Raw genomic sequence first — 131346 nt, forward strand, 5'->3', positions numbered from 1 at the left:
CATGTGTGAGCTTTTGTGTCTCTGTTCCCTCTGCATTCAGTGCACGCGCACACACACACACACAGAGAGCAGGAGAGAGTGTCTCTGTGGGCATCTCTGCTGTAACAATGAGACAATAAGAACAAGACGAGTTTTCACTCTGGATTTCCCAGCTGTACTGAACAGCACACAGTGTTTATTTTTCACAGTTGTATTTCTGTAATAATACGTTAATGTTTGACAAAAGACACAGATACAGAACAGACTTGATCAGTCATGTGCAAGAATGCATTTTAACTGAGTTTAATGGGGCTTTTCCACAAACCACAGTCTTTTGTTAAACTACAGAAGCAATTACACTGGGAATATACTGGGGGAAAACCATAGCAAAAAAATAAATAAATAGTAGAAGAAACGTTGGGAATCCACTGGAAAAATATCTAAAACATTCAGATCAACACTGGGAAGATACTGGAAAGGTTCAAGGTGTTGACTTGGCCTCCAAATTCCCCAGATCTCAATCTGATCGAGCATCTGTGGGATGAGCTGGACAAATAAGTCCGCTCCATGGAGGCCCGACCTCACAACTTACAGGACTTAAAGGATCTGCTGCTAAGGTCTTGGTGCCAGAAACCACAGCACAACTTCAGAGGTCTTGTGGAGTCTCGACGGGTCAGAGCTGTTTTGGCGGCACAAGTGGGATATACACAATATTACGCAGGTGGTTTTAATGTCATGGCTGATCGGTGTAAACTGGAACACCACTGTGGGGAAAAAAACACTAGGAAACACACTGGGAATATACTTGAAAATACAGAAAGAAACACTAACAATATTGGAATAGAAACTGGGAAAATATTGGGATGGCCCGGAGGAAATGCATTGACATCAGGGAACACTGAACAAAAATCACAGCTACGACAGGAAGCACTCAAAAGAACTAGGACAAAAACACTGGGAATATACAGGAAAATACTGAAGCATTTATTGGAATATACAGTATACTGAGAAAATACTGGGATGACACACTGGAATATACAGTAAACATCTGCAACATTGGGAATATACACAGGAATGTATACTGGGAAAACACTGGAATACCCCTGGAGGAAACCGCAGTAAAAATAGTAGCTGGAACAATATCCACAGGAATATATATATATATATCCATACTGGGAAGTCACTGGGAAAGCATCTAAAACACATTCAGAAAAACACTGGGAAGATATTGGAAACCACTTTTAAAACTTTTTTTTTTTTTTTTTTTTTTTTTTAAACAAGGATACCAAATTCCAGTTTGGTTGTGATTTCTCATTTAATAGTTATTTCCCCACAGGGCACAAAAAGTAAGTGTCTAAGGACAACAATATTAAAACAGACGAGCCGATACAGTTTGTTTTTATTGCTAGTATTATACTTGGATAATTAAGTCAGTAACACCATTTTAGTACTTTTTTTTTAAATCAGATTTGTCGACTTTAATGGGGTTTTTACTGCAGTCTGTCCTTTCAGTCTAATCAAGCTGACATTTTCATATCGACAAAACTTTTGGCGTCTCCGTCCATGGGGACAAAAACCGCTCACATAAATGTCTACAAATCAGTTACTTGGAAAAAGTTTGTCCAGGGTGTATTTCGCGATCGCCGCTGCTTCCCTGAAGGAGGCCATGCTTAGGTTCCCAATAATCATCATGCTGTGAAGTTGTGCTAATTCATGTAGGGAAACACTGTGACCTTCAGGCCTTATGACTGTGTGTGTGATAAATGAGAGTGTTAGTGTGCTGAGATATTATGGATGGTTAACGTTAATGCACAATACTCGAGGGAGAGATCTCACTCTGTACCATATGGAAGTGAAATGGAAAATGATTACTCATTCTTTAATAAATAAATAAATAAATAAATAAATAAATAAAACACCACATGCCAGAACGTCACTCAGATGATGACAAGCTTCACACATTAATGCACTTTATATATTTATTATATTTATTTATTTATATATATATATATATATAGGGATCAGAATATTTGTATTCAACTGCTTAATGATATAATTTACCAAAATGATTGAGAGAGGTAATGACTTCTTCCTGTTCGCTTCTATGCTGATCTTTACAATTTTAATTAAACTGTCAAACCAAACATCAATTACTGTAACCGGTCATTCTTTTTCTTTTCTTTTCTTCTTCTCTTCCAACCATCCATTCTTTCTGTCTTTATGATCATTCTTGGTTTTGCTTTTCCTCACTCAGTGCACCGTCTTCATTTCCTTTCTGTTACCTTTTCCACCATCGTTTTCTCTCCCTGTCCTTCTTGATTTCTTAACTCGCTCACATTCTCGATTTACACTCATTGTCCACTTTATTAGGAACACCTGTACGTTCATGCAGTGATCCAATCAGCCAATCATGCAGCAGCGGTGCAATGCATACAATCAGGCAGATACAGGTTAAGAGCTTCAGTTAATGTTCACGGCAAACATCAGGTTTGAGGTTTCGAACTAATTTGGGCATTTTCCTCTGACCTCTCGCTTCCACCCACAGAACTGTCGCTCACTCGATGTCTTTTATTTTTCACAATTCTGTGAAAGCTCTAGAGACTCGTGTGTGAAAATTCCAGGAGATCAGCTGTTTCGGATATACTCAAACTGGCCCATCTGGTACCAACAGCCATGCCACGGTTGAAGTCACAGAGATCACATTTTTCCTCCATTCTGATGTTTGCCGTGAACTTTAACTGAAATTGTTCACCTGTATCTGTATCATTTTACGCTGCCACATGATTGGCTGTATGAACAGGGGTTCCTAATAAAGTGGACATTAAGGGAATTTGACTTCTATTTCGGGTTTTGCTTTCTTTCTCAATATACCTGCCTTCCTTCATTCATTCATTCCACTTTCTCTTTCATTTTCTTTCTTCAGTCCTTTTCTTTTCTTCCTTCCCTTCATTCATTTCACTTTTGCTTTCTCTTGATGACAGAATGAAGGATGGACGAATAAAAAGAAAGGATTTGGCGAAGAAGGAAGAAAACAAGAGAAAGAGAGACAATGTGAAATATTTTTTTCAATCCTTTTCCTTCCTTCCTACCTTTCCCCCTCCCTCCCTCCATCCATTAATCATTTAATGTTCCTTCCTTCCTTCTACTTTTTCTTTCATTTGCTGTGCTCAGTCCTTTTCCTTCCTTCCTTCTTGCCTTCATTCATTTAATTTTTCTCTTTTTCAACGAAAGAATGAAAGAATAAAAAGAAAGGATTTGGCAAGGAATTAGGAAAATATGAGAGAGAGAGAGAGAGAGAGAGAGAGAGAAAAAGAGTCATATTTTTCAATCGTTTTCCTTCTTTCCCCATTCATTTCATTTTCATTTCTTCCTTCCTTCCCTGTCTTTCATTCGTCTTGCCTTCCTTCCACTTTCTCTTCTTTATTCAATCCTTTTCCTTCATTCCTTCTTCCCTTCATTCCTTTCACCTTTCAAAGAAAGAATGAAAGAATAAAAAAGGATTTGGCAAGGAATGAAGAAAACAAGAGACAGGGAGAAAGAAAGAACGAACGAACGAGAGAAAGCAGCCAGTATGAAAATTTTCAATACTTTTCCTTCCTTCCTTCCTACCTTTCCTCCTCCCTCCATACATTCCTTCATGCTTTCATTTTCCTTCCTCCCTTCCTCTTTCCCTTGCTCTCTTTCACCTTTTTCCACACTTGACTTTGTGTCCTTCTTTATGTTAACTCTCTCTGATCATTCTTTCTTGCTGTCATTTTTTCTCTCTCTCTTTTTAATGTATTCACCTTATTGGTAACCTCAATCCTTTCCTCTAAAAACTCAGCATGCTTCCTGTCGATTATGTAAAACATAAGAAAATAAGAAAGGAAGGGTTTCCTTGTCGTCCCCGCGCTTTCATTAGCCTCCGCTAATTTATTTAACGAAGCGAGCTAGAGTGAAACAGAGCCTACACCCATATTAGAGTGTATTAAGGTCACTAGTGCGTACTACTCTTTTGTTGGCGACCTTCATTTTCAGCCTAATTGTGATTGAACTTTGGCTCGGCGCTAATAGCCGAGAGGGACGAACTCCCCAGGAAGTAAAAGGGAACAAAATTAATTCTGAGATTTCAATTTTCCCTGTTCCCACTAGGGTTCAGATGCTAAATGGGTTCCAGCGCTAATGAATTTCAAAAATAAGGTGGTGACGCGGGAGGGGATCTAAAGGGCTGCGTTCCAAATACGAATGACCTTGTTCAAAAAATAATAATTTTTTTTAAATACTCTCGCTAAAACCCTTTAAGATTTTTGCCCTGTTCCAATACTGTTTCTAAGTGCGCCCTTGCTCACTACTTCTTAACCATATTAAAACCTGTTACATTGTTTAAGCTGCTTGAGAGATCATCGGGGTTATTTCTATGTTCCCACGGTCCTAGGTTCCCAAGAATTAAGTAGCAAATAATGAACACATCACAAAGGATCCCATGTTTCCCAGTTCAATATTCTGCTAACACACATGAAGTAAACTTTTCCAAGGGTTTTATGTAGTCAGAACTATTAACTTTATTACCCATCCATCCATCCATCTTCTATACCGCTTTATCCTTTTCAGGATCTCGGAGAACCTGGAGCCTATCCCAGGGAGCATCGGGCACAAGGCAGGGTACACCCTGGACAGTTTGCCAGTCCATCACAGGGCACACTCACATACTACAGAAACTTTGGACATCAGCCTACCATGCATGTCTTTGGACTGGGGGAGGAAACCGGAGTACCTGGAGGAAACCCCCACAGTACGGGGAGAACATGCAAACTCCACACACACAGGGCCACGGTGGGAATCGAACCCCGATCCTGGAGGTGTGAAGCGAATGTGCTAACTACAGCCACAGTGTGCCCAAACCGTATTACCTTTAAAGTTAAAAAGTTGAAAGACCAAAGACACATTTAGATGAATAATAACATATGATAGTTTAAAATCCATCCTTCCTCCACACTTTTTGAAAGTTATGAATGCTGAACCATCATTTGTGCTGCTCTAAAAATAGCCGTTAGTCTACAGTTATACATTCATACAGTTCGATGCCATGCAGGGACATCGCTAGGCCTATTTTGCAGCCCCCCCCCCCCCAAAAAAGGCCCATCTCCCAGCCTCACAACATTCTACTGTGAAACTATCGAGAGCATCCTGAGCAGCTGCATCACTGTCTGGTTCGGAAATTGCACCTTAACGGATCGCAAGACCCTGCAGCGTATAGTGAGGACAGCTGAGAAGATCATTGGGGTCTCTCTTTCCTCCAGCATAGACATTTACACCACACGCTGCATCCGCAAAGCCGCCAGCATTGTGGATGTCCTCACACACAATCTTCACAATCCTGCCATCTTGAAAAAGGTCCTGAAGCATTCGGGCCCTCACGGCCAGACTGCGTAACAGCTTCTTCCCCCAAGCCATCAGACTCCTCAATACTCAGAGACTGGACTGGCGTGCGCACACACACACACACTAACACTGAACTGAACACCATCCCACTCCCATTGCAATATTTGCACATTCCTGCATTGACTATTTCATCTTTTCTGCTACTGTATCTATAAAAATATCATTTAATTTCTTGTCACTATTATACACTTCACCGAGCTGCTACCGCAATAATTGCTATGTTCATATCTGGTATAAGCGAATCTGCTGAAATACTAGGTCGTAGCACGTTATGTTTACATTTCTACCATTTTTAAATTATATTGTTACTCTTTGGCGCCTATCTTTTGCACCACCTGTTATATCGGACACTTCCACACTAAAACTGTGTACTGTTCGGCGCTACACTGTCACTTACTGTACCTATTGCTCTGTTTTAGTAGAAGTGTACTGTCCTGTGTTATGTATTTAGTTCTGTGTTGTCTCATGTGGTTAGTGTGTTGTTTTATGTAGCACCGTGGTCCTGGAGGAACGTTGTTTTATTTCACTGTGTACCATACCAGCTGTATATGGTTGAAATGACAATAAAGCCACTTGAACTTGAAGTCATCAGGCTCCAACACAAATTATGAGACAGGTATACCTTGACCAAAAATAACCCTATTTCTATAGATTTTACACCCATTGTTACTCTAAAATATACATGACTATAAAGATGTTTTGGTGGCTTTTAGAAAAATTTGGGGGAACGTATGCCCAGACCTAGGGACACAATAATCGTGTAGGGGCGTTTAGATTACGACAATTCTAAGGGCCGTGGTCAGCCAGGGGCCCCAGCAGAACCCCATACTTTCCTGTATGATTTTGGTATTTAAATGGCCTCTTTGCACAATAATCTATTAAGAAGCATGCTATAATGAATATCCTCAGACTGTGCCAATTGCATGTGTGTACCCCCTTAAGACGTTCGCGGAATATTCAGAAATGCGGCACTTCACAGTTGCGAGTCGTTACATGCATCAGGTAGATGGCAAGAGAAGGCGCAGACAAAATCGTGATACCAAAAGAGGAAAGAAAAACATGAGAGCAAGACGAGGAAGACAGCTAGTAACCCAGTTTTTCAAAAAAAAAATAAATAAGGTGATTTATGTTCCCTGTTTTGTGCTATGATTCTGAAGCTAGCCAGTATGAAGTTGTTACAATGAACATAAAATAGAAAAAGGACGTTCCAAAAGGACGTTCCAAAAGGACGGAAAAGCACCAAGCGACAATAAAACTAGTCCAGTGTTGTATATATCTCCAAGCTTTCCAAAGCCTTGTAACAGCTTTCTGTGAGGAACTGATTGAAATCTAATGTAATCTTATAAATCTGCTTTAATTATCCCGAGTGAGTTTATGAGAGTGTTGTAATGATGTCCGATTCGTGAGTGAATCGTTTGTTTGAGTCGGTATATTTCAATGAATTGGAGAAACCAGTCTGAATGATTAATTCACGAATAGAACCGATTTGATTCTCAATTTCAACTCACTGATTCAGTGATCCTGTCACTGTTTTAGCTCATTTCCACATTTCTTTGTGGAGATGTTGGGGTGTGAAACTTATTATTCACTCAATGGATGATTAATAATAATAATAATAATCGTAAAGTTCATTGTTCTTGGTACTTGGGGAATAAGAAATTACAAGTGGACAGCTTATAAAGACATCCAGACAGAGTTTCTATAGTGTCTGTGTATGAGAGAGAGAGAGTACAATGGAGTTAATTACTTGTACTGTATATATAGTTATTTATATATTTGTATTATATTAATGCATAATTTCAGTTAATTTAATAAACTGTTCAAATTGAGATCTTAGTTAATATTGATAACGATTATTTTTACATATGGCAATAAGAAAAGATACTGGTGTTCGGGGGGGTTGGGCTCTGGGCCGGAGTACAAATTAGCCAGTGGGCCCCGAAACCCTAGCAGCGCCCCTGCCCAGATCCCTCTAAAAGAGGCTTAGCACCCCCCCGCCATCCCCATTCATAAATCTCTCTATGTATACACTAAACTGAATAAATGCCATACTGTTTTTCAGGTTCCCATTATGTGCTATATAGAGCTTTTCATGTGTTCATTATGTGCCATATAAATCTGAGGAACATAGGACCCTCGGAACATAAGAACCTTTTTTCATGTGTTCATTATGTGCCACATAAATCTGGGGAACATAGGACCCTGGGAACGCTCTAAAACGCTACAAAATATTGAATGGTATACAGACCGCACATCAGTGCTAGTTTGCTGCCAAAATACCAACTCCAGCTCTCAGTGAACACCTCCAGCTGTCAGTGGATATTCCTGACCAACAGACAGACAACAGATGAGGCTGAGGTAAATCACCATCAACACCGTTGCCCCTCAGGAATGTATACCCTTTCCAGAATGGAGGTTTATAAAACACTAACTGTTTAAAAACTGCTCATCAGCGCTAGTTTGGTAGCTACCGGCCAAATTAGCTCACTATCACGCTAGCTACTTAATAAGCCAGTGCTTTAGTACACAACCAGCTAGCTACTATATCATGCAACCTAAGTAGCTAGCAGATATGACTGTATAAAGAGAAGGAAATCATTTTTCTGTGAGCCTTGTTAGCATTATTAGCAATGTCATACACACAATTATATTTCTGAGTAAAAATATCATTAATAGACTCATTTAATCAAAGTGTTTATATTCTATTCAGAAATGCATTATCTTTATAAAAATAATAAAAAAGAACGCCATATGAATAAGATTTTGAGGTGGATATTTTTCGAGGCAACGGCTTTAAAACTCGTTTTCATTTTCTGAGCACTTCATTAGCATTGTTAGCGAGCCTTGTGCACGCTTAATTAGCATCATAGCGAAAGCATTTCTGAGGTAAAAATGATATTGCTTCACACATTTAATAAACACATTTTATCTTGCAGGGTGATGATGGGTTTAGAAACACATTATGAGTAAAACATACATTTAATTACATTTTTTTTTTTTTCAGGTTTGACTGATTTGTTTTTCTGTTATCATTAACTCCCAAAATGAAACTTTTTTTTGTCCGTTTTTTCTTTTTTTTTTTTTTTCCACACCCTCGTACAGTTTTAATTAGCATTACATTTGCATAATTTTCCCGCCATTTACTACTTGCTTATTAGCAGAAATCACATTTCTGAAACCAAGACAGTGTTTCCCATGTATAATGGACTTATTTAATCTGTTCTGCTTCCATTATACACGCCGAGGATGCGTTTAGGAAAAGAAAAAAAAAAAGAAAGAAAAAAAAAGAAAAGAAAAGCATTCTGGGTAAACAATAACGCGCTGCTAACAGGCTTATGGTGCTATCTCGCTAATTCATTATGAGTTTAATTGATTTGTGTTATCGTCATTAAGAGAATAATAGCACACATACGAACAAAAGCATTTTATATTGCGACTTTGTTTGCACTGTTAGCGAGCCGTGTACTCTTTTAATTAACATCGCTTTCCTAGCATTCATTCCTCAGATATTATGTTTCTGAAAGACTGTTTTACACATAAAAACATAACCAGCTAATTTAAGACCGTTCCTTGTGGTTTTAACTGATAAGTATTATTATTATTAATTATTATTATCGCTCAGAATAAACACTTCTGGCGACCCTTGCACACTTTTAATTAGCACCATTTCCCCAGGCTTCATTACTGACCGACACAGATATCAAACTTCTGGGACAAATGCATTATTTTACACGTTTAACGGACTCATTAAATCTGAGGATGTATTTAGAAATTCCATGTGGGTGACAAAAAAAAAATAAAATTGTTTCATGCTAATAGGCTTATGAGGCTAACTGGCTAATTTAAGGCTGTTGCTCATGGGATTAATGACTTGTGTTATTACACAGAATCGTTATCAGCTCAGTACAGGAGGACACATGCGCACACACACACACAGAATGAGGTCAACACATCAGTTTAATGTCTCTTGTTATAAATCCGAAATAAATACGCGACAGAGATTGGATTTAGTTTGTTAATGTGCTCTGTAAAAATATTAAGCATACAGGGTATTAAAAAAAAATTAATATCAAATAAAATAAGTGTAATATTATACTTTTTTTTTTGGTACATAGTACCAAGACTAAAAAAAAAAAAAAAATTAAAAGAAGCGCATGAAATTGAAAATATTGCACTGTTCCACTTTATAAAAAATAAAATAAAGTGTGCGCCATATGGTCATTATGGAATAAAATAGTCGATATCTGCATATATAAGTGCATGTATTATATATTAAAGCAGTTAGTTTGTACTGACATGTACCAACACTTTAAATCTACCTTAAATACAGATCGAACTTAGAAAATAGCATTATAACACAATATTAACACCATTATAAACCTTTATCAAAAGCCTACACACATGAAGTGAGGAAGCAGAGATCCTTCTTCCTTATATACTGTATATGTACTGTATATATACATAGCAACCAACAAAATTCAAGTGGAAAAACAAATATGAACGTTTTCGGGAGACGGGAAACCTGGTTGCATAAGTGTGCGCGCACACATTTATAATACGCCATGTGACTGAGCTCAAATAAATCCCATCCCAACTTATGTTCAAAAGTAATCATACACACACCTGTCACCAATGAAGTGATTCCGATCAAACCTAAAATAAAGCTGTTTCTGTAGGACTTGTAGGTCTTGACATCTCGGTTTCATCCGATTGCTGAAGCCATGACCCACAAAGAGCTTACAAAGCATGTACAGGATCTCACGGTCATAAGTTATTGATCAAGAAGAGGGTACAAAAAGAATTTCCAAAACTACCAAGACGTATTAGACGTACCCTAACCAAGTTATGACCCTAAATGCGGCGTTACCAAGTACAGGACGTCTCTCCTAATTTGATGAAAGGACAAGAGAGACGAGAGATGCACAGCAACATTAAAAGAGCTGCAGAACAAGTACTGATCATTCCCTGCATGTGACAACAATCTCTTGTATTCATCACGTCTGGGCTATGGGGTAGGGCGGCTCTCATGAAAAAAAGCATCCAAGCGCACCTAAATCATCGAAAAGACCAAGGTAGAACATTTTGGGCATAATTCTAAAAGATATGCTTATCACCATAGTCGTGTTGAAGCATGGTATGGAGCTGCTTCTTTACAGCTGGAACGGCGGCTCTACTCAAGATAGAGGGAATAATCATTCAAAGCTCCAAATACTAATCTATTCAGGCACAAACATCCCAAAGCACAAATCCAAGTCAACAAAGGAATGGCTTCAAAAGAAGATGAACGTTTTGAATTGGCCCAGTCAGTGGTCAGATCTAAATCCTACTCAGTACATTTACACGGACAACAATAATCCGATATTTACCCGATTAAGACGATACTCAGATTTAGAAACTAGCATGTAAACAGTGATTACTGATGACCTTAATCTGATTAAAGTCATACTCAAAGTAAACACAAATGGAATTAAGACGTGTGGAGTAATCCTGTTTTAGTCGCATTATTGATGTGTATTATAGACATGTACACACCTTAATCACACTATTAACGTCGTGTGAGAGTTTTCACCGCATTTTGCGACAGGACACGTACACACACGGCAGCGCTCAACCGTTTGACGGCAAACAAGAGAGCACAGCTGTGTCCCAAACCGCGTACTTACCTGCTATATAGTAGGAGAAATACATGCATCTCAGCTGCTATATAGATGGTACGTACGCGGTTTGGGACGCAGCCCACGGCTTCAAGCAGTCGTCTATTTGCACGTACAGCTTGACAAATAATTAACTGCACTTGAAGCTTTCGTAAAAAATTTAAAATGAAAACACCCAAAAGTGTATACGGTTCCATAACGAACACCAACTGTGTGTCAATACGTGAAATTCTGGAGGAACGTCGGACGGCGTGGCGACGTAATGACGTGTGGCGTTAATCGCTCTATGTTCTATAACACGTAAAATGGGTACATGAAAGGAATATTCTAAAAGTGACTCATGTAAACACCTTAATCAGAATATTGTCTTATTCAGAATAAGGTCAATAATCAGATTACTGCTGTCCATGTAAACGTAGTCATTGCCAACCTGTGGAGTGACTTGAAGAGGACTGTGCACAGGAGATCCCCTAAAAATTGGACAGATCTGGAGCATTTTAGCAAGGAAGAATGGAATAAAATTGCCGTGCTAAGTTGGTAGACTCTTGCCCAGACAAGACTGAGTGATCTATTACAAGGAAAAGGTGCTTCAACAAAGTATTACTTAAGTAATATTACTTAAGTGCAAACTTATGCAACCAGGTTATAGTAAAAATATTTTATTGGTTGCTAATCACATTTAAGGTGGAAAAATATCTGACATTATTTCTTTTGGTATTAATTGTTTAAATCCCAAAAAACCTGCAATTTCAACAGGGGTGTGTAGACTTTTTATATCCGTCTATCTATACGTCCCGGTCTGTTTATTGTACATGTCGGTTTACTGTACATGTCTGTCCATCTATATGTCTGTCTATATGCATACAGGTAGCTCTGTATTCATCTGCCTGTCTGTCTATTTGTATGGAGTTAAATTTGGGAGAAAACGAAACAAATGAATGAAGAAAAAAAAAAAAAAAAAAGAAAAAAAAAAATCTGCATTGCGAAGGAAAACTCGACTCTCAAACAAACAAAGCGATTTTCTCACAAATGTAGCTAAGCATCTTCCTCTTCAAAACAGACTGATCGCCAGATATCGGAAACATTTGGTTTTAGGTTTAAGGGATATGTAGTTTTTCACGAGTGATAGGTGTTGGATAACTATTTTTTTTTGCTTCAATAAAAACATAAATAAATAAAAACTATTGTGTTTACACTCGGGTTGCCTTTGTTTTATGTTGTATTATTTTGAAGACCTAGAACTATTTAGTACGAGATATACACACACACCAAAAAAAGAAGAAATCAGGATGGAGACAAATACTTTTTCACAGCACTGTATATCTGTCTGAACGTCTATCTAGCCATGCATCATGTGTGCATACATTTAAATCCTCCACACTGACTAGGCTGTGCTCTCTTCCTTATGAATATTAATGTTTAACAGTAATGAATATTCAGATATTTAAAAATCAGCGGTAATAAGATTCAATGAGTTTAAATCTGTGTTCCTGAACATTCTGCATATTCCTCCCTGTATTTTCTCCTCCGTTTTCCTTTTACTCCATTAAAACCTTGTCAGAAGCTGCGGGTCAGTCGCGTGCCCTCCAGCTGTCAATCATCCTCCCTCTGGAGCATAGCCCCGCCCCCATAATCATCACCCTACACTGTTTAAATCTGCCCTCGTGTGTAAGGGAACATCAGGAACATCCCCGGGTTCTTGTTTTTTCACCCTCGTTGACTCCAGAGGGTCTCTAACACAAAGGAGTAACGTTACGGAGCAAGTGTCAGAGTTGGCAGTGAAAATGTGCCAAAAAAAACAAAAAAAAAAAAACATAACAATGAGAGAAGAAAAGGCGTCTTGGAAGAAGAGAGTCTTTACTGCGTCCAGGTTCAGGGGCCGGAGTGTGTTCAGGTGCTGGTGTTACCTCCATAACGTTAGAAGTGTGCACACTGCACTGAGAAGCGATGCGGCACCGTGTGCGCTCCTGCAGCCCGAAGCCTGAAGTGTGTGTCCAGCAGCTTGTGTGTGTGAGTCACGGTGTGGGTTTTCACCAGGCTTCTGTTCACCCACTGAAAAACACGGGAGGAAAAAAAAAAAAAAAAAAGTCATGATCAAGATACAAAGGAAGCCTTAAAAATCCTATTCAGAACACAGCCTTAAAACGGACAACTTTCTGCTAACATACTAGGTATGGATTTGGGACGGAGCCATTCAATGAGCAGACTTGGAGCAACACTAACTAGCCATGAGCTCTAGCATTTGAGATGCAGTCGGAATTCCTAACTAATCCAGTCCACTAGCAGGGTGTTTATTTGCGACGGAACCTTGCTCTTCATATCCACTACATAGTTTCCCACCTTGGTTGCCAGATGTCGAATTTCTCCAGCCAACATACACTAAAGCATTAAAAATTCAGCATGTTTTTCCTGACGCTGTTTATACTCAAGAGGATTCTGCACATTCCTTGGCTGTGGTACGTTTGAGGTGATTTATCGTAGCCTGTACAGGATGTTTGGATTTCTTTTGTCATCTTGTTGCTGTTTTACAGATTACATAAAGAAAAATGCCCGCCTTGGGAAATTAAAAAATTATAAATACACATCACGCCATTGTTATAATGGGCACTTTCGAATAACATTCACAAGAAGGCTGCCTACATCAAAACATCTAAACATCTGTTATTACAGTATAATGCTAGTTCATGTTTTAGCCGGTTCACTGTAATGCTCTTTTGTTTTAGCCCGTTTACGTCACACTAACATCGCTTACTCTTTTCAGCATGACGCAACATGAATGCTGTGTGTGTTCGATTCATTTAGCATTATTGATTCCCGTCTCTTTGCCTTGGAGCTCCTGACAGCCATTTTTGAAGACATGCTGTGGGGGGGGAATAATAAAAAAAACAAAACAAAAAAGCGAGGGTGGGATATTTATTCCACGCCACAGAATTGATCTTCAGGCAGTTTCAGATTGAAACGCAGCCGCCCGAGTCACGCTCGCGAGAGAAAAACAATTAAACACGAACGGGATGGAGAGAGGTGCGGTCGCACGCTGAGCGCCATGTCAACACCGCGCTGATGAAATAACGGACAAGCAGGAATAAAGAGACTTCGATAAAACAGATCTCATGCTGTTTCTTTTGAAGTGACTGCGTTTTGACGAATTTCAATCGTCGCTTTGGATCCATTCGCTTATCACGCCGATTTAAGCTGAAGACATTTCAAAGCATGGCAGTTGCTGACTAACAAACTAGCAAGCTATTTAACTAGATTCATTTAGCTTCCTAAAGAACAAGTCGTCAGTGTAAGACTAGTTCAGTACAGTATTGACTAGCTATCTTGTTTTATTTAGCTAAGAGCTAGTTGACAGCCATGCTAGCCTTTTCAATACCTGCTTTTATGCTAGCTGTATTTTAGCGAATAAAATTACAATCCCTCAGTGTAAACACCAGCTAGCTATACTTAATACCGTTTTACACGTGACTAATAATAGAATGTACCGGAATTGAAGGCAGTACTATTTTAAAGCTAGCCATCTATGTGTAGCTAATGACTCCGAGCTGAAGATGTGAAAAAGAGGCTGCAGAAAGTCGCTCATTAGCATATCCCCTTAAATTACATTTGCATAATGAATCAAGTTTCTCGTATTCCTTTCTCTTTTTTTTTTTTTTTTTTGGCATTAACCTCTCATTAGCCTTTTTATTAGCAGCTTTTGCTTTGGCGCGCGTTCTCGTTCAACGTTTCGTCCGACAACGTGCCGATATTCTCGGTCCCCTGATTAAGCAGCCGCATGGGGGAGTACGGGCGATTAATATTCGAATCAGCGCATGAATACAGCAGCTTGTTTAATTTCCACACCAACATAAAATAATGAAGTGCGGAATGGAAGGGGGGGGGGGGGGGGGGGGGGTTGAAAAAAAACAGGAATTTCCCCACAGAGGGCAATTAAATCAGAATGATATTATGCACGAGTTGGGCGTGATTACGCTGCAAATCGTAAATAATCATTAGGACAAATTACAGAGCGAGGCTTTGCAATTACACATCCAGCTCCAGCGAGAACATGATGCATTCTACAGCCTGATAACAGGGTGTCATAGTGCAGCATGAACTCTAATAAAACCAATGGCATGCACACGGAGCGCTCTCTCTCTCTCTCTCACACACACACAGACTACAAGTTTTCAGCCTTGTACATGAGTACTATTTACCATCACGTAGTTTTAAAGGCTTTTCTTCTTCTTCTTCTTAATAATAATAATAATAATAATAACAATAATAATAATAATAATAATAATAATAATAATAATAATAATAATATCATCATTATCGTTATTAATAGTAGTAGTTCTCATAATTCTCTGGGCACCTTTTTAAGGTGTGAGACACTATTATACGAATCTATTATATTATTACATTATATTCAGGCGTGTGAGTATTCTTCCTGAGGGTCTTTCTGAACATTTTGTGGCGTTTTTCACCCCAGGCCTGTTTTAAATAGTAGCCTGCAGGCTATAGCCAATAAATACAATGAGTAGTAATGATGTAAAAATCCTGAACATTCGAGGCATGAGGATAATAGCGTATTTGTTCAAGGACTCAGAGTGAACTGGTTGTGGAGGCGACAAGCAAAAACTTGATTGCGAGTTGCTGAGAGATGTCAGGTGGTAGGCCCACATGACGCCACATGTCCTTGGGCAAGACACTGAATCCCAAGTTGCTCCTGACGGCAAGTTAGCGCCTTGAATGGCACATCTGCTACCATTGATGTGTGTGTGTGTGTGTGTGTGTGTGAATGAGACACCGTGTAAAGCGCTTTGGAACCGCTAAGGTTAAAAAAAAGTGCTATATAAGTGCAGACCATTTACCATGTCTCAAGAGATAGGACTCAACTAGGACCCTAGAGGAATTTTGGATTCGGACCCTAAGTAGAGATGGAAATGTGGACTCAACATCAGACTCTAGAGGTGGTCATCAACCCCAACCCTGTTCCTGGAGATTTTCCTTCCTGGAATATAATCATGCCCACCAGACCATCTAATCATCGTCTTACGAAGTCCGTGATCAACTAAAAACAGGTGTGTTCGATTATGGTTGGAGATGAAACTTGCAGGAAGGTACTGTAGATCTCAAGGAAGAGGGCTGGTGATCACTGGACAAGAGATGGTCTCTATAGAGAAGGAGCTCTGGATTTCATCCAGAAATTGATTTCTGGCCTTGAGCTCCAAGAACCCTAGCAAAGGCCTCTGGATTCAACTCAGACTCTACAGTCCGCACCTCTAGAGCTATGCACCCTTGACTTAACTGAGAACATTGCTTTAAGTAGTGCACACTACAGAAAGAAATCTTATAAATCAAACTCAGCTCACAGTGGGACAGGAACACACACACATGCACACACAAGCTGCTTAAAAGTAAACACCCAGAACCTCTCTCAAGGTAGGTGTGTGTGTGTGTACGCTCAGCAGCAGTGAGAATGTGGCGTGAAATGAGTCTCTCTGATATTTAATTAAAGCGGAGGGAAGGGAGGGGGAGGGAGAGGGGAGGGGGGTGCACTCACACCCTTCATCCAATATGGATGAAATAGAGTGTGCAAAAGAAGGAAGCGAAAGCAGACCAGGAGATGTCCTGTGTTTATCTTCACACACTTAACTTCTGTGTGAAGTGCGTGTCCCACTAGTTTTGCTTAAATATTTACAAGTTGAAAATGTAAACACGTGCGGTTAAAGTGGTGTGTGTTAGTGTTTCTCCACCTGGTGTGTCAAACAGACGTATAATAGATGAATACAAAAAAATAAAAAATAAAAGAAAAAGAAAAGCATTCTTCAGGGGTTTCATTTGATAATTAAGACTTCTTAAAATGCTTTTAGTTCAAACCCTTTCAAACTCGGTTTTTACACAGAACCTTTAAGCATTCCCAGTGAGGGACAACTGAAGAACCCTTAAGGCTTCTAAAAAATTTTTTGAAGCGTGAAACAAAAACAGACAACCTTTAAAAGAAATTACAGAGAAAAGGAAAAAAAAAAAAGAAAAAAAAAGAAAAAAAAAACAAAAAAAAACACACGACTAATGAGATTGCACCGAACGTGCAGTTCTCCTGAGTGCAAGTTGAAGCGAAGCTGCTGATTGCTCGGTTGCCATGACGCCCGTTATGACATCAGCAGTCAGTTGGAAACGAAATCGTCCAACGTTGCATCAGTGTGTTTTACCGGGGAAACTTTCAAACGTTAATCTGAAACGGTTTAAACTGTATAAAGTTTAGAAAAACGCCAGAAGTCCAAGAAGTGTCAGAGAGCGAGTGGTGTGAGGTAGATCAAATGTAACAGAAAAACTGTAAAGAGCAGTGTGTGGATGGTGGTGGAGGTCAGTAACATTGTTAGGGTTGTTTTTTTTTTGTTTGTTTGTTTTTAACTCTGACATTCTCTGTACACTTTAAAGAGTTCATATTATTAGATAATTAATAGTGCCATATGAATGTATTTAATATTGGAGTTAAATGGCATCCCATAATTTCCGAGTGTATTTACTTGGGGTTGACCGATTTTGCTGATTAATCAGCTATTAGCAAAAATCCACACTGAGTTTTTTCCAGGTTGCGTCCATTGCAGGAGCAGCTGAAAAGGGTCCGCTGTCATTATACAGTACGAGAGCGGCCTCTAGAGGCGAAATAAAAACTCAGACAAATTTTGTTGTGTTATTTGAAGTGTTTTTTAATTAGTTTTGGGATGTCTCTTTTGTTATTCAGAGTGTTACTTTTTGGATCCGTTTGAATGTCTCTCTTATTTACTTTAATATTTATTAGTAGTTAATATACTACGCTCTCTTAACTCAACTCTGAATACGGCCCATTATGCATTGGGTCTGTTCTCGATTTGACTACACTATCTTAGGGGCTGTAGTGAGACTGCGTATCGTATCGTTTGATTAGAGGCTCGCGATTCAACTGCGTAATAAAGTAGGCTATTTTACATTCTAAAATACTGCTTTTGTTTCGTTATACGCTGATAAGAGTCGAAATGGGCCACACAAACACTGTCTTTATTAAGTTCCACTTATTGTACTGTTGTAATGTTGAATGTATTACTCAATTGGAAAAAATTGAAAAAAAAAGGCATATATTCAATGCGCATTTTTAATACGAATTGTCTAATGAATCCTAACTGCTGCTAGTTAGTGCTCTGACAATCTCATACATCTGGTATGGATGCAAGACTCGCGGCTATAAAAATCAATATCCACCTAAACATACAGTTCGCTGAAGGAAACACGCCTGTGAAAGTGGCGTGACCGTGATGAATCACTTCGGCCTTGTCAGATTTATCAGACCGTTTCACAAAAACAAGGAACACAGCCTTCAGTGAGCTGTGTGTATGGGTGTGTGTGGTGTTCCCAGCCTTGTTTCTTTTTTCCCCCCTTCATTTTTTCCAAGCTGTAATTTATACGTGTCGCCAGCCACGATGGGATCTAAACAGAGTTATTAAAATATTTGGAGCGAGGCCGCGGTTCTCCATCATCTGACATTTCAGCGTGAGAAAGACAAGAGAGTCTGGCTGCTGCCCAAATACAGCGCCCCAGGCTCCTTCCATTTTACAGGGTGCAGCGAAGGAGACTAACAGAGCATGGTGCTTGAGATGGCCAAAACCTGACCTTCAAGGTGAAGTGCTCATTGAATAAATGTAAATGGGTATGAAACTAAATCTGGACTAAAACAGTGTTGTAAAGTTTAAAACTATACTAAAATCTACACTGTTCAGCCATAACATTAAAACTACCTGCCTAATATAGTGTAGGTCCCATTTGTGCCACCAAAAGAGCTCTGACCCGTAGAGGCAGGGACTCACCAAGACCTCTGACGCTGTGCTGTGGTGTGGTTTCTGGCACCAAGACATTTGCAGTAGATCCAAGTCCTGTAAGTTTTGAGGTGGGGTCTCCATGGATATGACTTTTTTGTCCAACACATCCCACAGACACATCTGGGGAATTTGAAGGCCAAGTCAAACACCATGAACTCGGTCATGTTCTTCAAACCATTCCAGAACAATTTTTGCAGTGAGGCAGGACGCAATATCCTCCTGAAAAAGGGAATACTGTTGTCATGAAGGGGTGTACTTGGTTTGCAACAATTTTTAGGTAGGTGGTACATGTCAAAGTAACATCCACATGAATGCCAGGACCCAAGGTTTCCCAGAGCATCACACTTCCTCCGCCGGCTTGCTTTCTTCCCATAATGCATCCTGGTGCTCTCTCTTCTCCAGGTAAGTGATGAACACGCACCCGGCCGTCTACATGAGGTAAAAGAAAACGTGATTCATCAGACCAGGCCACCTTCTTCCATTGCTCCAAGGTCCAGTTCTGATGCTCACATGCTGTAGGCGCTTTCGGTGGTGGACAGGGAGTATGGGCACTGACCGGTCTGCAGCTTCACAGAATTAACTTTTTCCGCAATTTCTGTGGGATCGGACCAGATGGCTGACTATGTTTAAAGTTACGTTAAAACATACACTACTGGTCAAAAGTTTAGAGACACTTACATTTTACATTTATTCATTAAGCAGACGCTTTTACCGAAAGCGACTTACGAATGAGGAAATACAAGCAAAGCGATATATCAAGCAGAGAACAATACAAGTAGTGCTACTGTACAAGATCTGTTAATTGAGTTCCAGAAGAAGCAAAGTGCACAGAGTAGAGGTGTAAGAGCCAGAGTAATTATTTTTTTATGGGTTGGTTAGGTGTTCACAGAAGAGTTGGGTCTCTAGCTGTTTTTTTGAAGATGGTGAGAGATTCTGTGGTCCGGATTGCTGTTGGAAGTTCATTCCACTACTGAGGGACAGTTAGTGTGAAAGTTCTTGAAAGGGACCTTGGGCCATGCTGAGTAGGTGCTACTAAGCGTCGGTCGTCGATTGATTGCAGATTGTGTGATGGAACGCAAGCCTTCAGGAGAGAGTTGAGGTAGGAGGGTGCTGTTCCACACAAGGTCTTGTAGGTAAGCATCAAGGCCTTGAATTTGATATGGTGGCTACAGGAAGCCAGTGGAGGGAGATGAAGAGGGGTGTGACATGGGCTCTCTTGGGCTGGTTGAAGATGAGGCGTGCTGCTACATTCTGAATCAGAGTGAATGCTTGACAGAAATGTTTCTCATGATCTTAAAAAGCATTTGATCTGAAGGTGTGTGATTAAATGTGTGAAATCGGTGTTGTAGACAAAAAATATTATTGTACCAACATTAATTTCTTTCATTAAATAGGTAACATTTTATTTACAAATATATATATATATATATATATATATATATATATATATATATATATATAATTTTTTTTTTTTTAAATGGATGACTTGGGGCGAAATATTCAGAAAAGCAGCCAATAACAGTCCAGCGTAGGCGGGAACTCCTTTAATACTGTTTAAAAAGCATCTCAGGGAAATTCCTCAAGAAATCGGTCGAGAAAATGCCACAAATACATTTCTGGAAATTCTAGGCAAAAAGAGTGTCTACTTTGAAGATGCTAAAATACTAAAATTATTTTGGAATGAATTTATTTTATCACCACAACATAATTCTCATAGTTCCATTTGAGTTTTCTTGACTTTATCATCACTCTAAAATGTGGAAAAAATAAAAAAAACTAAAGAACGAGTGTGTCTAAACTTTCGACTAGTAGTGTACATGTAAAATTAAGACGTTAACAATATGAACTACGTAAAAATATTATATAAATGAACGTGTGACCCTAAAAATTAAATATATAAAATTCTATGTAAAAAGATCTACGTGAGCAACAATTGAATTAAAACAAGTCTACTGTGGTTAAAATAATTAAATAAATGAAGTTGGATAAAAGTTATAAAATGAATCTAGCTATGTGGAGAGTAAATGGAAAATAAAATTGAACTTGCCGAACAAATCAAAAGCGAGGTGTGAAGTAATGTCACAGGTATAGTTAGTTGCTATTTCAGGTTGCATTACATTAGCTAGCTAAACGTAATCCTGAACTTACAAAAAAACAATGGAAAGAATGTGGAAGGGAGGAGAAAATAAGCTGAATAAATAAAGAGCAGGGAGGAGAATATACAGACGGAGTTTATATAACGGAGTTTCAGTAATTAACACATTGCGGTTCAGGAGATCAGAGCGCTGTGATTTAATTAGCTGAACATATGGACGCAGCGTGTGTTGGATGATGAAGGACGAAACGGCTCATGCAGGAAGGATACTCTCACTTTGACAGAATTGATGAGATGAGCGCATGCCGAACTACATAACTTAGTGCTAGTGTACAGTATTAGCTGAAATTACATGAAAGTCACATGGTATCACCGAACCACGAGTTTAATAAAAAGCTAGCTGGCACTAACCGTCATCCGTTTTTGGTGGGAAAAACAAAAATCACCTCAACGTTAGCACATTACTAATGTTGAGAACCGTGAAAATCTTTTCAGCTATGACAAAGTGCTAGTCATGTGATGCCTCAAAAAAAAAAAAAAAAAAAAAAAAAAAAAAAAACCCACGTGTGATGAGCTAGCTAGCTAAACATGAAATTATTTTTAAATCCTAAAAAGTCAGAAGATAAATATATAGAAGGTTTTAAATGAAAATTGGACAAATTGTGAGGTAATTTTATACATTTTAAAAAAAGAACCATTTTAAAGTACTTAGAAAACAACGTCGTGCAATTAGCCTAGGAAGTCAAAAGCTAGGAGGTTTTTTTTTTTTTTTTTAAAGCTAACTGTAGAAGATGAGCTTCTAAAGTGTGAACTAATATTATAGCGCAAAAATATCAACATGCAGTTTGTTCCTTCTCCATGACATCGCAGGAGAAGTTGCGAGAACTGAGCTGGATGTTAAATTAGCCAGCTAGCATTACGGAACACTACGTTGGTGTAACCTAAATAGCTAGCTAGCTGATAAGGTAGCAAATTATAATGTGAAAAAAAAAAATCAAAATAGCTACACGTACAGCAAATAGCTAGTTCAGTAGTTAGCTATCGCTGTGTGAAATGAGGTAATAAATTAGTAAATAAAGGTAAATAATTTTCCCCCTTAACAATATGGATGTGTGCTTTCAAGTACACGCTCCGTTTTTACTAACGTCATCTTTTCCGGTAAATATGGCTGCCACGGACAACAGAATGGAAGCGAGCACGAAATCACAAATAACAAACAGTCACACTGTGACCGCACATTAGAGATGGATCGATAGAATGATGGAGGGGTAGAGGGAAGGGAGGAAGAAAAAAAAAAAAAAAAAAGGGCTGTCCACAATCAATAGCGAGCTAATCCGTGAAAGGAAGCGAGACGCTAATGGACGGCCGTTTATTCGTCGTACCCGCAGAACCACAGCGCCGGCGCTTAATAGCGCGCAGGCGGATAATTAGCACTACCAGTTAACATCAGAGGACAGGCTGTGATGGACATGGAGCGTGTGATGAATCGGATCAGTGTAAACGCTTACCCCCGTCTCACACCCCACTGGAGCAAAAAAGGGAGGGAAAAGTAATAGCACCAGCACAGGAAACACAAACATTCTGTTGTGCATCCTGAAGTGACAAGATGTCACAGGCTGCGTCCCAAACCTCAAAATGTACTACTGTATTGTGATAAATAATGCAACAAAATGGTTGCCATAGCTGTGGTACACTGTATTTACTACAGTACTACATTAGAAGAAAAAGAAAGAAAAGGAAAGGATTTTCAGCCTCGTGCACACACACACGAATCAGGACTGGAAGCTTTTAAAAATGCAAAATGCAATTACAGTATCCACCTACTCTACTGTTAATTAACACACACACAGATCTAGCATTAATGAACCCATACATCACCTTGCTAATCTAGCATTAATTAGCACACACTGAAGCTCTTCAGTGCGCCGGCTTCTTGGTTCTCATCATTCTAATTCTAGTTATTTTACGAGTCCTGATTCTATTACTAGTTCTTGTTCTAGTTTGGATCTAGTTATATGACCTTTTTAGTTCTAATCCTGATTCCTGATATTATACTTGCTCTAATATAGGTTCTGGTTATAGTTCTTGGTTCTGGCTCTTGTGGTCTTTATTGGTCATATATACATTACAGCACAGTGAAATTCTTTTCTTCACATACACCAGCATGTTAGGAGGTTGGTGTCAGAGTGTAGGGTCAGCCATGATACGGCTGATATGTAACCGAGAGGGTTAAGGGCCTTGCTCAAGGGCCCAACGGTGGTAGGTTGGCAGTGCTGGGGCTTGAACCCCCGACCTGATCAGTAACCCAGAGCCTCTCTTCTCTTGTCATAACTCATGATTATGTGGTCTAGGTTTGTTTTGTTTTCTCAACTCTATTCAGAATCTGGTTCAGGATTTAGTTCTAGTTTCTGCTCTTGATCTCATTCCCATTCTGGTTCTTGTTTTGGTTCAAATTTGATATTCGATTTTAATTCTAGTCTTGTTTCTCTTTCTAGTCCTTAAAGCGCTTCCAATTTTGTTTCTGGATTATGTTCAAGTTCTTCTCGATCTTATCCTGATTCAAGTTCTCATTCTGCTTCTTGTCTCAGTCGAAGTCTGGTTCCGATTGCAGTCCTATATCTGGTTCTTGTTCTGATTTTGGGTTGTGATTCTAGTTTTTGTTCTCTTTTTGTTGTGGTTCTAGATTGTGTGCAGTTTTTGGTTGTCGTCTTCATCGTATTCTGGTTCAAGTTCTAGTTCCTGTTCTTGTTCTAATGCTTATTCCGGTTGTGTTCTTGATCTTATATCCATTCCTGTTCTGCTTCAGTTTTTGTTCTTATGGGTATGGTGGTTCACATTCTGGTTCTTGTTCTGTTTCTAGTTTTGTTATCGTTCTTGATCATTCTCACATTCTGGTTTTGCTTCTAATTCACTTAGTTCCAGTTGGGGTGAATACTAATGCAACTAACAGAAAAAAAATAATCCATTCCGTTTCAGGTTATAACACTACAAAATGTGAATAACTGAAAGGGGGTGAATACTTACACACAACAGTGTATGTGTACTAAAGCTGTGAGTCTGCTCACTTAAAATTGTACCTCTACGTTAGAGCCGCTCTGGAACCGTTCCTGACGTTCCCTTACAGACGAGGGCAGATTTAAACGGTGTAGGTGATGATTAAGGGGGTGGGGCTATATTCCTGAGGGAGGATGATTGACAGCTAGAGGGCACACAGCTGCACACGACTGACCCGCAGCTTCTGACAGGGTTTTAATGGAAGAACAGGAAAATGGAGGAGAAAATATAGGGAACTGAAAACATAAAAACAGTCACCTGCTCGTCAGTTTTATGGTTCTGTGTCTGATTATTCTTGAGGTTTTGATTCGGTGTTCGGTCGTTGTTCTAGTTTTGTCATTCTGTTCCGTTTCTTCGCTTTTATTGTTTTTCTTCTTCATGGTTCTAATGTCGGTTCTTCTCATTGGTCTAGTTTTTCAAACTAGATTCTGTTTCTAGTTCTTAATCTGGCTTGTCTCATGACTCTAATTTTGGTTCTTGTTCTAGTTTTGATTCATGTTCTTGATTCTAATTCAGCTGTACGTTCTTATCATGCTTTTTGTTTTAGATTCCGATTCTGTTTCTAGTTCTGATTTTCTTTCTGGATTATGTTCAAGTTTGGATTTTTCATGCTCTTATCGTAATTCTATTCCAGGTTCTAGTTATGTTCCCCGTTCTTTTTCTAGGTCTGAGTCTGGTTCTTGACCAAATTCAATTCTGGTTCTACTTCTAGTTCTTGTTTTGGTTCCACTTGCAGTTTTAATTTTGGTTCTGGTCATTGTTATAGTTTTGATTATGTTCCCAAGTCACATTTTGATTCTTGTTATATACTTGCTCTTGGGGTTCAGGTTATATTCTAGTTCTTGTTTTTTTTACCTGATGCTGGTGAACTTTAAATTCTGACATCGGGTCTTGTTTTCTGATTCTTGTCCAAGCTGTGATTCTGATTCCAGCTCTAGTTCTTTTACTAGTTTTGATTCAGCTTGGAGTTCTTGTTGTGATTTTTGTCTTGGTTCTGATTTTGTTTCTGTATTGTGCTCAAGTTTAGATTCTTCCTGATCTTACCCTGATTCTGGATCACATTCTAGTTGTTGTTACGGTTCTTGTTCCATCATTGATTGTGGTTTTGTTTCCATCTCTGTTGATGGTTCTGTATTATGTGGTCATTCATTTTCTTGATCCTATTCTAAATCCGATTAACATTATTGTTCAATTACTGGTTCTTGTTTTGATTTGGGTTTTGGAATTCTAGAACTTGTTCTTCTCTCGTCTTGGTTCTGGACTGTTTTGGGTGATCTTGATAGTTTTCGGAATTTGGTTCTGGTTATACTGGCTGTTATGGGTCAGATTCTCATTCTGCTTCTTCTGCTGATTCTGACTTTCATTCTAGTTCTTGTTCTGGTGTGTTTTTAAGTCTGACATATTTAGTATTAGTATAAACACACAGCTGAATGGAGAACCCACTTGAATTCAGATTAATTAACTTATTTCAACTCGATCAGCGCGGGAGCTATAGTGAGGCTTTAGAGGTGTCCATTCTCTTGTCCGCATGAACTTGAATATTTTAGTGAGTGATGCCATGTGACACCTCATCAGAACCCTGTAAGTGACTGTAAGTATCTGGCTTTGTTTCACACGGCTCTGATGAGTCAAAGCCAGAGAACGAGGCGAGTGTGTGGGTGCCATCAAGGGAATATGCATCCACGTTTTACTGCGTCGATATAGTGTCTCCATGGAAACAGTGCAGATCAATAGACAGGGAACAGGCATCACCTCCAGATGCGGTTTTCATACTCTTGTTTTGGTTCTTATAGGGGTTCTATGTACAATATTGTTCTTTTTGAGGATCTTGTCCTTGTTTAAGCTTTGATTCTAGCTAATTTTCTAGTTCTGGTTACACTGGCTGTTGTGGTTCAGATTCTTGCTGTTTTGATACTGTATCAAGTTCTTGTCATGGTTCTAGATGGGATTCTGGTTCTGGCTGTTCTAGTGTTGATTCTCTTTCTACTTCGCATTCTATTTCCGGTTGTTGAGATTCAGATTCTTGTTCTTGATCCTATTGTTCTAGCTCTTGTTGTGGTTCTGCATATTAATGATGTTCCAAGCTTGTTCTTATTGCGATTCTGGCTGTTGAAGTTTTGATTCGGTTCCTAGATCTTGTTCTGGTTATTCTTATTAAGAATCTGCTTCCGTTTCCAGTACTTCTGGTCCTGACTGTCGATTGTATTCTAGCTTGGTCTGGTTCTCATCGATTGTGTTGTAGCTTGGTCTTGGTTCTGATTCCAGATTCCAAATTGTGTTTAGTCCTGGTCCTTTTGTTGATATGTTCTGAATCTTGATCCAGTTTGATCCGGTTGTTTTCTAATTAAAAGGTTCTAGTTTGATTGTTTCTAGTTCATTTTCGAAACCTGCTTCTATTTCTACTTCTTGTGGTTCTGATTATGCTTTTAATTATGTTATATATTATGTATAATATATATGATGTTTTGCTTCTTGTTCTTGATGTTATCCCAATTTTCTTTCTCGTTTCTTGTTCTGCTTCAGATTGTAGTTCGTTCTCACCATGGTGATTCCTCTATGAAGCCTGATACTAGGAAATCGGGATTAGGGGAAAATGAGTCCTTGAGAATGTATTGTGATCTTTAGCTGTTCTAGAATATTCCAAGTATAGGGAGTAGACAGAATGCCCCACACAACCTGGTGAATTTCTGCTACTTGTGATTTAGGCTCAATTAGCATGCTAACGCTAACATGCACAGTAAACCAGAAGGTGTAAATATGTTGAAAATGACCCATCACATCAATGGGCACTCAGTATAGCTTCACCATGCAGCATCCTGCTATCAAAATCTCTTCATTTCCTCTTTTATCTCACCCCCTTCCTCCACCCTGTGGGGTTTAGGGAACGTGTCTACAAGTCAGGATCAGAGTGGGCAAAATGATGCGGATGATTTAGAGATTGTTTCAGTTACTTTGGTGACGCAAAGGGCAGCTTACATCTGGTGAACTTCCATGTCTCGACAAATTAGAACATGACTGCACAGTGACATGGGAGTGTTTAGATCCAATGTCACTTGTCTGTGTGTGTGAGTCTTAGAGCTGTACTGTGGATAAAGAGCACTCATGCAGCAGGTTGGTGTCCAAATGATGAATACCCATAACGCACTGTGGCATTAAAATGGCCTACATATTGAGACTATTTTGTGTGGTGTGGGACATGTTCACAGTGGACCGATGATAAGGTTTATGTGACCTACAAAGTAAGGAGTGTGCATATGGTTTGGGACACATCCACATTGGACACACCTATCTGTCTCCCATAAAGACACGCCCATCTGTCCCACTCAAAGACATGGCCATGTGTCGTGCTCAAAAACATCCATTAGTCCCACTCAATGACACAACAAGCTGTCCCATTTAAAGACACGCCCCTCAGTTTCACTCAATGAAATGCCCATTTGTTACTCAAAGACATGCACGTCTCTCCCACTCAAAGACACCTGTCTGTCCCACTCACTCAACAGCATTCCCATTTGCCTCACTCAAAGACATGCCAAGTGGTGTACAACCTGCTTGAAGAATAAATACCACAGATAGTGCACCAATTCAAACACAGCCTACTATGCAGTACAGAAGCTTGGGATGTAGCCAGTGACTGTGTGTGTTTGGCTGGAGCCCTTATGATACCACTTCAGAATATTCACACTTTTTTATTATTATTTTTTTTTTAGATGTGGATAAAAGCACACTTGGCATGCAGACTGGTGATTGTGTAAAGAATGTGTTAATTTGTTTTAATTTAAATTAGTTTAGTGTAGTGCTCTTGCTTCTCACTCTCTCCTGCACCTGCTATTGGTAAAAAAAAAAAATAAATAAAAAAAAAGGCCCATTTTGTTTTTTAAGGGAAGCAATGCCAAGTGAACATCACTCGAGTTCTGCTATTGAGTCGCAACACATTCAAGGACAAACTTGGGCGATGAGGAGAGCACGCTCAGAGATTGAGAGAGAGAGAAAAGCACTACCCATCCTTCACTGAAACCTTTGGACCAGTTTCAAATCAATCCTCAGAAAAAACACCCATGGCTCGTCGGGAGAGGGAATGATTGATCCCTCAACGACAAAGCTCTAAAGTTACACTCCGACTCGATTTCACCCACACAGAGATGCCGACACATTGTGTCTTCACTTTCACACTTCAGCTAACGGCATTTTCACATCCAAGCACACCTAGATGCTAATGCAGGAGCGTCCTAAATGTGATGCATAGGGCGCTTGAACAACTGTTCAAAGGTGTGGGATTCACGCATTTTTGCTCTGGGTAATATATATATATATATATATATATATATATATATATATATATATATATATATATATATATATATATATATATATATATATATATATATATATATATATATATATATATATATATATATACACACACACACACACAGTATTCTTTAGGTCAGTCATTTAAGTTGCACAATATAAGTGAAGAAGCAGAAGGTGGACGGGCGAGAGCTGTAGAGTTCATTAAGAGATCTAGAGTAGGGGCGACGAAGGTGTTGACTGCCCGCTCTCACCTTTGTAACCAGAGATAGTGTTTTTCCTCTCGCTTCTCAAGGTGTAACTGTCACCGAATTTGGCTCTAAAAGTGCCCTTCAGAATGAAGTGTGCATGGCCTTTTTGGCCCTAATTAGCAGAGCAAGACATTCAGTCACAAGGAAGATGAAAATTCGTGAGTATGAAGTCTGTATATTAATCAGCTTCTGTCCATTTGAGGACTAAAAAAAAGGTTTTTAAATGAATGTTGAGGGAATTTATATTGTAGAATTTCTGCTTAAAACCATGCCGGTTTTAAAGAATCACAGGTTATACTTTTTTATCCGGTTATAGTTATGTTTATTGTTGTGGATAATTCTCATCATCTAGGTTATATATATATTTTTTTTTAAAAAAGGCAGCTTGTCATGTTACCAAGAAGCCGCAAAGTGTAAACTCCGTCCTGAAAACTTTCTGAATGTCTGAACCCGGAGTCCTTCCATACATTTCACCAAAGACATCATAATTTATTATTTTTTTAAATTCATTTTTCTTATATGAATCCTTGTGAATGAGTTGTTAACTGGAACTGATAACATATTAGAACCAGCACATGAATATAAACCTATGATTTGGAGCTGCGCTACTGTCAGAGCTACTGTTATGGAAAATGAATCAACACCTTCTGACCAATCAGAATCCAGAATTCGACAGGTCATAATTTGCCCATGGTCATATCAAACAAACATTATGCTATGTAAAATGGCTTGGGTTGAATTGGCAGCAAAAAGGCCTTTGCAAGCCCTCAGTTTGGCAGTGGCTCAGAGTGGCATTCTACATTACCTGATTTCTCTACATAAACTATGTCAATGATGCTCCTTTGTCAACATAACTAAATATAGCTAAACTGTTCCAATCCTAACCAAACTGCATACCAAGCTGGAGCAATGTTTTTTTTATTTGCTGTTTAACCTGCACCACCTATCTAAAGTCTTGTGCACATCCCCTGCATTTGTATGATTGATGACAGAGGAAAACCTCTAATAAGAACTGTATGCGTTTTGTCTTCATTACCTGGGAAAGGCCAGTTTTAGACAAATGCAACAGGCATGTACACACCATTAGGTCATTGCTTTAACAGACCCTATAAACAGAAGTGAGGAAATTACGATGAAAATGCAGACTATTTCTGGTCTCAGTTGTGGGTCTGAAAGGTGTTTGTTACTGGGTACATCTTTAAAATTGCTCTTCAGGATGATGTGTGCTTGGCCTTTTCATTCTTTATTACTAAATGAACCATCTGGCTTCGCGCAGGCCGACACTCATTGGGCAGGTGTGGAGAGAAAAGTGTGAAAATTAACATTGGGAAAAGAAAAAAAAAAAAAAAAAAAAAACTGAAAAAAGACCTAATATTGAGCCCTGAGGAACACTACAAGCAAAATTAACCAAGGAAAAATGCAAGAGTGCTGATCTCTTTTCTGGTGCATTTGTGATATAAATTGATTATCATCTCATTATTAATAGTACAAACAAATCAAATGGGTGTTGAAGGCATGTTCACTTATATGACTGATGGTTTAGGTATACCTATGCTACATATATGTATGTACTATACAGGGTATAACAAGATTCTGCCTTTCCTAGTGGTGAGAGTAGCCCGTCTCACCTCAATAAGTGAATAAACAAAGAAAACGAGCAAAGACATTTTGAAATAATGTTTCAAGCATCTCTCTCTACAGGGAAATGACTGAGAAGTCATTTTATCCCTCCCGCAGACATTCATGGCTGTAAAGGAAGATAATATTGCACTTAGGTTTTGAAGCCAAAAAAAAAAAAAAAGTTGCTTGGTGGGGCTACCAAATTCACTTCAGAGGCCTGCTGAGTTTGAGGGAACAGTACAGTATTTCTGCTACTACAATAATGTAATATGATTCTCTAGTTCATCAGCAGTAGGTGTGTAATGATGGGCAAAGGTGATCTCTCGCACAGAGACACTTGATGATCTGCAGAATTGTTCAGGAATCCAGCTGATGGAGCTGAAACTTTGTTGAATGGTTCGATCGCGCCTGCCCTCAGAAGACAAGGCTTTATTGATCCTCTCTACTTCTTCAGTGATAAATTCTTTTCATCATTGCCTCCTGCTTTTCTGGTGGGTGGTGTGGTTGTTCTATGTTTCGACTTCCCTCATATGGTCCTCCTACCAAAGATCTGCAAGGATTTCAAGGGAAGGGGATGAAGTAGTATCTTTGTTGTTCCTTAGATTGTGCTTTTACAGACCAAGGTCAGTGATCTCATTCCTGCAAGCTGTTGGAGCCAGTCTTTCAACATATTTGTCACGATCCCGAGTGCGCCTATCGCCACTGGGACAATGCTGTGTTTAACTTTCACCACTTTCTCGAGTTCCTGTGTCTGTCCCTGGGTTACAATAGAGATCACCATTGCTGTTCCAGATCTGATAGTATCATAAGATCTCAGCTTTATTTTTCCACTAGTCTTTCCATTTGGACTTGAAGGTGCACCTCGTGTTTCTTGCAGATGTTCCCATGCATCAGTGATCCACCATGTTCTAGGAAGTCAAGGGGTCAGAGGGGGTCATTTCTTGCATGTTTCGTGTCTCATCCAGGACACTTTCTAGGCCCTTTACTCTTTTGTTCCAGCTAGTTTGCATTCTTTAGTGCACCAAGGGATGAAGTCAATTGCCTATAAAACATGAGTAATCCTGGATCAGATGTTCCCCAACAGACCTGTTTAATCCAGGCAACGAGTATCGTTCCCCAAAAGTGCTTGGCCACCTGATATGTAAGTTTTTACTGTATCAGTCATTTGTTTTCCCAAGGGTACATAGAGTTACTAATAAGCAGATCATTCATTGCTTTCCCATACGAAGAATCCACAGTCCCACCCAGCTTTTTTCTTACTGGCTCATAAGATCGACACTGCTGAATTCACAAGTCAGAGTTCACCTACATGAATTTGGAAAACATGGATGCTGCCAGAAGCATATGTGCTTCTTTCACATCCCACATCCTATCGCATTCAGTGATTTGTCTTTCTGCAGGTTCATTGTATTTACTTTCAGTCTGCTGCTTTAGCTGAAAAAGCAGAACAAAAAAAACGTTTTCAGCTTTCTCCTATATTTATCTGCATTCATTAGACCATTGAATGTGACCCGGTCTCTTACAGTGTTTGCTGGAACTTGCCCCCAAAAACCATGACGGAGCTACCACTTAGACTCACGGAAATCTGAAGACATCAGCATCAGTGTGCTTCTTACCAGCAGTTCTGACCTTTGCCAATCAAAAATCGTACATTTATCCATTGTAACAGGCTACTTCCGGAGTCAGTTTGGTGCATCAAGGTTTAAGGTACTCAGTTCACTGTAATCTTTCATACTTTGCTTTTTTACAGAGAGTGGTTTCTCCACTGCTGCACTCACCTACAGCGCCGTTTGTCAAGATGCCTTCTGACTGTTGTAGTTTTGTACTTCTGCACAAGACGATTTTGGTATAGTACTATTATTTATCAGGTTCAAACGATCTGACTTTTCGGCTGCAATTTCTGTCTTTCAGTTGCCTGTTTTCTAAAGGTCTTTTGAAAATCCGGTTTGGTGAGCCGACGAGATCCTCAACGATCAATGATCGTGTGTCGGGCGAGTGTGTTAGCCTGACCATTTTCAAGCCACACCAGCACTGATAACTACCACAGAGAAGTGATAAGCATAGGAGGAAAAGCATTTTTAAATTGCCCACCAAGGCATATATATTTAAAGGTAATTATCATCATTTTTCATTTCAATAGAGCCACAGTGTAGAGTTTGAACATCAGGAGACATCATGTAAAAGCTGAGGCTGGAGTCTGTCTGGGGAATTCTTGTTTCATTTGTAGGCCATGCAATCTCAACTCTAAATTCCAAACATATAAAAGACTTAAGACATCGTTCCAAATAATAAAATGCCGCCCAATTAGCTTAGGTTAGCCCAGTTAGCCTAGCGTTGCTAACTAACATCCGACCAATGTCACCTGCGATCTCGAGTCAAGTTTATGAAGAGAATTTTTTTGTGGACAAACATGCCTGAAACTCTCAACAGGCCTTCACTGTGAGGAAAGGTGGAAGATACCATTAGCCACCAGAAATAAGGAAGGGAGGGAGGTCAGAAATGTGTCATAAAATGGAGAGCAGATCAATAAAGTGTTAAAGTGTCATCTCAGGACAGGAGCGATCGAAACCCTTCGACAGTCTCTCGACTCCATTAGCGGGATCCATACCAATCCGGCAGATCATTACGGCTAATCAGGTGTGTGTGAGAGAGAGAGAGAGAGAGAGAGAGATCACCTTCGGCCGTCATTACACACCTTCTGCTGATGAACTGAAGAGTCATATTATATTAACATCATCTCCTGACACGGGCTTTTAATTAGCGCTAACGCTGCTAAAGGACCCTCCTCCGTTTCCTGTGATCGATAGCTAACGTTTCTGATAACGACTCGCTGGCGCCCTTTAGCTCTTCCATACACTCCTGAGCTAAACACACACCCAAAATCCACATTGCAGCTCTGGCAACCTATTTCAGTTTAGCCCTTGCTAGATTATTTAATGCAAGGTGATGCTGGATTTAGTAGTTAACCAGTTCTTCAATGATCCCCCACCAGGTTAATCTGTAGCGTGGGGTTAAGATTATGGCTTTGATTTCAATTCTGACACTTTCATTCATCTGAAATTAGCATCATATTTAGCATAAACTGGGTGTACATTTCAATGACAAATTCCATGCTAAAAGGGATTAGCAAGGATTTCTTCTGAGGTTTTTTTTTCTTTTTCTTTTTCCATTTAATTCAGAAAAAGAACTCGAGTGTAAATCACATTACTGCTAATCAAAGCTAATCATATTTAGCAGATTATTCTGTTCAAACAAATAAGGCACTTGGGGGAAGACGTTCATTTCGGGAGATAAGAAATGTTCATTTCGGGAGATAAACACAAAAAACGAGCCTCATTCAAATGAACGAGGTCAATTAAAGGTCAGCATTTTTGTTTGAATGCAGATACGCTAACATTATGCGTGAGATAATGACATGCAAATCCGATCCAAAATATTTATGCTCTGCTCGTGCGGATCCGACGACAAGGCCTGTGGGTCGCTTCCATAAATAATTGGAAGAATAAATAAATAAATGGGGCGTGAGCTTCTCCTGGAGTGTATTGTGATTAATTCGCACGAAAGCCGAAGGGCTGCGATGGATATTAAGCAGATTAAAGCGTGTCCGTCTTCATTGCCCTCAACGATTGAGACACAAATGGTGTCTTTTAATGTTTAATAAAAACAACGTTCAGAGTTCGTCCTGTTTAAATCACGCTGAAGTAAATTAGAATATGTTTATAAAGACACTGAGTGGTGGGATGATATCACAGTATATAGTGATAAGAGTTCATAGGAATGCAACAGAAATCAAATTTACAAACTCTTCACTTAACTTTAACTACGCCCCTTGCAGTAACTCTTACGTTGAGACAAGACATGACTACTGAATTGCTTAATTTTTTTACATTTCGCATTGCGACTTTCAAAAATTGTCTTTTTTTTGTGGATAACATTAGGATTAAATCGTTCATTTCACTTAAAGCCTTCTTTGACCTTTGCAGTGATCCGCCACTTTCAGCCGTTAACGTGTAACGGAAGTGTAATTGTTATTTATTTCAATGCGGATAACTCGTTACTTCATGTTTAAAAGCCAAGGCCACTCAAACGGGCATGGCCAATTCCACTTCCATCTGTATTAGCATACAAATTTTGTGATTTGAAGGTTTAAGACATACAAGTGTAACTGTTAGAAAGGACCAGGGGGACGCAAGCTGAGAGAAAATCTGATTTCGGTTTCCAGCGAAACCACAAATCGAGGTTATCCACACTGGAGTTATATAAACTGTATGGATCAAGAGGAACTGAGGTGCTTGATCTAAGTGAGGGGGCGTGGCCTGGTTTGACGATGAAAAAGCGGCACAGAAGAAGGAGAGACGAACGTTGGCATAACACAATGATGTTGCCTTTTGGTGACCCGTGACACCAGAAGAAGGGAAGGCGATTAATCAGAAGTGTGTGTCCGAGAGATAAATGATAGCAGAACGGAAAGAGCGGCTGGAGAGATTGATTTAGAGACACTCGGGTCAGAGAACAGGGGAGATGGAGACCAGGCGGGTTGTTTTTATCTATAAGTAATCCCCATTAGTTTACATGACATTTATTCATCCGTTAGAGGGGGAAAAAAGTCTGGAATAAAATGCATTTTCACATCCAGTGGAGGAATTTGAGACAATTTGTTTTAGTGATCTTATTTTGAGAAGCACTGCTGTGATATTTAAAAAGTATAATATGGCTGTATGACATCATGGCTGTAGTTCAGTTGTAGTGAATCAATCCAGCCAACCAGCCATCCATCAATCCATCCATCTACCATCCAATCATCAATCCAATCCATTCATCTGCCCATCTGTCCATTCAGTTTATAAATCCAACCATTCACCCATCCATCCACCCAGGAGCCAATAATAAAGCCATCCTTTCACCCATCCATCCATCCACCCATCTGACCATCTAGCCATACAGCCAGCCCACCTATAAATCCACCCATTCACCCATCCATCCAGCTAACCGATGATCCATCCACTCTTACCCTATCCATCCATCCATCTGCTGATCTGTCCATCTACTGTACCCTGCCAACCATTCAACCATCAACCCATACATTCATTAATTACTGATCCATCCATCAACCCATCCATCCACCGAGTTAAACATTCTTCATACATCTGCCCGTTCATGCATACATCCACCCACGTGACAATCCATCATCAATCTGTCTGTCATGCATCTGTCTATCCATCACTAGACAGCCTGATCAGTCCCATAGTGTATTGGGTAATTTGGACAATTTTATGCCCATTTTCAGTTAGAAACGTTTGTGCAGTGCTTGCTCTGATGCAACCTTTAATAAACTTGTCTTTGCAAATCCCTGTACCATCAATGCCTTAATGCAGTGGGGAAATTGCCAACCCCCCCCCCCCCCCCCCCACAATTCAGTACTAAGGTAAATGTTCAACCACAAAAGGAACCCTTTTGGGCATTACGGCAGCATTTATGTACTGCAAATGTTTTAAATTTAATTAATGCTAAATCACAGCTAATCATATTCACCTGAGTGTTCCATTTGGACAAAGTAGGGTGAAGATGGTCATACAAGAAATACACATAAACCAAACTGAATGAGTTTAGCAGCTCAGGTATGAGATAACGAAGCCCTAAAATGGCTGCCATTCTAGTAATAACATTAACTAGTCATGAACACGTGCATTACAGTTGATGTTATTACTCACACTCCGGTGGTATAATGATCCTGGTTTCTCCAGCTTTGTCGCCAGACCCCCAGCATCCGTCCTCATCATCACATTGTCCACTAAACGTCATGTCCGTGTCTCCGCTGCCCATCTCGATCTGGCCCAGAGTGCCCACTTTAGGGATAAAACGTCCCTGCAGGAGCTGGCACACAAACAAGTTCTTAATAGAAATAGAATTTTATACGTTTTTATATAAAATTAAAAAGAATTTTAAGAGATCATTTGGAGCATGCTAGCTAAAAATTATATACAAGTTGCTAGCTAGCATGCTAGTTATAAATATAGTTTGTATAAAACAAAGTACAAAGCTACTTCCAGCCTGTGGCTCAGTCCCAAATCCGTTTATTTGCCTCTCTTTGTACACGTCCTTCACAATAAAGTTGAAGTGTTCATCGCCCGAGGGAACGGAAGAGAAAAATGAGAAAAAGGCCATGATGAAGCATTCCTCTCCGGCCTCGAGCACCGCACGTTATTCTCAATCACACCTGCACACACGCACACTTTAAAACAGATTGGTTTGTGTTTGAGCACGGCAGAGGCCCGGAGGGACGGAGGGATTTATCTCCTCTGCTGGACGAAAGACCCATCCTCTCTCTTTCTTATTGCTCCGGCCATCACTTCATCCTCTGAATGGCATATTTATTTTAGCTTCATCCTCTAAATGAGAATCAGTATGGCTGCTTCCCACGCTTTTATTGCCTCATTGTCTTTAGACAATTTCTAATGCTGGTGATACACCCTCTGCACCCGAGGCCAAAGCTGCCTTACCCAATATTTAGATTTTTTTTTTTTTATGGAAAAAGGTCAACTGTTTATTTTCTAATACTGCAGAACCCACTCCATTAAAACAAAACAAAACAAAACAAAAAAATCATCATTGCCCTCTAGTGGATATTCAGCATCTAACCAATCGTATTTTGGAAAGCACGGCCGTTGTGGTGATGTGTGAGGTTAGAGCTAGCATTATTAGTGCTTATTTTTAAGGATTATCATTCTGAAAACCAAATGTCTACTTCTGAGGTACATGCCAACAGCTACATTCAAAGGTGAATAATAATAATAATAATAATAATAATAATAATAATAATAATAATAATAAAAAATAGCTAGTCAGCAACACTGATAAAGCTAGTTAGCATAAAATGCATGCGGCTAGCATTTGGCAGCTAGGAAGCTAACTGCTATGAGCAAAAGCTGTACATCCTCTCACGCTATATGTAAGCATTATATAAAGGCAATGTAGAGCAGCTCTTGATAAAGCTTTGTCTGAACCGACATCTCACGTTCCATCTCGGTTGAAAGGCGACAGACGCTACATTAGCCTGTAGCGATTAGAAGAAACTCCAAAGTCGTCACAAGTGCGTCGTGTCCTTAAAAACTGTCCATCTGCTGCCTTGTGTCCATTAAGACTGTTTAAGCATGCGGATCAGCTGTAAAATTAGGGACGGGAAAAAAAAAAAAACTAAAATACGGCATTAAATATTAAATAAAAATGACGTGCCTCCGATGCTCTGAATGCTTTATGGCTCTTTGCGAAGGATATTTCATACCATCGGCGAGCGAGTCGCTCTTCGCTCAGAGATAAATTAAATAAAAGGAGAGCGAATATAATGATCCAGTCAATTGAACTCACTCTGCACTCCAGGCTCAAAGCTGTAAAATCCCAGAGAATAACATAAAATAGTTCAAATATCGCTTTTCTTCATCACCAGCCGCAGACGGCTGACTGGCTTCTATACGTTTTCAGATTTCAAATCAAGCTCTTGTTGCGTCCTTTCCATTTCAAAAGCTAACAATTTCCAGAGACTTGACTGACTGACTAACTAGGGTTTGTGTTAGCAAGCAATTAAAACCCGGTCAGTTAACACCTCACAAAGAAGAGTTGACGAAAAATACAACTGCGTATTCAGCAGTCAGATAGTAGCCTGCCAGAAGTTACTGTATGAGCAAAAAATCTTAAAAAAATAAAATAAAAAATAATAATAATATTGGCGACGCTACACAGAAACTAGCTACAATGCGAATAAAAGGGACAAATGAAGAGTGGCTCGAAAAGAGAACATGTCTTAGTGCTATTGTAGCCTATTTGCTAACTAGCTAATACACTACTAAGTTATGATGACAATTTAAAGTCAGCTAATTAAACGAAATTAGCAAAAATAGACTTAACAACTAGCACTTAGTACATGTTTACATGTACAAGCTAGCTACAAGGTAATTTGAGGAGTAGTATGAATAATCTGCTAGCTAGGCTAAATAGTTGCAATCCTGTAAGAAAGCACAATACCATACTTGGAACCTAAGTGCAATATAAATAAAGGGATTAAGAAGAATTGAAGAAGAAAATACCCTGCTAATGAGTAAACTAGTAGATAGTTGCCAATATTCATCAAGCTACTTGACTAATTATGAGTTAGCATATGTCAAGAAACAAGCTACATAAATACTTCGCTTGCTAATCACCAAATTAGTAAAGACCATCATAACTCTGCACCAATTCAGTAGCCATAAATTGCTAGCTTATAGGCTTATCAGTGATTGACACAGTACTAATAACTAGCACGCTACATAAAACATAATTCACAAATGCCTGTTAATTATGTTAACGTCTTTATTTAGTGCCTAGATAACAGTCTGTTAGCCAACAGGATAATCAGCACTTAGCTTATGAGAACATTAACCATGTATAGAAGCTAGGTTCAGTGTAATTAAAGAATAAGTAGAATTAGCTTGCAAGCTAATAGTCAGAAAACAACCTTAGAAATGAGGTATGTTATATATAAAGGGTCGTTCAGGAATTAGCAAAGCTAAAAAAAAAAAAATATATTTTTTTAATAATTAAAAATCTAATTAGCTCATGAGCTAGCACATAATACACATTCAGGTAAATCCTGATTAAAGAACAGCACAGCTTTAAGCTATTTTAGCCAGCTGATTTACAATAACCACACAAACTTTTAGCTAAAGGGCTAATAGGAGTTAGTATACAATAATAATAATAATAATAATAGCTAGAGTGTGAAGGAAGAGATAGTATAATGAGTATTTTTTTGGTCACATATACATTCTTTTCTTTGCATACCCCAGCATGTTAGGAAGTTGGGGTCAGAGCACAGGGTCAGCCATGATATGGCGCCCCCTGGAGCAGAGAGGGTTAAGGGCCTTGCTCAAAGGTCCAACAAGGGCAGCTTGGGAATGCCGGGGCTTGAACCCCCGACCTTCTGATCAGTAACCCAAAGCCTTAACCGCCAAGCCACCACTGCCCCCGACGTACCTCGGATAAATAGATAAATAACCTGTTAGATAATTAGCAAGGTATCTTCACAAGACTATTTATCTAGTTGTATAATCTTCTGCTGGCTAAATGGCTAATGAGCAGGAAACAAAACTGTTGTGTTTAGAAACTAGCTATAGTATAAATAAAGAAATAAATGCCTCGCTGGATAATGAGCTAATTAGCAATCGGCATATAAGTAACACTAAGCTAAAGCCTGACTGAAAAAAAGATAGAAAACTGAAAAATGGACAACAAATATCTTTCCAGCTATGACATTAGCGCTCTATAAATAACCTGACAGGGAGGCTGAACGCACACGCAACTGCTAGCGCTCTGTTCCAGACGAGTTCTCGAGTACACCATTGTTGAATGTTATCAGCTTGTAGCAAAGAAAAAGAGAGAGACGGCAAGATAATTGAGGAGAGAGAAGCAGAGATTAAAAGGCGACAGTGTGAAGCCATCGATCAGGGATTAAACAAAAAGCCCTGTCTTGCTCTTTCAAAGCCTTTTTTTCTGCTCCTGGAAATCTGACTGCTCTCCTCTCTGGCACTAACACAGCGTGGCGATGCTAAAGAGCGATAGCGCTGATTATCCTTCGTTCATGCTGTCGTTTATTTCTAGGGTGAAGAGAGAGGAGTGATAAAGGCCCCGCATTGCCTTTGTGCTTTATGCTAACGCTGAAAACTGAACGAGTCATTCCCTCCCGCTGAATGCTGTATCATTAATGCTAGCGCTCTGTAATGTACCTCAGTAAGATTAGCGATCTGGAATTTGTGTTTGCTCAGACTTTCAGAACGAGAGTGGAACACGGATGAGCGGTCCTGTGACCCTGCAGCACCAAGCTGTTCGGAAAGCCGTTGAAACACAAACACGCTAAGCCGAGCATGTCGCTCCATTAGTAGTTTTTTTTATTAGTGCCATTTCTGACTCAGTTTTCAAAACAGAGACATAGAGAACGCAACATAAGCTAAACGCTAATATACAAAAAGCTGGGAAATGGAACACCTGATGTTCAGAGGAAATGGACACGCTATTACTGTCAGCTTAGTTTTCATGTTTGGCTATAGGTTTTAGTGTCGCAGAAAGAGCACTGCTGACTTATCTAACAATTATTTTATTCATTCACTATCTCTCTATCTAGCTGTCTGTCTGTCTGTCGTCCCCTATGAGATTTCAGAATTCCAGCTTTTACTTCATGGTATTTATATGTAGATGCGTTAAAAGACACAGAATATAGCACCTTTTGTATCGGAACACCCATTTTTGTAGGTGAGCAAAAATATTGGAACATGACTGACCGGTGTTTCTTGTTGCCCAGGTGTGTTCTGTTAGACTGATTTATTTTATTTTTTTTAAAACAACAAATAGTGCTGGACATTTACTCTTGGTTTTAGTCTTCAGTTTCACCTGTGAAGATTGCATGTTGTTAAAAAGGATAAACCAACATGAAGATCAGAGAGCTGTCGATGGGAGAAAAGCAAGCCATTTTGAAGCTGGGGATAATGGGGAAAAAATCAATCAGAGGCATTGCAATACAACAATTTGGAATGTCCTGAAAAAGAAAGAAACCACTGATGTACTGAGCAACAAACACCGAATGGGTTGACCATGGAAAAACACAACAGCTGACGACAGAAACGTTGTGAGAGCTGTGAAGAAATACCCAAACACAACAGTCATTTACATCACCAACAACCTCCACAGGGCAGGGTGAAAGTATTTCAATTCACTGTTCAAAGAAGACTTCAAAAACAGAAATATACAGGCCATAAAACAAGATGCAAACCACTCATGAGCAGTAAGAACTTGAAAGCCAGATCGGAATTCGCAAAGAAATACAGAGACGGGCAACAAAAGTTCTGGAACCAAGAAGAACCTCTACCAAAGTGATGGAAAAGCCAAAGTGTGGAGAAAGAAAGGATCTGCTCATGATCCAGAACATACAAGCTCATCTGTGTAACATGGTGGAGGTAGTCATGGTTTGGGCTTGCATGGCTGCTTCTGGAACATTCTCACTAATCTTTATTGATGATGGAACTCAGCAGCAGAATTAATTCAGAAGCCTACAGAAGCATTCTGTCTGCCAATTTACAGAGAAGTGCATCCAATCTAACTGGGAAGAACTGCAGCAAGACAATGATCCAAAGCACACTGCCAACTCAACAGGGGACTTCATCATGGGGAGGGGTAAGGTTTTAGACTGGCCAAGTCAATCACCAGTCTTTAATCCAGTTGAGGAGCACTTCACCTCTTGAAGAGGAAACTGGAGGGAGAAACTCCCTGAACAAACAATTGAAGAATGCCTGGAAAAGCATCACAAAAGAAGAATGTGACAGTTTGGTGATGTCGGTGAGTCGCCATCTTGATGCAGTTATTGCAAGCTAGGGATATGCCTCTCTCCGTTCTTCTGTCCGTCTATCTACTGATTCATCCATCCATCTGTTTTTTGGTCTGTCCGTCCATCTCTCTCTCGGCCTACCAGTCAGATACCTGCTAGGAGCCGTGGCATGTAGCAGCATGTCTCTACAGTCAGGTCACATCTTGTTCTATTTCTCATGGATTGCGTGTTTGGAGGAAAGCAAACGTGCCATTTTCGAGCTCTGCTGACGACCGGGTCATGTTTTTAATCACACACGTCCGAAGTCATGAACGTCCAGAGGAAACCCGGAGGCCCCTGATCCGTCTAATCCCGGTCTGTCTTCACCGGCTCGTCTTCAACATTCACCCCAACACTCAGGCGGACAACATTCCACACGCTGCGATGACAAGCCGAGCAGAAGAGTGGTGCGTTATCTAACGGCGGCTTTGTGCTGTGGCGGGAAAATGGATTTATTGTGAGGCTTGACAGCATTATTAGCGCCGCCACTGTATATAAACCACAGCTTCATTAAGCTCATAATGATGATGCAGGTGCAGTGATCTGTTCGTTACTCGGCGTGAATTTGAATTTCACCTCAAGCCAACAGCCGTTAGAAGTCATATAAATAAATAAAAATTTTAAAAATGAAATGGTATAAATGGTACAGACTAGAGCCGTGATAATAGCTAACCAGATTGTTCAGTCAGACAGACAACAAAGCAAAGTTTCATTAGCAACACATCTCAGGTAAATGTTGACGTTCTGGATAATTCAGCCTTGTTTCCACTGTTGCCTTTACATCGTCCATTTTATATCTGAGCTCTGTATTCCTTCCCTTCCATGCTACTTTCATACCATTCATCGAGGTAAGGTCACAACCTATGGTCGACCCTTTCATTTCCAGTCAATTGAGAGTTAAGTGTTTTCTGACGTCCATGTTGGCTCGCTGCCTAGCAACAGTGACCTCATGACGTTACCCCACTGGAATGGAGAACGTGTTGGACTTGCACATTTAGAAAACCATTCCGTTTGAACGCACCATCAGATACAATGTCATGTGATTATATAATAACTGTGTGTGTGTGTGTTCCTGCTTCCGTTAAAAGCGGAACGAATATCAAGCGTATGCGTTCAGAATATTCTATAAGATATGTTATCACGGAGGAGGAAGTGTGTGAAGATGCTATATTCTGATGGAAGAGAGAGTGCGCGAGTGTGTGTGTGGATTATATTCTGATGGAAGCGTGTGTCCAGGCTGGAATGAAGTAATCTAAATGCGTTCAGGTTCAGATGGCGTTTTCTGTGTGTGTGTGTGTGTGTGTGTGTGTGTGTGTGTGTGTGTGTGTGTTAGAGAAATGCCAGTGTCAGTATGATCAATAACCCCATTAACTTGGGGGGGGGGGGGGGGGGGGGGGTACAGTGTTATACGTGCCTTTATGGAGATTACAGGACCAAAATGCATTGCAACAGGCCCTGTCTCCGAAGTAACGTGTTTACTACACAGCAGTGGTTCAGCCTTACGCTAGTTTGCGGACTAGCCCGTTTACTTGAACGCTAGTTTGCAGACTAGCCCGTTTACTCGAATGCTAGTTTGCGGACTAGCCAGTTTACTCGAACGCTAGTTTGCAGACTAGCCCGTTTACTCGAACGCTAGTTTGCAGACTAGCCCGTTTACTCGAACGCTAGTTTGCAGACTAGCCCGTTTACTCGAACGCTAGTTTGCAGACTAGCCCGTTTACTCGAACGCTAGTTTGCAGACTAGCCCGTTTACTCGAACGCTAGTTTGCAGACTAGCCCGTTTACTCGAACGCTAGTTTGCAGACTAGCCCGTTTACTCGAACGCTAGTTTGCGGACTAGCCCGGTTACCCGAACGCTAGTTTGCGGACTAGCCTGTTTACTCGAACGCTAGTTTGCTGTTTATTCTCTTTATCAGAACTTGTGCTTGTTTTAGTCTGTTTACTACGATGCTAATTTGAGGTCAGACTCTAAATTTGAATGCAAGTTTGTGTTTTAAACTGTTTACTGCAGTTGTTTTCATGACTATAATTCCAGCATTGACGTCTAGCTTCAACATTTTGAACAGTCGCTAGTGAACTCTAAGAAGGCTCCCTACTGAGTTCCCTCAGCATGAGGCGATTCGGTGGCAGGGGATTTACAGAGCTCTGTTTGGGTTCTGGAAATCTGAAGAGAGGCCCGGGGGCGGCTAAGCGGGGTGCGCACTGCAGAGAGAGAGGGAAGTTTAACAAGGCTTAGCGCAGGGCTTCCTGCTTCCAGATTTCATGGGATGTAGCGAATCTCCTCAGGAGTTCAATTGCGCTTTCAACACTGATCTGGCACCGAGTCGACATGACTGAAGTTGAATCGAGCTAGAAACCTTCTAGTATGAGGTCGGGGTGAGGGGGGGGTCAAAGGTGATGTGTGTCACTTCCTGATTAGACTGAGAGAATTAAAATTTTTAAAACACACACACGCACGGTCAGCAATTAGCCATTAAAAACAGATTGATATAAACGGTTTTAGAAGAGCAGCTGTGTGACGCTGATAAGCCTCATTAACATGCACCTCGTTTAGCCCGAAGCTTAACGAAGCATTCACTAATTAACACACCACCGCTGAGTGCACTACTAAGTGCACTTTAAATCTCATCTGGTCTTAGACGTTCTATCAAATTTACGCCGCCATCACAATTCACAAAGGGTTCTTAGTCTCCATCAATAGTTAGCGTTCCTACGGAGCGTCAGTCAGCGTCTTATGGCTCCGTCTCAAATTTTGCGGATGCGGTTCCGTCCCAAACGCATAACTATATAGAGTGGTTACTAGAACGCTAGCCATTGTAGCATTCTGTCTCCAACTCTACGGTCCCATCCCGACTCGATGTCCTTACTTTACATCTCGGTCCAATAAACGTTCTCACTAGGACCTCGGCCATTTTAAAGCGCTGGAATACAAGCTCGTAGCTCGAGGTCACGTCCGCGCGTCACTAGTTATCCGACGTATCGTGCTAATCTCGTACAGTAAACGCTAATTAGCATCTAAATAGACCACAGGAAGGATCAGTAAGCACTCCCAAACCATGTTTGCTTTTAATACTCACTTTTATTTTTAATTTTTTTTTTTTACATTCAATGTAAAGCGCACGCTAATAAGATTGCTAGTGAAAATATTAGCATGCGTGCGTGTGTGTGTTTTAAATATTCTGGTTAAAGCGTCAACACCGATTTGAAAATGTCACGATTGCGTGTTTGCGCATCAGGATGTTTATTTACCTCAGCGTTCAAATTTACTGCCCCAATTTATCACCAGTTATAAATGAGATGTTTATTACTGTGTGTGTGTGTGTGTGTGTGTGTGTGTGTGTGTGTGTGTGTGTTTCAGTGTACGCTCAGGCAGATGCTGCTCTTCCCTGACAGCCTCGTTTATCAAATTAATGTCATCTTTTTTTTTTTTTTTTTTTTAAATTTGCGTGAGAAATGATTAGCACTGGGTAGATGAGCTAATGCCTCATTCGGTATTATGCGCTAAATCCAAATGTGTGTGTGTTTGTGAACCTAAAATACTGAAAAAATTAACTGTGTGCCAACTTTTTCAAACTCCACTAACAAACTCCTTTTCTTCGTTTTGATTAGCAAGACGACGCGGAGGAGGAGAAACTTATTTAACGGAGTCATTTTTACGGCTTCGTCTTAAATGCTGGAATTCGTTACTAGTCAGCATTCTTGCTTACTAGAACATTGACTCCTCTAAGGCTCCATCCCGAACCCTAGTGGTTCATCGCAGGCTAATGTTCTTACGAGTATGTCGGCCATTTTAAGAGTCTGTCCAAGATGCTAGATACGGCTCTGTCCCAAATTAGAATCTATGCATCCCTAGCTATAGTGTTCTTGCTAGAACACGATGTACTTTAAGGCACTGTGCCAGACTAGTGTTCTAGTCATGTAACCATTATCAACTTTTCACCTTGACGATGGCATCACAAACTAAGCTCGATTAAGGCACCATCCCAAACAGTACACTTCATGTTCTTATTGCATAGTCAACTCTTAATGGTTCTCTGAAGAACCCTATGACAAGTACAACCCCCCGTGTAGGACTACAAGGTTGTTTTTCTTAAGACACTGTCCCAAATTAGAGTTTATGACTAGTTAGTATTTTGGGAGAACTGCGTCCATTTTAAGGCTTTGTTCCAAATGCTAAAGTAAATTAGTCTTCTTTTCGATTCAGCCAATATTAGGTAACGTCTTCCTCTTCAGCCGACATAAATCAAACATTCAGGGTGAACTAATGAAGGCTAGGCGAGTAAGTGGGTGGAGCCTCAGCTGAAATGGCCCAATCAGATGCTGAGGAACCAATCCCGACCTTAGAAAAGATTCTTAGCTACATTGTTGCACATTGTGTAAGTGTTGTGTTCGTGTATAATTACTTTTGACTCTTGTTTATCATATTAATTAAACAGAAGACAAAAAAACAAGCATGTTTAATTCAATTAGCATCAAAGACTTGAACCGTGAAAACAAACTGCTGGTTGTTAACGAGAGTTGGCATCAGAGTGTGTGTCAATCTTGTGATATTGCGCAAACAGTCCAGCCAATCAGCTCCAACCGGGAACGAAACAGCACCAAGAGTAAATATTGATCCGCTATAATACGATAACGCGCTGAAGTTCTAATTTAATCCAGTTCAGCTGTGATGTAACTGGTGTGAATAACGTGCAGCTGCCTTTACAGACACTGTTTTCATTTCACAGATGATTTTCTCTGCTGCCCTTTCCAGCAACCGGAAAAAGAAATAAATAAGACAGCTCATTCGTTTTCCCCAGGAGAAAAATCAATTCATATCCAGAGTAACTGCAAAACGCAGAGTGACAGATGAATTTACTGCTGATAAACTGGATAGTTTACTTCCTGGAAAATACTGTGAGGAGCTGAAAATGATAGAAGGATTAAAAAAATGTAAGGAAACAAAGAAAGAAATGGATCAGAAAAAGGAAGAAATGAAACAGAAAAAAAAGAAGGAAAGCAAGAAAAATGAATCAGAAAGAACGAAGGAAGGAAAGAAAGAAATGAATCAGAAAGAAAGATAGAAATGACGAAATGAATCAAAAAATGAGGAAATGCATCAGAAAGAAAGAAAAGAGGAAAGCAAAAAGAAAAATGAATCAGAAAGAGAAAAGAAATGAAAACGAAAGATAAAAATTAATCAGAAAAGGAAAAAAAGAAAGGAAACAAGAAAAATGAATAAGAAAGAAAAGAAAGAAAGAAAGAAATTAATCAGAAAAAAAGAAATGAATCAGAAAAGAAAGAAAGACATGAATCAGAAAAAGAAAATAAAGAAAAAGAGAAAAATGAATCAGAAAAAGAAAGAAATGAATCAAAAAGAAAAGAAGAAAGAAATGAATCAGAAAAGAAATGAATCAGAAAAAGAAAAATTAATCAAAGAAAGAAAAAGAGAGATAAAAATGAATCAGAAAGGAAAAAGAAATGAACAAAAATGAATCAGAAAAAAGAAAATAAGGAAAAAGAGGAAAAAAGAAAAATGAATCAGAAATAAATTAATCAGAAAGAAAAAAAAGCGAAAGAAATGAATCAGAAAGAAAGAAAAGAAAAAGAAATCAGAAAAGAAAAAGAAATGAATAAGAAAAAGAAAGACATGAATCAGAAAGAAATGAATCACAGAAAGCAGGCTGTGACTGCTGAGTGCAAAAACAAAAACAAAAAAAATAAATAAATTAAAAAAAAGGGTGCGCTGTTCCACACTTTATCCCGAGTTATCAATACAGCTGCACTACATCTCCCTGACTTTCCCAGAGTGAACGCCCCACTGCATGTAAAGGAGCTAGTGCACTAGGGAAGTGCATGATATGATGAATGGGATGAGTCTGACCTTTGAATAAGGTTGTGTGTCACTGATGTTTAACGGGAAGTCTTGAGATAGTGACCGGTGGAGCACAGCTATCACCTCCTTATTTACACACAAACACACACACACAAACACACACTACATGTCCTCTCTGTGTGTTTGGTCTACCGAGTTAAAGGTCACACTTCTTTTTCGTCTCCCTCTGTCTGACTCTCCTTTTCTTATCCTTACGCATCCTCTCTTCTTCTCTGTTCGTCTTTCTCCATCTCCCCTTTTTTCTTCCCATCTTTCTCTTTTTATCTCTCCGTCTCGTCCTCCTGCACGACCCCTCATTAGTACGACAGGTGAGGAGCTTTAGCTAGCGGTGCCCCATACAGAATGCGAGATATTCTTCTCGGTATTTTTTAATTGTCTGGATGACTAAGTGAAGGCTTTATGGTGAACTCTGATCCCGGGCACTTCCTGAAGGTCAGTGAAGTCGCTTTGCTAATGAGCCTGTATAATTAGCCATCTTCGTAGAGGAGGGCGTAGGCCATGGTGCACTTTTAAACCCTTCGCTTATTCCCACAGGCGTTTTGTTTGTGTGGAGAGTGACAGTGAAAACACACACACACACACACACACGGACGTTAACGCTGTTGACCTCAGACAGGAAACACATCACTGATTCAGAGGAGAAACACATCACTGATTCAGAGGAGAAACGCATCACTGATTCAGAAGGGAGACGAGCCGCATGCCAAAGAGTGGTAAATAATTCACAGTGGGAAATGGAGCACAGTTTCACTGGAGAAATCCTGATTTCCTCTCGTGTTCATCTACCAAGTCCAGGGCTGCATCTCAAATCACATACTAGCACTTTAAAGAGTTCACTAAGTAGTACACTAGAAGGTCGGTATAAAGGACAGACTTCTAAATTATAATAATCTTTTGGTTTCTGTTGCGGGTCAGACTTTATCTCAGACACACAAGTGTGCGTGTGCGTGCAAAAGAGAGAGAGATCTGTATTCGAATCAATAGCAGTTTATGCAAATGAGATTGAGCGATCATCCCTTTCTTAATTTGCATACAAATGATGAACCATTAGCATGCGCTGCTACGTTCACCTGAGCTCGGACTCTTGGTGCGGATGATGACATCAACCACACGCTTATGATGTTAGATCTATATTCTATAGTAAGATATCTATAGCGCCGTGTGCATTGTCAAAATATAACTAGTTGAAAATCAAGTAGGTTTCTGGCAAGGAAGCCTCAACCCAAAAAACAAAACAAAACAAAAAAAACAACCACCCCAGATTACAGTAGGCTCTCAGATTAGAAAATTACCTTATATATTAATAAACCATGTCACAGATTACAGAGTTTCCAGATTAGCGCATTACCTACCAGATTATAAAATTAACGCGCAGATTACAGAGTTAGCACCCCGAGCGACAAGTGACCTCCCAGAGTGACGAGTTAAACCCCAGATTATGTCGTTCCAGATTTTCCTCCCAGATCAATAGATTACCTGAGAAATGATCTGCTATATTATGGTGTTAATCTCATAGATTATGGAGTTAGTGTAACAATTACAGAGCTAGCTTCCAGATGAGCAAATTACACCCTAGTTTAAATGTTCCCTGGTTATGACGTTAACTAGGTTACAGAGCAAATCTTCTAGATTAATAAACTACATCGCACATAAAAAAAAAAAAAATAAAATAAAAAAAAACGCTCATAGATTACCGAATAAGATCCTAGATGATCAAGTTACCGCAAAGATTGAATAAATTAGCTCCCAAATTAAGGATTTACAGAGTTATGTTATCTCACAGACTATGGAGTTAGTTCCCTGGTTTTCAAATGACTTCCTAAAATTATTTCCTAGTTGGAGAAGTGAATTTCCAGATTACAGTGTTCCCAGATTATGAAATGAGCATCCTTTACTATGGAGTTACCGCTGATATTTCCAAAGTTAATGCGTTATGTCCAAGATTATGGGGTCAACCCACAGATTAGCAAATCATCTCACAGATTACAAAGTAATCTCCCAGATTATGGGGTCACCTCCCAGTTTTGCAAATGACCTCGAAAATAATGGGGCAAACTCCCAGAATTACCAAACTCCCAGATTATGAAGTCAGATGCCAGATTACAGGATTAGCAAATAACATCAAGAGATTACAGATTTAACGTCCAGGTTAGTGATTTAGCGGCCACATTATGGAGATAAACTTCCAAAAAAAAAAAAATCAAGTCACTTGCCAGGTTAAAGAGTAAATAACTGTAAAGGACTGACAGCACAAATGATTGTAAGGAATAAAGGCTGAAATGGTTTGCCATGGATACAATGAAAGCACAGCCTCATCTGAAATACAGTGCGTGTAGCTAAAATCGACCATAATGATCCCTGAATCAGCATTAGCGTCATCACATCCTCTGGATAAACGCACTACACACAGCCACCTCAGCACAAACATCACAATGAGACAATGGGGCTAAACCAGCATTGATTTAGCCAGAAGCTGAACACAAACACTGGAGATGGACTGGTAAATATGTATCCATCGATCACACACATCCTTGTTGGCTGTTCTGCGCTAAAGACAAATTACCCACGCTAATTTCTGACTAGAAGAATCATTACAAGTCCAAGGGTGTGCTAGTGGTCCAGCTCGTTTTATCAGCAAGCTAGCTATAAACGTTTCGTATGCCACGTATATAATATAATACAATACGTTATTTATAGCAAGTGATGTCAGCCACTCGTTTGACCCGATCACCTGACTGGTCCGTACCTGACTGATTTAAACAGCTATACTGATCTGTTTGTATCGGATTAGGTTTCTTGGCCATATTGATCGGTTCATATCTGAGTCCCTGCATTGCTTGGATCACCTGATTGAGTCGCTCAGGTTTATTAATAACCCGATAATAATAATAATAATAATAATAATCACATCATAGATGATTGATTCGCTCAATCGAGGTTCCTGATCATCTGATTGGTTGGTACCTGGTTGACATGCTTCAGCTTGTCGATCAGCTTGTTGATGACCGGATCAGCCTCCTTCACCCGAACTTCTGGGTTGTGTGTCTGGGCTCGTATCCCACTGCCCACGACTCGCTTTGTGTAACTGCAGAAAGAGTGACATTTTAGACATACAGCCCCTAATATAGAAACAAACCCTTTACACAACTATAATACAGTCTGCTGTCACAGTCGCAATCATAACACTTCATATTTCCATAATAACGCCATGTTATACTCGACACCTTCATATATAACGATGGGATGTAACATAAGTATGCAAACTTATCAAACTCAGCAAATTTACTACTAAAACTAATGACCAGAATAATAAATCCTCTCCCTTGCAGCTATGAATTCTAAGTTCTAGATTCCATTTATGTTCACTAATATCATTTAATGTCTTAAATTATATCATCATATTACAAAGTTCATATTGTGTTTACGAATCAGAATCGACATCTTTACAAATCACAATCTTTACGTTTGTCACAATTACGTGACATAGTTCAAGTTTTACAGTGTTTGTTACGATTACAATCACAATTAACTTATTATTTTTTACAATGTACACATTGCAAGTATGCATCATAATTAACGTTTTTTCTGTTTATCATGAATCACAACTGACGTTTTACAGTGTTGATGTTGCGATTACGAATCGATTACGAATCAGAATTTGCATCATGTTGCAACTATTACACACAATCACCGGTTTACGTTTAGGTTTTGATTACGGATCACAATTCATGTCTTCATGTTGCGATTACAAAATCACAATTGTTGGTTTACGTTCATGTTGACATTTCGATTCCCAATTCATGTCTATTCAGTGTTTACGATTTACAACGTTGCGATTACGAATCAGAGTTTACAATTTAATCGTCTTTACGTTGCGATTACGAATCACAACTGACTTCTTTACGACGTTCTCACAGATTACTCATACTTGATGTCTTTACATTTACGCTGTGACTACGAATCAATTTTACGACGTTCACGCTGCGAATACAAAACACAATTTACGTCTTTACACAGATGACGCGATTACGAATCGAAACTCGATGACTTTTCATTTTTATATTTTTCGATAACGGATCAAAATGGACTTTTTTTTTATTTTGCGATTACGGGCCGCGATTGAAATCTTTATATTTTATGTGGCGATCGCGAAGAAAATGAGTTTGTTTTTTTACGTTTATGCCACAATTTACAGCATGTGTCAAAAATGAATAAGTATTTACCTCTATAATGTTAGCATTGCGATTATGAATTGAGATTTACGGTAACAGTCATGTTGCAGATCACAACTGCAGACAGCTGGGTGGGCGGGGCTATCACAGAAAGTTACGCATTTACAAAAAGTTTGATTTGCAAATCATAAAAATTGAGTGTGTGTGTGTACGTGTTTGTTCATGTGAGAGAGAAAAACAATTTAGCCTTTATTCCTTAAAGAGCAATATCTTAAGGCAATTTTCCATAATGCAATAAAGGGCACTTAATTAACTCTCCCTCCAGGTTGCTCCCTAAGTAGTGACGGTATATAAATGAAATGAGTTTTAGTAGCATGAGGCTAATGATATCTGTGTTTCTGATTATCATGGTAAATCATCACACTGATAAATCATCACACCTACATGCAGTATGTCCGTTTTATTTCTGACTTCCTAATACAGTTACACCAGTACAGCGTCTTCAGAGAGAGAGAGAGAGAGAGAGAGAGAGAGAGAGAGAGAGAGAGAGAGAGAGAGAGAGAGAGAGAGAGAAAGAGACAAGGAGAGACAGAGAAAATCGGTGTCCTTCGGGGACATTACATGAAGCGGAGCAACTGAACAAAGAGAAAAAGCCTGCAGATAAACGAGTGAACGGATAAAAAGACTATTCAATAAAACAGCAGAGCTCTGAGGCTAGACACAGGGATTATTCCGGAGGGACCGTGTGTGTGTGGGGGGGGGGGGGGGGGGGGGGGGATGTTGAGGGAAAGACAGAGACAGTAAGAGAGAGAGACATGCCACCAGAAAAAAAAAAAGAGAGAGAAGGATGAGGATACACCGAGAGAAAACTGCCAGACAGAAAGGAAGAAAGTGATGGAAGAAGAAAGAGACAGATGGACAAGACGGAGAAATCACAGAGCAAGAAAGACCAGACAGATAGACAGCTAGAGAGACAGACAGACAAATGGAGAGAAAGTGAGACAGAGAAACAAAGGCAGGGAGAGAAAGAGAGACAGAGAGAGAGAGAGAGAGAGAGAGAGAGAGAGACACACAAACAGACAGGGAAAGAAAGAGAGAGCCAGATGGACAAACAGACAGAGTGACAGACAGACAGAAAAAAAAAAGACAGACGGATAGAGAGACACGCAGAGAGGGAGAGACAGATAGTAGGGTCTTGAACAGGCTGCAAGAGACAGACAGAAAGGGGGGGGGGGGGGGGAGAGAAACAAACAGACAGGGATAGAAAGACAGGTCTGACGGGTGGGAGAAGACGTGCAGCGTCCTGAATCTTTCCGGGTGAACAGATCTTATACCCTTGTTCCCTCACTCACTGACCTTGGAAGGGAATGACAAGAAGTAAACAAACTCCCTAGACATCAGCAACTTCACACACACACACCCTCCCAAACCCACACACACGGGTAAAGTTGCTTCTTCACACACAATCAGTTCTCCTACCTACAGTGCGTGTGTGTGAAAGGTACAATGCCATGAAAGAGAAAGAGTGTGTGGATACTACAAGCTACAGGCATTCCAAACTCACACACACAACTCTGTGATTATTCAGTTATGAGAGATAACACAATATTCAATACACACACAATTATAGTGCACACCTTAAAATAGTGCTCCACTCAGGAGGAGGCTGCCTACGTAGCGAGGATCTGCTCCCTAAACCAAGCCTCTACTCATTCATTTATTTACTTCATCCATGTTTCTTCCTACATGCAATCATTTCTCCATATCTTTCATTTCCCATATTTCCTATACTCCTTTCTCTTTCCTCATTTCTTCCATTTTCCTTCGTTCCACCATCTTCTTTCTCTTTCCCTCCCTTCTTTCTTTCTTCTGCCTTTCTCTTGCTTCCTTGTTCAATTGAACATTTAGAATACATTTATATCTTTAATAACAGTAATGTACAGAAGGCTCTGTCACCAGAGCGTATGTGTGTTTGGGGGGGGGGTGTTAACGGAGCCACCACTTCTGAGGTAAAAATAAACCTGATACAGATGAGAGCTGTACCAGATGGTGCTGTCTCATTGTAGCGCTCAGGAAGACACGAGTGTGACACACACACACAGTTATATAACGTTTTACATAAATATATGTGTATATATATATACACTGAACACATTATGTATATAGAACAGAGAATTAGGAGAATAAAATGGCTAAACATGTAGCTAGCTATCCACACAGCCACAGCTAGCATGTACCTAGCATGATGCGCTATTTTTGGCTAACGGTTCCGTGTTTGTTTTTTTTTGGTCACGTTCCTTTTCCTGAATATTCACAAACTTTAAAAAGCTGTAAGAGAAAATACCAGAGCAAAAATAGAAAATGGGGTCTTGCGTGAACAATGCTAATAATATACCGAGCGCGGTTTCTGGGGCAGAAGCGGAAAGGAACATGGATGCCCTTCCAAAAGAACGGTGGAAGGAAAAAGTGCGAGACGCCAACACACACAGAATTAGCATCAGGCTGCGTGACTCGTCCACGTCAGTGATATATGGTGTGCGCGTTTGCTAGATTTTCAGGAGGAGGTATAATGTGATTACGAGGTCACTCTGAGGCGCGCAGGACGGAGGATTATCAGCGAGAGAGACCTTGGCTCAGACTCCCCGCGTTCTGTTTGAACAAAGCCAAGAGCTTTAGCACCGACAAACGCTCGGCAGCAGACGGCTAAATCCGGGATTAACACCACCAGGTAAACAAAGCACAGGAGACAAAGACGGGCAGAAAGTTCAGAGAGGCTGGAGGACAAACCCAGAATAAACTCCCAGCTCACGCTGCCTGCCAGGTGCAGAGAAATGAAATGAGTCAGAGCGAACTGTATAAAAAAAGGGGAGTATAATTAAACAAGGAATGCCAGTATTACAGCGATTTAGTGCTAGCGTGCTTGCTAAGGCTGCTGTGGAATGCCGCTGATCTACGTAGCATATTTCAATTAACATTACTGCGGAAACTAGTCAAAGAGCTACATGTCGCACACTCATGTTAAACTGCCTGCTAGCAAACACCGTTAGCCAAGTAGTACGTCTCCATTTCTTTCTCTTTCTTCTCTTGGCTAAAGCGTCCTAACCAATAAACCAGGTAGCGGACATGATTAGCCAACAGAATGTATATTTTTCTTTCTTCATAGCTAAAGCTCACTAAATGCTAAGCCAATTAGCCAACACCATTAACCAGGTAGTCTGTATCCTTTTCTTGCTTTATTTATTTCTTGTCATAGCTAAAGCCTGCTAAATGCTAAGCCTGCTAGCTAACACAATTAACCAATAGTATGCATCCTTCTCTTTCTTTTATTCACGTCACAGCTAATGCTTGATAAAACACTCACCCAGGTAGCTAACCAGAAAATAGTATTTATTCTTTTCTTTCTTGTCATAACTAAAGCCTGCTAAACAGTAAGCCAGGTAGCTAACACCATTAGCCAATAGTATTCATACTTTTCTTTCTTTCTTTTGTCACTGCTAAAGATTGCTAAATGCTAAGCCTGCTAGCTAACACAATTAGCCAACAGTATGTACCCTTTTCTTTCTTTTATTCATGAGGTAGCTAAAGCCTGCTAGCTAACACAATTAGCCAACAGTATGTACCCTTTTCTTTCTTTTATTCATGAGGTAGCTAAAGCCTGCTAAACGTTAAACCAGGTAGCTAACACCATTAGCCAATAGTATGCATCCTTTCTTTCTTTCTAGTCGTAGATATAGCCTGATAGATGCTAACCCAGGTAGCTAATGCCATTATCCAATAGTATTTATTCTTTTCTTTCTTGTCTTAGCTAATGCCTGCTAAACACTAAGCTTGCTAGCGAACACCATTAGCCAATAGTATGCATCCTTTTCTTTCTTGTTGTGAATAAATTAGAACACCACATGACTCACTCGTGACACACACATTTGCCACACACCTGCAACAGTGTGTGTGTGTGTGTGAACACGAGCATGACATGACAGAGAGCCATGAATCAGTCACAGCGTGCACCGATACTGCTAGCCTCCCGCTAAACCTGATAAAGGTAATTTACACTCCTACACGCAAGACAGCTAGAGACAATGGGAGAGAACATTGCTAGGTAGTGCACACTACAGGAGGGACCGGAAGAAGCCGGGCTCCACTTACCTGTGCGTGTCTTGATCGATAACAGCCTCCCTCTCATGAAACATTGATCAAAACGTGTGTGTGCTGATGTGTTAGCTAGTTGTTCAAAAAAAAGCTAGGTAGCTAGCAAGTTTAATTATAGTACGATACTAATAATAATAATAATAATAATAATAATAATAATGTTACCTTTAACTTTTAGGTCGTTAGCTTGCTGCTTGCTAGCATTTCATAGCGCTTGGTTAGCTCTTTAAACCTTCCTTTGGATAAAAAATATTTTGGTGTCCAGCGAGTTAATGGTGTTATTCATGTTCGCTAGTCATTAGCGTGTTGGGTCAGAGTGGCTAGCTTCTATGTTTAGTATAAACAGGAAATGCAGTCTTAGAAGCTATTCATCTTTAGCTAAATAGCATGTTGTGTTTAGCTACATCTCTGAACGCTAAGAGCTAGCTACACCTTGACCTTCGTATGGTAATTTCAATGTGCCTCTTGTTATTATATTTACCATAAAACAAGAAGTGAAAAGTAGTTAAATCATGGGGTTTAAAAAAAAAAAAAAAAAGAAAAACTTTTTTTCCATAACACCACAGTAAGGCTGATATAAATATTACATATTTGTTGATCATTTCTGTACAGTATGCTAACAGATTACAGGGTCTGCATCATGGCAGGTCGTAAATTATCCTCCAGAACAGGAAGGCAGGCGAGGTACGAGACACAAGCGGCATTTTAGAGCGATTTATGTCGTCCAAAAGTGCAATTCTCTCATAACTGTGGTCAGAGACTGAGCAGACCCTCATAAATAATAAATAATAATAAAAGCCCAACACACACACACACACAGAGATAGGGATGCATCACTCAGACAGCGCTCCTCTGCTGCACAAATCTCTATATCGCTGTCGATCCATCAGGCAATTTCCCACAATTCCCTACGCAGTCAGAAATATACCTTTAATATACGGCGGCCGTAGCACAGCGGTGCGCAGGAGAAGCGCGGCGGTTAACACGACTCCCTCGAGACCCTACTGGAGGAAATTGGAATAGGTTTCCACCTCTGTCTCGTTTCCTGCCCGTGCTGAGAGTGAAGCGGGTTTCATTTTTTTAAAAATTCTCTCTATATCAGGGTAATTTTCTAACACGCGTTAACCGTTAACTAGCTAACGAGTCATTAATACAGATAGTGTGAAGATAGTGTGACAATGGAAACAAGACAGAATCATCTAGAACTTCAACATTTACCTCAGACGTGTTGGTAAATTACTGAAAAAAAAAAAAAAAACATGGCCAAAACATACACTTAGCATCGATCGCTAACCAACCTGTATAGTTTTCTGCCATAGCGAAATATCAATATCTAAAACTGTTTTGTCTTTTTTACACCACAACATGGGCCGTCCATGCAGGAAATTCTTACACAGAGTAAACTTGAGGAGTTTGAACGTAGCAGTAATTGCTGTCTAAGCCGACAGAAGCTACTCAAGCAGCTAGCTAACATTACCATAGAATACAGTTAACGTTATGGCTCACCATGAGCTCGCTAAAGACTGAGGCTGATACTGATGCTAGTTGGCATGTAGCATGTTAGCCAAATTATATACTGTACACTAATTTTCTAAGTACAAAATACCCATAATGCAGCTCACCCCTTTTGTTTGTAAGGATTAGGGCTCGTTTCATATTTCACAAATATTAATGAAAGTGTATACACAGGTCCTGGTTTTGCTGATTGAAACACCTTCCAGGATAAGCAAGGGGCGGGGCTTGAGTTGAATCTAATCATCCAATCACAAATCTGATAACATTTTTTTTCAGCCTGATTTAAAATATACTTAAAATATTTTAACCCAGCACTGTAATGAAAATGGGCCAGCTAACTTAGCTACCTTCCCAGCAGTAGCTTCCTTACTACTCAAAAAAACAGTAGGTTTGCTAGCAAGCTCGCTGACTTTAGATAAAACTACTGTGACATTAGCTAAGCTATCCAGCTAAATAACTAGCTAACATTCCCTTATCCAGCAGCAGCTATCTATCAGACATTAAGCAATTAGCAAAGCCCTTTAGCAAGCTGGATAACAGTTAGCTTTTTGGCATCATGTGATTAAAATCAATAGGTTTGCTAGCAAGCTAGCTAATGTTTGGCAAGTTAGTGCACAAATGAACAGACTATACTTTAGACTCCAAACATGTCCTGTCTGCCCAGAGTAAGAGGGACATTGTGGTGCGGATATTTTTATTTTTTGCTGAATGGTTCTTTTTGAAAAATAATGGTGTGTGACATCTGCTCCAGCAGCCAGGGGTGCCCGTAGTAGCGCAGCAAGGCATAAATAAGGCGTAGCAGGCGCAGAGTTCCAGATGTGAAGAGAGAACACGTGTTACACTGAGAGAACAGCAGGCAGTCGAGCTTCAGCTGCTGGGAATGAATTTTAAATTACAGATCTTCAGAAGGCCTGAAGATCTGTCTGTACCCCCCCGCCCCACGTCCCATCCCCAATATGAAATGGATCCTTCCGTCACATCGTCACAGTGTTGTATACATGCATACAGGCAGTTTAATTCGAGCCAGCTGTGTGGATACATATTGTTTTTCCATTTCATCCATACAGATTGTGTTTCTGTGGACTACATAGTGAATAAGGTATGTAGAGTTTGGGACATGCCCACAGTGGACTGATGACAATGTTTATGTGGACTAAAGAGTGAATAAGGTGGGTGGCTTGGGACATGTCCACAGTAGACTGATGACTGTTTATGTGGACTGTATAGTGAATAGAGTGTGTGGTTGGGGACATGTCCACAGTGGACTGATGATGTTTATGTGGACTAGTGAATAGGGTGTGTGGTTTGGGACACATCCACAGTGGACTGATGATGTTTATGTGGACTATATAGTGAATAGGGTGTGTGGTTTGGGACACGTACACAGTGGACTGATGACAGTGTTTATGTGGCCTATATAGTGAATAAGGTGTGTGGTTCATGCAATTTAACGCCAGGGTATTAACACAGTCTGTTCCTACCATCAGGTGAAAGGAAAAATTGCAACGTTTTGGCCTTAGGGCCACCCAGCATGCATTTTAAGAAAGAAACTGTGGTCCAGGGGCCGGACTTCAGACACCCCTGGAATAGGGTGTTTTGGTTTGGGATGCTGCACATGAAGCTCTGCTAAAAGGGGAAACCCGTCATTAGCACAGGATGATAAACATTTCCTCATGAGTGAGCTGGCACGTCAGCCGATACCTCTTGTCCTGGTCAGATGTCTCACCCACACTAATACCCAATCCAACTCAATTTTACAGCTCACTGCCCCATCACTGTGGACATGTCCCAAACCACACACCCTATTCACTATATAGGCCACATAAACACCAGCATGACAAAGCCAGCAACCTGCCGTTACCATGGAAACGTGATGAAATCAGCACTCCTGAGTAGAAGATAACGACTCACCCTCGTCATCATGGACACACTGACCGTGTTTTTTACCACACACTACTCCGTTATGCATTGGATTGGATTCCCGCCGCCTCCACATTTATTCAAATTCATGCAAATGACTCAACGCTGCCTGATAACGACTTATACCTCGTAACAGAAGTGAGGCAGAGGTGTAGTTGGGGTTCAAACCAGGTGCAATTACAGGATATGAAGACATTCAGGGCTGAGCCCAGGGAAAAGCAGAGGCACAATACACCAGTAGAATTATTAGAAAATTTCAACAGCAGAATTTATTTATTTTTTAAAATTAAAGAATCGAGACACACGACCCATTCAGGGGCATGGGAGAATGTAACGCATTTTAACTTACAGCTTTTAGTTGCAATTTCTGAAAAGGACGAAAGAGAAAAAAGAAAGAAAAAGAAAGAACTGCCTCAGAGAAAGGAGAAAGGATTAAAAGAAGGAATTCAATAAGACAGGAGAAAGAAAGAATTTAGTTTGAATGAACGAAGAAAGAGAAATGTAGGGAGCAGTGTAAGAAAGAGAGAAGGAACGATGACAAGACAGGGAAAGAAAGCATGAAGGAAAGCAAGAACGAACAAGGATGGTGGAAGGAGAGAAATGGATGAACGCAAAAAGTAAAAGTGTGATTAATGATTGCGAGTTGAATCGAAGCTGCTGATTGGTCGCCTGCTGTAATGCCCATTATGACATCACTGGTCAGTTGGAATTCAAATTGTCGAACGTTGCCTGTCAATCTGAAATTGTTTAATCAGTATAAAAGTTTATAAAAAGCCAGCACAGCTCTTGCTAAAATCCTCTACAGAACCACATGTGAATGGAGTCTCTGTACGATAAACACTTCACACTCACCTCAGCACAAACCTCACCATCCTGAAAATGGATTTCATTTAAACTCCGTGCTTCGTTTAAATGATGTTTTTCAACCAAATGGCAGGCTTGTGTGTCTCTGGATTGTTTTGTTACGAATATGACGATTATCATAATGTTAGGTCAGTTGCGCTCACACCACCTCTACACCTTCAAGCCTGGGTTTTAAAGCTCCAGTTCAGTGTTTATTGTTCCAAGAGGTTCAACCCCAGAAAGTCCCTGTAGCTGCACTTCAATATCCGAGTTTCAGATCGCAAGCAGATCAAACACATACGCACCGCCGAGTGAGTCCAAACACTTCTCCACCCTCTCCATGTTTTTATCAGATCACTACATGATCTTCCCAGAAAGCCTGCCGTGTGACCTTTAGAGAATAACAAGATGGTAAAGCAACTCCTCCAACCTGACAGACTCAGCAAAGCAACAGAGACACCACCAAAAAAAAAAAAAAAAACAAACGTAAAAACAATCGTAAAAACTATATATTTCTCCCTGCACAGGTCAAGGATCAAACAAATGAAATGCCCAGTGCACCCACAAAAACATGAAGTCTGCCAAAGTCAGGTCTTATCCTTTCTTTAACTAATCTCGCAAGACTGGTCAAGAAATTTTTGAAGAAAAACAGGGACTGTTGCTGGGACAAAAACCTAGTTTGCTAGCTAGTGCACAATGTTAACCCTTGAGTAGTCCCAGAAAACAGACTTAGTCTGTTCACAGTGAAAATACTTTAATGGCTAAGATTTAAAAAAAATTCTAGCCAGACATGTACAATGAGCCCTGAGCAATCAGGTGCTTAAAGTATTCATTATTATTTTATGCCCACCTTTCAGTAGCAGTGTTTTTCTAATCTAACGATCCACAGGAATAACAGCTGGTAACTCATCATCTTGCTAATCTCAACAGTGTCAGCTAGTTAACTACACTGGAAACAAGCCGACTAGAAATAAACTGGACAACATTCAGACAGAACCAGGATCAAATCCAAGTTACTTGATCATTGGACCACAAAGGACAATAATATTGTCGAGAAAATGGAAAATTGATAGAGGATGCTAAGTGGCATAAGGGACACAAATCCTAAAGGGGTCACAAACTTTAGAGTGCACAGCCCATTTGAAGGCATATAATGTACAGGGGATACCAACATGTCATAGGGGACACAACTTCTATACAGTGCAGTGCATACAAGCCTTTTAAGACACCCCTCATACACAACACTTGTACACAATACAACCATTACAGGTAATACAACCCTTAAAGGGGATACAAATCTTTATAGGGGAGACAACTTATAGGGCTTGAAAACCTATAGGCAATAAAACCCTTATAGAGGATACAACCCTTAAAGGGGCAACAATCCTTATAGAGGGTACTAACGCCTCCACCACTATACTCTGCAACAGCTTTGCTGAGGCACTCAGAATACTCAACAGTCACAGAATAGCTCACTTGGGCTAATCAAACACTTAACCCAGTATGACTCTAATAACATCACTGCACACCCGCACTTTACTTTTTAGAAGACTCTTTTTGCTGCAAAATATATTTATTATGAAAATAGTTTTCCCACACAACACTGTTCTGTAGTCCTGTGTAATTATTGTCCTGCACTCATCTCACTCTCGTGTACCTGCACTTTATGTAGACTCTCATGGAATGACAATAAAAGCCACTTGAGGAGACGACTTTTATTATTTTATTTATTTATTTTAATGGGACACCACTCTTAACCCATCTTTGGATAAAATGGCACTGCAAACTTGCACTGAAAGCTGAAAGTAGTGGCACTAAAATAAAGTATACTTCCACCTCACTTACTTTTTAGGGAACATCTGCTGGGACCAGAAGGTGTAATTTGCTGATGAGGGGGACTTATAACTCTTTCTTGCCCCAGTGCGCTTTATGAACTTGCTTAACCCAGGTGAAGTGAGACGATTAGCATTCAGAACATGTCCGTTAAAACCAGATGTAATTTTCCGCTGGCTAGCCTGGGTTAGAGTGTCAAAACACTATTTAGGGTAGTGGCATGCAGTTTGAGACATAGCCTTTCCAGATGGTTCTCTTTATCTTTTTTTCTTTTAAAAACTAATGTTTTTTCTATATTGTCCGTTTTTATTATTATCAGTGTTTTCCTTGAGGTTTTCATGTGCACTACACCTAGGTGAAGTGAGACGATTAGCATTCAGAGTGCATACATTAAAACCGGCTGTAATTTTCCGCTGGCTAGCTCGTCCCAGAGCTAATGAAGCTGAGCAGCAGTTCCTCACACTGGACTCGGACCAGGACGGCTCTAATTAAACATCCTCTTGGGGACAGAACAGACGAGCAGAACACTTTAGAATGTGGTGCACATGGAGGAGCAAGATACTGAACACACCTTTTAGAGAGAAGAATAAATTACACTTACTGTATCTGCACTTTTTCAACTATGGACTGCAGTTCTCCATACAGCATCAATAATCCTTTCATCCATCCATCCATCCCTCTCTCTCTACATGTGTGTGTCTATATGTATATCTAAAATCAGCTCCAGAATTATTGGCACCCTTCATAAGAATTAGTATGTGTGTTTTATGCACATGGTGATTGTATAGTTTTTTTGTTAAAGAATTTTTAAAGTTTTATGTTGTAGTGCACTGTTCTCTAAATTATTGGCACCCCCACTAGTACTATTTTGGAAGCCTCAGAGAATTAAAGGTTTGTTACAAAAAACAAACAAAATGTGTTTGGGGTCTTGATCTTCACTTAAATCTTAACCTCCTGGCAGAGGTATACAGGTTTTAGGCTGGCATACCCTGGTACTGGAAATAATTATCTTCATACGGTCCACAGAACAGCCACAAAACATCACTGGCATTCACCCCCCTCCCCCAACATAAACTTACCAAAAGACAAAAGGTTTCTATCAAGAAGCCCTTCTTTTATTGCAACTGTTCCAACCAGTGTATAGTTATGGATATAGTTTTCAGTTGTGTGTATAGTTATGGATATAGTAGACAGTTGATCTAAAACTCGATGAGACCATGGTAAAATTCTAAAACTGTGGTTACTTGGATATTCTTTGCCTTCCTTCTTACTACAGCAAATTTTCTTATATAGTTAGAATAGTGCGCATTTACTTATCTGCTTATTAGGTGCCAATAATTTGGCTTTCCCATTCTCAATAATTCTGGCACATTTTCCTTTCAGTTAAATTTTTTTTCCCCCCGTGTTCATTCTGTGTGTGTGTGCGCGCGCGCGCATGTGAGTGTGAGAACTCTGAACTTTGAGCGAGCGGCTCGTTCATCTCGGCTGTCGCATAAAGGGCAGCGTGAGAGAGAGAGACCCACCTTCTGCTGTTCTTAAATAAAGAAATAAACAGACAAAGAGGACACTGTGTGTGCGTGTGCGTCTTATCATAGATAAGTTTAATGAGCTAGCGTTAGTGCGCGCTGGAGGTGGAGATCACAGACAAACAGCTGTTAGCTCGTCAGAGAGAACAGACTAAATTAACCCGCTGCATCACTAGCGCTCGCTCATTTACTGAAGAAAATCACACAGCCAAATGACTCACACACCCTCAACATGCTAAATGCTAAATTACAGTGTCAATGTGCAATTTAACGTTTGCATTCTGACAAATGAAAGACAGTAAGCGTCTGTTAGCACTCTGCCTCATCTCTTAGTGCTTTCCATCTGTTAGCGCTGTACCACTTTGATGTGTGTGCTGAACCAAGAGCATCATTATGGCCAGGGACACACCACTGATGTCCTGGTATATTTATTTATTCTGGTTGGACAGTGCATCATCAGATCAGGTGGTTTCCATTTGGCATCCCAAAAACCACTGTCTGGAAAATTCTCTGAGTCACTGAGGAGCTGATATCAGTCCTGAGCAGAGTTATTTGTGACAGCAACGGAGGAGGAGCAACAGGCAGTTGACCATGCCTTTTAATCAGACTTGCTCAAAACCCAGCTGCAAAACCAGCGGGGTTTATCAATGGATCTCAAATCTGTCTTAAAGCCCAATGAGAAGAGTGTGTACTACAGAAACAGGAAGCTATTTACATCTGAAGAGCTCGAAGCTATATGAGACCACCAGTTCAGGTTTCTGGATATTTTTCTTGGCTTTCCTGGTTTAGTCCATGACCTAGGACTAACCCACACCTGTTGGCTCTTTTCTTCAGGGATGAGGGATATCCCTGTTTTGAGAGGCCCCTAGGTCTAATTAAACCGTACAAACGGCCGGCGTCATCACTGAGAAGACTTTTGGCATAATAAAAGACCCAGTGGTCATGAATTTCTGCCAACATCCTTTGTACCAACAGTTGGCGCTTCATGACCCATCCTGCACACCATATGCCTGGATACCACTGATGAACTTCCACCTGACGACATGAGGTTCACGACAGCTCAAAATATGACGAAGGGATCCAAGACACAGCCAAAGGCAATGCTCTGAGGGAGGATTTCTTTGCTGAGGTGTTCGCTGGAGCAATTCATTATTCAGAATTCTGTAATATTAAACCCTGACGTCTTTAATGGTTTTAGTTAAGGTCATTCTCGCCAATAACATTTTAGCTCTTATTTTCTTTTTAAAAGATCAATAATCATTCTTTCCATCTACCCATCTTTAAGAACACTTCTCCATCCGTCCATCTCTTCTCCAGGTGTTTTCATGACTATCATTTCTAGTATTAGAACGTGATACGTTTTTGCAAATTTCATGAAAATTTCCCTCACTGCCTCCTCAAACAACTCCGCCAGGTCCATTCTATTTCTCTTCCTGCCTGCTCGGTGTGTTCCAGAAGCAGCAGATGAACCGTACACCAGGACACAAATTAGGACAAGTGGCACAAAGGAGTGCTTCTGTCCTAAGGCATGATCCATGATGGTGAACCATGGCCAGGATTCCTCACTCACCTCGCCATTTTCATTCCCAGTGGGTTGACTTCAGTTCCTACAACACCTGTAAAGCAACACTACACTTTTCTGTTCTGCCTCAATGGTTCTTCTGTGATCAATCATCGACTTGTTTATTGCTGCATGACTACAATGTGATTGGAACACATGGTAGTAGTGCTCTTCATCTGTTACCTTTCACTCCGTCAAGCCATCTACCCATCCGTCTATCTGTCCACGCCTCTGTCTGAACATCTGTTTGTCTCTCCGTCCAAGTGACTGTCAGTTTGTCTACTTCACTGTATATCTGTATAACTGACTGTCTGTCCCTCTGTCTAGATTTGCTGTCTGACTGACTGCCTATCCATCTGTCCGTTTCTGATTGTCTACCTCTCTGACCGTATCTGTCGGACTGGTTATCTGCCTATGTGACTACCTGTCTATCTGATTGTATTTGTCTAAATGTCTTTCTTTCTATCTGACTGTATTTGACTAGGTGCCGGTCTCTCTCTACCTGTCTCTCTCTCCTTCTGTCTGTAATATGGAAAGAGAGCCAATAAAAAAAAGTAAGAGAGAGAGAGAGAGAGAGAGAGAGAGAGAGAGAGAGAGAGAGAGAGAGAGAGAGAGAGAGAGAGAGAGAGAGAGACACACACACACGTAGGTCCAAAAGGGTCATACCCAGGACATTAGAAACAAAGTCTCATCGATTCACAGAGAACACAAACACACACACACAGATGCTGTGTCCTAATCCAGAGGCGCAGTGCTCGTTCATCTTTGCACTCTGGAGGACGAGCAGGGTGCACCAACACATTAACCCTAATAAACGAGGGAAAAGACTAGAAAACCTACATTGGAACCCTAAACATACATAGGACACACACACACACGCGCACACACACACACACACACACACACACACACACACACACACACACACACACACACACACACACACTACTGAATCTACAATAAACCTGCGCACAAACACTCCTGAGAACACTACTCTGCATACAGGATGGGTTTCTGTTCAAAATTTACTTCTAAACTCATGCTCTGTATCAATGCCTGAGACATGGGCGGTGTCCCAGATTGCATGAAGTTGTACTGTAAACCGTAACTGTGTACAGGCTTTGCCTAAAAGTTAATACAGACGGTACTCTATTGAACGTAATTTGCTAGAACTGTGATTTGGGACACAGCCACAATGGAGCACTAGACAGTGGTCAGATATTTTGAGCCACGATTGCAGACTGCAGACTAAGACGCAGCCATGCATATATACACATATGTACAGTTTTGCCCAAAAGTTTGCATACCACTTGCAGAATCTGCTAAATCTCAATACTATTAACAAATTAAGACAGATCATAAAAATCCCATGTTTTTTTTATTTAGTTCCATCCTGAATACGCTATTTCACATAACATGTTTACATAAAGACCACAAGACAAGATAAAAATTACCCGGTTCAAAAAGTTTACATACCCTTGATACTTAATTCTTAAAACTGTGTGTCGTTACCCGGATGATCCACGACTGTGTTTATGTTTTGTGAGAGTTGTGATGAGTCCCTTGTTTGTCCTGAGCAGTTAAACTGCCCACTGTTCTGCAGAATAATCAGTGTAAATTATTTTCTTTAAATATATTTTTTTTCCATTTAGTACTTCCATTCAAATGCTAAATAAGATCGTTTCAAGTCTCCCAGAAGACAAAATACTAACAATTTACATCCGATCATCCTGTTCAAAAGTTTACATCCCCCTGGCTCTTAATGTACCGTGTTTGCACCTTTTATAATAGTCGCGTACGAGTCCCTCAGTTGTCCTCAGTGTGAAAAGATGGATCTCAACATCATATAGCCGCTGTTGGAAAGGGGTCAAGTATGCAGAAGATGCTGGAAAAGCAAAGAATATGCAGGACCTGGAGGATTTTTCTGAAGAACAGTGGGCAGTTTAACTCAACAGGACAAACAAGGGACTCGTGAACAACTCTCACAAAACATTTATTTAAAAAAATAAATAAATAAATAAATATCTTTGATCATCCAGGTAACCACAGTATTAAGAATCAAGCATATGTAAACTTTTGAACGGGGTAATTTTTATGAATTCAGTTATAATCCTGTCTTATGAGCACTATATGTAAACATCTGTTATGTGAAATAGCATATTCAGGACAGAACTAAATAAACATGGGATTTTTATGATTCATCTTATTTTGTTAACAGATTCTGCAAGGGGTATGCAAACTTATGGGCACAACTGTATATTTTATTTATATATATATATATATATATATATATATATATATATATATATATATATATATATATATATATATATATATATATATATATAGCAAGCATTAATTATGTCTCGTCTCTTTACGTCCTTGTCTAATACTGTGCCCTTGTTCCCTTGCTCCTTCATCCCTTTTCTCTTATTCCCTTAAATATCAGCTCTTATTTCCTTCGCTTCCTTGAAATCTCCTTGCTCTGTTTTTTTTCCCCACCCTCCCTTGTCCCCATGTCTTGCTGCTCCCTTATCACCTTGCTCCCTTGATCCATAATCACTTTACCTTTTAGTCCTTTTATTTCCTTTTCTCCCTTGTCCCGTACTCTCCTGACTTCATCACTTTCCTCCCAGTTTCGTCCCCTCCACCCCCCTTTCGTTGTCTCCTTGCACCCTTCTTCTCACTCCCTCATCCCCTAGACTTCTCTGTGCTCCCTTATATCCCCTTGCAATCACGGTTATCTTCACCTTGTAGCTTCTGTGTCCCCTCATCACGTTTCCACCATTTATTGCAAGAACCTTAACCCGTTGCTTGTCTTGTTGCTTCCTAAACTACATCTCTCATCCATCTCCTGCTCTTTACTCCCCTTGCTCGGTTTATTTTGTCCTTGCGACCATATCCTCCTTCTGCAAGGCAGCTCTGATATTCATACTGTTACACTGGAGTTAATGTGTTAATATTCCAGTAGCAGCACATCCTATTGTACAGAAACCCCATTACTCTCTCTCTGTGTGTGTGTGTGTGTGTGTGTGTGTGTGTGTGTGTGTGTGTGTGTGTGTGTGTGTGTGTGTGTGAGAGAGAGAGAGAGAGAGAGAGACAGACAGTCCTCAGCTGTGCCCTCATGTCTGCAGGTCAAACTGTCTGGATTTAATCCGAGTCTGACGTTTTGGATATGGGAACACACGCGCGCATGCACACACACACACACACACACACACACACACGTACGTGTACACATAGCGTAGGAAGGTACAGTGCAGCACAGTCAATGTAGCTGGAACTGTGTGTGTGTGTGTTAAACTGATAACACTCATGACTGTTTCTGTACGTGTATTTGGTGATTTCACATTTCTGTTCTACTCCGCTGTGTTATAAATACGATTCTGCCCCAGAATTTAAATAAACATCTGAACAGAAATTGAACTGAGTGATCTACAGATTGAGCATATTCTCTCTCTCGCTCTCTCACACACACACAGTTTTGTTCCAAATCAAGTTTTACTATCAAGTGTAATTTTGTTTTATTTGCTCATTCATTCATCTTAAATTCTTTATCATTTAGGCAGACAGACAGTTAGACAGACAGTAATACATAGAGGCAGACAGAGACGGACAGATATACAGAGAGACAGATATACATAGAGGCAGACAGAGATATAGAGACAGACAGACATACAGAGACAGACAGCTAGAGAAAGAAAGAGAGAGGGAGAGAGAGAGAAATACATTGACAGAGAGAGACAGACAGTAATACATAAAGAGAGACAGTTAGAGAAAAAACATATACATAGAGACCAATGGACAGAGAGACAGATGCATAGAAACAGAGACAGACAAATACACAGACAGAAAGAAGGTAATACACAGACAGTTAGAGAGACAGATATACATAGAGACAGACAGATGTACATAGAGTAATACAGACAGACAGACATGCATACATAGAGAGACAGTTGTACAGACACAGCAATACGTAGAGAGACAGATGTACATAAAGACAGACAGATATAAACAGAGACAGAACGTTAGACAGACAGTAATACATAGAGACAGACAATAAGAAACCAACAGTTAGACAAAACATTTTGTTAGTTACTTTGCACATTACAGATACAGAGTTAGATAGATAGACAGGCAGACAGACAGACAGACGGTCAGAGAGAAACAGACATTGCTGCCATTTTTAATATCACACATTGATGAATTTATTAATTATTATTTAATCATAGATATAACCCCCAATTATTATGCTGATACAATGTATATATATATATATATATATATATATATATATATATATATATATATATATATATATATATATATATATATATTTTTTTTTTTTATTTTTTTTTTTAAAGTGTGACAGTAGCTATATAAATAAATGAAAAGATAATTATGATCATTATTTCAGAAGCGTGACATCTGCAGTGATGTATACATGGAGCTGGTTCTCTCTGTCTGCTCACACTGATGGTAATGTGCTGAAAGCTGAAACCAGGCGAGCGCTATGGTGAAAAGCTTTATAAAGCAGTGTGAATAACCACAGCACCCTCATCAGGCTGCACTGAGGAACTACACCCTCATTGTATTGGAGCACTGCTGATCAGGAATGCTGGGACACTCCAGGGTTCTCCCTCCACAAACATAATCCTGATTTATTATTAATACAAAAAAAAAAAAGGAGCAAAACATGGCTCCAGATCAACGTTTACATCCAGGTTAAACAGCCGGGAATCCCTTTAAACACATTAATCTCCCCTCAGAGCTTCATAGGAAGCTCAGATCAGCTGTGTGCGCATGCGTGCCTGTCAGTCACACCACTGAGTCCTCATATAGGAAAGGGGCCATGTTACCAAGTCCATGTATGGAATGTTTTTAAATTAGAAATACAAATATCTAATAAGACTAGTATAGATGTGTATAGGTAATTCTTTGCTAGTTCCGTCTCTGTACATTTCAGCTCTATGCTAGTTTTCAGAGTAACATAAGAAAAAAAGAAAAGAAAATGTATTATTTTTTAAAATTATTTTTCATGGCATGTGTTGCGCTGTAAGATGTATTAATTTCACCCAAATCCTTTGCGGTTATTTAATAGTTTGCTCTGCTTGGTGTTGGGAGTACTTTGTGTTATAGCGCTCTTTGTTAATTGGTAGCAGACGTATCGCATCATTTCTGGTTTCTCGTCAGTCGGCGTTGAGTTTGACCGAGAGAGGTGTGTCGTAAAGATAAACCCTGTATGACGACGTTTTGCTCTTTTTGAACTCTAAATAGACGTTGAGCTTGTTTGCAGGACGAATAAACCTGAGTTCAACAAGATACGCCAGTGTCCAGTGTCTATTGTGCACCAGAACACAATGCAGTGTAGCCGGACTAGGCAGAACGGACCGGTTACATCAGAATTATACTAGTCTTGTTTCTGTACATTTCACATATGCGCTAGTTCCGTCTGTACATTTCAGCTCTCCGCTAGTGTTTCTCTGTACATTTCAGCTCGATGCTAGTTTTCAGCTCTATGCATTTCAGCTTTATGCTAGTTTTCAGCTTTATGCTAGTTTTTCTCGGTACATTTCAGCTCTATGCTAGTTTTCAGCTTTATGCTAGTTTTTCTATGTACATTTCAGCTTGATGCTAGTTTTCAGCTCTGTGCTAGTTTTCTAACTTTGTACATTTGATCTCTATGATATCCGATGGCATACAATACCATTTTATAAATAGCTTTATTTGCACTGTTGTTTTTTTTTGTATATACACTATTGCTTTTTCTTAGCTTGTGTAAATTTCAGCAGATGAATGTGCAGTTCTCATGGAGCATGTTAATGTTGTGCTTGATGTTTCGTCTTCAGCACCTGCCCCCCCACTTTCTTATTTGCCTTGTTTAACTGTTCCAAACTTATCTTTAGCTTTTATGGTTCCCAAGTTATCTTAATGGATGATAGGCTAACTTGACTACCATCCCATTAGTGAAGATAACAGTAACTGAGCTATGACTGGATAATTCCTAGCTCATTTCAGCTGTTGCTAAATAAGCACCATAAACTCACCTTTTAAAACTATTGATTATACGTTATATGAACTAATGCTTGCCACTTAGCTAATATCCGCTAACCTTCAGGGCATAATCTTTATTGCTAAAAGTATCTAAATAAGCACATTTTTTATTGATAGATTTTCACATTTTTAATCTATAATGATAATGCTAGAAATCTGCCTACTGGCCAACATAAGCTACCCTGACATATTTTCTGTCATTTTTTTCTCCATATTTTCTGTTTTCTTATATTCACAGGTGGTTTGTTATTTAAAGTCATAGTTTTCATGATAATAGTAGCTAACTGGCTAATGTGAACTACCTTGACAGAATTTTTAAGCATATCAATAAATATTTTCCATTCTTAATAGTTTTTACTGATCATGCTAACTAGCTAAAGTGTGCATTTTAAAGTCATTCTTAAAAGTACCCAATATTAAAAAGTGACAAGCTAACATGAACTACGCTGACTGGACTTCAAGGATTGTTTCAGTCAAACGCTATAAAATGTTCATAATTTCCTACCAACACTAACCAACTGGCTAACACTAGCTAACCAGAAAGGATTCCTGAGAGGACTTTATAATTTTTTATTTTTAAAATTACTTTAATTAAAGTCATGTTCACAATAATCACTGCTAAAGCAGCTGAACTGAGGTAACCTGACAGGATTTCTGAAAGGATTTTAACGTTATATTTACAGGTTTCAAAGACATCTTCATAATAAATCACTGCTAACAACAGCTAGCTAGCTGAACTGAGGTAACCTGACAGGATTTCTCATTATTTTCAATTCATTACTATTGAGGACAACAGTCAGCATTAAATCTGAATTAAAACTGCACACAACCCTCAAATGTACAAACACATTTCATCCACTAATGGTTTTTAGAGAAAAAAAAAAAAAGGGGTCAATTAAGGAACACTAGATGTCGCAAAAGAGCAGCAGACAGCAGCTAAATGTATTAAGCAGATTTTAGGAGCAACAGCAGACAATGAAGTGCCCATTAAACGATCCTAAAATGAGTATAAAATCACAATGCTTTGTATTACAGCTGCCGTAGAGTAGATATTATAGCTGGAAGTAGTATCAGAAGGTGAAGGGAACAAGGAAGCCTCAGGATGAGGAGATGAATAACTAGCAAGGTAACGAAAAGAAGGAGAACGGGGTTAGAAGGTAAGAGAAAAAGTAGAAGTAGTGAACATGAAAGTGAGGAACGGGGAAGGAAAAAAAAGGGGGCAGGAATGGGAGCAGAAGTGGAAGCAAGGGGACAAGGAGAGGAGCGCATTGGGGAGAAAGGGGAGAAGGGCACAAAGGAAATGAGGGGGGGGGGGGGGGGGGGGGAAGAGGAAAAAAAGGAAGAAGGAAAGAGAATAATGGGATAATGAAATGAGGGAACAAGGGAATAATAATTTTTTTTCCCCACAAAAAAAGTTACTTTTCTTTTTCAGTCTTTTCATTTGGGTGTGTATGAGATGGAGTAAGAGAGAAAGAACTGATTTATGAAATTAAAACACTGCAAATTTACAGAATTCTATAAATAAAACAGTTTTTGAGTGCGACTCTTGTATATATGCCTACACTAACAATTTCTAAACACTGGAACGTGTTGTGTTACTGATCAAGTTGTGTGTTAGTCAGACAGAAGCTGTGTCCAAAACACAACAAAGGCAGCATACTTAGGCTATATTCTGAAACAATAAGGCAGCAAGTCGAATATTTTCTGCCCTCTATCCCATAATTCTGTGCAGCAACTCCAGCAGGGGGTGAGTGGACAGGGTTGTTATAACTCTCCAAGTAAAACAAGACCTGGAATATTTACTCAACTTGCTACTGAACTAACGTGAAAGAACTCGATTGGCCGTGGTTAGACCCCCAGGAGGCAGGGCTTCATGTACATGGACAGGAATGGAGGCAGAGTCAAAGAGTAAACAAATCATGTCAATGATTTGTGTCATGGTATGATGTATTAAGATACAGATGCACATGCGTGGAGCAGGGTCCACAGATTCGGCTGCGACAACATTTGATCGCATTCAGTGATGTCACAATTTACCCAAACTTTGTGATGATTACCATGTAAACGGCATGTTTTTTAAAATAAGTTTGTTCAGATACATGACGTGTAAACAGATGAAGCTCAAGCGCCACTGTGATTTCTACATTGTGTTCTGTTTGACTGAGAAGTGGTAGACTGTGTGTGTTGCACCTCTTAACCACGTCATTCCCGTTCCAGCAGGTAGGTCCGTCAGTTGATGCTAGCTCTCGGACACACATCTGATCAGCCAAACCTCCGTAAAATGCCCGATAGTGGCGCAAAGAACTGAGGAATTCCCTGCACACACAAAATATATTTCGTTCGGTTATACTCTCTCTGAAGTTTAATTTCAAGCTTCTGTGTATGTGGTAATCTGCCACCACCAGGTGGACACCCTCAGAAACTGCAACACATGTAATGCATTTTTCACAGTCTATTACTATTATTGCCAATTAATGCATTGTCTTGTTAAAATTTTAATAGTTCTTTCCAACCACTTCTTAGTCTTGTTTCAGCTACGTATTAAGGAAATAAATGTATGTAAATACATGTATGTATGATGTGGAAATAAATGCATCAACATTCAAAATTCCTCTTTCTTGTAGACCTTAAGGCAGCTGACAGAGCAAGACCAAATTCTTGTGTCCTTGCAATACACTTGGATTTGAGATCTAAAGATGGATATGAGAGGATAGATCAGAATTTCAGCTTTTATTTACATCAAGATAACTTAGAACATGGAACTTTTGTTGGCCAAGTCAATCTAGTGATTGACTTGGCCAGTCTAAAACCTTCCCCTTCCTCCTCTGATGAGGTCCCCTGTTGAGTTGGCAGTGTGTTTTGGATCATTGTCTTGCTGCATGATGAAGTTCCTCCCAATTAGATTGGATGCAGTTCTCTGTAAGTTGGCAGACAGAATGCTTTTGTAGGCTTCTGAATTAATTCTGCTGCTACCATCATGAGTTCCATCATCAGTAAAGATTAGTGAGAATGTTCCAGAAGCAGCCATGCAAGCCCAAGCCATGACGCTACATACACCATGTTACACAAATGAAATTCTATGTTCTGGATCATGAGCAGATCTTTTCTTTCTCCACACTTTGGCCTTTCCATCACTTATGTGGAGGTTAATATTGGTTCCCGAACTTTTGTGGCTCGTCTCTGTATTTCTTTGCAAATTCCAATCTGGCTTTCTGATTCTTACTGCTCATGAGTGGTTTGCATTTTGTGTTACGGTCGCAATATTTCTGCTCGGGAAGTCTTCTTCGAACTGTGAATTGAGTTACCTTCACCCCTGCCCTGTGGAGGTTCTTGGTGATGTCAATGACTTGTTTTGGGGTATTTCTTCACAGCTCTCACAATGTTTGTCATCAACGAATGACGAATGATTGTTTTCCCTGGCTGACCTGTCCCATGTCTGTTGCTCAGTACACCAGTGGTTTCTTTCATTTTCAGGACATTCCAAATAGTTGTATTGGCTATGCCCAATGTGTGCAATGGCTCAGAGCTTCAAAATGGCTTGCTTTTCTCCCATAGACAGCTCTCTGGTCTTCAAGTTGGTTTATCTTTTTAACAACAAATACAATCTTCAGAGGTGAAACCCAGAGCACAAACCAAAAGTAGACATTCAGAGCTATTAACTGTTTAAACAGCCATTCTAACAGGACACATCTTACTTTTATTAGGCCCACGTGTAGCTAGAAGTATTCTTTCTGATCACATGGTTACTCTGGATGGTCTTTCTGTTTCATCATGTACAGCAGTTAAAGACCTTGGAGTGATTATTGACTCCAGCCTATCATTTGATGCTCATGTAGATAATATTACTAGGATAGCCTTCTTTCATCTCAAATATTTCTAAAATAAGAAACATATTGTCACTACATGATGCGGAAATACTAGTTCATGCATTCGTCACCTCTAGATTAGATTACTGTAATGCCATACTGTCTGGATGTTCCAGTAGGAATATAAATAAGCTCCAGTTAGTCCAGAATGCAACTGCTAGAGTCCTAACTAGAACCAGAAGATATGACCATATCACACCGATATTATCCACACTGCATTGGCTCCCAGTAAAATCTCACATTAATTATAAAATACTTTTATTAACCTATAAAGCACTAAATGGTCTTGCGCCACAGTATCTAAGCGACCTTTTGGTTTTATAAGATCCGCCACGCCTACTTAGATCAAAAGATGCAGGCTATCTGACGGTACCTCGAATAGTGAAGGCTACAGCAGGGGGAAGAGCTTTCTCTTATAGGGCCCCACAGTTATGGAACAGTCTTCCTATTAGTGTTCGGGACTCAGACACAGTCTCAGTGTTTAAGTCTAAGCTTAAAACGTATTTGTTTACTCAAGCCTACCCTGACTAGATTCTGTTCTACTACTTCGCAGTCATAATTATCTTTTTTCTCCCTCTCTCCTCTCGCCGAGCCCCACACGAATTTATGGAGATACTAGAGATCCAGATCCTTTCTGCCTCTGGATGGAGCTCAAATCTTCTCTAATTCCAGACTGCTGGGACTACGGCTGCTCTTAACGCCATACAGACTTCATATAAATCCATAATGAACTTTTTCACAATATCTGTTGTTACCCAGATGAGGATGGGTTCCCTTCTGAGTCGGGTTCCTCTCAAGGTTTCTTCCTCTTAAAACATCTTAGGGAGTTTTTCCTTGCCACCGTCGCCACTCAGTGGCTTGCTCAGTTGGGATAAATTCACACCTTTAATATCTATATACCATGTTGATATTTCTGTAAAGCTGCTTTGAGACAATGTCTACTGTAAAAAGCGCTATACAAATAAAATTGAATCTGCGCAGCAAGTAACACCTCTCAGTCACAAGTTCCAATATATTTTTTAAATCATTCATGAAAAATGTGTGGGTTCAAACATAAGGTGCCATGTTTTAAGTTGTTTAACACATCTAGATGTAAATATCAGGAAATGAAAGCTTATGTTAATATTCATCTTCTGATCTCAAACCCAACTGCCTTACTATCCCTAACAAACAAAAGAATTGATCTTGCTGTTCCAATGCTTTATATACTGTATACACGGTATATAAATTCAGCTTCTTAAGTAAAACAAAAAGAGTGAAAGAAACTGTGTATATCATGAATGAAACATTTACGATAAAGCCCGCAAAAGACCTAACAGTCAAATCATAAACCTATCATTCAGTGGATGTAATGTGTTTAGATTGCAGTTTATCAGTATGGCCACCAGATGGCACAAAAAACCCATTTAAAAAATTGTGCCAAAAATCTACCCAGAATGTATAATCCCTATTAAATGTTCCATTAATACTAGAAACAAATAATGATAATCGTATAAAAACAACATAAAATGAACAAGTGGATAAACATTTGAATGGTAAGACTTACCGTCTCCAGTGACTCAGTGTGTCCTCCTTGTTTCTCTCTGGGGTTTGGAGGTGTAGTGTGTCAATAGCACCTCCCTGCTGGACATGACCGGAGCGTTCAGGTTTTCCACACACTCTATGAACCTGCAACACCCACACACAATTGTGCGGGTAGGTAGTTGTCACAAACTCTGATTTTGAATTTGCTCTTGACATCATCACAGCCGTTTACCTAATATTAGCTAACTTTATTTAAAAAAAAAAAAAAATAATAAATAAATTAAAAAAAAGGATAACTGTTTCACTAAAAAAATATAGCAGCTGAAGTGCACCAAAAATAAAAATGCTTATATTGTGAAAATGAAGCTATTCCGTAATTTTATTCTAAGTAACGTGGCAAGTGATGTGATGTTTGAGCCCCACCCTTGTTGTCTGCCCCTCATGGTGCGCTTCTGACCTGTGAGGTGAGGCGGGCAGCATTCCTTCTTGTGTAAGCCACAGCGTCGGTGATGAGAGAGGGGACCGACGCAAGTACATGCTCGAGCTCGTTCCCACCGTTCATGCGTGCCGCGAGCGCCTCCAGCGAGCGCACAAATTCCTGCCAGTGGGTGTCGACTTCGGCGAGACTGGCCAGGCAGCCGCGCAGCACGTTCAGGCAGTAGCCCATACATGGCTTGCTGTCTGTGAGGGCCTGGCACAGTGGGCAGTAGCGCATGCGCATTAGCGCACGACGGCATTCGCGGCTTGGCTGAGCATGGTCTGTGGTGTTGATGACCTCGACGGCAAGGTGCATTGCCTGCAGAAAGACCCGCTCTGCCAGTGAGGCATGCGACACCAGCAATGCAAGGCGTAATGGGGCATTACCATATGCTGCTGCGCGACGGCCGACTGACTGCACACAATCTTGGTAGACGGGATCTAAAGGTGCCATGCCTCGCTCCTCAAGTTGGTCATACACCAATGGGAAAATTGTGTGGAAAAAACGCTGTGATGCTTCTACCAGGTTAAGCTCTGCCCCCAGCACAAAGAGACCGACATCAGTAAAAAGTTCAGCCAGCGGAGAGGAAGCACGCGATGCAAGGTCACCGTACAAAACTTTCAAGAGGGAAAAGGTGTGGTTCTGCACTTCACGTACCATCAAGTCCATCGTGTCTGGAGGAGAAACAGACAGAAAGGACAGCAAGAAAGAGATTATTAACCATCCACAATTAGGGAAAATAATTAACTTACAAAACATAATTTTCCTTCAGTTGCCAATAGGGAGCACAACAATGCTGCTTGCATATTAAAACTTAATTGCCAGTTCAGACCTACAAGCTCCTCCTCCAGCCATCGCGAGAACCACAAGCTCCTCCTCCTGCCATCCTGAAACCTACAAGCAATTCCTCCAGCCATCCTGAAATCTACAAGCTCCTCCTACAGCCATCCTAAAGGTCTATAAGCTCTTCCAGCCATCTTCAGACCTACAAACTAACTGTTAGTTTTGCTCTGCCTGCCTGTCTGACATCTCGGACTGGTTGAGGGAACACCACCTTAAGGTCAACCTTGCAAAATCTGTGCTTCTCGTCATCTCAGCCTGTCTCTCAACCACCACCTCACTACACAGCTTGGCTCAACCACACTCAAGCCAACCAGGACATCTAGGAATCTTGGGGTGCTTATGATTACAGATTGACCTTTACAGACCACATTTCAACAACTGCATGGTCCTGCAGGTTCATTCTGTACATCAAGAAAATCAGACCTTGTCTCACCGAACAGGCTACACAACTACTACTCCAGACTCTTGACATATCAAAACTGGACTACTGCAATGCACAACTCCCGGGCCTCCCAGCAACTCTATCAAACCCCTTCAGATGATTCAGAAACTTCAAACAGCCCAAAAGGATCCATGTCACACCCCTCTTCATCTCCCTCCACTGGCTTCTTGTAGCTACCCGTATCAAATTCAAGGCCTTGATGCTCACATACAAGACCTTGTATGGAACATCACCCCCCTACCTCAACTCTCTCCTGAAGGCTTACGTTCTCTCACGCAATCTGCGATCGATTAACAGCCGAGGTTTAGTAGTGCCTACTTATCGTGGCTCAAGGTCCCTTTCCAGAACCTTCAAACTAACTGTCCCTCAGTGGTGGAATGAACTTCCAACCTCAATCCAGACCACAGTATCGATCACTATCTTCAAAAAAACAACTAAAGACCCACTTCTTCCGTGAACACCTAACCAACCCCTAAAAATGCCAACCCCACATTATCCTTAAAAGAACAAACAAACAAACAAACAAACAAACAAACAAACAAACAAAAATGTACTCTGGCTCTTACACCTTTACTCTGCGCACTTTGCTTTTCTAGAACTCAATTAAAAAGATCTTGTACGGTAGCACTACTTGTATTGTTCTCCACTTGATATAACGCTTTGCTTGTATTTCATCATTTGTAAGTTGCTTTGGCTAAAAACATCTGCTAAATGAATAAAAATATAGATGTAGTTTCACTTTCCAAAATGTCGACAGTTTCCATGGTCACAGATAAGGTTCTCTAAACACAGATCTCAGTCGGTCTGCTTTCTAATCTTAGTGTCTCTCCAGCACCCGCCCCCCCAACCCCCCACTTGACCTTTTTCCTTTCTTAATTTTACCATTTCTCCCTTCCCTCTTTTTTCCCCAACCTTTTTTTATGATTATTTTTACCTTTCTTCCTCTTTAATTGCACTTTCCCTAATTTGATCGTTTTGGGTTTTTTTCACCATTTTCAGAACCCCTCCCTTTTTTGTTCTTTCTTTCCTTCCCATAGTCTGTCTGTCTTGTTAAGTTTAAAGATTTTAAACTGCATCTCTTAAAACTGTACTTTCCATCTCTCAATCATGTTGTTTGCCGTGCTGGTCATAATCACTGTAGGGGAAAAAAATCTGTGTGTGTTTGATGTTTGGTGTGTATTTAACAGAACGATGTAAGTCAGTCATATGACTCTTGTGGTTTAGCCGGTTTCCACTTAACACGTGTTCATATGGCAGGGAAAATAAAGAGATAAAACGGAGAAAAAAAAAAAGGGATGAAAGGAAACTTTATTTGTGATGGGGAATTTGCCACAAAGGCTTTGTATGATAATGTGTGGTAGAATTTTGAATTAATTATTCATTGTTAATACACTTGTTTACAAAGTGTAAGGTGATTTTGAATCTCAATGTAAATACTAAATAAAAGTGCGTAATGAGACGCAACCCTCTTGTCCACTGTATTGGCTATTTCATGATTCACAGTTTCAGTGTATCCTCAAGTGATCAAAGCTCCTCCTGTATTCCCTGTGAAGCCTACTGAAAGCACGGTGGAAGTGTAGCACTAAGTAAACAAGTTTCCAAAAAATATCAGCTAAAAAGAGTTGGTCTATGCTTGCGTTAGACCAATCAGCAATGATCAGTATGGTAAGCTCCACCCCCAAATAGTTACTGGTTTAGAGAACAGTGCCACTTCCAAAATAAAAAAGTTAAAATCATTCTAGTTGCCTTCAGTGGCAACACAACTAAGGTAAAAGAATTAAAATAAAAATGTCCAAGGTTCGTTAAAATATCATATAACAAAAAGGATAAGGGTTGCCCCCAAAAGAGATCTTGAAGTTCCTTGAGAGAGTTTGTAGATTACTATAAAAGAAGTTTTCCAGGAAACATGCTATGTAGCTGGGCTTCAACTCCCCCACAGACTTGGGGGGGAGAAAACGGGGGGGGTTTACCTACAAACAATTTCCCGGATTCTGAAGTCATCTCGTTGTTCTGGAAAACACTGTCCAGTTCTTGAAAACAGTCCAGGGTTCAGTAGTTCAGTTCAGTAGTTAAAAAAAAATTAATTATAAAGCATCCATAATAAATTTCCTGTTTGGGGGGGGGGGGGGGGGTTGGGTAGCAGGGTCTCCTAGGAGAAAATTATTCTATATTCTTCTAATGATTTGAGTTTACGACATTTCCAAAAATGTCTATAGAAACGTGTTAAGATTTCTATTTATTTATGTATGTATTTAAGTTTAAATGTTGAACCCTCAAAGGGATTATGTTTTGCTTCTCTGGTAGAAGCCATGCATGTTCTACGTATACAGAACTCTACAACGTTTTTGGCTTTTTAGGAAGCTAAAAACTAGTGACTATCCCAAGAAACCTTTAAGAACCTTTCTATAGTGGCATCTGACCAGGGGACACAATCCTCCCAAGCAACCGTGTTCCATGTTGTTGTCTAAACCGGACTACACGACATGGCATCTACGCTAAGCGAAGAAATCCTCCACACAGGATTAGACATCAATCGTTCTCCAGTCCTGCGGTACTCCATTTTCTCAGCTACATGATCCAGTTAGTTAACGAGTGCGAGTTAATTAGGAGACAGTGGAGCCGCTCCACTGAGAGGCGAGAAAATCCGTTAAGAGTTAATCACTTAATGTCCCACTCGCCCAATTCAATTACACCAAGCGCGCTCTGTTTCCAGCACAGGCGATGTTAATGAAACACACCCGCTCGGCGCTAGTAGGACGATGGAGGAACAATAACGAATTGACTCATTACCAGCAGACCCCCGTGATTATTCTTATGAAGATCTTACTTTATGTCTCGCTCACACACACACACAATAAAAACAACAAATGAAGTGTGTTCATTATTCTTGCCAGCAGGTCATCCTTATCAGCATCTTAACGAAGACAGGATGCTTTTGCTCCCTTACAACAGGTGGAGGACGATGCAGTGTGCTGAGATCAACAGCCCACTGTTACAAAGCACCGACACTGGAGACTCCTTCCATAAATGTTAAACGTCTTACAGAAAACATCCCCATATCGACAATTACACATTTTACAATTACACTGAATTCCGTTACCGTAGAAATAACACTAGAATGACTGCAGTGCAATTTACAGCTGCACTGACCAATCAGGATTCAGAATCAATTCACGCTTGCTGGTTAAAGAGAAATAAGTATTCCACGGCTACAGAAAACGTGATACGATGTCCAGTTTATCTGACTGTGAGCACAGCCACATCACCCCAGACTCATTCTGCTAATCAGTGCTGCAGTGACGCCACAGTGTGTCCTTGTGTACTGTACAGCTCACACTTCAGAAATACATTCTTAATTACTGGATTTAGAGTATGTTTGTGTGTGTGAAATTACAGGGGGGGAACAAGCTGTTTGCATGAAGTTTGTTGCTAGTGCGAGATTGCGTGTGGGTGGATTTAGGAGTCAGTCTGGTGTTACAGACAGCCATTATAATCACACATACACCGAGTGGCCGAGAGAAATAAAGAGAGAGAGACAGAAAACATTATGACTGAAAGACAAATTCTTCAACCTCGGTCCTACTTTCTACATCCATCTCTCTTTTTGTCTCTTTCCAGTTCTCATGGTGAAAGAATGCACTGTTTTTGAACCCTGTTATTTTGTGTGAGGAGATGTGGAGCTCCTGACCGAGGTTACTAAGTGTGTGTTTTCGTGTGTGTATGTGTGAGAGAGAGCGAGAGCGAGAGAGACAGAGAGAATGATTGAATGCGTGTCAGAACCCTTGCAAAGAGAGGAGGATGAGACTACAGCCTAGACTACACAATAGTATATTAAATAAGGCTCTGCCATGAGACATTAAATATGCTAGATAGTTCTAGGTTTTGTGTCGTGTACACATTTTCTGTACATAGTATAGTCATAAGCTCTAGAGTTTAGCCAATTTGTCCCAAGCTGGTAAAATCTGAGCGAAGTCCAGAGTTCCTAGCGCTAGCATCTGAGTCAAGCCCAGAGTCTCAAGCAATGGAGTCCATGTCAAGTTCTACATTGCTAGATCAAGAGTCCGAGTTGAGTCCAGAGTCCTCAGAATCTATAGTTAAATTCCGGTGCATTGACTCTAGCTTTGGTCGATAAAGTCCATAGACCTAGTGTCTGAGTCAATCAAGAGTCCTAAGATGTTGAGTCTAGCGCATATAGCACTAGAGTTCACGGTCATAACTGTAGAGTCCAGGTCCGGACTCCAGAAAGGGATTTGGCTTTAAGATGGGCTGTTTTCAGCTATGCAGCATTCTTTAGTCCATTTTTATAAACCACATAAGCCTGCTTGAGACAGTGAACAACTCCGCGGAACCATTCGAGGCATGCAGATTGCACAGTGCTAAACTGGAAGCCATACTTGTTAGCTTCATTAGCCTTGTGGCTCACATAGGCTTTAAATACAGTTTCACTGCTGTGGGGAATTCCCATCTGAAAGAAATTCTCTTGGGAATGGGACGTGTCTGTCTCTCGCTCTCACACACACACACACAGCCACCCACATGGCTTTTCCGTGTCCTGCCACTAAAAGCAATTAGTTGAAAATGTGAGACAAAGAGACACATGCATAAATAAGAGCCAGATGCTGCCAGTGAGACTTAATCAAACCCAAAGTGACAGCAAGCAGAGTGGCACATTAGAGTATCAGTCATGCATGTAACGCGCTATTTATCAACATCACGCATTCAAGAGGACTAAAGACGTGCACCAGTTAACAATGTGTCCCTGTGTCCACAAGCTATGGACTTGGACAATATAAACATCCCGATGGAAATGGGCACCCGCTGTCCCTTTTCATGCATGTAGAAAACAGGATTCGCAATATTAACATTGTGTGATTAGTAGTATTGTATGGTTAGATAAATCCAAGAAGTATTTAAATAAAACAAAATGACATGCAGAGTGACCAAGTAACACTGGCTAAACATTGGGTTCAAATTTGGACCACTTTTCCAGATAAGATTTAGCTTAACCAATAAGCCTTTTACGCGGACAGTGTAAAGACACAGTGGGACTGGAGACGAGACGGAATAAGTCAGTAACGTCAACATTTACTTCAGGTCTGTTGGAAAAATGAATTAAAAAGCACTCAGTGCGGCTAATGTTACATTGTAGCATTCACTGCAAACCCAGCTTTAAAAGAAAATAAAGGGTCTATTGAAAGAGAGATACAAATATTATATATATTATGTTATACACTTAGATTTAAAATTTACAGATATAAAGAAAGCAGAAAACAATGGCTGATACAGCAAACATTCACAATAAGTGTAGTATGTGATCAATGTTAGCCTTGCTGAATGTTAATATTTTGGGGTTGGCAACATCAAACTGTTAGATAAATATGATTTTTTTTTAAAAAGGATTCCTTGGAGAAATTGAGCATTTGCTCAATTGTACCAACATTTTCTTGGAAAACACTAAACTGCGTAAAATGACAAAATTAAATCTGAAAGCTAATGGTGTCCAATGAAGCTAAAGATGCACTTAGCATTCATTCAGGATATTAGCATGTGCCAGAAAACAGAGATAACTTTAAATTCCAAATAAACAAACATGTAAGACTTTGAGGCTGTCTCAGTGTTGATGCTAATGGTGCCACAAACCGTAGCTAACTCGGAGTTTTAACATACAATAAGCTGTGAAACCTCGATGAATACAGATATACAAATAAATAAATATATATACATGAATCAATCATTTGGCCAGTTGTGCCAAATGAACCCAGATGATGCTTTTAAGGTTAGTTCACTTAGCTAATGTTGTCTAAACATGATTAGCTAATATTAGCTAAACATAATTCTGATTTTAAGGCTATATGAATACAAATGGAGCAACAAAAAAAAAAAAACCCTACAGAAACACTTGGGTCATTCTGATGGCATACTTAAGCATGATAAAAACGTTACAACTAGTGAAACAATCAAATAAAGCAGATTGTGAAGCTTTAATTTATTTATTTAAAACATTAGCATGGCATAACACCAGTGAAGTATGGAACAGAATATTATAACTTGAAAAATGAACAAATTCATTTTGAGGCTAAACAAATGCGAATGCAGCAAAAGCCAAGAGGTGAGCTTAGTGTTAGTAATATAGCTAATTAGCATGTGTAACAAACCAGGTGTTATAATCTTTCAGGAACACCATTACAGAGAACCATGTAAATGCCTCAGTAATAAAGCACACTCCGAATAAAGCACACTCTGGGGGAGGGGGGGCAGGGTGTAACCTTTTCTTTTGCATTCAGTCATCCCTCCATGGAAACCAAAACGATTATTTTGTCTCACCTGCTGTGTATCGGCTGCTTTTTCCTCACAGCCTTTTTTTTTGTCTGACAGACTGCGTTCCAGATCAAGTGTCCTTCGGGTTACCAGATCAGAATACCGTGAAAGCTTAGGCAAACACGGACGACTGGGCCATCACTGACCAAAACGAAAGTGGAAAAACCCGCCTCAGAGCTAGCAGTCATGTTGGTACTTGTTTTTGTTGGAGTTTTGTTTGAGTGTGTGACATTTGAATGGTTAAAGCGTTATGGGTATGGACACTAGCTAAGCTCATGAAGCTAAAAATCAGGGCTGATATGACTTGCTAGTATGTAGCTGTTATTTTATACAGCAATATAAAAGACCCGTAACTAAAAATGAGAGAGTTGTTAAGAACGTCAACATTTACCTCAGATGTGTCAGAAAATGACAAAATACTGCACAATTAAAATTATTCTGCAACTACTGTTAAATCGGTCGCTAAGCTAATTTAATTGAATGCAATCTGCTATAAGCCACATCATAGTTAAAATGAACCGGCTAAATAAGCCACCTCAATGTTTACATAGCTAGCTTATGTAACTAAATTACCAGCCTAACTTACTAGCATCCAAAGGCAACAACTTTCCTTAGTATTGAGCAAAGCATTATAGATGTGTGTCACACGTTGGACGTGTGTTTACTCAAAGGTGTGCGAGGGTGGCAGATGAGCTCATGAGCATGTTTGTCTAATAGGTGATCAACCGTGCTTCAGTTGTCCTCATGAGCTAAAAGCTAAATGTTAAACCAATGCTGACAGCCAACTGATGAGTCGCAAGAGACAGTGGTGGAAAAAACACAAAGAAAAAAAAAACAGAACATGTTGAGACAGATACTGAAATGGAGCAGCTGAGAAACAGCGCGTGGGATGGATATAGAAAGAGGACAAATATGTAAAGAACACGCGGAGACGATAATCTAGATATGAGAATGATAAAGTGACAGAGGGACAAATACACTGATGTTAAGAGAGAGACCGAGATACAGAGGGAGACAGAATGGCCTATGGGTGGTAAATTACAGGTTCTTTTTTTTTTTTTTTTTTTTAAACCAGGACATTTGATTTGAGGTTAAAAGGAATGCACAAGTGTGTGTGTTCACAGTCACAGAAACATCTCATCATGAGCCATTAGCCTCCCAGAATGCAACTTAAGTGCCTTAAAATTACCAACACTGGGCCCTGTAATACACACAAAAGCACAGAGGGACAAACAAACCTTCAGGTGGAACTGTAGGACCAAAAAAACAAAATATCCAGAACGTCCTACATTCTGCTGAAGTCCTCGATAAGCCATTTTTGGTGTTTGAAGACAGTTAATTGAGCTTCAATGCTATCCTGCTATAATGCTGGTTACATTCTCGTTGGGTAATGTTGAACCATGGCCATGGAACTTAAGATAGATTAAAACCCAGAGTGACTATTTATACCAACTATGTAAAGACACAGTGGAAATGAGAATCAGAGAAAAGACTCAAATATTACACTTGATATTAAGTGCTAACCAACTAAAATAGGTTGTACCACATTGAGAATGATCCACTTTGTTGGAAACAATGAGTTTATAAGATAACCTATTAGGCTGTATTAGGTGTTTGTTACCTTAGCCTTCAAGCACCAGTGCAAAACTAAAGGAGACAGACAGCAAATCATTAAGGAGGACATTTTTGATCGATCTGAGCCAATCTAAGAAGTCCTGACTCAAATAAGCCAACTGACCAATTTAACCTGCCACAATCTGGCCGAATCCATTGAGAACCTCATACAACTAGATTAAATCAGCCACAGATTGACCTGACAATCTCAGCCCAAATAAAGAGGCAAGCACAGATCAAGCCTAAGGCAAGATTGACAAACGGTTCTGACCTGGTCTGATCTCACTCACCTTGTAAAGTGGCAATATTTTGTGTGATGAGGAGCTTCAGGTTGTAGCTGAAGGTCTGCAAAAGGTTCTGGATGTCCTGGCGCACTGCTGTCTGGTACTGCTCCTCCACCTTCCTCGTGCAGCAGGTCACATCACGGCTAAGACACACCTGAAGATCCGATGCTGTCAGAATTGAAAAAGGAAGGTTTTTTTTTTTTTTGGCGGATATGTACATATACATCAGACCAACAGACCTCTTATTTAATGACATGTTCCCAATATGTACTGGGCTTGAGTGTGCATGAGGATCTATCAAGCTGTTGTGCGCATGTATGTGTCATGCACCCTTTACCACCAAATAATGCAGTATGACTCATTAGCAAATCCAAACCAACGACTACTCAGATTCTAGATGTTTGCATGTTGGGTTATGATCACATCTAGCTATAGAGCAGTGGTCACCAACCCTATTCCTGAAGATTTACCTCCCTGAAGACATTAGCTCTAACCATAATCATGCCCACCTGACCATCTAATCATTGCCTTAAGAAGTTCTTGATCAGCTCAAACGGGTGTGTTAGATTTGAGTTGGAAATGAAACCTGCAGGAAGACAGATCTCAAGGAAGAGGGTTGGTGTCCATTGCTATAGAGTGTGAGTGGAATCCATGGTTGCTAGATCTGGAGTCCTAATCAAGTCCAGAGTCTGCAGTCCTAGAGTCTGATTCAAGTGGTCCCAAGCCATAGAATCGGAGTCGGGTCTAGTATCCCAAGCAGTGTCAGAACTGAGACCAGGGTTTCTAGATCTCGAGTCTACTCAAACCCATATTAGTTATTCCTAGAGTCAGGTCCATAGTCCAAAGCCATAGAGCCAGAGTCAAGTACAGAGTCCCAAAGCTGTAGCATGAGAGTCGAGTCAAGAGCTCTGGAGTCCAAACTGTGCCCAGAGTCTCTAGACCTAAAATCCATCTGGAGTCCCAAACCATAGAATCCAAAATCATCTCTAGTGTCCCAAGATCATTTCTAGCTCTAGGATCCAAGTCAGATCCAGACTCAATAGACCTAGAGTCCAAGCTGAATTAAAAGCCATAGAGTGCTAGTCAAATACAGAGTCCCAAACTATAGTCATTGTCAAAAGTCCACTGTCTCAAGCTGTAGAGTCCAAGTCGAGTCCCAATCCATAAAATCCAGTTATGGCACTAATTAGGGTGTACCATTCCATTACATTGCACCCTATACAGTGCACAAAGAAAGTTACTAGAAAGCTATTTCAGATTTTTTTTTTAAAATCAGCAATGCATGGAAAATAAAAACAGTCAGTCTAAAAGATTAAACTGTTGGGTAAAACTGTGTTGGCTTTTAAATCCATGTTTAAAGGTAATTATGTAGAACCCTACAAAGTTTCCTTCTTCGATCCAAAGAACCTGTGAAGAAGCATTTTTCTCTTTTGGTTCTCATTATAGCAAGGGCACCAGCATAGTTTCCTCTAGCACCTTTAATGGTGGCTAGATGGGCAACCCTTAAAGGTAACACTTAAAGGTTCTATGTAGACCCCTACAACAGACTTTCCTTTCAGAAAAATTTCCAAGTACAACACCTTAAGAAGGACAAATCCATTAACCATCCAAAGAACCCATGAAGAGCTCTTTTCTCTAAATGTGCAGCATGAAAGCATACAGTCAGGAGAACATCTTGTTCCTGCTTATCTCTTGGAGTGATATCATCAAGGCTAGCAACAACTCCTTGTACACAACACACTCACACTCCTCTGAATGCAGGTCAGCCATGCAGCAGCGAGTTTGAACACGAACTGGTGCACGTGTGTGTACATATTTATAAAAAAAAAAAACAACCCGCATGCATCAAACGTTTATCTTTGAGAGCTTTTCCATCGCTGAATCAGAAACGCAGATGTCATGTTTTTGAAGATCAACACACACGGCGTCAGTTGTGGTTTTCAAATTAAAATCGCCCCCCCCCCCCCCCCCAGATTGTCATCTCCTCCTCGTCTGCTACTCATCCAGATAATCTGAGACGATGAGCCTCGGGGCAAGGTTTTTACTCCTGCTTGAACCTCCACCCAAACGTTTCAGATTCAGACGGATTTATTTTCACAAAGCGGAGAAACGTCACCTTTCTACACCGCGCTTACATGACCCGACACGGCCCGATACTCAGTGGGGAAAAACGCAAACATTACGCTCATGGATACAGAAAGCACACTTGTGAAATCTGCTTCATGGATCCATCAGATATTCAGCTGCATCTTAAGATCAAAAATTCAGGTTCACTCTACAATCAATCAGAGTCAAATTTGCGACTAGAGATGTAATTAAAGCAGAGTTCTAACCGCACCAACGACCTTAACCGGTCCATCACGCCAACATTGACTTGCTGGGCTCAATTATTCTCCTGCACTAGGCATCCTGATGCTCCTCTTGGGCACCTCGTCTTCTCGGGGTGCTTCAAAGCATTCAGATACATTGAGTGAATACAGCTTACAAGTACTGCAAGCATGCCTCTTATCATATCAACACCCCTTAGTCTAACCACAGTTCAGCATAATTTTACATTCCAGCTGGTGCAGATGCTGTTCTCCCAATCAAACGGACCAGCTCTCAAATCAGTTATGTAATACACCCTAATAGTCAAGTACGGTGTTACGATATGTTGTCGTCTAGTGTTTACTGGTTAGTAAGAAGCTGTTACCCAGATGAGCGCATCACACCATTACAACCGTAGTCCTGAAATACAGTCTCTTGAAGCACGGGTGCGTACGTGTTTTTCTTGTTGTCGGGCATAAATTAAACAGTGCCAAACCCGGACCTGAAGCCCTGCTTATCACATCCTGAGGAGATGGAAGGATAAAACAGCTTAGACTTGAGAACTCCTCAACTTCACATAGATAAGAGAATTTACTGATCAAATCTTTGGGCCCTCACAAGTGTAGGCTGCAGTGAACCTTGCAACAAGGACACAGCTCAAAGTGGAACGACAGCCGCAAAAAAAAAAACACACTAACCATTACAGGGTTCTAGCAGTACACTACCTGAAGGAAAAAGAGGGCATGAAAAGAGCTAGAAGGAATGAGTTTAAAATCAGAGCTGTTAATTGGTTGGCTGCTGCAATTACCATTATGACATCATAAACTGGTAGATGAAATTGTCTCAACGGGAACATTCCATAGTTTAATCTGCCTCTTACCTCTTTCAGTTGTGCGTGTGTGGTAATGTCTCTTAACCTCTACCAGATGTGTGTATTGCAATGCTATCCCTTACCTGTCCCAGGTGTGTCCAGTACACCAGTTGTTGCATCGATCTGCTGCAGCTGCAGAAGTTTGCGCACGCCATCGCAGCTCATTGTGTTTTGTTGCGTTAACTCTGTGAGAGCAGCAAGCCAAAAACACACCAACCACCACCAGCTCTCCATTTTATCTACAACAACAACCCAGCTGCAGTAATGACTCTGTTCAGAGGAAATCCAGGTGTGTCGGAATCCTTGATCCACTCACAGGTGATCCTCCAAATACTGCACAGGATCAGAGGAAAAGCCACATTAAAGCGGAGCATAACTTTAGTGAAACTTTCACTACGTCACAGTTCATTTCTAAGCCTAGCATGTCCTGATGTTTCTGAGTGACAGGTACGGTTGAAGTTATAAGTTTACATATACCCTGCAGAATCTGCAAAATGTTCATATTTAAACAGCTATCACAAAACAAACAGTCGTTCATCATCCAGGTAACACACAGTGTTAGGAATCAAGCGTGTGTAAACTTTTGAACTGGTTCGTTTGTATAAATTCAGTAATCATCGTGTCTTGTGGACTAAATAAATACAAAATATTGTTATTTAAAATGCATTTCTTTTTATATTCCCTCTTTTTTATAATGTACTTTTTTTTTTTTTTAGCATTTTGCAGATTCTGCAGAGCGTATGTACATTTAGGATCTCAAGTGTATAAATAAATCTTAGAACCATATTAAACTTCAGAAACCTTAACATGATTAACCCCAGAAGACCACGTGAAAATCCCTATTTAATATTCAGAAAAGCTTTATGAAACCTACCCTGCTGGAAAAAAAAAAATTCTAATGGTTTCCATTACAAACCATCAGCTACCCATTAAAACCATGACCATTACGTGTCCTTAAACGGTATCCACTAAACATAACATGCCAGCAACAGATGGCAACAAATTACCAGTACAGACCCACAGGAACCACTACAGTTTGCATTAAAACCAATACAATTCCCATTACAACCACTAAAACAATTACAAATTCTATGAGGGTTTCTATGATTTTTTTTTTTTAAGCAGGATCATAAGATCCTAATGAATGCTTAAATAATCCTTGCAATTGCTGTTAAACAAAAAAAAAAAGTAAACACAAAGGTTAGATTAAAGCTTAAAGAAAAACAATTCATTAAACAAAAACGATTCACTAAATCTTTAAAAATGGCCATGACTTGATAAACATTCAAATTGATTTTCAAGCGATTCATTAAATCTTAACTTGTCAGCGAGCCTTACACACGACTAATGAAACAAACAAAACAACCCATGAACAAAACAAGAACAACGCAATTGATTCAAGGCGCCAGAAAATGATTCATTAAAACTAAAACCGAACATCATTATCCTAATCAAGTTATACTAAACCACAAGAAATTATTCACTTAACAAGTAAACAAATAAACAAGACATTAAACCTTAAAATGACTCATTTAACCTATAAATGATTCATTAGTCCTCACATGATTCATTTCACCTGATAAAACTGCTAACAGCTGCTTCAGAGCTCATTTGATCATAATTTTACCACAGGAAATATTTCCTATTGTTAACATAACTGCAAACAAACCACACATGCTGCATTATAGCTTCATAAAGATTCACTAAACCTCAAAACTATTTATTTATACGTCAAATTGATCCATTAAACTTAACCAAAACGGTGAATAAAACCACCAAAAAATATTCTTAAAATAAAATCAATGAATATGAAAAAAAGTTTCTTAAAAAAAAAAAAAAAAAAAAAGTTTGACTTTTTTTTTTTTTACTCAAAAATGATTCCCCTAATAAAGAAAAGGTTCATTAAACATCTGAAAGTGCCGTATTAACGCTCAAAATGAAAAATGATCAACCTGAAAAGTTTTGTTCCAGTTTTGAATAAATCTCAAATTTTGGTTAAATATTGATAAATAATGGTTTAAAACTTCAGGAAAATCTCTTAACCCTCAAATCAATTCATCAGAAGAGCTACAGCGATACATATAGCTGCTTTACTCCTCACTAGAGCAACTGTAAGCCTTTTTTGTTGTTGCTAAAAACCATCAAAATTGTATAAAACCTCAGAAGTTACTTTAAACATCAGCAAACCACACTGAAGTCTCAGGAAAGACGCACAAATGTTGAGGAAATCTCAAGAGCTTTACTAAAAGATCAGAAAATCAGGACTATACCTCAGATGACGTGCATTAAGTCTCACACGCAGTAACAACCAATACACACACACACAGTTTTAGTGGAGCTGTCAAAGCAACATGGGCAGTGTCCTGGAATTGTCCCCGCCTCCTCCAGCTCCTCCTCACTCTGACCATTTCTTTCACCCATGCTCTCTCTCACACACACACATCCACAACAAGGTCTAAACACACACAAGACAGTGTAGCTATCTATCAGGGCCACTTGAGCATGCCAACACACTTCTGAGATTTGAAACACTGCTCTTTCCTGAAGTAACATTTTCATCAGTCACTCATCCACAAAGCTTTCCCTCCCCATGTTGAACTTCCTGAAGATGAGAGCGGAGCCTAGTGGACAGGAGAGAGAAGCACAAGCAAACAAGGGAAGAGGAAGGAAGGGGAACGAAATAAGGAGGGGCAGAAATTTAAGGAAAGAAGGATGGGAAGAAAGTGACAATCAGAAAGGAGTGAGAGAACAGGGAAAATGGGAATTAAAGTACAAAAAGAGGAGCGATGGAAGATGGGAAAGGATGGATCTAGAAAGGACAGACAAGGAGGTGTGGGTGAAAAAGGGATAAGGAGGATGAAAGAATGGGGAAAGGAATGAATGGCAGCCCGTATTAGACTTGTGTTTTTTTGTGATTGTTGAGGCCAAACTGCGATTTTGAAGTCTTTTTTTTAATGTTGTGATGCAAGGGCACATGGTGGCTTAGTAGTGAGCACATTCACCTCACACCTCCAGGGTCCGATTCCCACTGTGGCCCTGTGTGTGCGGAGTTTGCATGTTTTCCCCGTGCTGCAGGGGTTTCCTCCATTTCCTCCCCCAGTCCAACACATGCATGGTAGGCTGATTGGCATCTCTAAAGTGTCGGTAGTGTTTGTGCCCTGTGATTGCCCAGGATTGGCACCCTGTCCAGGGTGTACCCCGCCTTGTGCCCGATGCTCCCTGGGATAGGGTCCAGGTTACCTGTGACCCTGAAAAGGATTAAGCGGCATAGACGATGGATGGATGGATTTGTGATGCAAAATTTGCAGAAAATTACTCAAATTGGCGAAATTGAAATCATACAAAATAGTTAAAAGGTCTTTCAGAGATGTTTGTTGGTAAATGAGACCTTTTAGCTGTACTCATGTTCGACGCAGGTGAATCGAAGAGGGCTTTGACTGAATGTGTTATTTGCAGAAAATCTGCTGAAATTTTGAAAGATTGCAAGCCCCTATGAACATGGCATTGCGTTAAGTCACGCAAACGCTAAATCATGATATTCTACAGGGACTGTACAGGACAAAGTGAAAGGAAGGAAATACAGAAGTATGAGTAAGAAAGGACCAGAAACAGGAAGGAAGAGGAATGAAAAAAAGAGAAAGTGCAGAAATATGAGGAAGGAAGACAGGAAGGACCAGAAAAAGATCAAATAAGTAAATAGATAAAAAAAAAAAAATTAAAAGGCAGTAAGGAAGAAAATAAAGGGACAAAGGAAAAAAGGAATGTAGGATGGAAAGACAAAGGATGGTCAAAAAAACATAAGGGAGGTTGAAAAAGAAGGAAGATAGGGTGCAGAGAGGAAGACACTAATAAAAATAATTCAGTCTACATAGTAGTAAATTAATTAAAACAAAGTTATCCATCACATTTAGATAAAGAAAAGTGAATAGCAAAGAGAGGAAACAGAGCAAAAAGAAATAAATAAAAGGAAATAATGAGAAAGACAAGAGGAAGGAAAGAAAGAGAGGATGGGGAAAAAAGAGGATAAGGGGAATGAAAAAGAAGAAAAGTGGTAAAGGGGTAGAATACTCAATTTGAAAGACATTCAGAAGTCATAGTGACCAGAAAGACCCTTCTTGAGAATAAAACCTGACTTGGAACACAGCCATTTATAAAACACATAAATAAGGTGTCAATCCTACCATTCTAACTGGATGAAACTTTATTTTTTTAAAAAACAAAAAAAAAAGGTAGCTGGTTGAACTGATTTAGAGATTATGTATTTTAACAAAAGCATTCTTTTGATTATTAGTAGCTTTAGTTTTTTTAAAGCAGTTCCACGTTTGGTGAAAAGGAAACTATTTCACACTTCTGCACAGATGACCTGAGATTCTGATTTTTAAAAAAGGTATAAACCTTTACGGCAGAGTGCACACTGATGCACGAAGCTCATCGGTACAAACCCCAACTCGCGCATTAAACATGCTTAAAGACATTTTGTTTGCAGGTGTGCATTTGGAGCACAGCCCATTAACCATCCAGGAATGCCATGTGCTGTTCAACAGGTCAGCACCTTATTAGGTTAAAACCCAATTTGGAACACAGCCATTTTGGTGACTTCATATAAGGGCCATTATTTTTAAAGGAGGCAATTGAAGACTTTCGCTGTGATAAAACTGCACACTGATCACATGCTGGGCCACTGGCACAAATATATTAATGTTCACTAGTCAGTGGCTCGGAAGACATCTTTAGGGTAAAAGGAAAGGCTTGATTTGGAATCGCGGCCTGTCGGACATTTGGAAAAGCAGCATATTCAAGAATTCTGAGAAACGTGGCAGATATTAGGACCATGGTGATACAATACCGTCACGAAAAAATAACCATGATGTTTAACACTTTGGATCACAGGCTGTCACAGAAAAAAAAGGAAAGAAAATGTAAAACCATGCTTTATTACTTTGTCAATTTTATTTCCCATTTACACACCAACACAGATTTATTTACTCACACTAGATTTTGAAACAAACTGAAGCTCCGTTGGGCACGCTGTGATCCACACTCCTGTACAGGCCGGGACAAGTGCAATACGTCTGTACGTGCACACACACAGCATTGTCACCGATCCCGACCTGCGCAGCAAGGGGACAACAAGGACGAACCCGACCGCCGAGTCTCGAGCAGCCGCTGCTGCGCTCAGTTTTGCATGGATTTGCACAGCGAACGGAAAGTCAAGCAGAATGCAAACCAGCAAAACTGAGCGAGGAACAGCACAGTGAGGACGAGGCCGAGCACCGGACGATTAAAAAAAAAAAATAAATAAATTATATATATCCACAGCTGTACAGCAGAAAAACATTACACAGTCATGACTGAACAGAACACCCATAATGCACTGAGGGGTTGAAGCCACGTTCACAGTGGACCGATGGACGGACAAAATTAAGATGAGAAAGAACCAGAGGTGACCAAAGATAAATTGGAGAAGAAAAAAGGGCACGAGATAAAAATGGGGGGGGGGGGGGGGGGGGGTGTAGAGGAAAGATGAGATTTGGAGAGAGAGAGAGAAGTCAGGTAGGGGAAATAAAGTGAAAATTAAGAAAGAATATGTAAAAGAAAAAAATAGAAAAAAGATAATTGAGGCAAGATGGAAAAAATAGAAAGTAGTACGCAAAAAGAGAAAGAACAGCAAAAGCAAGAAGAGAGAAAGATGACAAGAAAAGTAGAAAAATTAGGTTAGATGAAGAGAAAACTAGAGAAGGATAGGCTGAAGAAAATCAGAAATAACCCAATTATTAATTAAGGTGAAAGAGTACTGTGGAAAATAAAGAAAGAACAAAAGGTAAAAAAAAAAAAACAAAGGAAGAGACAAGAGGATAAAGAACAAGATCAGAAAGAAGATAAAGATCGAAAGAATGGAGAAAATGCTAAAGTAAGGAAGGGGAAAGAAACAGGAGGAAAGATGGGGTGGGGAGAAGGAAGCAAAACCAGAAAGGGAGATGAAAAACAATAGGAGAAAAAGACAGATTAGAGGAGATTGAGAGAACAGAGATGGGAAATACAGGAAAGGAAAGCAGGACTAACAGAATGAAAGACGAAAGAGGGGACAGGAAGGAAGGGAAACATAAAAAGGAAGAAACAATATGAAGGTCATGAGATGAGAGAAAGATGGCAGAAAGAACTAGTGGGATGAGGGATAAGCAGACGGCTTGTGTTTAAATACACCAGTGTGCTGTTTGGACTGATGTTTAACGTCGTCCTCTCTGGAATCAGGAAGCGATGCGCTACACCAAGAAACGTCGCTTTGAAGCTAGAAGTACTTGAAGTGCTCACACTGCAGTAGATCGCTCACAGACTACCTGCACTATAAGCACTTTAGCACCGATCGAGCTCGGACCATGTCTAGGGAAAGCGGGACGGAGAAGAAGCAGGCCGCCGTCAGTTTTGCATAGATTTGCACAACTCGTGTTTTCTTGTGGTGCAACTATGCAAAACTAGCCGAGAACTGCACCAGAGATGGGGGGGGAAGCGGCGTGCGCCGAGATGCTAGTCACAGCCCCTCATGCCAGAAGGAGCACTTAGGGCAGTAGGTGCTAGTCTAATTCACTATCTGCACTAGATGCACCTTAGCACAAAGCCGTAAGAGTGTGCTCACTTGTTCCCTTGCTGAGACGAGGGCGTAGGGAGCACCATGGCCGGCGCATTGCTAGAAGTGCCTCCACTGCAGTAGATATTTCTTATTACTACCTGCACTGTAAGCACTTTGGCAATACGCAGACACACTCCACCACTGGGTTGGTGGTACGTTGGTGTCCAATAACTTTAAGGAATCTTGGATCAGACCTATAGATTAAAACAGACAGAAGAGAAGTACAAATTAGGAGTCATGTTCCAAACATGTGCTTCAGATTCACAGGAAACAGCGACATGGTGTAACATCACGTGTTACGTCATTAATGATTCATTAGTCAGTTTCTTATCTCCGCCTTATTTTATTAATATGAATCATATTTTATAAAAAAAAATAATAATAAATCGCCTTAATTTACAGTTCAAAGCGTCGCCTGAGAACTCAACTCAGCAAGCACGAGTACGCCGACCGCGCTGTGCGTTGGAATACCGCGCATGCGCGGTTGGTGCAAAATCTCACGCATGCGCGGTCACCCATCCCCCGCATGTTAAATGGTAACATGGCGCCGGTGAGCTCGCTAGCCGAACCATTAGCGTGAATGTTAGTCCACGTTTAAAACCGTTCAGTTACAACGACATATTTCACACCAAATACATATAAATATGTATAAACAACAACAAAAATAACGTTTGCAGCGACAACACGTAACTGCAAACTAAAACTTAGTCTGCGTTGTTGCCATAGCGCTACGTTAATACTAGCTGGCTAAAGCTAACGGCTAGCGTGTTACGAAGCAAGCACGCTAAGCATCACAGCTGCAGGGGGGGGGGGGTGACGGGAAAATTAAATATCACACAGACCTAGCTGAAATAAATTGTCGACGTTAATAATGAACGAGTAAATTTGGTTATTTGTATAAAAAAACTAAATGAGCTAATGCTAGCTAGTTAGCGCCATGAACACACTAACGACAAAACGAGTAGCGTCCCGACTCAATCAGCATAAAATCTTTATTCCACAAACAAGACACAAACATACGACTTATTAAAATGTACGTCAAATCATCAAATTGTATTTATGGTTGTTTTTTTAATCCAGCGCGCCACTTTGGCGTTGCCTAGCACTGGTTGCTAAGCTGCTGCGGTGGTGGTGGAGCGTGCGGCCTACGGAAGCTGCTCCCCACGCGCTGCTTGCTGTTCACCGCGCGCGCTTTGTTCTGTTAACAATAAACGCGCACAAAGAGCTTTTAAAAACACGGAACCAGCCTCATAACGTCCTCCGGTCGCCGAAGTTCGGTTTGCGCGAGATCTACGGTAGCTCGGAGATAGTTTAAGTGCAGGGGTACGGTGCAGGCTTTTCAAATCTCCCCCCTTCATGTTCTCATGGAGGAGCAGAGGGCGACCATGCGCCACTCTTTACTACACTGTTTTCATCAGCCATAGTTGCGTTTTATACACCGCCCCGTGCTCCTGAAATCTCCCGCCGCGCTCAAAAATCAATCCAAATCCCGATTTATATTTCAAATAATAACGTGACACGGGTCCTCGTGCTGAACGTTGAGAATAAGAAACACGCACGCGACAACAGGTTCCCCGTGAATAAGGCAGAGTAAAGCCACCAGCTCACAATGTGAAATCCACCATGTTCAATACACCACTCACACGTACACTTACCCCCGTTTAGTGCCGCCGTTCGGCCCCAAAACGTGCCAAACTGCACCGCAAACTTTTACACACCGCCGCCGGGAACTAACAGCACGCGCCACTGAGCCGTACCGCACCGGAAATATTCACCCAAACCAGTTTGTAGGTCGTAGTAAAACTGAGAAAGTGGCGCGAAGGAAAAGCTGCGTAAACCATGTGCTGAATGAAGGGCGGATCCCGAGAAATACGCCCAGCCCCCCAGCTCATTAGCATAAACACTACTTCCGGTCGGAACGTAAATAACATCCCAACAGCTTTGTGTGTCTCTCTCTTTTTTTTTAGTGCACTTGACTGCGCGTGCTTATGATTTCATATCTGTGTTATTACTGTAAACACACAACTTCCGGTGAATAGATCCAGACCTAAGCATGTCCAAATCTCTACATTATTAGCATCAATCGCTTACTTCTGGCGTGAACATAAATATATCCATTAACATGAACACATGTTTATGCCAAGCTCATCCACATGAACACACTACTTGTGCTACTTACATAAATATCATGGCATTGATTAAGTCATATTAGCTTGTGCACGTGACAGGTGATGACCAATCAGCTGAGTAAATTTTTACATGATTACTGGGGGAAGTAATAATTAAAGTTATGTTTCATATTAAAGTGTAAAATCTTCCTTTTGTCAAACACTGATGGCATCCTGGACTATTTAAATTCCATCTGCCAGCTGATGATGTTATAATGAGCCTCATGTCTTCATATAATCATATCCCGAAAAGAGTTTACACACTTTTCCATCAGTATAAAGACACTCCATCAAATCCGCCATCAAATCCAAAAACAAACCAGGTCTGAGTGTAAAAATGTGAAACAATAAAATACAGACAACGTTTAAAAGGACATTTGAAAGATATGATATGTCCACATATACATTATGGCCATATGACTTACAAATAATCAAACACCGCCTTCGCAGCCACTCCCCTACAACAAGCGGGTATATATTTCTGCGTTAAAATGAGGTGTAGGTTGGTGGGTTAATACTCCTATAATCACACACTCACTATAATCACACACACACACACACACTATAATCACACTCACTATAATCACACACTCACTATAATAACACACTCATATAATCACGTACTCACTATAATAACACACTCATATAATCACACACATATGATCACACAATCATTATAATCAAATACTCACTATAATCACACATAATCACACACTCATTATAAACACACTCACTATTATCACACACATTATAATGGCACTCACTATGACACACTCACTATATTCACACACTCTGTATAATCATACACTCACCATAATCACTCACTATAATCACAAACTCATTATAATAACACACGCACTATAATCACACTAATTATAATCACACACTCATTATAATCACATACTCACTATAATAACACACTCACTATAATAACACACTATAATCATACAATTACTATAATCACACTCATTATAATCACACACTCACTATAATCACACAATCACTATAATCACACACTCACTATAATCACACAATCACTATCATTACATGCTCATTATTATCACACACATTATGACACTCACTATAAACACACACTCATTATTATCACACACTCTGTATAAACACACACTTGCTATAATCACAGACTCATTATAATCACGCACTCACTATAAACGCACACTCATTATAATCACACACTCACTATAATCACACACTCATTACAATAACACATTCACTGTAATAATGCACATCACTATAATAACACACTCATATAATCACGCTCACTATAATAACACAGTAATATAATCACACTCACTATAATAACACACTCATATAATTACACGCTCACTATAGTAAACACACTCATGTAATCACGCCCTCATTGTCACATACTCACTATAATCAGACACATTATAATTACACACTCACTATAATAACACACTCATAATCACACATTCATTATAATCACACTCACTGTAATCATACCCTCACTATAATCACACACCCATTATAATCACACACTCACTATAATCACACACTCATTATAATCACACTCACTGTAATCATACCCTCACTATAATAACACACTCATATAACCACACACTCACTATAATCACACACAAATGTAATCACACCTTCATAATCACACACTCACTATAATAACACACTCATATAATCACACACTCACTATAATCACACACTCACTATAATAACATACTCATATAATCAAACACTCACTATAATCACACACTCACTATAATCACTCACTATAACCACACACTCACTATAATCACACACTCATTATAAAAACACACACATAATGACACTCATTATAAACATACACTCATTATAATCACACAATCATTGTCATTACACATTCACTATAATCACACACTCACTATAAGCCCACTCACTATTATCACACACATTATAATTACACACTCATTGTAAACACACACTCACTATAATCACACATTCATTATAAACACACACTCAATATAACGACACACTCATATAATCACACACTCACTATAATCACACACTCATATAATCACGCTCACTATAATAACACAGTAATATAATCACACTCACTATAATAACACACTCATATAATTACACGCTCACTATAGTAAACACACTCATGTAATCACGCCCTCATTGTCACATACTCACTATAATCAGACACATTATAATTACACACTCACTATAATAACACACTCATATAATCACACATTCATTATAATCACACTCACTGTAATCATACCCTCACTATAATCACACACCCATTATAATCACACACTCACTATAATCACACACTCATTATAATCACACTCACTGTAATCATACCCTCACTATAATAACACACTCATATAACCACACACTCACTATAATCACACACAAATGTAATCACACCTTCATAATCACACACTCACTATAATAACACACTCATATAATCACACACTCACTATAATCACACACTCACTATAATAACATACTCATATAATCAAACACTCACTATAATCACACACTCACTATAATCACTCACTATAACCACACACTCACTATAATCACACACTCATTATAAAAACACACACATAATGACACTCATTATAAACATACACTCATTATAATCACACAATCATTGTCATTACACATTCACTATAATCACACACTCACTATAAGCCCACTCACTATTATCACACACATTATAATTACACACTCATTGTAAACACACACTCACTATAATCACACACTCACTATAATCACACACTCATATAATCACGCTCACTATAATAAACACACTCATGTAATCACACCCTCATAATCACACACTCATTATAATGACACACTCACTATAATAACACACTCATATAATCACACAGATTGATTTGTAATCAATCTTAAAATGCGACAATAGAAATGCAAATATTTTTGAAAAACAAAAAAGGTTTTTACAATGTTATTTAAATATATATATATATATATATATATATATATATATATATATATATATATATATATATATATATATATATATATATCTAAGGAAACTGAATATCCTTAAAAAAATCCTTACTTCTCTCTCTGAATAAATCTGGTTGTGCTAACCTGCTACATGCTGTGTGCCAGAAGATTCAAGGTCACTTTTATATGAGTGCAGTTTTTAATTTTGTTCGCCAGTCCATTAAGAGATGTACTCCTTAAATTTGTTAAATATTTATATACAATCACATTCGCTTCACACCACCAGGGTCGGGGGTTCGATTCCCGCAGTGTGTGTGGAGTCTGCATGTTCTCGAGGGTGCTGCAGGGGTTTCCTCTGGGTATTCCGGTTTCCTCCCCCAGTGCAAAGACATGCATGGTAGTCTGATTGGCATGTCCAAAGTGTCCATAGTGTATGCAGTGCCCTGTGATGGATTGGCACTCTGTCCAGGGTGTACCCCACCTTGTGCCCAATGCTCCCTGGGATAGGCCCCAGGTTCCCTGCGACCCTGAAGGATAAGCGGTATAGAAAATGGATGGATGGATGGATGGAATAGTAGTAATACAAAGAATACTTCAGAATCTAGCATCCTAGATTTTGTACTGCCTTATTTGTTTTGCGTTTGTTTGTTTGTTTGTTGGTTATATTTACTTTACAGCTACTGCAGCTAAATTGCATTAAAGCTTTCTTAGAAAATCTGGAAAACTTGAAGCGGAAAAAGCCCCAAAAACCTTCTCAGAACCGTAATGTGAGTGTGTGGGCTGCACATGCGTGGGCCACTCAGATGACATTCCCAGGCTGTAAATTCAGTCCCACTCCGGCCCAGAGTCCAGCCGCCATTTTCATCTAGTAAACAAAACAGCAGTGGGAAAAAAAAACTCCCAGGAAGTCAGAAATAACAGATGTTTTATTTCAGATTAAAGTGTGAACCTCACTGACGAAATGTTCTAGAATTTCAATTCCAGCTGACAGCTGATGATGGGTGCTCCAGCAGCCGACCAATCAGCAGCTTGACTTCTCAGTGGAACCGCACACTCTTTACAATATCTTCTTTTCTTCCCGCCATCATTTTTGTTTCTTTCTTATTTTTCTCAATTTTCCTTCCCCTGATTTTCTCTGTTCTTTTCTTCCCGCTTCCTTCCTGTGTTTCCTCAATCCCTCTACCAGTTTCTTTCAGTTCTCTTATCCATTTTCTGTATCTTTATCTATCTGCCTCTTCTTTTTCTTTCTTTCTTTCAAACTTTATCCCCTCCATCTGTTTTTATTTTCTTATTCCTATTTTACCATCTTTCTTTCTGTTCGCTTTTTTAAAAATTCCTTTCTTTGTTTCCTCCATTCTTTCGATCTTCCAACCTTCTTTCTCCTTGTTTTTCTTTTTTTCTATCTGCCTTTTTGTTTGCCTTCTTTTTCTTTCTTTGTTGCTTTCCCTTTTGTCTTCCTTCAATCTGCCATCTTTCTTTTTCACCATCTTTTTTCTTTCCCCCTGATATTCCCCCCACCCTGATATTTCCTCCTTACTTATTCTTTCCTCAATCCGTTGATCATTTTTGTCCTCTTCCTTCTTCCATTTTCTGTTTGTTAATCTCTCATTGTTTGAAAAAAAATGACTTACTTGCTTCCAGACTTTTTTTCTTCCGTCCCTCAAAGTATTTTTTCTTTTCTTTCTTTCTTCCCATCTTTCTTGTTTACTTCTTTCTTATCACCATTTCCTTCACTTTATTCTTTCTTTTTTCTCCTCCAACTGTCTTTTCTTTTCTTTTGTTTTTGTTCCTGCTTTTTTCCTATCTGCCTCATTGTTTCTCTTCCTTTTGTTTATTCTTTCGTTTCTTTTTCTTCCTTTGACCCCTCAAACTGTTCTTTCTTTTCTTTTTATTCTATTATCTTCATTTCTATTTATTTTTTTTCTTTCATGTTAACTTTAGACTGGTGTGTGTGTGTGTGTGTGTGTGTGTGTGTGTGTGTGTTCTGGTTCCGTCCACCCTGCAGTGCTCATACAGGTGCATCTCCTGCTCTTTTTTGTTGTAGTACTTGATCACTGGTTTGGAACACATCCCCCAGCCCCCCACCACTGACCTGACACACAAAAGAGTTTAATTCTGTCTCAGAGCAGAGGGCAGGAGGACACGACTCTCTTACCACACACACACACACACACACACACACACACACACACACACACACACACACACACACACACACACACACAATTTATGGACAGAGGAAACAAAAGAAAAACTCTCAGTAGATGGTGGCCATTTTAGATGTATTTAGGTGGCATGTGTGTTTCCTGCAGGAAGTGACAAACACACACGCACACCGAACAGGAAAGAAGTAGACGGTAAGGACTCTTTCTCTCTTCCGTCCTGTTTCTTTCCATTCCTATTTCTCTCTGCCCCCCCTGTCTTAGTCTCCTCTTCTCTCCCACTATTTCTCTCGCTTTACATTCTTCCCTAAAAACTTTCCCCTGCTACTTATTTTTGTGCTATCAATTCCCCACTTTCTCTCCCTCCAGGTTCATCTCTCTGACCCTCAGATTTGTTTGTCTGTCTTTCTTCCCCTCTCTCTCTCTTTTTGTATAAAATGGCTGAACTCCTCCCACTTTCTAGGGTTAGTGAAGGGGGAGGTGTGTGTGTGTGTGTGTGTGTGTGAGTGTGTGTGTTCGTTCATTCTTTAAAAAAAACAAGGCTACAGATTGTCCTTGTGTGTAACCTTGGGTCTTTCACACATTCACCTCTCCGTCCCCGTTCATCTGTTCATCTGTTCATCTATTAAAAAAAAATACAATACAATAAAAAATAAATAAACCAGTTTGAACCTTTTTACTTAAACATTTTATGTTAAAAAAAAGTTCACATGTGAAAGTAGGAAGGAAAAGGAGTTAATGAAGGAGAAGAAAGTGATCAATAGAAAGGAAAGTAGAGAAAACAGGAAAAACAGATTAAAATAAAGAAAATGAATGAAAGAAAGGAGAAGCTAAACTAGAGGGGTTCCTGTGGAGGAAAAGGGGAAGAGAGGGAAAAGAAAAGAAAAGAATGAAGGAAAACAGATCAAACAACAAGAGAAAATAATAAAATAAAACAAAAAAAAAGGAAAGAAAAGAAGGTAAAAGGGACACAAGGGAGGGAAAATGTGGGGGAAAAAACCCCATCAGATAATATACCAAAGATTTAAAATGAAGATTAAAATGAAAAACAATGATTAAAAAAAAAACAAATGAAAGAAAATGGTGAATAGTGTAAATAAAGATAAAAAGATGAAAATATCACTCAGGAATCTCTTTACACTTTAATCTGGTTAAAGTAATTAATTTAACATGGATACACTTTGCATATTGTAGATGTGTGTCTTACTTTATTTGATTAAATGCTCAATATATGCTAGTGCATAATGTTAGCTGCAGAATGCTAATCGATACTTGTTAGTTCAATCAGAAAACATGAAAATCATGTAAAAATGTGGAATAAATGATGAATGTTTAAAGTTTTAAGTAGTCAAATGATATTTTACCTCAGAATCGATGCTAACGGCTGCCTGCCAGATTCTGCGGTTTCGTTAGCTTTAACTTGTATATTCAAGTCAACTACAACACTGTTTCACATTAACACAAGCAAAGTGGCTTTATTAAATGTGAAAATGTGTTGATTTTGATGGAGTGAGAAGAAAAATCCCATACACAACATGTGTGAAAATCATGAAATGAATTCTATTTAGCATGACGTTTGCATAGCATGTTAGCACACACACATATATATATATATATATATATATATATATATATATATATATATATATATATATATATATATATATATACACACATATATACACCAGTCAGTGGCGTGCAGTCCATTTAAGCTGCAAATGCTCTGCCTACCTAAGCCATTTGAAAGAATGAGTGCGGCTAATTACTTGGAATTATTCAGCCTGGCAGAAAATTTGTTCGCCACTTCACTCCCATTACATATGCCAAACACGAATGGTTAGCTGGATGTCCATCCGTGCAAATGTGTTTCCGCTGGCCCTGTCTGCTCTTTGGTCATAGATGAGTTCACAAAGAAGGATCGGAGAATTAATTTTATTTACAAATAAGGTAGGTAAATACTTTTAAATCAACACCTGCCATGGTGTTTCTTATTAATCATTTCTGATTTCTTTTGGTCTTTTGCCTTTGACTGGGTGCTAAGCCAATGTGCCTTAGGTAATGTGAAAAGTAATGGTTATGTAATGCAAAAAATAGGGTGGGTTGTGTCACGGCATACCCAGTTTTAGTCACTGCTCACCACTATATGTATATACAGTGAGGGAAAAAAGTATTTGATCCCCTGCTGATTTTGTACGTTTGCCCACTGACAAAGAAATGATCAGTCTATAATTTTAATGGTATTTGTATTTGAACAGTGAGAGACAGAATAACAACAAAAAAATCCAGAAAAACGCATGTCAAAAATTTTATAAATTAATTTGCATTTTAATGAGGGAAAAAAGTATTTGACCCCCTCTCAATCAGAAAGATTTCTGGCTCCCAGGTGTCTTTTATACAGGTAACGAGCTGAGATTAGGAGCACACTCTTAAAGGGAGTGCTCCTAATATCAGTTTGTTACCTGTATAAAAGACACCTGTCCACAGAAGCAATCAATCAATCAGATTCCAAACTCTCCACCATGGCCAAGACCAAAGAGCTCTCCAAGGATGTCAGGGACAAGATTGTAGACCTACACAAGTCTGGAATGGGCTACAAGACCATTGCCAAGCAGCTTGGTGAGAAGGTGACAACAGTTGGTGCGATTATTCGCAAATGGAAGAAGCACAAAAGAACTGTCAATCTCCTTCGGCCTGGGGCTCCATGCAAGATCTCACCTCGTGGAGTTGCATTGATCATGAGAACAGTAAGGAATCAGCCCAGAACTACACGGGAGGATCTTGTCAATGATCTCAAGGCAGCTGGGACCATAGTCACCAAGAATTGGTAACACACTACGCTGTGAAGGACTGAAATCCTGCAGCGCGCGCAAGGTCCGCTGCTCAAGAAAGCACATATACATGCCCGTCTGAAGTTTGCCAATGAACATCTGAATGATTCAGAGGACAACTGGGTGAAAGTGTTGAGGTCAGATGAGACCAAAATGGAGCTCATTGCCATCAACTCAACTCGCCGTGTTTGGAGGAGGAGGAATGCTGCCTATGACCCCAAGAACACCATCCCCACCGTCAAACATGGAGGTGGAAACATTATGCTTTGGGGGTGTTTCTCTGCTAAGGGGACAGGACAACTTCACCGCATCAAAAGGACGATGGACGGGGCCATGTACCGTCAAATCTTGGGTGAAAACCTCCTTCCCTCAGACAGGGCATTGAAAATGGCTCGTGGATGGATATTCCAGCATGACAATGATCCAAAACACAGGGCCAAGGCAACAAAGGAGTGGCTCAAGAAGAAGCACATTAAGGTCCTGGAGTGACCTAGGCAGTCTCCAGACCTTAATCCCACAGAAAATCTGTGGAGGGAGCAGAAGGTTCGAGTTGCCAACGTCAGCCTTGAAACCTTAATGATTTGGAGAAGATCTTCGAAGAGGAATGGGACAAAATCCCTCCTGAGATGTGTGCAAACCTGGTGGCCAACTACAAGAAACGTCTGACCTCTGTGATTGCCAACAAGGGTTTTGTCACCAAGTACTAAGTCATGTTTTGCAGAGGGGGTCAAATACTTATTTCCCTCATTAAAATGCAAATCAATTTATAACATTTTTGACGTGCGTTTTTCTGGATTTTTTTGTTGTTATTCTGTCTCTCACTGTTCAAATAAATCTATCATTAAAGTTATAGACGGATCATTTCTTGGTCAGTGGGCAAACGTACAAAATCAGCAGGGGATCAAATACTTTTTTCCCCCACTGTATATATATATATATATATATATATATATATATATATATATATATATATATATATATATATATATATATATATATTAAATATACATGTCTTTTTTTATCATTCACTCAAATACTGTAGCAGTTAATATTTTTTATTCAAATTTACATGACAGGTAAACTATAAACCTGATTTAAATAGGAAATAAAATATTTAGAAATATCTAGCAAGCTAACTAATGAGTACAATAACAACACAAAACACACGGTTGTAAACCGTGAAAATTCACATCCCTTGAAGTGAATCGTTAAGCCTGTGGCGTGAAATAACAAATGACGTCACAGTGCTGCCACCGTCTGGTACACACATTCACTGTAATCGACTTCTTTAATGCGCGTGTACTGAATGTGATAGTGTGTGCTGCTTTTCTTTTTTGTTGAGTTAAGGAAAAAAAGACTCAGTCTCATGCAGTTGAATACAAAAGTTTGTGCACCCACTGAAGAAGACAAAGAAATGTGTAGCAGCAAGATATTTATTGTGTCACGCCTCATATGCTCCTTTACCAGAAAATTACACAAGTGGTCAAAAAAACAAAAAACAAAACAAAAGTTTATAAGCTCAATTTAAAAAAAAAATTAAAATCTGCAACTGTTGGAGGTTTTTTCTTTCTTTCAACAAGAAACCAAAGGGTGTGCTAACATTCGCACTGAATTGTATGGCACTGGTTCAAACTTGCTTAAAGTCACAAAAAGTCACAAACGTATACAGTGGTGCTTGAAAGTTAGAAAGAATTTTCTGCATATATATCTGCATAAATATGACCCAACACATCATCTGATTTTCACACAAGTCCTAAAAGTAGACAACAACACAAATGCGACAAAAATATTATACTTGGTCATTTAATTACTCAGGAAAATGATCCAATATCCTCTAGGCTTAGCAGGTCTTTTTAATCAATGGGATGACAATCAGGTGTCAGTGAGCACCCTGTTTTATTTAAAGAACAAGGAGCTATCAAAGTCTAATCTTCACAACACGTGTTTGGAAGTGTATCATGTCATGAACAAAGGAGAGTCCTGAGGACCTCAGAAAAAGAGTTGTTGCTGCTCATCAGACTGGAAAAGGTTACAAAACCAACGTTAAAAAGTTTGGACTCCACCAATCCACAGTCTGACAGATTGTGTACAAATGAAGGAAATTCAAGACCATTGTTACCCTCCCCAGGAGTGGTCGATCAACAAAGATCACTCCAAGTGATCACACAAGGTCACAACGGGACCCAGGGTAACTTCGAAGCAACTAAAGGCCTCTCTCACATTGGCTAATGTTAATGTTCATGAGTCCACCATCAGGAGAACACTGAACAACAATGATGCGCATGGCAGGGTTGCAAGAAGAAACCACTGCTCTGCAAAAAGAAAATTGCTGCCCATCTGCAATTCAAAGATCACATGGACAAGCCATTATGTTTGGAGAAAGGAAAACACTACATTCCAGCATAAGAACCGTATCCCATCTGTGAAACATGGTGGTGGTAGTATCATGGTATGGACCTGTTTTGCTGCATCTGGACCAGGATGGCTCACCATCATTGATGGAACAATGAATTCTGAATTATACCAGTGATTTCTAAAGGAAAATGTCAGCACATCTGTCCATGAACTGAATCTCAAGGGAAAGTGGGTCATGCAGCAAGACAATGACCCTAAACACACAAGTCGTTCTACCAAAGAATGGTTAAAGAAGAATAGGGTTAATGTTTAAGGGTTAAAGTCCAAGTCCTGATCTTTGTCCAACAGAAATGTTGTGGAAAGACCTGAAGCACGCAGTTCATGTGTGGAAACCCATCAACACCCCAGAGTTGAAACTGTTCTGTACTGAGGAACAGGCTAAAATTCCTCCAAGCCGATGTACAGGACTGATCAACAGTTACCGGAAACGTTTAGTAGCAGTTATTGCTGCACAAAAGGGTCACACCAGATACTGAAAGCAGAGGTTCACATACTTTTGCCACTCACATATGAAATATTGTAGAATTTTCCTCAATAAATAAATGACCAAGTATTATATTTACTTATATTTCCTCATTTGTATGTGGCTTTGGATAAAAGCGTCGGCTAAATGAATGAATGTGAATGTAAATAATTATTTTTGTCGCATTTGTTTAATTGGGTTCTCTTTATCTACTTTTAGGACTTGTTTGAAAATCTGATGATGTTTTAGGTCATATTTATGCAAAAATATAGAATGTTCTAAAGGGATGACACATTTTCAAGCACCTCGGTATGTCAAAAAAAAAAGATTGTTTCACTTATTCAGCACAAAATACCGTTTTTGTTTACACAATATATAAGATTAGCATTATTAGCTATGCTAGCCAGCTGTATAAACACAGCATTGCGTTGACATTAGTCAGATAACCAAAGACGTGTGGCAAAGTTAGCATCAAGTTCACTAGCTATCAAATAATGTCATTAAAAGCTGTAGCCAAATTACCTAGCTAGCACGATCAGATCGACATGCTAGCACTAGCTAGAATCAGTGGCTTCTATAAGGGCAACTCCGCTTATTTATTTATTTATTTATTTTGCTTAAATATGTGGAAAATTGGTATTGGTGTTTATAAAAGGTTATTTTAAGATGATAGATTGTTGTTGTTGCTTTAAAAAATGTAAAATGATAAATAGTGAATCTCTTGTTTAATCGCTTAAAACAGTAATTACACTAATAATAAATAACAAGTCTCTCTGATGCCACTGTGTGGTGATGTTCTGTATTACATCTGAATTACACAGGTTTTCTATTCAGTGAAAGTGAGTATTTTGTTCTGGAGCTGTTTTCTGGTCTTCTGGCCACAAAATGTCTGGATTCTCAAGTGATGCTTTGTATATATACACACACACACACACACACACACACACACACACACAGGAATGTTCATTCCAGCACTAAGTGTGCGTACACACATTATATATTCCTCTAGTTCCCCAGTATAAGTGATAAAAATACAGATTATACTGTAGCACAAAAAGGGAATCACTCTTCTGCCACCTTGTGCTACAGTACAGAATTACATCAACCTGCATTTATGAATCACATTTAACACAACAAACGTTCATGTCACAGCAGTCTTCATATTCTTCACAAAAAAATGAAAACAGCAAGAACAAATATATTATACATATATATATATATATATATATATATATATATATATATATATATATATATATATATATATATATATATATATAAACAGTATCTCACAAAAGTGAGTACACCCCTCACATTTTTGTAAATATTTGATTATATCTGTTTATGTGACAACACTGAAGAAATGACACTTTGCTACAATGTAAAATAGTGAGTGTACAGCTTGTATAACAGTGTAAATTTGCTGTCCCCTCAAAATAACTCAACACACAGCCATTAATGTCTAAACCTTTGGCAACAAAAGTGAGTACACCCCTAAGTGAAAATGTCCAAAATTGTCCAAAATGTCCAATAAATGCTTCCGTAACATGGATTCTAACCCATTTCCAAGTGTCTATACGTTACAACAGGTAAATCTTTGTAAAAAAAATGGGAATACTATCAGGATTACAATTTTTTTCATTTAAAACCAAAGAAATTCATCTTTTGACATAACACAATATAGATAGCTGATTGATTATAGTTCTGGTTTTCTCTTGCCAGTTGTGACTCACATGAACAACCTCCTGGTGCATGAGCAAATAAATTTTGTGCAAAGTTTATTTGGTAGAAATTCACACAAATTGTTCCTGGGCTTGTGCTCTTTTTCAGACCTTAAAAAGGCACCGGGCCGGGATGTTTTTAATCTCTAAAATAAGCTCTAAATAAAAGTATTTTAGATCATGTTGCTTTTCTCTTGACTTTATTTACATATGTGTCCTTGAAGTAATCCAAAAGCAATCAGATTATATTACTTTCATATTGTGATACCTGGATTACGTTACTGATAAAAATGTTCATGGAGTAATTTGTAACTGTATGTAGCGGAATACATTTTTAAAGTAACCCTCCCAACCCTGTCTGGAAGTTCCAATCACGGCCCATTTGAAGCTTTCTGGCAGAGGCAGTCAGGTTTTCATTTAATATCTGTTGATATTTGATAGAGTCCATGATGCCATGTATCCTAACAAAATGTCCAGGTCCTCTGGCAGAAAAACAGCCCCAAAACATTAAAGATCCACCTCCATATTTAACCGTGGGCATGAGGTACTTTTCCATACGGCTACCTCTCTGTATACGCCAAAAACACCTCTGGTGTTTATTACCAAAAAGCTCTATTTTGGTTTCATCTGACCATAGAACCCGATCCCATTCCAAGTTCCAGTAGTGTCGGCACACTGAAGACGCTCGAGTTTGTTTTTGGATGAGAGTAGAGGCGTTTTTCTTGAAACCCTTCCAAACAACTTGTGGTGATGTAGGTGACTTCAGATTTTTGTAGACTTCGTAGTTTTGGAGACTTTCCAAGGCTCCAGACTGCGATCAAATGGTCTACTTATGCATGTGCGACCTGCAAATTTGACATTTAAAAAAAATTTCATGTTGAAAAACGAGGGAGTGCATCTGCCAGAGTTGTCCAATGTGTCTCAGAGGGGAATGGTCCGTGAGCGATTAGTCAACTGCGTGGGTAATGTCATCTACACTCGTGTGTCTCGCTTTCGTGGCATCACACTCATCGTCCGTAAAAGTGAAACGAACCATGGACACATTTTTTTTCCATCTACGGCTCCTCCTGTACCAGAGTCAGGCCCTTCACAGCAGCAAATTGCAGAGGTCGAAGAGGAATCAGAAGAGGCCGTGGCGAAAAAAGCAAGAACACACTGTTTCCGACAGGAATGGCTGAGGGAGTTTACATGGCTTAGATTTAGCAAAAACACCAACAACATGAACTATATATACTGCAGTAGCGTTCAGTCCATATAAGCTACGAATGCTCTGCAAGCCATTTGAGAGAATGAATGCAGTGATTGGCTAATTATTAATATTAACATTACTATAAATTTCTTCAAAAGCTGTCCCCGAATCGCTCGTCCAAGCAGAAAAACAACGTGCTGTTGCCAGATCTCTATTACCGAAAATCATGATGTATTTGAAACCTTACTAACTCGGCTAAATCAAATGAACAAAAGTGGTAACTCTATATTTTCAGGTTTTCTCAAGCGACGCAAATGTTGAAAGTCCACTGAAACATATTTTCTTACATTTTCTAGGCATAGACAAAGCATGTTTAAGATACACGTTATTTGGCAACATGCTTGATGTAGTAGGCCATGTTACGTATCATAACATAATGACATTTACGTGGTATTTGGCAGTTCTTGTGATATACCGCACTAGATGTGGTCCACAACATGCAGGGAAAGCCAAGTTTGCCAAGGCGGCACTGCACAGTTTGAACACGACACCTTAATGAAGCACAACAGCAGAGATGGATACACAAATGAAACTCCATCGCCACTTCCAGTAGCATTTTGCAGGCAGGACGCTACCACTTAGTCATCTGATGAGGCTGAAACGGTAGTGAAATTCAACACAGCCTATTTCATAGCTCAGCAGGAAATACCATTCACCAAATTCAAGGGTCACAGTGAATTGTTGAAAAAGAATGTGGACAGTTAGGCTAAAGTTAGGGGTAATAAGCAATATATATATTTACGTATAATTCATTTTAATTATAGATTGGAACTGGCAATGCTGTCTGTCCAAACTAAAATCGCAATGGTTGACCAAGTCTACAGTCTCCTTAACATGGTATGGAAGATGTACCACTACAGCAGCATATCTATGAGAGAGCTCAGAGCCCTCGGAGAGGGTGGTGTCCCTGTGGTGTTAGTGGGACACGCTGGCTCCCACATGTAACCCGGTCCCTACAAACCTTACTGAGACCGGAATCTACAGAACCCAGGGCAATTCACAGCAGTCTACTTCCACATGGAACAATTGAAAGCACCATTAAGCAATGCAAATATTTCTGGGAGAACAAGGAAGGCCTGTATTTAATTTTTAAAATCAACTGATATTTTGGATCTATAAACATTACTGATATATTGCTTATGTCCTGCAGGTCAAAAGGATGATGGAAGATGGAACCTTTGTAGGTTTCTGTAACTTCCTGGCTGACTTGTTTGAGGCCATCAGTAAATTCAGACTTCTCCTTCAAAGGAATGATATCATCTTGCCTCAAGTAAGGCTAAAGTTTAAGCTAAATTAAATCAGAATAGGATTAATTCTAATCAGATTATGTTTCGTTTTTTTCCCCCCTTATTGTTCTAATTTCTAAGGAAAATGTTTTAGAGGCTGTCACCGGGATTGAAAATCTCATTGAGACTGTTGAGGCCATGGCAGTCAGATGCATGCCAGGTGGTAGGCTAGCAGAGCTACAGACAGATCATCGGGCTCAGAAACGAAGGAAGGAGGATGATGCTGAGATTCACCCTGTATACAAATATCAGGTAAGCAATGTTGAATTTTTATTTTTTTTTATATCTTTGTCTCAAGCCATCCCACGAATGTTTAACTCAGGGGGTCACTATCAAAGGAGAAGCTGCTGGATTATCAGAGGATGGGGATTCCATAGCAAGGACACCAAAGCTGCAGTAGGCAGTGAAAGTTGACTGTACCGTGCTACACTTGAAACAAAGATTCAAGTGAAAGGACAAAATTATAACAAATTTACTAAGAATATAATATAAGCAATAATTATCACACATTGATCTTTGGTGGGTTTTTTTTCTTTCTCTTTCTCTCTCTCTCTCTCTCTCTCTCTCTCTCTCTCTCTCTCTCTCTCTCTCTCTCTCTCTCTCTCTCTTAACAGACGAAGAGTCCACAGCAACAGCAACCACAAAGACAGTGAGGTAATTTAAGATCTTCAGTCATGATTCCTGGCCAGAGCAGAGAGACCAGCTGATAGACTATGGTGCAGAGGAGCTGGACTTCCTGCTGGACCATTTCTCCACCATATTAACAAGGTCAATGACTCAGGGAAGTGGTAGCACAGTGGTGGGAAGTGGTAGCTCACAGTTAAGATGCTGGACATCTGATCGGAAGGCTGTGAATTCAAATCCTTACACCGCCAAACTGCCACTCTTGGGCCCTTGAGCAAAGCCCTTAACCATCAACTGCTCAGTTGTAATAAAATGAGATAATTGTAAGTCACTCTGGAAGAGAGCGTCTGCCAAATGCTGTAATGTAATGTAACGCTGTAATGACTCTTTAAATCATCCTGGCAGAGGATATAAAAGACACCATAACAAAGAACATAATTTCACACACCTAACTCGATCCTATAGAAACTTAGATTGTTTGGTCATCTTTTTCTTAACTCTTTTCAGAAATGGCTGTAACACCAATCTGGCTAGAGAGGCGTATCAGTCCACAAAGATGTTAATCTCCAGAAACTACATGGATAAATCCTACCAGGCCCTATGAGAGATGATGCAAAAAAAAAGTTGCCATTCTACTCTGATTACAAGGTACAAATCAAGTCCTTATTAATGGTTATTTGTAAATTATGACTTCTTGATTAAATCCAAGCTAAACTAATGTTCCATTCTTTGTAGAACATCCTACATCTGTGCACATTATGCTGGTCCTCCCCGTCTCCTCTGCTGTGTGTGAAAGGGCACAGAAGGGTATTAAATCTGATGTCAGGGGGTCCCTGCATATAGACACACTCATTAGAATAAGTATGACCGGACCTAGCTTGGAAGAGTTTGACGCCAAGGAGGCTGTACACAGTCAGTGTAAAAGATCAAGGAAGCCCAACTATAAGGGTTGGCCGTCAGAGCCTCCCACAGGAGGATGTGCTCTGAGGGAGAGAAAGGAGAGGCACAGGCTGTTCTGATGCTGTAATGACAGCAAAGTAACTACTGACCAGTGACCACTTACCTCATGTTTACATTTATTGTATTTGTTTTGTTTTGGATTTTGCACTGTAATGGCAGCAATAATACTTTGTTTACATATCTGAATGTGCATTTGTTAAGCACCATTCAATTAAAATGTGACTGTGAACTAAAATAAAACAGCAAATTGTAGTTTCTGTATTTATTTCCAAAGCATTTATACAGTTAAAATAGGGAAAATGTGTAAAATTACATGGCAGGTCTATTTAAGGTGTGCGCCCGTACATTTTCTGCCTGTGCCCCTAAAATATTCAGTTAGGGGCTATAGTGCTGCTAGTTAAAAACATTTCTGCTTTCTGACCCCAAGATGCAACTAACTTCGCAATTTTCCAGCTGTGATCCTTGCAGATAATTTGGCTACTCGAACCATCCTCTCCACAGTGCGTTGAGACAATATAGACACTTCCTCTTCCAGGTTGATTTATAATATTTATAGTTGGCTGGAACTTCTTAATTATTGTCCTGATGGTGTGCTTTTTTCTTATAGCCACTTCCCATTTTGTGAAGTTCAACAACCCTTTATAACAGCTATAATCCTTGGTCTTACCCATTGTTATGAATGACTAAGGGAATTTGGTCTATGTGTTATCTCATATTATTACTCCTGTGAAAAAGCAAGTCATGTTTCTAGTCACACAGGTGTACTAAACTTTTTTTAAACTATCAATGGGAGTATATTTGTATATTTGTACTTGATATACTTAATATATTTTTCTTATATGAATTCATAGGGGTGTTAATAATTGTTGCACACCTATATTTAACAAAGATTTTGTGGATAAACCTGTGCTTTGTTTGCAATTGTTGGATATCCATGACAGCAGAGTATTTTAGTGAATTTTTGTTAATAAAAGATCAAAAGGTTAAACGATAAAGGAAAAATTTCACAGCCTTCTTTGATAAGGTGCCAATATTAGTGGTGGGCACTGTGTGTGTGTGTGTGTGTGTGTGTGTGTGTGTGTGTGTGTGTGTGTGTGTGTGTGTGTGTGTGTAAAACCCCAATTAAAAAAAGTTGGGACGGTGTGTAAAATGTAAATAAATGTAAATAAAAACAGAATGCAATGATTTGCAAATCTCATAAATACATATGTTATTCAGAGTAGAACACAGAAACATATCAAATGTTTAAACTGAGTCAATGTACCATTTTAAGAAAAAAAAAGGCAATTATTAATTTGATGGCTGCAACATGTCTCAAAAAAGTTGGGACGGGGGCAAGAAAAGGCTGGAAAAGTAAGTATTATTTAAAAGAAACAGCTGGAGGTTAATTGGCAACAGGTCAGTAAGATGATTGGGTCTAAATAGAGTATCTTAGAGAGGCAGAGTCTCTCAGAAATAAAGATGGACAGAGATTCACCAATCTGTGAAAAACTGCGTCTACAATTTGTGGAACAATTTCAGAATAATGTTCCTCAATGTAAAATTATGAAGACTATGTATATCTCATCATCTACAGTACATAATATCATCCAAAGATTCTGAGAATCTGGAGAAATCTCTGTACACAAGGGACAAGGGTGAAAATCAATACTGCATGCCCGTGATCTTCAGGCCCTCAGACGGCACTGCATTAAAAACAGACATGATTCTGTAAAGGAAATCACTGCATGGACTCAGAAACACCTCAGAACTCATTGACTGTGCACACAGTTCACCGTGCCATCCACAAAGGTTGGTTAAAGCTCTATCATGCAAAGAAGAAGCCGTATGTGAACATGATCCAGAAACGCCGCCGTCTTCTCTGGACCAAAGCTCATTTAAAATGGACTGAGGTGAAGTGGAAAACTGTTCTGTGGTCAGATGAATCCAAATTTAAATTCTTTTTGGAAACCATGGACACCGTGTCCTCTAAACTAAAGAGTACTACAGAGGAGAGGAACATCCTGCTTTTTATCAGCACTCAGTTGAAAAGCTTGCGATTCTGATGGTATGGGGCAGCATTAGTGCCTATGGAATGTGCAGTTTGCACATCTGGAAAGACACCATCAATGCTGAAAGGTATACACAGGTTTTAGAGCAACATCTGCTTCCATCCAGATTCCATCCCATCTTTACTTCTGAAAGACTCCGCCTCTCTAAGATACTCTTTTTATACCCAATCATATTACTGACCTGTTGCCAATTAACTGAAATTAACAACTAATTAGTTGCAAAATGTTCCTCCAGCGTTTTCTTTTTAGTAACACTTTTCTAGCCTTTTGTTGCCCCGTTGCAACTATTTTGAGACGTGTTGCAGCCATGAAATTCAAAATTACCTTATTTACTTAAAATAGTTTAATCATTATGGTTTCCATGTTCAATTGTGAATTACATATGGGTTTAACAAATCAAACAATTAATTTGAGCCATGGTCACCTAGGGAAGATCTAAAACCTCCAAAATGTCCCACATAAAATTCTCATCTATGTGTCTTTATGTTCATATAAATACTTTTGCACACTTGTGTTCAAATGATTATTTAAAAAGCCAAATCATTGTGTAGTAGTGATGTTCGCCTCATGAACGAATCCTTCCTATGAACATATTCATTCACGAGTCAGATCTTACTACTAAGCAATGGTTTGGCTTATTCATAGCAAGTTTGAATGTGAATTGAAGACCACTCCCTGAAGGTCACCCAGAAGTGTCGTATCATCCCACCACTAGGGGGCAGGTTTAAATGCTCATTTATTTTTTTATTTTAATTTTTTATTTTTTTAAATAGATTTTTTTTTACATTTGCATAATTACCATGAATACAGAAGCACATTGCAATTTTTAAGTTTTTGAATTTTAAGGTAAACTAGTTTCCTAAGTCATGTCATGCCATACTGACTACAAGCCTTTCATGTTCTTTGGTCACTGAGGAATGGTACTGGAAGCAGGAAGTGAGGTGTTAGGAAAGTGTGAGAGAATAATAATAATTGTAAGAGTAAGAAGTAGTATGAGCAATAACAATACAGTGCTCACCTTGTAAGGTCCCCTTGGGTTCCTCTTCCTCCACAAGAAGAATGTTCGCATTCCCCATACAGATTTGGACAACATCAGAAACAAGTGCTGTGTGCACCTCCAAGGCATGGAAGAAGATCTGCACAAACCTCATTCTAGGCATGAATCCCAGTGAACACACAAGACACACAGCTTTCACACTACACACTCATCAGCTACATGAGGCACATTTTCAATGTGTGTGTGTGTGTGTGTGTGTGTGTGTGTGTGTGTGTGGTTGTTCATAAAGAATAATTGCTGATATATTAGCAGTGTGTAAGTGCATAAACTCATCATGCTGATTAATGAGGCTTTGAGTGATGTCACGCTTTGATGAATCTGATTGAGGTTCTCATTGATCAGTTAAATGTCAGTTGTCAGACACAGCCTTGAGGAGGATCTGAAACACACAGGATCTCTGTCTGTTTGTGTGTGTGTGTGTGTGTGTGTGTGTGTGTGTGTGTGTGTGTGTGTGTGTGATGTTTCACATCTTCCTTGAACGCAATGATTGATCAGCAGCTGAATCACTTCATCTCAAAATCACGAAAAACCACAGATTTCAGATTCGCCCGCAAACCCAGCTGGAATTACGTATCGATCTGAAATAATAATATCTCAGCTCTGATGAAAACAGATAGAAACATGTGCTTGGGCAAGGTGACTGAAGGAGATGGAAGGACATACAAAAAGCAGCCACTAGAGGGCAGTAAGTGTACATAGTTGTGAGGGGGGCTTTTCCTTCCTCTCTCACTTTCCTCTCTCTCTCTCTGCTTGTCTTGATTTAACCGATTGACATGCATCTATAAGTCAGTGGGGGTGGAGCTTAAGTCAAATGTGATCATCCAAATTCGCAAATCTGATCATGTGACTTGGGACCACTAGTCTTTCTTTTCTTTTTAGTATATTGTATAGTGTTGTGTGGTGATGTTTCATGTTAAATGTAGCAATTGTCCTGGAGAAACGATCATTTGTCCCTCACTCAACATGTCTGCGATGAGGAGGAATGACAATAAAGTTGGATTTGACTCATTGTGTTTAGCATAAAACACTGGTTTCTATCTTCCTAGTGGAATATAGGGACGAGAACTTATGGGACAATGGGAATATCCATCCATCCATCCATCATCCATTTTCACACAGGGTCATGGGGATCCTGGAACCTATCCCAGGGGACTCAGGGCACAAGGTGGGGGACACCCTGGATGCGGTGCCAGCCCATCGCAGGGCACAGCATTGGGAATATTTGGACTTGGAATTATAGCCGACTGGGAATATATGGACTATTACTTATAAAGCATTGGGAATATGGGACCCAAGACTTATGTGACACTGGAACCATAGAGCTTTGAGAATATAGGGATCAAAACTTATGGGACACTGAAAATACTGTATAGGGACCAAGTCTTACATATATATATATATATATATATATATATATGAGAATATAGGAGCACTACAAATATAGGGACCTGACATGTAGGCCACTGGGAATATAGGGGCCTTGATTTGTAGATCAGTGGGAAATGAGGGACCTGGACTTATAGAGCACAAGAGATATACGGAACAGAACTTATATGAGACAGATAAAACTAGGGTCATGGACTTCCAGGGCACTCAAGCCATAGGGCTCATGAAATTTAGGCCACTGGGAACATAGGTCCCTGGACTTATAGGAAACTGAAACCATTATGCTCAGTACTTATAAGGCACTTGGAACATAGGGATCTGCACTAATAGTGCACTAGGAATATATGACCCTGGGCACTAGGAGCATAGAGACTTGAACTTATGGGGCACTAAAACTATATGGCCCTTTGACATAGGGAGTACAGCGATGTAAGAACATAGAGCTCTAGGAACACTGGGACTGGAAAAAATCAGGCACAGTTATTATAACATCCTGAACACATAGGACTGGAAACCAGGACACTCTCTGGTGCTACAAGCACAAACGTGTGATGGAGGGAAGGCTGTATTAAAAACACACCCCATGTCTCACTTCTTCCGCTTTTTTCTGGAGGAACTGATCAGAAAAAAAACGTCAGGTGTGTTATTGAATACGCAACACTTGATGCTTGTTCTCTCACTCTTGTGTTTTTGCCAATCTTTTTATCTTTCAATCTATCCCACAGGCAGCATTATAGTGAATAATTCAGTGTGTGTGTATGAGAGAGGGTGTATGCAAGGGTGTTTGGATATATTCTTTCCCATACTGCAGCTGAATCTCTACTAAGTTGGATGTTCTGGTAAAATCTTTGCTACTGTGTTAATATTTCCGTATGTAGTTATTTGTAAAACCCAAATATCTGCAGGCTTGTTTGATGAAGGTATTGTTTAAGCACACAAAGAACATTCTGATACTGTCAGGAGGGGAAAGTCTACATTAATATTTAATGGTTATTTATATGGTTTATCAAAATCAGACTATGCTAATAAAAGGAAGCAAAAAAAGGTTAGCTAGTACATTTTATCAGCAGCCTTACTATGCCAGAGAGGGATATCAGCAGAACATAGCTAGCTGCAAATGGGTGGGGCTCATTCAAGTGGTTCTGGTTACTTCTGCCAGTCACCTTATACTTTATAAATGACTTTATTCACTTTACATGATGTTCCCATTTAAAAGCATGCTTATTGATAAAATTCGAACATATACATCGGTTTGTTACAAAAATATGGTGGACTTGTACTGTTTTATCATTTTCATCTGATTTATTTGTGGATATTAGCGTACACTTCTGTATGCTCATGCTACATACTTACTAAAAGTCTTTTTTTTTTTTCATTTTGTTGCTCCAGGATATGTTAGTCTCTGCAGCTTTTTTCTTCTTGAAATATAAAAGGCAAACAACAATACAAGTAAGTACTTACTGTGTTGGTGTTTGGTGTCAAACCTGGGGGCCATTTTTATTTTACAGCCCTTTCCTCGAGCAGCCATAAACACAACATCTGGTTTATAACGACGCACTCAGATACAAATGACTTGTGAAAAACTTGACTCAAGTGCTGCTGATTGAGTTGTTTGATATGAATGAAGTAATTGATAATTAAAGCTACGAGAGTGAGGGGATATAAAGTAAGACCTAGCTTCTGGCATTAATTCAGCTAGCTAGCCAAATTCAGTTAACACTAATACAGCTTATTAAACCTTTAGTTATTTAAAACAAAACACAAAAATATATCATCTACACCAAAATTAACTATTGTTTAAATTTGGAAAACAGCCTAAGCTTCCTAGATAATATTAGCTGATTAGTAGTTAGCTAGCTAGCTATGTTGTTATTCCATAAAAGTAATAGTGTCAGACATGTGCCATGTTTCTAAATGGGTTACGAGAATGTTCTAGAATGTTCAGCATAGTGGAAGTAGATGTTCTAGAGCACTTTCTTTAAGGGAAGACTTTGTTCTGGAACATTATGCATAATATATTTATTTTCTAGGCACAGTTTCAGAATGTTTTTGTGATGGAGTTTAAGCACAATTGGAGGAAATGTTCTAGGATGTACAGCATAGTATACATGCATGTTCTAGAATGCTCCACACAATGGAGTTATGTTTTAGGATGTAATGTAAAGTATACAGATGTTAAATCAATATAATTCTTTCTTTTTATTTACATTAAATAGTCATTTACTGGACTACTAAGACTTTTGGAGGTGATTAAGTTGATATAATGCCTTTGTAATACATTTGCCTTCATTTATTATGTTGTTTAATAAAGTTTGCTTTAAAAATGTCTCAGAATGAAGATGACCCGAGGTGATATTCCTGGCCCCGCTCACTATTATGGTCGAAGCACGACCTATTCTTAATTATTCACAACCAGGAAAACGTGACAGAGAACTTTGTGATAAAATGGCTAGTTTCAGTGTGTGTGAAGAACTGTTGCATCACCACTGCACATATCATTTCCCTGCTTCAAATAACAAGACGTTCCACTTATATGTACTTTATGCCCGAACCCCCCCCACCCGACATGTCGGACTGACCTTCTTTGAAATTTATCTGTCATTATAACTTTACCTCCTGTTAAAAGACCCGTTTTTATCAGCACCAGACAGAAAGCTGAGTAGAGAAAGATCAAGGCTTCTCACAGTTGTAGCTCGGGGCAAAATGATCCAACAATGAAAGTGCCGGAATTTTGAACCTGACACAAAAAAAAGGAGGTGTTTGATATGCAGTGGTATTCGTTTCCTTCGGAAAGCTTCCTTCTAAAACGTTCTCTGGGTCTGGGTTCTCTATGTCCACTGTGTGCATTGTGGTAGAAATTTTCAGACAGAATTAAATAAGTTTTGGTGGAAACAATGGAAGTATGGTTAGCGATAAATGCTAAATGTAATTACAGCATAATATTAGTGTCACGATTCCCCCTTGAAACAGTGTGCTCTAAGCGCAAATGCGCGAGCACCCGCTTTTCTGCTGTCGACCATAGTGACATTGGGACATGTGTGTTTTGTTTATGTTTGTCATGTCTCCTCCCTGTTCCGTCATTGTCTGGGAATTCACGTGGGTCTGTATTGCTCACAGCTGATAGCAGTTTACACGCTAATCATGTCCGCATATATACCGCGCGCTTCCCAGCACACAACGCGGAAGATTAATAAGTAGTAAGTAATAAGAAGTGAATGTTTAGTGTTAGTGTAGTTCATGTCATAGTCATAGTCATAGTCATAGTCATATTCAGTTCGCGCTGGATATCCGCTTCCAGTTCATCGTCATAGTTTGTTTCTTGTTTTGGTTATCAACTTAGATTCCTGCCTAGCCCCGTGTATACCTGTTTGCCAATCGCCTGACCTCTTGCCTGTTTATGAATTATGTTTTGGATCACGTTTTGGATTTGTCTGCCTGCCTATCTCTTTCAATAAACAATTGTTATCCTGCACTTGCATCCATCTTATCTCTGCTTCGTATCTCTGCTACGATGTGTGACAGAATCCTCCGCCTTAACATGGATGCAGCAGGAGGACTAGAGAGAAGGCACACCACAGCAACTAGGAAAATCGTAGGACAATACCGCATCGGGGAACGCTCGGATTACTGGCCGCATTTTTCATCTGTGCAATTTCCCCAAAGGTACGCCATTGAATTGCTGCCAGAGACAGCGGGATTGGGGAGCTACCTGCTGGAGTTTCTCTTCAGCTGCCAGGAGTATTTCTGCAGCTTGGCGGTTCCCAAGCCTACTAAGAGAGAGTGGATCGGGTTCCTGGTGTCCAGGTTTTGCGGCCCGGCCCGTGACTGGGCGGAGCAGCTGGTGAGTGCTGGGTCGCCAGCCCTCCATGATGTCACTCAGTTTACAGAGCTGTTTATGGAGGAGTTTTCACAGCCTGGACAACTTCGTGGTCTTGATTTACTGGGGTGGAGAGTCAATGGACAGCCCCAGGTGGACCCACCATTCAACCTCTATTATGAGGAGATGGACAGGGCAGCAACCAGCGATCCACTTCAGTTTCCGGCCAACACGGGGGCAAAATCCCCGAGATGTATGACCGTGGGCTGCGGGAGAGAGACTCAGCTTCAATGTCCCACTTGCAGGAAGCTGGGCCTCCAGGAAGCTTTCTTCTGCTCTCAGGAATGCTTCAAGAGCAGCTGGCGGGAGCATAAGAAACTCCACCGGAGAGCCCGTGCAGAGACCCAGCCCAGGACCGACAGGGTGAACTCAGAGCTCGAACCTGAGCCCCACGAGGTGGGCTCACCCGCCGAGCTCCAACAAAAGGTCCAAGTCCAAGTCAAGTCTCACGTCCCTGAGATCCAAGTCAAGTCTCACGTCCCTGAGATCCAAGTCAAGTCTCACATCCCTGAGATCCAGGTCCAGCCGCCAGCCCCTGAGCTCCAGGTCCAGCCGCCAGCCCCTGAGCTCCAGGTCCAGCCTCCAGCCCCTGAGCTCCAGGTCCAGCCTCCAGTCCCTGAGCTCAAGGTCCAGACTCCAGTCCCTGAGCTCCAGGTCCAGCCTGCAGCCCCTGAGTTCCAGGTCCAGCCTCCAGTCCCTGAGCTCCAGGTCCAGCCTCCAGTCCCTGAGCTCCAGGTCCACCCTCCAGTCCCTGAGCTCCAAGCCAAGCTTCCAGGCCCTGAGCTCCAGGCCAAGGCTCCAGTCCCTGAGCTCCAAGCCAAGGCTCCAGTCCCTGAGCTCCAAGCCAAGCCTCCAGTCCCTGAGCTCCAAGCCAAGCCTCCAGTCCCTGAACTCCAAGCCAAGCCTCCAGTCCCTGAGATCCAAGTCAAACCTCAAGTCCCTGATGTCCAAGCCAAGCCTCCAGTCCCTGAGATCCAAGTCAAACCTCAAGTCCCTGATGTCCAAGTCAAGCCTCAAGCCCCTGAGATCCAAGTCAAGCTTCCAGTCCCTGAGATCCAAGTCAAGCCTCCAGTCCTTGAGATCCAAGTCAAGCCTCAAGTCCCTGAGATCCAAGTCAAGCCTCCAGTCCCTGAGATCCAAGTCTAAGTCAAGTCTCACCTCCCTGAGGTCCAAGCCAAGCCTCCAGGCTCTGACGCCCAAGCCAAGCATCCATGCTCTGACGCCCAAGCCAAGCCTCCAGGCTCTGACGCCCAAGCCAAGCCTCCAGGCTCTGACGCCCAAGCCAAGCTTCACGTCCCTGAGCTCACATTCAAGCCTGCTGATCCAGTTTCCCAAGCTCTGCTAATATCTCAGCCTAATGACCAAATGCTGCTCACACCCAAGTCTACCGACCCGGTCACCCAAGTTCAGCCCACTGACACGCACAGCCAAGTTCTGCTCATGCGCCAGTCTGCCGACAGGCCCAGCCAATTTCCGCTCACGCCCCAGTCTGCTGACACGCCCAGCTAAGCTCTGCTCATGCCCCAGTCTGCTGACACGCCCAGCCAAGCTCTGCTCGCACCCCAGTCAGTGGACACGCACAGCCAAGCTCCGCTCGCGCCACAGTCTGCTGACACGCACAGCCAAGCTACGCTCGCGCCCCAGTCTGCTGACACACACAGCCAAGCTCCGCTCGTGCCCCAGTCTGCTGACATGCACAGCCAAGCTCCGCCCGCGCTACAGTCTGCTGACATGGCCAGCCAAGCTCCGCCCATGCCCAAGGTTCACCTAGTGACCTCAGAGCCTCAGCCTCCCTGTTCAGCTGTGGATGTCGCTCAGCCTCCCTGTCCAGCTGAGGACGTCGCTCAGCCTCCTTGTCCAACTGAGGTCGTCGCTCTGCTTCCCTACGCCGCCAAGAACACCGTGCAGTTTCCTGGCTCTGCTCGGGACATTCAGCCCAGGGGGCCGGGGCTGCCAATGAAATGGGATGACTCATGGCACTCCGGGAGTGCCTTTGGGGGGAGGTTCTGCCACGATTCCCCCTTGAAGCAGTGTGCTCTAAGCGCAAATGCGCGAGCACCTGCTTTTCTGCTGTCGACCGTAGTGACATTGTGTGTTTTGTTTATGTTTGTCATGTCTCCTCCCTGTTCCGTCATTGGCTGGGAATTCACGTGGGTCTGTATTGCTCACAGCTGATAGCAGTTTACACGCTAATCATGTCCGCATATATACCGCGCGCTTCCCAGCACACAACGCGGAAGATTAATAAGTAGTAAGTAATAAGAAGTGAATGTTTAGCGTTAGTGTAGTTCGTGTCATAGTCGTAGTCATAGTCATAGTCAGTTCGCGCTGGATATCCGCTTCCAGTTCATCGTCATAGTTTGTTTCTTGTTTTGGTTATCGACCTAGATTCCTGCCTAGCCCCGTGTATACCTGTTTGCCAATCGCCTGACCTCTTGCCTGTTTATGAATTACGTTTTGGATCACGTTTTGGATTTGTCTGCCTGCCTGTCTCTTTCAATAAACAACTGTTATCCTGCACTTGCATCCGCCTTATCTCTGCTTCGTATCTCTGCTATGATGTGTGACAATTAGCCATTCTGAATGTTTTCCTAGTAACTTACCAGTTCATCTGAGGTAAATGTTGATGTTCCAGATGGTTCTGTCTCATTTCCACTGACCTGTCAGATGAACCCATGTGATTGAGTTACATCCAAAGAGAAACATATTTCAGCTCAGGTAGTTTGATTAATACTTTATTTAGTAGAAAATGTCATAAATTCCCCCGTGGGAAGAGTTTTCCTAGGCTGCCACATATATTTAGTTATAGCCATGGTGCATATTATACTACAAAAACCATTAAAGTTTGTTATTGCATCAGAATGTTCCCTGCATTCTCAGCACTATCAGGTCCCTGTAAAGAGAATAGGACAGAGTGCATGTGAGCACACACACACACACACACACACACACACACACACACACACACAATGTCCAGACAGTCCTCTCCAAAATTAGGTCTTGTACTGAATGAGAGATTGCCCTAAAAAAGAAAACACACACACACACACACACACACACACACACACACACACACACACACACATGGCTCAAGGTTTATAATTCTTTTATTTCATATTCACCATGGCATGTTCTCTCGATTGTAACTGAGGAAAAGTAAAACGCCATAGAAGTGTGTAGAACTGTAATCCATGTTGTTTATTGGGGCTGTTCCAATAATTGTAGCATGTAGCTTATCTAAAGAGCTAGCGTTACAGCAAGAGAAATGCTAAATAGAAATAGTTAACTACTGTAGCTAGCAAGCTTGGTAGTTAGCTACTATCATAAGTATAGTGCAGTAATTTGTTCTACTAATTTGAACTTTTGTTGACTAATTCTAATATGTTATCATTTCTGCAGTAACAACTGATTCGCAGGTACTTGTATGGAAGGTGTGCCACATAATGTGATAATGACTTTTATGTAGCATTTACATTGATAGGAGTCTCCAGAGTCAGCGATGGAACTACTGTGTATGGCTGCTATAACAATTAGCTTGTCTGATTAACATTAAAAGTAACTATAAACATGAAAAGAAGTAAATATTCTAGAATTTTCCACATAGTGGCACTACATGCGTTGGAGAATACTGCAGAGAGAGTGTACATGTTCTGCAACATTCTTCATGGTGTAATAAAATGTTGTAGAACATACTTAAGGGAAGAAATGGTTCTGGAATATGCCGCATAGTGGAGTTAAGTTGCAGTAAATGTTCTACAATGTTCAGCATAGTGAACATGAATGTTCTAGAATGCTTCACATAGTCGACTTATGTTTTAGTACATAATGGTTAGGGTTAAGAAATTGCTCTGGAATGTTCCACTTAGTGGATTTAGTATGTTTTATAATGTTTTTGTGATGACGTTTAAACACAGTTGGAGGAAATGTTCAGCGTAGTGCACATGAATGTTCTAGAATGCTTCACATAGTGGAGTTATGTTTTAGTACATAATGTAGAACATCAGCATACTATATTTTAAGCAAAGTAAACGTTCTAGAATGTTCAGCATCAAGTGAAAGTGCATGTTCTAGAACATTTCTTATATGGGAAATTTTGTTCTGGAACGTTCTACATAGTGGATATTTTAGTAAACATCTGCATAAAGGATTTTCAACACAGCTGTGGACTTATATTTGGAAACATCTTCATACAACAGTTTAAGCAAAGCAAATGTTCTCTAAGGTTCTGCACTCTGCATTCTTGAGGTTTTTCCTCCATCACTCCGCTCTCTCTGTGAGCTCCAGGTTAAAGTCTCAGCACATTCGCGTTCTCTTCAGACCCCCTGACACATCTCAGGATGAAGAGACGACGGCGGTGGGCTCGTCTCGGCAGGTGTCGTCTCACCCACACACATTTCCTCACATTCTCTGCTCCTTTTCCTCTCCTCAGCAGCCCATGTGTCACTTACGGGAAGGAAAGAAAAAGACAGAAATCCAGCAAAATCCAGTTTCTAGGGCTGCGTTTCAATCGACACGGGGTTTAAATTACTCAGCCGTGACGTTCTCAGCCTTCTCCCTTGGAGAACCGGGAGCTGAGCCGATCAGATACACTTCCCCTCAAGACGTGTGGAAAAGACGCTAATCACTTTAAACTGTCAAATGTGAAATTTTAAGCCTTTTTATAGCCACCGGTTGCGGCTAACTGGCAGATTTAAACTGCCATTAAATTTCACAATAGTTTTACAGATTTATATGACATTATTGTATTTTAATATATATATATATTTTTAAATCAATGTAACATTTCAATCAACATCAACCAGGTGATATATGATTGCAAGCATAGCGACAGTTTTATCAAGCATTTCAAATTTGTCCAAAATAAGTTAGCTAACTAACTCAAAGCTAGAAACCCTTGCACAAACCACTAACAGCTAACAGCATTTCAGCAGAAGTAAACCACACATGCTAACAAGCACCATGCTAAACAGGACGTAGCATTATAAACAATGTACGTCCATTAGCATTATATCACCGTATATTCTGTATCAGATTATTGACCAGTGCTAGTCAAAGCCTGTTTGGCTTTCACTGAGAATCATAGACTGGAATTGAGGTTTGACTGATGTTACTTCCAACACCAGTTACTTGATACACCACTCTTTGCATTCTCCTTCCTTCATCCACTCCCTCATTCCCTGTCTGGGACAGAGTGTAGAATTAAATCCAATGAATCCTCCTCCAGTATATTTCCTCAGAGACGTGCCTGATAGTGTCAGGTTATCGCCTCAAACCCCAAAGAGGTGGAGATAGAGGAAAGAAAAGGAGAGCGTGTGGCTAAATGCTAAGCGCTAACAGGAAATGAAAAGGGATAAGATCGTGAGGCGCAATAAGAAGCCGAGGTGTACACAGACCGAGATGAACAACAGATAATGAAATGAAAACGAGGGAGTCGGTGGAGTTAGCTTGTTTTATTTAGCAACAATAACTGTGAAGGGGAAAAAAATCAATGATGTGTTTTATTGGATTTTCTATGATATGGTAGTTCCCACTAAAACTATTTCTATGCTAGCTCTATTTAAATTGCACAAAACTAGCTAGCTTGTGCTAGCTTGTGTTAGTTTGCAGTCATGAAAACAGTTACTGGTCTTAATTTTCTTTTAGCAAGCTTGCTAACAAACTTGGTTAGTAATTTTAAGTGTGCAAACCTAAAGCTGGTGTTAAATTCACAATTGGTTGTGAATTCGGATATCTGCTGCTTGAGAAGAAAGAATGTTAGCCAAGATAACTAGTTAGCTGATTAACATGCAACTGGCTAGATTAGCTAATGCTAATCTATTATTCTGCACGGCTAAAGAGGTTTTTTTTTTGTGCTAATTACGACATTGAGTTGACGAAGTTAAAAGAAGGACAGTAAGTGCAGCTTGACTTTGCTTTTTTAATCAAACCTTTCAAAAGCAAAGAAAAAAAAGTTGATTGGCAGTCATTAGCGTGAAAAGGGGACTTTAATAATCAATGCATAATTCATGATGAAAATATAAACAGTGTATAAATATTAACTTGCAATACCAAGAGCTCTGTTGCTAGCTTTATTGATTTTATTCATGGACTCCTTTACAGATGAACCTCAAGGTTTAATTAGCGTGGTTGGATTCTGCATTATTAGCTCATTAGCGGGTGTATTAGATATTAATGCATCCTCATACGAGGGGACGAGCGGTTGTCAGGGTGAAAGAGCTCACTGGAGACTGTGATTAGCATTTTGGAGGTCAAAATTAGCAGAACCCCCCCCCAAATAAAAAAAAAACACAAGAGGAAAGTAGTTCAAAAGAACGCTAGCCTCTCGATAGCGGAGATCAAAAAGAAACTTCAGAACGAGAATAAAAACATGAACAGAAGCCTAGAATCTGGTTAAAAAATAATAGTGATTATAAAAGATAGAGAACATAAAATAAATATATTTATTATACAGAATATATGAGTGTGCTTCAAATAGACATGAATCATACACGTTAACTGTGAAATGCTATCTGTAACCATAGTAACCATGGCAATTTCAGTTAGTATCTCTCATTTAAGTCGTCGTATCTACTGTATTGTTATAGATAGAATGATATTCATGCTTGATAGGCAACTGTCAGAGTTAGCAAATAATTATTAGAACATTAGCTAGCTTATTAACGACATGCTGCTACATTTTTTTCTACTGCTTTATTTCTAAATCCAGAACCCAAATGATCTGCTACTATTCAACATAATTAATGTGCTCTATCTATGTCAGCAATTTTATGGTTCCATCCCAAACCCTAGAGTTTATGACTAACTACTGTTCTTCAGAAAGACCTTTATACATTTTAGGGCTTCGTTCAAACGCTAGACTTCTCCAAACCCTATAATCTACCAGTATTTAGTGGTCTAATTCCCTCCATTTTAACGCTGTGTTCCAAATAATAGAATTTTTCATTAGTTAGTCTTTGAGAATTCATGACTAGTGTTCTTAGAAGAAACATGACCATTTTAAGGGTCCATCCCAAATCCTGGAATTCATGAATACTTAGTGTTCTTACTAGAAACATTGGCCATTTCCAGGTTCTATTCCAAATGCTTCAGTTCATGACTACTTAGCGTTCTTATTAAAATGTTGGCCATTAAGGGACTGTGTCCAAATCCTAGATTTCATGACAAACTACCATCTAGCATTCTTACTAGAACTTCCACCATTTTAGGGCTCCATTCCAATGCTAGAGAAACATAGGCCATTTCAAGGTTCTATTCCAAATGCTACGATCCATGGATACTTAGTGTTCTTATCAAAATATTGCCCATTAGGAGGCTATGTACAAACCCTAGAGTTCTTCTCAAAGATCTCATCTCAAATGCTGGAATTCATGTTCACGACTGACTAGCATTCTTACTAGAACTTCCTCCATTTTAGGTCTCCATTCCAAATGCTAGAAAAACTTTGGCCATTTCAAGGTTCTATTCCAGTGTTCTTATCAAAATGTTGGCCAATTAGAGACTGTGCTTATATGCTAGATTTTGTGAGAAATTAATATTCTTTCTAGAAAAATATGTCATTTAAAGGTTCTGTCCCAATGAGGGAGTTCATGATTAGTGTTTTGTACTAGCATGTAGGTCATTTTAAGGTTCCATCCCAAACTCTACAATTCATGACTAGCGTTAACACTAGAATGTCAGCCATCTTAGGGCTTTGTCCCAAATTTTTTCTTTCACAATTCATGACTAGCATTCTTACTAGAACCCTAACTATTTTGGTGTCCCATTCCAAACTCTGGAATTCATGACTAGTTCCTGTCTGTCCAAAACCATTCACCTTGAATGTCTAGAATTCATACCTAGCTTTTTAAACAATAGAAAGGAAGGCTTTTTTTTTTTTTTAGATGTTTATCAAAGATTTAGCTTCCAT

At 39.9% G+C, this 131346-nt stretch overlaps 1 protein-coding gene and 1 long non-coding RNA gene across 4 annotated transcripts; one reads left to right on the forward strand and one right to left on the reverse strand.

The window, feature by feature from the left end:
- Nucleotides 1-9339: 9339 nt before the first annotated feature.
- On the reverse strand, nt 9340-92879 carry gpc5a (glypican 5a). 3 transcript variants are annotated; one of them, XM_017458148.3, is made up of 9 exons: nt 91872-92879; nt 89685-89934; nt 86430-86591; nt 76902-77596; nt 76467-76588; nt 73245-73370; nt 50446-50566; nt 35932-36094; nt 9340-13106 (listed from the first exon to the last, which is right to left on the reverse strand). In XM_017458148.3, the coding sequence occupies exons 2-9, from the start codon at nt 89833-89835 to the stop codon at nt 12958-12960; spliced, it is 1689 nt and encodes a 562-aa protein (XP_017313637.1). In that variant the 5' UTR covers nt 89836-89934; nt 91872-92879; the 3' UTR covers nt 9340-12957. The 3 variants fall into 3 exon arrangements, with proteins under 3 accessions (XP_017313637.1, XP_017313638.1, XP_047007212.1); XM_017458149.3 differs by lacking the exon at nt 91872-92879 and having other exon boundaries at nt 89685-91240; XM_047151256.2 differs by lacking the exon at nt 91872-92879 and having other exon boundaries at nt 89116-89802.
- Nucleotides 92880-113174: 20295 nt separating this feature from the next.
- On the forward strand, nt 113175-115762 carry LOC108258387 (uncharacterized). The gene is made up of 3 exons (XR_001810664.3): nt 113175-113737; nt 114100-114757; nt 114845-115762. It is a non-coding gene; the product is annotated as an uncharacterized LOC108258387 (long non-coding RNA).
- Nucleotides 115763-131346: the final 15584 nt, after the last annotated feature.

This window comes from Ictalurus punctatus, chromosome 26, assembly GCF_001660625.3.
Source record: "Ictalurus punctatus breed USDA103 chromosome 26, Coco_2.0, whole genome shotgun sequence".
In the NCBI taxonomy this organism is placed as follows: domain Eukaryota; kingdom Metazoa; phylum Chordata; class Actinopteri; order Siluriformes; family Ictaluridae; genus Ictalurus; species Ictalurus punctatus.

What these genes read in the sequence shown, in the direction of transcription:
- gpc5a (XM_017458148.3), bottom strand. Translation starts at nt 89,835, where the DNA reads ATGGAGAGCTGGTGGTGGTTGGTGTGTTTTTGGCTTGCTGCTCTCACA. An exon ending in GGGAATGACGTGGTTAAGAG is followed by an intron (nt 50,567 to 73,244) that starts GTGCAACACACA and finishes CTCTTTCTGCAG; the next exon opens with TTACACAAAGCGAGTCGTGG. An exon ending in AGCTGAAGCATGTCAACCAG is followed by an intron (nt 36,095 to 50,445) that starts GTACCAACCAAT and finishes TTTGTGTGCCAG; the next exon opens with CTCCTGCAGGGACGTTTTAT.